Source organism: Pteronotus mesoamericanus, unplaced genomic scaffold (genome assembly GCF_021234165.1).
Source record: "Pteronotus mesoamericanus isolate MK-2021 breed Mesoamerican mustached bat unplaced genomic scaffold, CSHL_Meso_final scaffold_705, whole genome shotgun sequence".
Classification (NCBI taxonomy): Eukaryota; Metazoa; Chordata; class Mammalia; order Chiroptera; family Mormoopidae; genus Pteronotus; species Pteronotus mesoamericanus.
Genome location: NW_026555326.1, coordinates 8,121,171 through 8,235,353, shown reverse-complemented (window position 1 = coordinate 8,235,353; position 114,183 = coordinate 8,121,171). Strand labels below are relative to the sequence as shown.

General features: G+C 42.7%; 4 protein-coding genes and 1 pseudogene across 10 annotated transcripts; 4 read left to right on the top strand and 1 right to left on the bottom strand.

The window, feature by feature from the left end:
• The first annotated feature begins 4,857 nt into the window (after positions 1 to 4,857).
• On the top strand, positions 4,858 to 47,153 carry LOC129062319 (sodium/potassium-transporting ATPase subunit alpha-4). Of its 2 annotated transcripts, XM_054563226.1 has the most exons (23): positions 4,858 to 4,896; positions 10,708 to 10,728; positions 10,880 to 10,939; positions 12,511 to 12,714; positions 13,293 to 13,406; positions 18,006 to 18,140; positions 18,416 to 18,533; positions 21,628 to 21,896; positions 23,387 to 23,585; positions 23,814 to 23,923; positions 24,098 to 24,232; positions 28,011 to 28,194; positions 28,343 to 28,515; positions 34,016 to 34,152; positions 34,536 to 34,686; positions 35,001 to 35,169; positions 36,447 to 36,601; positions 36,727 to 36,850; positions 38,019 to 38,164; positions 41,958 to 42,088; positions 42,203 to 42,304; positions 46,737 to 46,828; positions 47,125 to 47,153. In XM_054563226.1, exons 1-23 carry the CDS (start codon positions 4,858 to 4,860, stop codon positions 47,151 to 47,153), a joined length of 2,997 nt encoding a protein of 998 aa, XP_054419201.1. The 2 variants fall into 2 exon arrangements, with proteins under 2 accessions (XP_054419201.1, XP_054419200.1); XM_054563225.1 differs by lacking the exon at positions 4,858 to 4,896 and having other exon boundaries at positions 10,561 to 10,728.
• Positions 25,816 to 25,909, top strand: LOC129062485 (uncharacterized; annotated as a pseudogene).
• A 3,776-nt stretch (positions 47,154 to 50,929) lies between the features above and the next one.
• CASQ1 (calsequestrin 1) lies at positions 50,930 to 59,902 on the top strand. 2 transcript variants are annotated; one of them, XM_054562819.1, is made up of 11 exons: positions 50,930 to 51,403; positions 53,147 to 53,231; positions 54,039 to 54,139; positions 54,356 to 54,467; positions 54,778 to 54,851; positions 55,193 to 55,323; positions 56,436 to 56,481; positions 56,872 to 56,926; positions 57,144 to 57,244; positions 58,050 to 58,124; positions 59,269 to 59,902. In XM_054562819.1, exons 1-11 carry the CDS (start codon positions 51,125 to 51,127, stop codon positions 59,431 to 59,433), a joined length of 1,224 nt encoding a protein of 407 aa, XP_054418794.1. In that variant the 5' UTR covers positions 50,930 to 51,124; the 3' UTR covers positions 59,434 to 59,902. The 2 variants fall into 2 exon arrangements, with proteins under 2 accessions (XP_054418794.1, XP_054418795.1); XM_054562820.1 differs by lacking the exons at positions 54,356 to 54,467; positions 54,778 to 54,851.
• A 2,868-nt stretch (positions 59,903 to 62,770) lies between these two features.
• Positions 62,771 to 72,478, top strand: PEA15 (proliferation and apoptosis adaptor protein 15). Of its 2 annotated transcripts, XM_054563055.1 has the most exons (5): positions 62,775 to 62,905; positions 64,826 to 64,984; positions 68,814 to 68,987; positions 70,141 to 70,296; positions 70,450 to 72,478. In XM_054563055.1, exons 3-5 carry the CDS (start codon positions 68,816 to 68,818, stop codon positions 70,512 to 70,514), a joined length of 393 nt encoding a protein of 130 aa, XP_054419030.1. In that variant the 5' UTR covers positions 62,775 to 62,905; positions 64,826 to 64,984; positions 68,814 to 68,815; the 3' UTR covers positions 70,515 to 72,478. The 2 variants fall into 2 exon arrangements, with proteins under 2 accessions (XP_054419031.1, XP_054419030.1); XM_054563056.1 differs by lacking the exon at positions 64,826 to 64,984 and having other exon boundaries at positions 62,771 to 62,905.
• A 293-nt stretch (positions 72,479 to 72,771) lies between these two features.
• DCAF8 (DDB1 and CUL4 associated factor 8) lies at positions 72,772 to 112,632 on the bottom strand. Of its 4 annotated transcripts, none has more exons than XM_054563051.1 (14): positions 112,271 to 112,632; positions 111,321 to 111,385; positions 98,382 to 98,462; positions 94,932 to 95,602; positions 93,820 to 93,960; positions 92,559 to 92,653; positions 88,159 to 88,269; positions 82,627 to 82,699; positions 82,116 to 82,173; positions 81,494 to 81,601; positions 80,010 to 80,140; positions 76,093 to 76,212; positions 75,533 to 75,649; positions 72,772 to 74,764 (listed from the first exon to the last, which is right to left on the bottom strand). In XM_054563051.1, exons 3-14 carry the CDS (start codon positions 98,428 to 98,430, stop codon positions 74,648 to 74,650), a joined length of 1,791 nt encoding a protein of 596 aa, XP_054419026.1. In that variant the 5' UTR covers positions 98,431 to 98,462; positions 111,321 to 111,385; positions 112,271 to 112,632; the 3' UTR covers positions 72,772 to 74,647. The 4 variants fall into 4 exon arrangements, with proteins under 4 accessions (XP_054419026.1, XP_054419028.1, XP_054419027.1 ...); XM_054563053.1 differs by having other exon boundaries at positions 112,316 to 112,632; XM_054563052.1 differs by having other exon boundaries at positions 112,446 to 112,632.
• Between the last annotated feature and the right edge of the window lie 1,551 nt (positions 112,633 to 114,183).

Below are 114,183 nucleotides of genomic sequence, written 5' to 3'. Positions count from 1 at the left end.
AAGAACTAAATGAAATGGAGATGGCCAACCTATCAGATGCAAAGTTCAAAACACTGGTCATCAGGATGCTCAAAGACTCAATGAGTATGACAACAATATAAAGGAAGAAATGAAGTTTACTCTCAATGAAATAAAGAAAAATCTACAGGGAACCAACAATGAAAGGCAAGAAGCCGGGATTCAAATCAATGATTTGGAACATAAGAAAGAAATAAACAGTCAATAGTTAAAGAAGGAAGAAACAAGAATTCAAAACAACAAGGATAGTATAAGAAGCCTCTGGGACATCTCAAAACATAACAAAATTCGAATCATACGGGTGCCAGAAGGAAAAGAGGAAGAGCAAGAAATTGAAAACTTAATTTGAAAAAATAATGAAAGAAAAATTCCCTAATTTGGTGAAGGAAATAAACATAAAAGTCCAAGAAGCACAGAAAATCCAAAACAAATTGGACCCAAAGAAGACCACACCAAAACACATCATAATTAAAATGCCAAAGGTTAAATATAAAGAGAGGATCTTAAAAGCAGCAAGAGAAAAGAAGAGAGTTAACATACACAAGAGTTCCCATAAGACTATCAGCCAATTTCTCAAAAGAAACTTTGCAGGCAAGAAGAGACTGGCAAGAATTATTCAAAGTGATGAAAAGCAAGGACCTACAGCCCTGACTGGTGTGATTCAGTGGATTGAGCACCAGCCTGTAGACTGAAAGGTTGAGGGTTCATTTCCCAGTCACGGCACATGCCTGGGTTGCAGGCCAGGTCCCAAGCTGGGGGCATGAGAGAGGCAACCGATCACTGTTTCTCTAGTACATCATATTTCTCTCTCTCTCTCTCTCTCTCTCTGTCTCTCTCTCTCTTTCTCCCTCCTTTCCCCTCTCTCTAAAAATTAATAAACTATTTTTTTAAAAAAAACAAGGACCTGCAACTTAGATTACTCTCTCCAGCTAAGTCATCATTTGGAATGGTAGGGCAGATAAAGTGCTTCCCAGACAAGGTAAAGCTAAAGGAGTTCATCATCACCAAACCATTATGATATGAAATGTAAAGGGTCTTATTTAAGAAAAAAAAAATCAAAACCATGACATTAAAAAGGCAACAAATTCACAACTGTGAACATCTGAATTTTAAAAAACTAAGCAAATGACCAGGACAGGAACAAAATCACAGATTTGGAGATCATTTGGAGGGTTATCAGCTGGGAAGCAGAAGGGGAAAATAGGGGGAAAGGTGCAGGGATTAAGCAGCATAGGTGGTAGGAACAAAATAGACAGGGGGATGTTAAGAATAGTATAGGATGTGGAGAAGCCAAGGAACTTATATGCACGACTCGTGGACATGAACTACTGGGATGGGGTGGTTGTTGCTGGAGGGAAAGGGAAATACCAGGCAAAGGAGCCCAAGGGGGGAAATTGGAACAACCATAATAACGTTATCAATAAAATATACTTAAAAATAAAAATATGAAATAAAATAAGTGCAGTGAAAACCACAAGTGAAGTAATGGATTGATGGCTGCATTTCAGAAAGGCTATATTGGATTTGGCAATCAGAGACGGCCTCTCTGAAGAAGTAGACTTTTGAGCTAAGATCTGTGGAAATGAATGGGGTGTCCCAAAATAATTTCAAAATATTATATGTAAATAAAATTGCTTTGGGGGACCCCATATGTGTAAGACTGGGCTGAGTGTTGTCACATAGATAATACACTGATGAACTTGGCAATTTTAACATTAATTATGACGTTGCTCTTAAGGTTTTTATGGTCTACATTAAACATGACAACTAGAAGAAAATATTTGTAATGTATATTTGTAATGTATATTCCAAGGGGTTCCTACAAACCATTAAGCAAAAGAAAACAATGAAAAATTGGGCAAATAATAAGAACAACAATTCACAAAAGTAGAAATTACATCCAGAAAACTGATATTAGAAAAATGTTATAAATAAATAAATGCACATTAAAACTATATGATACCAAATTTCACCAATTATAATAATAAAAATGTAAAAGATCACTATCATTCACGGTAATCTTCTGTGAAAACCAGTTTGTATTTCTTAATTCCTTCATCTTTTTCACCCATCCCCCAACTCCCCTCCCATCTAGCGATTGTCAAATTGTTCTCTGTATGAGTCTCTGTGAGTCTCTATGAGTCTGTTTCTGTTCTGCTTGTTCATTTACTTTGTTTTTAAATTGTTGATAGATATATATTTATTGCCATTTTATTGTTCATATTTATATTTCTTCCCCTTGTTTTTTCTCCTTCACCACCTCCTCCTCCCTCTTCTTCCTTCTTCTTCTCCTTCTCCTCCTTCTCCTCCTCCTCCTCTTTCTTCTTTTTCTTTCTCCTCCTCCTTCTCCTCCTTCTCCTCCTCCTCCTCCTCTTCCTCCTTCTTCTTCTTCCTCCTCTTCTTGAAGGCCCTTTAATATTCCATATATTACTGGTTTGGAGGTGATGAACTCCTTTAGATTTTTTTGTCTGGGAAGCTCTTTATCGTCAATCCTATATGATAGTTTTGCTGGGTAGAATAATCTTGGTTGTAGGTTCTTGCTTTTCATGACTTTAAATACTTGTTGTCAATCCCTTCTGGCCTACAAAGTGTCTGTTGAGAAATCAGCTGACAGTCTTATGGGAGCTCCCTTGTAGGTAACTAACTGCTTTTCTCCTGCTGCTTTTAAGATTCTCTTTTTCATCTTTAACATTTTGCATTTTAATTATAATGTGTCTTGGCGTGGGCCTGTTTGAATTCATCTTCTCTGGGACTCTCTGCACTTCCTGAACTTGTATGCCTATTTCCTTCACCAAATTAGGGAAGATTTCTGTCATTATTTTTTCACATAGGTTTTCAATTTCTTTTTCTCTCTCTTTTTCTTCCATCACCCCCATGTTGTGTATGTTGGTATGCTTGAAGTTGTATCAGAGGCTTCTTACACTGTCCTCATTTTTTATTTTATTTTATTTTTTGCTGTCCAATTAGGTGTTTAGTTTAGTTTGGTTTCGTCTTTGCCTCCTTAACATGGATTTGATGTTCCACTTATTATTTTTTTTTTGATGTTCCACTTATTTATGCAGTCATTGGTTGATTCTTGCATGTGCACTGATCAAACCAACAATCTTGGCATATTGGGACAATGTTCTAACCAACTGAGTCACAAGGTCAGGGCCTTACTCTATTGTTGATTTGCTATAAATTATTCTTTATTTCAGTTAGTGTATCCTTCATTTCTGGCTGGTCTTTTTTTATGCTGTTGAGGTTCTCAAAGTTCATTGAACATCCTTATAACCAGTGTTTTGACATCTGAATCTAGTAGATTGCTTGTCTCCGTTTTGTTTAGTCCTTTTTCTAGAGTTTCATTCTCTTCTTTCATTCGGAACATGTATTTTTGTCTCCTAATTTTGGCAGCCTCCCTGCATTTGTTTCTAGATATTACACATAGCTGCAACGTCTCCCAGGCTTGATAGAGTGGCCTAAGGAAGTAGGTGTTCTGTAGGGTCCCCCATTGGGCACAGCCTCCCCAATAGCCCAAGCTGGTCACTCGAAGTACACTGCCATGTGGGCTACTTACACCCTCCTCTTGCAGTTGAAACTTGATTGCTGTTGACACATCAATGGCAGGGATTTACCACCTGGCTGATCAGCTGCAAGGACTGGCTGCAACCACTCCACTGACCACTGACCTCCAACCACTATGAAAGATCATCTGTGCAGGGACCTACCCCACAGAACAGGACTTACTTCAGCAGGGCTTGGGTGCCAAAGAGTCTTCCTCTTGAGAATCTTGCTGCGGATTCAGTGGGTGGTAATGCTTTAATGTGGTCTAAAGCTGTCCCCTAGGTAGACTGGCTCCACAGCCTCCTGAGAGGTGCCGGCCAAGGGCAGCCACCACCTGTGTTCTGCCCATGGGCACCAGACATGAGTTACAGAATGGTCTGCAGATGTCTGATAATTGTGTTGGGCTTGGTAGCACCCAGAAGAGGAGAAGCTGTGAACCAAGGCTGCTGGCCAATAGTGCTGGGCCAGGGATCACTTATCAAGAGAGGCATGGGGCATACTGAGGCCAGATGCAGCTTGTTTGAGAAATTTTAGGAAAACATGAAGTATAAGTCAAGATATGCCAATTGCATGGAAAAGCCATTGGAAACAGTGTGGGTGAGCCTAAAAGTTGGGTGGGGTAGGGCCTCAAGGAATCACCAGGGTGAGGAAAGCAGTGTGAACCAGGTTGATGGAATCTCAGCTATGGCTCTTACCTGCTGGAACTGTGGAGGGAGGGCTCACCAAAGGAACAATGGCCTCAGCCAGCATTTCTGTCTGGAAGAAAGCTGTTCTCCAGCTTTCTGCCTTGATGCTAGACAATTCAGGTCCTCCACATGTGTCTCTGGTGCTTTTCAAACTGCTGTCCTAGTGCTGGAGCTCAGAGGGAGTGAGACTGAGTAAGTCCATGTGCAGGCCCTCATTCTCCCTCAACCTCAATCTCTTCTGGTTTTTACAGCCACAAGTTATGGGGACTTCTTTTTCTGTCACTGGAACCCTGTGATGGGGTGGGGAATGGGGTTGGGCTGGGACCTCTTGCTCCTCAGGGGGGACCTCTGGAGCCAAAGTATCCCTCCCAGTTTTTTCTTTGACATGTGGGTGGACAACCAGCCTGTTCAGCATCTCTGCCCCTTCCACCAGTCTTAGCATGTCTTTGTCTTTAACTCCCTTGTTGTAAGACATCCATTCAGCCATATTTCAGGTGGTTTAGAATGGTCTTTCAGTATTTTAGTTGGCATTTTGATATGGTTGTGAGAGGAAGTGAGTACTGAGTTTACCTATGCCACCATCTTGCCTGGAAGTGCACTAATGTTTTTAATGGTAAAAAAAAAAAAAAAAAAAAAAAACATGGAAAATATTCTGTAAATCCATAAGTCATGGGAATGATTGAATAGACCATGGTCAATACAGAATATGAAATACCTTACAGCCACTTAACAAAGAGTGACACAGCCATGAAGATTGATAAATAAAGGGAGAGTTGAGAAAAATAAAGGGAGTGTTGAATGAGTCTATAAAAATTAAGAATATATCTCCTTTGCCCTGGAAATGCAATTCAATTGGTTAGAGCATTGACCTGAATACACCTAGGTTGTGGCTTTGGTCTCTGGTCAGGGCATATACAAGAATCAACCACTGATTGCATAAATAAGTGGAACAACAAGTAGACATATCTCTCTCTCTCTCTCTCCCCTCCAGCCACCCACCTTCTCTCTAAAATCAATAATAAAAAAATGTTTAATGAATCTTCTAGACTTCTGGCCAAGATGGGGACATAGGTAGACACACTTCATGTCATCGCATAACCATAAGGATCACAACAAACCTCAAAACAAAAACAACCAGAACTGCCAGAAAATTGAACTGCATGGAAGTCGAACAACTAAGGTATTAAAGAAGAAATATTCATCCACATGGGAAGGAGGGGTGGAGATGGGGCAGAGAGGATATGGTGTGGCAGTGTTGCAGCAGTGGCAGTCAGGCAGTCGTGGTGGCCAGAGGAATGGGCAGTCCCACATTCACATGTGACAGATAAAAACCAGGAGGGACACCTGGGGAGCGAACCATCCCAGCCCCAGGCCAGACCACGCAGCCCAGGGTTCCAGTGCTGGGAAAATAATGCCTCATAACTTCTGGCTGTAAACACCAGTGGAGGTTGGGGTGGCAGAAGAAACTGCTGATTTATCAGGAGAGTCCATTTAAAGGACCCTCACAGTCCTAGAATGTATGCAAACCCACCCACCCTGGGAAAATCCACCAGAGCAACAGCTAGAAGGGCATCAGTTGCTTAAAGGAAGTGGGTGAAGTGACTGGAAATGGGGCTAATGCCAAACAAGTAGCTTTGTTCTTTCTCTGATCTCTCCCCCACATACAGCACCATGAGGGAGTGAAGCAGGTTGTCCCACTATGGCAAATACCTAAAGCTCCACCCCTCACAACGTTACAGGTATGCCAAGACAGAGAGTCAAAGCAGCTCTACCTAATGCATAGAAACAAACACAAGGAGACTGCTGGATTGAGGAGACAAAGAAATATGGCCCAAATGAAAGAATAGATCAAAACTCCAGAAAAAGAACTAAGCAGAACTTAGATAGCCAACCTATCAGATGCAGAGTTCAAAACACTGGTGAAAAGGGTGCTCAGAGAACTCATCGAATATGGCAAACCCATAAGGGAAGAAATGAAGGTTACACTAAGTGAAATAAAGAGAAATCTACAGGGGAAAAAGCCTTGAAAGGAAGGAAGCCAGGGTTCAAATCACTGATTTAGATCATAAGGAAGAAATAAACAGTCAACCAGTACAGAATGAAAAAACAAGAATTTAAGAAAACAAGGGGGAGAATAAGAAGATTCTGGGACATCTCCAAACATGCCCACATCCAAATCATAGGGATGCTAGAGGAGAAATAAAAAATTATTGGAAAAAATAATGAAAGAAAATTTTTCTAATTTGGTTAACAAAACAGGCATACAAGTCCAGGAAGCACAGAGAATCCCAGACAAGTTGGACTCAAAGAGGACACACCAAGACACATGATAATTAAAATGCCAAAGGTTTAAGATAAAGAGAGGATCTTAAAAGCAGCAAAAGATGAGAGTTACCTACAAAGGACTTCCCATAAGACTGTCAGCCAATTTCTCAAAAGAAGCTTTGCAGGTAAGAAGAGACTGGCAAGAATTATTCAAAGTCATGAAAAACAAGTACCTACAACCAAGATTATTTTATCCAGCAAAGCTATCATTTAGAATGGAAGGTCAGATAAAGTCTTCCTAGCCAAGGTAAAGCTAAAGGAGTTCATGATCACCAAGCCCTTATTATATGAAATGTTAAAGGGGCTTATTTAGGGGGAAAAAAATCAAAACCATGAACAGTAAAATGATAACAAACTCAACTATCAACAACTGAATCTAAAACACAAAAAACAAAAACAAACTAATCAAACAACTAGAACAGGAACAGAATCATCATAGACATGGAGATCATATGGTAGGTTATCGGCAGGGATGGGGAATGGGGAAATGGGAGAAAAGGTACAGGGATTAAGAAGCAAAATTGGTAGGTGCAAAATAGACAGGAGGAGCTTATGAATAGTATAGGAAATGGAGATGCCAAGGAATTTACATGTACGACCCATGGACACGAACTGAGGGGGGGAGTGCTGAAGCAAAGGCGGGTACCTGGTGGAGGGGGCCAAAGGGGAAAGAAAATTAGGATAACTGTAATAGCATAATAAACAAAATGTACTTTAAAAATAAAATAAAATTAATCTCCCTTATAATATCTATTCGTATAAACATAGAAAAAAGATTGAATGTCCATAGAGCACAATATCAACTGCAATAATGTCAGTGGTAAGGAATCTATGTTCAGAGAGAGAGAAAGTGAAACTTACAGTTTTTATTTTGTACATTTTTAATAGAGAAGAAAAATCTGTTCTATTAAAGAAACAGACTATTATTTTTCAACTGGGAAAGGAACATTTCTATTTCTGAATGCTGATGAAGGATCGCATCAGCACCAATATATTAAATGCATGCCAAACCAAAATGTAATTAAATAAATATTAAACAATAGAAAGAGAGAATAGGTGTGAGATATATCACTGAAAAAATGTATAAATGATAGAAATACATATGTCTGTTTCAGATCCTCCTGGAAAAAGGGAGAGTATAATTTACAAAACATGTATGAAATTAATACAATCATACTATTTACCTAAAGGCCAAAGAAGGTGAACAGAAGAGATAAACATGGCATATTAAAATGAGAAAATACAATGTTATCACATAAAAAAGCATATTTTTACTCTCACTGAAAAGAGCCACACATTAAGCTACAAATAAAACTAATAATATTTAATTCAAGCTTCTTATTGAGTACATTCAGACACTGTACAAAGAACAACTCAGTTAAATCCTTGCTTTTGTCATCTTAAGAGATAGATGGTGTCCCCCTCTCAGATCAAGAAAGAGAGGCACACAGAGGTTAAGTAACTTGCCCAAAGCCACATAACTGGTAAACAAAGGAGCCAGGATTCAGACTCAGAACTGATTCAAAACCCAAGCAATACCATCAATAAATCAGCAAGCAAGTGCTGGTAAGGACGTGGAGAAGAGGGAACCCTAGTGCTCCATCTGTGGGAATGTAGACTAGTGCAGCCACTGTGGAAAGCAGTATGGAGTTTCTTCAAAAAATTAAAAATGGAACTGTAACTGAACAAAAACAGAGGTTCAGCTACCTGTTGTCAAACTTGTGAGGCAGATGCTGGTGAAAAAAAAAAAAGAGGCTTTATTCAGGCACTATGCGATCTGAGAGAATGTCAGACTCCTGTCTCAAAGTCCATCTCCTCTTCCTGCCATGGAGAAAGTCCAACCATTCTCAGTGAGACCAAGACAAAAGCCAGTGTCCAGAGTTCCATCCCCATTTAAAAGTACAGTGCTTTGGAATTTGCCGGCAGCTGCTAAGTGATCTTGGTCCCCATCCAGGTAGCTTAGCTTGTTCCCAGCTGCTGTTCCTTTCAGGTTCCCCTTGGAGCCTGCATGTGGAGCCCGCATGGCCATAGGCCATGCAGCTGCTAGGGCCACCACGTTACATACTCCTAAGAGAGAGAGAGTGCAAATGCACCAGAAAGTGCATCACCAGGTGGGCAAGAAGATTTCTTCTGGAAGCCATGGGCCATGAGGCTGCTAAGGCCACGTGGCCCATGTAGAGAATAGGCAAGTGCACCACACAGGTCACAAGCAAGAGCATCTCTGTGTTCCCCTGGGATTATATTAGCTTGTGTGTGAGGTGGACCAGATGCCTTCTCAAAATGACCAATTCACTTCCCAAACTTTTGCATGCTTCATGTGGGTCTACCTCCCTTCTTTCCCCAAACTAGACTGACAGGCCTCTTTGATCAGCACTTCCTAATGCATCATTTTGACTTCCATGGTGCATGTGCCTGTCTTCCCCTGGTCCCACCCCAATCTGCTGCTAGAGTGGGTGAGGCTTTTTTCTATCCAATTATCTGGCTAGCTTTTCATGTGCTCAGTGTAAGAACCTCTCTGTGTCACCACTTTGGCCAATGGGAGAGATTCCCAGGCATTCCAACTGACTGTTTTATGGAATAGAACTGCATTTTGACCCAGAGATCCCTATTCTGGGAATATATCCTAAGAATCCTGGAACACCAATTTGAAAGAATATGTGCACCTCTATGTTCATAGCAGCATTATTTACAATAGCCAAGATCTGCGAACAACCCAAGTGCCTGTCAGTACATGAGTGAATAAAAATGTTGTGATACATTCACATAATGGAATACTACACAGCAGGAAAAAAAATGAACTCTTGCCTTTTGGTACAGGATGGATGGATATGGAGATTATTTTGCTAGTGAAATAAGCCAGTGTAAGTGGCTTATTTGAGTCAGTAATGAGTCAGTAAAAGAAAAATACCTCATGATCTCACTTATATCTGGAATCAAATGAACAAAATAGAAACAAAGGCACAGATACAAGGAACAGACTGACAGCTGTCAGGGTGGGGGCAGTACTGGATAAAAGAATGTGAAGAGATTAGCCAATGAACATATATGCATAACCCATGGACACAGACAACAGTGTGGCTTGAGGGAAGGGGGTGGGAGCTGGGTAGAAGAGGGCAAAGAGGGGAATGGGGACATCTGTAATAGTGTCAACAATAAAAATTGAGTTTAAAAAAGAGTCCAAGGAATATCTTATATATTCTATCTGATCTCCTAAAACTGAAGTGTAAAGTCAATGTTGGTAGAGAAGTGCACCTCAGTAAAAGTATGCTCACAGAGTGCCTGCTTTATTTTTTGAGTCACCTAAGGTACCTCTAAGTAACAAACTAGGGCAGAGCCTACTCTAATCAACCTCATACCCGGAGACTGAGACTTTGGGTTCTTAGGTGGAATTTTCAGGAAGCCATTGTGATAGCGGGCATAGGCCGTTGCCATGGTGCCCACAGACCCTGGGGCTGGGGCCTCCCAGCGTGTCCTGAAGCCCAGCTGGCCCATCACTCCCCCCTGCTTAGTTCCCTGTGGCATTTTTATCACTTAGGCACATCTACCTGTTCTTCTCCCAGGCCCTCATCTTCATTTCCTCAACTCCATCTCTTCACCATTTTGCCTCCTGGCAACTCTCTGGGGCCCTGGGTTCCTCTCATCTTTCCTTCCCTGTTCTAAAACTTTCTCCTCCGAACTCTGACTTCTTCACCCTTCACTGCCCTGTCTTTTCTTTGCATCTCCCCTCTCTGGCTTTTGCACTCTTCTCTTATTTTTCTCCCTTAGTCTTCTCCTCCTCTCTCCCCTTTGCCTTCACGTCTTCACTGCTTGACTTCTCCATTCCACTTTCTCTCAGCTCCATCTATTCTCCCCACCACTGTTTTTCTCACTGCTCTGCTTCTCTCCTCTTTACTCCCTCACACCATCATTTCTGTCACTCCCATCCCATCACCCCTCCTTCCTCTCTGCTCACTCCCCATCTCTGCTTTCTTCCCACCAGTTGAACCGTGTTAGCTATCTAGGGACAACTATGGAACTTGGGGAAAAGGAAACAGTGACTCCTCATGAGCAGAATCCCAGCCCAAGACATAGTAGGAGGCCACAAAGGAGTAAAACAAAGGTGAAGAAGAAAAAAAAGACAATATATATCGAAGACCTAAAGAAGGAAGTGGTCATGGTAAGAAAACCCAAAATGGATGCTGACTAATTGATCTCTGAAAACATTCCTTAACCCCAGCCTTTTAACATCTTCCCCCAAGTGTTTCTCCCCCTCCCCTGGAAATGACCAAGGTCATCACCTCTCCCTCAGTGACTCTTCTATCCCTCAGAATGACCACAAATTAACCTTGGAACAGCTGAGCACCAAGTATTTCGTGGACCTAACAAAGGTGAGTGAAGGAACTCCCTGAGGGAGGCTACCAGGATAAAAGCCCTCTAACCAATGCACTTACCCTTAACCTCTGCCCAGACAGGTTTCACAGGTCATACAAGGTGACAATGGTAACTATCCCAAAGAGAGCTTAGAGTTAGATAAGAGAATAAAACAATGGTTTACAGCAGTGCTTCTCATACCTTTGTTTCTAGGGCCTTTTTACACTCATTAATTATCAAGGAACCCAAAGCTTTGCTTATGTGGGCTACATCATCCATAATTATCATGTTAGAAATATAAGTTGAGAAATTTAAAATTATTTCCTAATTCATTTTAAAACAAGAGTAAACGCATCATATATTAGAATAAATAATTTTATGACAAATAACTGTTTTTCAAAATAAAAACATTTAGTGGAATTCTAGATTTTTGTAAGCCTCTTTAATATCTAGCTTTTTAACAGAAGACAGCTGGATTCTCATATATTTTCAGTATTAAATCTGCTGTAATATCATGTGTCATGCAGCCTTTGGAAAATTCCATTGCACAATCAAGAGAATGAGACTGAAAAAGACAAACAACAATTTGGTATTATTATGAAAATTGTTTGAACATGCGGACCCCTCATGAAAGTGTCTTAGGACTCCATATGTCTCCAGACCACACTGAAAACCACTCGTTTAACAGTAAAATCATATATTACTATTACTGTTACTACTGCTGCTGCTGCTATAGCTGCTATTACAATGACCACAGATAAAAACCTTAAATACAAGCCTTACAAATGTAAGCTTCTCTTAGATTTAGAATTCTTCACTGGAGGGACTTCCTCTGGTAACCAAGGAGGAGCATAGGAGACTTGTCTTGTTTTGATTAAAATTGTACATTTTTCAGTGGGAGGTTGGGGAGTGGCTGCTGCTGGGGATTAAAGAGAGTTTGTTTTATAATCCTTTAGTAGAACCCACTATCATTTTCTTCCAGAGGAAAAAGTACACAAGCTTGCACAAGGCTAAAGTGAGAATCTATGCATTTGTGTATATAGCTATTTTTTTCCTATTTCTAAGCTAGAGAGTCAAAATGTAGGCTAAAGTGAGAATCTATGCATTTGTGTATATAGCTATTTTTTTCCTATTTCTAAGCTAGAGAGTCAAAATGTGAACAGTCCGTAAGTTATTGACATTCTGTAATGTGTCCTATTATTACATTAGCCTTGCACATTTTTTCTATATTACAAATTATGCATACTAGATAGAGCTCCATAAACATAGAGACAATTCTTACTCATTTTGGTATCCCTACCCGAGTACTAGGCCCAAGATGGGTGTTCAAAAGGTTTAGTAAATCAATCCATAAACTCAAAATTCATCCTGTGTAAGCATGCTCAGTGACATCCCTTGTATAACACAAATTTTAAAATCCCACTTATCTAGGAAAAACTTCTAGTCTGACCTTAAGAGAAATTTATGGGTCTCTAGACCCATCTTGGGGCTATAATGACAAATATGAGTTTTGAAGCGAAGTTCTCTTTTGCTATAGCTATTTCTTTTTTCATGATTTTCCACCCATTCTTATTTATTCTTCACACAGGGCCTTAGCCCTGAAGAGGCACAGGAAATCCTGACTCGAGAAGGACCCAATACACTTACCCCACCCCCCACCACTCCTGAATGGGTCAAATTCTGTAAACAACTGTTTGGTGGCTTCTCCATCCTCCTGTGGATTGGTGCCGTTCTCTGCTTTGTGGCCTATAGCATCCAGATGTATTCCAATGAGGAGTCTATCAAAGATAACGTGAGTGTGTCCAACTACTACTACACAGCCCAGTCTCTGCTCAGCCCCTGACACTCTCCTGCATGGCAGCCTAGCATTCTTGACGTGTTCTGGCCTAAATCCCTAGTATTATCAGGACTTTCTAAAGGAACCCTCAGTGCCTCCTAGTTTCTCTGGTCTTTTCTCTGGAGAGCTACTGATTCAGCTTGCTGAGATACATGATTTCCCCTAGAAACTTGCTTTCCTTGATTGTCTTCCCAATTGATCATCATGGCACTTAGCAGCCCCTTTCTCTTTTCCAGAATTTTAATCTCTTCGACTCCTTCCTCCCCATCTCCCTTACTATCTTCCCACACACACAAGTAGCCTCCTTGGAGAGGACCTGGGGTTTTGCTGGCCCCTCACTATAACTCAGGGTTCCTCCCGCACCAAGAAGCCAAGTAAGCCAGCCCTGTCTTACACTCTTCATAGCCTCTGTACTCTCCGACTGAGTCCAGTGGTTTCTTGCACCTGGAGAAATAGTTATTCTCCCTGCAATTTCTGAGGATGAAGAGGAAGAAAAGGATCTACTGATTAGCTCTTTCTTTCCCTACCTCCAGCTGTACCTGGGCATTGTACTTGCTGTGGTGGTCATAACCACTGGCTGCTTCTCCTATTATCAGGAGGCCAAGAGTTCCAGAATCATGGAGTCTTTTAAGAACTTGGTGCCTCAGGTAGGATTAATGTGGGAGGATCTACTGAGTAGAGGTATAGAATATAGCCACAGTTATGAAGTCCCAGGAGGATTATATCCTACAATGAGTAAGCTGAGTGAGACTGGTTATGAGAGTGAGACTCACTTAGGTTTTTTTCTATCTGGCCTTAAAAGTACCCGGAGGATCAAGCAGAATAATTGGTAGGGACAAAAGACAGGGGGATGTTAAGAATAGTATAGGAAAGGGAGAAGCCAAAGAACTTGCATGCATGACCCATGGACATGAACTAAGGTGAGGGTAATTGCTGGAGGAAAGGGGGAAACTGGGCAGAGAGGGGCAAAGGGAAAAATTTGGGACAACTGTAACAGCAAAATCAATAAAGTATACTTTAAAAATTGGAGTTTTAAGTGGAAGTAAAAATTTTGGGAAACTCAAAAAAAAAAAAAAGGACCCTGAGAAAGGCACAGCATCACCTATGAAATGGTCTGTTCTAGAATGCATAATTTGAATCTAATGAGCATAATATGAAGCCCTAAATGAAAACATTCTATTTTTTAAAAAGGGAGAAGGTGGTTGAGGACACTAGATTCTTCAAATGTCAATAACTTTGAAGAAAAAGTACAACTGTGAAAATATTTCAGGTTAAAAAAGGGTGAAGAGACAAGACAACTAAATGAAATGCCTGGCCTTAGATTCCTGTGCTGGAAAAGAAAAAAATGCTGCAAAAGATATATTAGGTCAACTGACAAAACTGAAATGCAGAGAGATTAAAATATTGTGTCAATGTGAAATTTACTGAAATTGATAAGTGTATTATGGTTATTTGATATCTTAATTCTTGGGAAATGAACACTGAAGTAGAATAAAAGATCATGATGTGTGAAACTTACCCTCAAATGGTTCAGGAAAGAAAGTATTCACACATACCCATAAGTAGAGACAAAGAACAAATGATAAAGCAAATGGGATAAGATGTTAATAGATGAACTAGATATAAAGGTTATACTAGTGTCTTAGGTACAGTTTTCATTTTTGAAACTTTTCTAAAAGTTTAGATTATTTTCAGACAAAAAGGCTTTTTTGAGAACCCAGAAATAACATTACAGTAGAAAGAGGTTCCTAGGCACAGGTCTAGAAACTTGGAAAGGAACAGGTTCAAAATGTCGACCACATGATGATGCTCTAGCCTTATAGCCCAGGATCATCATCTCCCTTGAGCAAGAGTTCTGGGGAAATATTTTGGGTAGAATGAACTAGAGGTTTGGAAACTAACAGTTTTTGCTTCCTAACAAACCAACCCAAGACTCAGTGGCTGAAAACAACAAACATATTATTTCTCACAATTCTATGGCTGGGCTGTTCTGATCTGAGTTGAATTTAGCTGATGCTGGATGGTCTAAAACAACCTCGTTCACATGTCTGGGACCTCAGCTGAGATTACTGGTGACAACTAGGGCCTTTTTCCTGAGGATCTTTCTTCCTCCAGTAGGCTAACTTGGGCTTGTTCAATATGGTGGCATAGGGGTTCCCATTGACAACAGGGCAAGCCCCAATGTGCAAGCACTTTTAAGCCCCTGCTTGCATAAGCCACAATTGCTAAAGTCCTATGGGCCAAAGCAAGTTATAGTCAAGCCTAAGTGTAGGGTTGGAGAGATAGATCCCATCTCTTAGTAGGAAAAGCATCAAAGTCACATGGTAAAGAGTCCTGCAAAAAGCAATGGTAAGAATTTGCAATCTACAACAAATCTCTTAAAGAATTATATTCTCACCCTGGTCTGGATGGTTTCACAGGAGAATTTTACAAAACATTTAAGGAAGAGCTAACCCCTGTCCTTCTCAGACTATTCCAAAAAATCCAAGATGAAGGAAGACTCCCAGACTCTTTTTATGAGGCCAGCATCACCCTAATCCTAAAACCAGATAAAGATCCTACAAAGAAAGAAAACTACAGGCCAATATTGCTGATGAACATAGATGTTAAAATCCTCAACAAAATATTAGCAAATCACATCAAGCAATACATTAAAAAGATCATCCACCATGATCAATAGGGATTCATCGCAGGGATGCAAGGATGGTTCAATATACACAAATCAATAAATGTAATACATCACATAAAGAAAAGGAAAGACAAAAATCACATGATCATCTCGAAACATTCAATAAGGTACAGCACCCATTTATGATCAAAACACTCAGCAAAATGGGAATAAAGGGGGCATACCGCAATGTAATAAAGGCCATATATGAAAAACCTACAGCCAACATCATACTCAATGGGCAAAAACTGAAAGCTTTCCCACTAAGATTGGGAACAAGACAAGGATGTCCGCATTCACCACTTCTATTTAACATAGTGTTGGAAGTCCTAGTCACAATGGTCAGACAAGAAAAAGAAATAAAAGGCATCCAAATTGGAAAGGAGGAAATAAAACTATCATTGTTTGCAGATGACATGATAGTATACATAGTAAACCCTGTAGACTCCACCAAAAAACTACTCAACCTCATAAGTGAATTTGGCCAAACAGCAAGATACAAAGTCAATATTCAGAAATCAAAGGCATTTTTGTACATCAGCATTGAAATAGAAGAAGAAGAAGAAATCAGAAAAAAAATACCATTTGCTATAGCAACAAGAAAAATAAAGTACCTAGGAATAATTTTAACCAAGGGGGTAAAAGACCTGTATGCAGAAAACTATACAACACTGAAAAAATAAATTAAGGAAGACATAAATAAATGGTAGCATATATCGTGTTCATAGATTGGAAGAATTAACCTCATCAAAATGTCCATACTACCCAAAGCAATTTATAGATTCAACGTAATCCCTATTAAAATACCAAAGACATACTTCACAGTCATAGAACAGACATTTCAAAACTTTATATGGAACCATAAATGACCCCAAATAGCTGCAACAATTTTGAGAAAGAAAAACAAAACAGAAGGGATCATAATAATGGGCATCAAACTATATTACAAGGCCACTGTAATCAAAACAATCAGGTACTGGCACAAGAACAGACACATAGATCAGTGGAACAGAATAGAAAGCCCAGAAATGAACCCATGTCTCTATGGTCAATTAATATTTGACAAAGGGGGCAGAAGCATAAATTGGAGTTGGGAGAGCTGCACAACTACATGCAAAAAATTGAAATTTGATCACCAACTGACACCATATACAAAAATAAACCCAAGATGGATAAAAGACTTATATATAAGTCACAACACCATAGAAGTCCTAGAGGAGAACATAAGCAGGAAATTCAGATATCCCATGCAGCAATATTTTCATTGATATGTCCCCTAAAGCAAGGGACATAAAGGAAAGAATAAACAAGTGGGACCTCATCAAAATAAGAAGCTTCTGCATGGCTAGAGAAAATGTCAGCAAAATGAAAAGGGAGCCAACTGTATGGAAAAATATATTTGCCAATGAAACATCAGATAGAGGTTTGATCTCCAAAATATATAAAGAACTCACACGACTCCACTCCAAGAAGACAAACAATCCAATCAAAAATGGGCAAAGGACCTGGGCAGACACTTCTCCAAGGAAGAGAAACAGAGGGCCCAGACACATAAGAAAGGATACTCAGCATCACTAGTCATCAGAGAAAGGCAAATTAAAACCACCATGAGGTACCACCTCACACCGGTCAGAATGGCCATCATAAACAGATCAACAAACAACAGGTGCTGGCGAGGCTGTGGAGAAAAGGGAACACTAGTACACTGTTGGTGGGAATGCAGACTGGTGCAGCCACTGTGGAAAACAGTTTGGAATTGCCTCAAAAAGCTAAAAATGGAACTGTCTTTTGACCCAGCAATTCCACTGCTGGGATTATACCCTAAGAATTGCAAAACACCAATTCAAAAGAATCTATGCACCCCAATGTTCATAGCAGCACAATTTACAATAGCCAAGTGTTGGAAGCAACCTAAATGCCCATCAGTGGATGAGTGGATCAAAAACCTATGGTGCATTTACACAATGGAATCCTATGCAGCAGAAAGAAAGAAAGAGCTACTACCCTTTGCAACAGCATGGATGGAACTAGGGAGCATTATGATACGTGAAATAAGCCAGGGGATGAAAGACAAATACCATATGATCTCACCTATAAGTGGAACCTAACCAGCAGAACAAACAAGCAAGGAAAATATAACCAGCAACATTGAAAGGAAAAAGAAACCAACAGAGTCAAGAGGGAAGGAGGGAAGGGAGGTGGGGAAAGAGAAGGGAAGGGTCAAGTCAAGGAACATGTATAAAGGACCCATGGACAAAGCAAAAGTGGGGAAGGATTGAGGGAGGGAGGTTGGGGAGGTGGCCAGGGGAAAGTGTTGGCAGGAAGGTGGAGATAAATGTATTTGAATAAAAAATAAAAGTTAAAAACAATTTTAAAAAATTAAAAAAAATTGTGCTCTTGTATGACTGAAAATTATATAATGCTATTAACCAATTTACCCCAATACATTTAGTAACTTTTAAAAAATGATATGGTAAGTGACAACGTGAGAAATGAGAGTCAGAAAGGAGACTGGAAACAGTAGCAGGATGCAGGGAGCAGAAAGCTTTGGAAATGACCCCGTACTATCTTCCCACAGAAAGCTCTAGTAATTCGAGGTGGAGAGAAGATGCAGGTCAATGTACAACATGTGGTGGTAGGAGACCTGGTAGAAGTGAAGGGTGGAGATCGAATCCCTGCTGACATCCGGCTCATCTCTGCACAAGGATGTAAGGTGAGGGGATTGGAAAAACTAGGGGATGGAGCCAAGGATGGCCCTGAAGCACTGTGGTGACCTGGGAGCAGTGAATGTATGATCTTATTATTCAAAACCTTTAGGAGTTACAAGTCCAGATTTGAGGTTAAAGATAATAAGATGCTGGTTTGTAAGTTTATGTTTCTCTCTGCATGTCAATAATGATGATGTTGGTGGCAGATAAAGCTGTGTCATCTCCACAAATTAATTTTACCCAGTGCTCACTTTACAATTCTTCCTCCCTCCTGTCTCAGGTGGACAACTCATCCTTGACGGGAGAATCAGAGCCCCAAATCCGCTCCCCTGATTTCACCCATGAGAACCCTCTGGAAACCCAAAACATCTGCTTCTTCTCCACCAACTGTGTGGAAGGTGAATGTCATAAATATCCTAGATTCAAAAGTAGAGATGCAAAGATTTCAGGAAGTCTCTATCTTCTAAATGTAGTAGGGTAGGTAACAGCTGGTAAGTAGTCTAGGCTCTCCATCATTCATTAACTATATGACCTTTGGTAAAAGTCAAAGCCATCATTTTTACATTTGCACAATTATGATACTAAAAGGCGTTGCCTTATAGATTAAAGGAATAATACACATAAAATGCTTAGCACAAGACCTAACACATTGCTAGTGCCTTATTATTATTCTAGTAAGCGAATGGACTATGCTCTATGAGCTGAATATAGCACAAAAAGAAGGAAAATTATTCAGCTCTGCTAGATCTTTCTTCCCCTGAGATAAACCCTAAAAGAGGATATTGGCATTGAAATTTAACTTTCCAGAGGTGCCATTCACACTTCAGCTTTGCTCTTGTTATCTAGGACATCCTTGAACTGGGAGGCAACTCTGGGCAAAGTGGCAACAATGGACTCAATATCATTATCTCAACTTCTTCTACACCTTTTCCCCTTATGGAGGTCTGCATAACTCTCTGGAATACACATTAAAATCATTATTTGTACTTAAGAATAAATGTTTGGGTATCTAAGAAATTGGGTTTTTTTATTTGAATGCCTAGTATGTGTCACGTGCTACAGATAACTGATTCTCACAACACTCTACAGCAGATATTATCCCTATTTTACACTTGAAAAACTAAGGTTTAAAGAAAATAAGTGCAGTATACAAGAGCAAAACTCAACAGAAAAGAGGAGAATCAGGGATTCTAATGCAGGCTTGTTTCCAAAGTACATGCTCTTTTCACAAACCCTCCTCTGGAATAGTTTGCTAGTGACATCTCTGGTAATAAAATAGTTTATTTAGAATTACCTTAAAGGAAAATAGTACCATTAAGAGTAATATTAAGACTGAGGAAGAATCCAACCAGAAAATAAAATATATATTAAAATTAAAATTTTTTAAAAATTTGATTAGACAGATGCAAGTTAGCAAGCTTTCTCCAAAAACACTAGAGTTCTATTGTTAAATTTTAGAAAGAAATGTGCTCAAATTTCTTCTTCCAAAGTAAATTTTTTATCAGCAAAGTATACACTTCAGGTAAGGGGGAAAGTGGGCAATAACATTCCATCCGGGAAACAAGGATCTGGCTAGAATGGAGGAGGCTTTAGAAGGAGACTGGAGGGATCCAAAGTTGGCGAGGGTGGTAGAGCTAGGTTGAAGGAGCTCTTGACTATTAAATTGAGGGATTTCTGTGCAGTCTAGAAACTAGTAGCATAACTTTAACCTTTATCCTAAAGCTTTGCCTCCCTGCTTTCACACCTGTAGGCTCTGACAAGGCTGCTGGTATTGTACGAACATCTCTTTTGGGGCTCTTATGCATCTTTACAGTGGCCCAAGCTGTTTATCTGGCAGTATATAGAAGATTATAATGAAATATAGGAGACTTGACCTTCTTAATTTTCCCCAAGACTGACATCAACCCACCCTGTCTCTAGACACATTGAAATTAGTTATTAAATCCTTTCTCTCTAAGTATGGAGGAATGAAAATGAAGAACTAGGCTAAACTATGGAATACTTTATAGATAGAGGTGCAATAGATATAGGTGACACTCTATTCCATACTCTATTCTCCCCTAAAATATAAAAACCTTTTTAACACCCATTACTTTAGTATCTTCTCTTCACAAGGCTCAATAAATGGCTCTGGCAAGCAGTCTGAAACTCGGCTATAGAGTGCCTCAGACTGTGAACCTTTCCAGAACCTCCACCTAACATTGACCTGACCTGTCTGCTGTCCAAGCAAGACCCTGTTCTGAGACCCATCTAGCTGCAGGTAACTTTGGAAATATATGTTAGATGTTGTGGGAGCTGCCAGATTGGAGCTGCCCCTGCAAATTACTCACGTGATTTTATACCTTCCCTCCTGGAGACCCTGAATTCATCTAAATAAGTAAACTAATATTTGAGTGCCCACTGTATACCCAAATCTCTTCTAGGCTCTTTTAAAAACATTTATTCCTTACAACTTTGTAAGTGCTTTCATCCCATTTGAAAGATGAGAAAACCTATGTCTCAGAGCATTGTTCCAGGGTAAACAGCTGGAACATTTGAAAGTTGAACTTCCAGCCCTGAGTTTTTCTCATTCCAAAATAAGTACTATTTCTATAATATGTTGCTTTGGGGCAGTTCTGCCTGTGAATTTAATGGTAGGAATTTCAGTTATTATGATAAAACAGGAAGAATTATTTTGAGTAAAGAACCTTGCCAGACCCCTCATTTCAAGCCATGTAGGTGAGTAGTCTGCGTTAAGTGTGTGTAAAGCCAGACATGATGTCCCAGCTCCCCTTCTGACTTGGAGTAGTGCTTGTGGAGGGAAGAGCTCAGTAGCCTAGCTGCGATGGCCTATCCTACCCAGCAGGGGTCAGACTGTCTCTAGCCAGCAAAGCAGGGAGGGGCTCAAGTCAGAGCAGTTTCTCACCTCAACAGTGACACTGGGGCAGAATAATTCCACTGTAGGGGGAAAGGAGGGCTTTCCTGGGGATTGCAGGATGGTTAGTAGCATCCCTCCCCTACCTGCTAGCTGCTAGTAACAACTCCTGCCCACCCAGTTGTGACAACCGAAAATGTCTTTAGACATTGTCAAATGTCTCCAATTTGCCCCCATTTGAGAACCTTTGGACTAGAGGATAGGAAGATACTGGAACACAGGACTCTGGCAGATGGGTAACCATTGCTTCTAGGGATCTGGAAACTTTCAGCTACTGAGAGCAAAGTAAGCAATATATAGACAATAGAAGATATTTAGATTAAGTGTAATGAAGACCTTCACAGTAAAGACACTTGGGCAACAAAATTGCATATATATGGAGAACTGTGAAATCTCTTCAGAGATTTTTTTTTTTTGGACCAGGAGACCATTATCTGTATAAATAAAATATGAGAAGAATAAGACATAATGACTTCTCAGAGATCCTTGAGTTTCCACCTTGTTTTTTGACCACTGACAGCTTTTGTAGAAACTGAACCCAACATTTCTCCTGACTCATACTTCCCCTTCATCCGCAGGAACAGCCCAAGGCATCGTGATTGCTACAGGAGACTCCACAATGATGGGCCGCATTGCCAGCCTGACATCAGGCCTGGCCATTGGCAAGACCCCCATTGCTATAGAGATTGAACACTTTATCCATATGATCACCTTAGTGGCCATCTTCCTTGGTGTCATTTTCTTTGGGATCTCCATTATCTTGGGCTACAGCTGGCTGGAGGCTGTCATTTTCCTTATTGGCATCATCGTCGCCAACGTCCCTGAGGGGCTGCTGGCCACTGTCACTGTGAGTAGCCAGGGTAGAGGGTGGCCTCAGTGCAGAAAAACCACTCCAGGAATATGAAATCACTAGTATATTTCATTGCCAAACTTCTTAAGTGCAGAGTACCCATAATGTGTATACTGATGTCAGATCATTTAGCTTCCAAACTACATTGACTTCCTCCAGCCATGTTTTCTGATGACTTTTCTTCTTAGTGAGAAAGGAAATGAGTTGCAATACAGAAAACATTAGATTATAAGTCTTGGGGAATGAATTCTAGTCCTGGCTGGTGAACTTGTCCACATCACTTACCTCCGGGCCTCAATTTATTCATCAGTGTATAGAAGATTAATTTAGAATCATAGAAGTTATTGGAAAAGACCACAAAGACCATATAAACTCAACTCTCCAAACAATGCTGGCAATCCTGTACAAAGTCTCTGAGAGATGATGATTGTTTCTAGTCATGGGAAGCCCACCCCTTTTTGTCTCAGCTCATTTCGTTGTTGGGTTGCTCTAGTCTGATTGTATTGTGTTGAGCAGAAGTACAATTTTTTGTTTGGTCCCAGTTTTCCCATCTGAAGAAACACAAAGTAAGTCAATTCTCTCTTTTCTATAAACCACCCTTTAGATTTTTGACAGTAGCCATTATGTCTCCTCAAACCCTCCAGGTAAGAGGTAAAATAACAATCCCTTTTCCCTTAGCCATATGACAAGGTCTTCAGGCCCCTTGTCTTGTTGACCACCTGTTTGGGGTATGATGTAGTTTACTAAAATAAAAATGAGACTAATACTCAAGGGGTGGTTGGACTAGCACAAAAATATCAGCACTAGTGAAATTGCATAAATAAAGTGTAATCCCATGATTAGAATTCTTCACTTACATAACCACATCCTAAAAATTCACTGGCTTTTAAAACAACCTGCTACACACCTGACTTTTGTTGAATGTACAGTCAACGTAATTTACGGTCAACAAAGATTTTCTGATTTAAATAATTCCTCAACTCCTTTTTAGTGCTGCAATATTTATTCTCAATTTCATCATTCTCTCCATTGGTTTTTTAAAAACTATTGGTGTAATCCCTACTCCACACATAGCATCTTGTTCCACAATAAAAGGTTAGCTATTAATGTAGTCCTTGAAAAGGCTGGATTTGAGAAAAGCGTATGGCCTGAACTTGAATGAAAAAGAGGCTGCTGAAGAGAAAAGATGAAAGGATCACAAGGGAGAGGAATACTTCAGGGAAAATAAGGAAATCATCCTTTATGATACCGTGGGAAAAAATACACTCTGGTTTTAAAACTCAACCTTAAAGCACAAACCAAAATCACTTTACTAATTTACTTTACTGTAGCCACAGATGAAGTTTTTTAAGATTGGGTAGGAACATAAGGAAAATTAGCACAAAAAATTAAAATAGCAGAAAAAAAATCAGATTTCTAAAACACAAAGTGGTCTGAGTAGCCAATATCTTCTTTCCATGTATTCTCTCATCTCTTCATGACCATAGGTGTGTCTGACCCTGACAGCCAAGCGCATGGCGAGGAAGAACTGCCTGGTGAAGAACCTGGAAGCAGTGGAGACCCTGGGCTCCACCTCCACCATCTGCTCTGACAAGACGGGCACCCTCACCCAGAACCGCATGACCGTTGCCCACTTATGGTTTGATAAGACCATCTATGAGGCTGAAACGAGTGAAGAACAGATTGGTGACTAGTGGCATTGGTGGGCCAAAAGTGAAAGAATGTGGGGAAATGTGATGAGTGTGCTGAGAGGGAATGGTGAGGTCAAAGAAAAGACAGCTGGAAAGTGAGGGAGAGATGGAAGGTGTGGAGGAAAGATGCCTCTGTGAAGTTTTCGGGTACAGAGCAGGATGGAAATAACTCCCTGCTCTAAACTCTCCTCCCCGCTGCTCACAGTTTATTCTTTCTCCTTAGGGAATTTATTTGCCAAGAGCTCTGATACCTGGTATATCCTGGCCCAAATCGCTGGCCTCTGCAACCGGGCTGACTTTAAGGCTGATCAGGAGACCCTTCCCATAGCTAAGGTGTCAGGCCTAAGGGGGTAGAGGGTACCTCAGTGTCCAGGGTGTAACCCACTTTCTCCCCCCCCCCCCAAAAAAAATCTCTTTCCTGGTGCTCAAAGATTTCCTCAGGCATCCTCTCCCCACTCTGCCTCTCTCCTTGTCCTGTGGGCTTATATACAAAACCCACTCTGGCAGCGGGCAACAGCAGGGGATGCTTCTGAGTCAGCCCTTCTCAAGTTCATCGAGCAGTCCTACAGCTCTGTGAAGGAGATGAGAGAGAAAAACCCTAAGGTGGCAGAGATTCCCTTTACTTCTACCAACAAGTACCAGGTACAGAACCAACAAAGATAGGAGAATGGTTGTGGGTGGGGGGAGGGAGCGGCAAAGGGGGAGAATGGGCTCATCTTTTGGTGAAACAGGAGCTTTATGGCCAACCTCACCACTGAGCAGAAGGATAGAGACAGCGGATAACCAGCATCTCAAGTAGGAAGAAGACTCACCTCAAGAGAAAGTGACAAACAGGTGCAGGGAGGAGCAGGTGATAAAGGGAGAGGTGTTCAGTCCTAAGGAGAGCTCAAGACTATGCCACTTGTGAAGAGAGCAAGTCATATAAGCCTCTCTTAAGGCTGGTTGGTAAAAGTTATTTTACAATCCCTGCAGCTGTTAGGAGGCATCTTTGTCACTACTGCAAGATCAGCCACTGCAAAATAAGTCTGGATTTACAAGACATTTCCCAGACACACTTTATTTCTTAGTCATCAATTTTTCTTTTCATTCCATGCCTGCAATTTTAGGAGCCGCCATCAGGTAGGCAATCAGGGCTCTCCAGCATGCTTGTGAATTTCATTTCCCAGGAGCATTTTCTCTGTTATCCAGGGAGGAGCAACAAGGGAAGGAGAAAAGCTGAGTGAGGGACAGTCGTGGCACTAACAATAAAATCCATGAGAGGGACAGGAAGCACAGTATTTCTCTCTCAATGAGAATCCTAGCACACCTTGAAGAGACAGCTATGGTGGAAAGTTGGGAGTGGTGGCATCACTGTGACTGAACTCTACCAACTAAAATTCAAGTTCTATGAGACAATTGTAATTTGCACATGGGAGTGGGATTCTTTGGGTTCATGCACTACTTGTAAAGGTCAGACATTCAGGTGCAGTAACAGAGAAGAAATGAGACTCCCAAAAGTCAGTTTTGTTTTTGTATCTTAAAAAGCACACAATATCCAAGATATGGAAGCAAGCTAAGGGTCCATCAGTAGACAACTGGATAAAAAAGATGTAGTACAAAAAAAAAAGTTGCAATATATATATATATATATATATATATATATATATATATATATATATAATGGAATATTACTTGGCCAAAAAAAAGAAAATGAAATCTTACCATTTGTGACAGCATGGATGGACTTAGAGGGTATTATGCTAAATAAAATAAGTCAGTCAGAAAAAGACAAATACCTATAATTTCACTTAGTGTGTGGAATCTAAAGAACAGAATAAACAAACAAAATTGAAACAAGTCTCATAGATACAAAGAACAGACTGATGGTTGCCAGAGGGAGGGGGTTTGAGGGGCTGGGTGAAAAAGGCAAAGGGATTTAGAGGTATAAATTGATAGTTACAAAGTAGTCAAAGCATAGGGAATATAGTCAATAATATTGAAATAACTATGTATGGTGCCAAGTGGGTACTGGAAATACTGGGGATAACACTTTGTAAAGTATTTGATTGTCTAACCACTATGCTGTACACCTGAAACTAATGCAAAATAATATTTTTTAAAATGTTAAAACTAAGAGCAGAAGTTAGTGTATGAACATTTTTTAATCATAAGAAAATAGTTGGAATAATTTTATACCAATATATTTGCAAATTTATATAAAATAAAAATTTTCTGAAAAAAAAGTAGTGTTCATGTCCACAGCGCATATACTAAAATTGGAACAATGCAGAGAAGATTAGCATGGCTCCTGGATAGCATGCATACTTGTTCCATATTTTTATGTTTGAAAGTTGCTTAAGAGGGTAGATCTTAAAAGTTTTCATCACAAAAAAAAAAATTTGTAACTGAAAATAATAATAATAATAAAATAACAAAAGCTACATAGATTTTTAAAAACCCACTTATATTTTTACATTGAACACTGAACAAATAAAAGTTAAAGAAATAGATCCATAGGTTTGTGGGGTTTTTTTTTTTTTGTCACAACTGGCTTTCAGTTTGAGTAATAAGATAGGTCTCCTAGGCCCAAATTACAAACATATTTCCACTTTTTTCTGACATTTAGTGGTCTCACTAACCAGGCAGGAATTTTGTGCTAGACAGGACCTGATTAAAGCCTTTGATCGGAAAAAATTAGGTACCTCTCCCTCTAAATGATTCAAAACAAAAGCAAAGCATAGCCATTACATTTGTTGGGATGTCCAACTATATAACAACTTTACCCAGAATAACTGTTAGTGCTTTTTCTGAGCTATTGAATATCAAGTTCAAACAGCAAAATCCTCTTCTGTGGGGCCTCCAGCATGCTCAGCCAGCCGTGCTTGAGCTTACTTGCAGAAAGCGCCAGGAAAACCCCTCTTGCTAGCTTGCTCTTAGGGTAGTTAGAGGCTCCAATCTGCAAGGGATCTCTTAGCCTACTGGTCTTCTGCAGAATTTGGTCCTTTTGGTCCTTTTTCCCCTTTGAGAGGAAAATGAAAGAAAGGAGTTTCTCTCGTGTTATTTCCAGATTTCTCCCATATTTTTTCCTATAATTTTCTATCAAGATGTATTTTTTCTGTGACCAAGTTAGTAGTTCATGTAGGCCTTGCTCTCATCTCCAGAAATCTCCAATAGTCTACAAATACATATTAGACACTCAGAAAAATGAAGTTTTCAAAACTTTACAGCTTCTGCTTAAACAAGTTAAGGTTTTTCTTCTTAACTGCTTAAGCATATTCTGAATATAACTGAACACTTTTCTGAAAGCTTCTAGTGAAACAGATTTGACTACTTTACACACACAGGTTTCCCATCTTACTTAACCTTTGGGCAGTACAGTCTGGCTCTTCTGTACTAGCTTATTTCCTTTCTTAGTTTTTATTTATTTATTTTTAATTGTTATTATACATTATTTTTATTGTATTTTTTCTATTACCATCTATCCCTTCTATATCCTTTTCCACCTTCATTTCACCCACCCCCTTCCTCCCCCCACCCACAATCCAGTTCATTTCCTTTCAATGTGCTAATTTTCTTACCCAACAGGCTATGTAGCAGAAATTTCCTGTGGATCATAAGAGGAACCCACAGATAGTTCCTTTTCACAGATCAGAGATCAAGGAAAAATGCAAAACTTAGGTTGACCTTATTTCTCTCTCCTCGCGTGTTTTCTCCTCAGGTTTCCTTCATGAATATGCCTTTCCTTCCCAGTACCAGCCATATTGGCCCTGACCCTCACATTCAACCCAGCCCCACTACCTGTACCATCCAGACCCTCTCAAGGGACTTCTCATGATTTTAGGAGAGTGGAGAGGGGACTAGAATGACTAACCTATTTTTGAAATGTGCTTCAGTGTTTTTAACTTTTTTTTTTTTTTTTTTGCAAATGTTAACTATCATGAAAACTCAATGAAGTAGGCACCGCAGATCCTTTTACACTTTATCAAAGGCATTAAGGTTTTGAAAAGTCAAATGGATTGACCTGAGGTCATGAAACATTCCAGCTGGCTCTAGACACAGGTCTTTGGGCTCTATGCTTTCTCTCCTGGCCACTCTGCAGTGTTTGTCAGCCCCACCCCTTCTCTTCTCTAGCCACCCAGGCAGAGAGGAAGCAGGGAAAGTGAGTACACCCGCTTCTGCCCTCAGCTTCCAGTGGGGCTGAGAAGACAGGGGTTTATGCACAAATAATGCAAGGTTGGAGGTTCCTGGAAAGGAAGGGGTGCTGACCATCAGTCTGATTTGACTGCAGGGAGGGGGGCTGCCTTGGGGTTCTGGCACAAAGGAAATGGAGGTATATGAAGAGATTGCCTGTCTGTTTTACCCTCAAAAATGTTTCTCTTGCTTTTTTTGCCTGACTCTGATCTCTGTCCTATTCCACCAGTGCTTCCTTTCTTCTCCCTAGATGTCCATCCACCTTCGGGAAGACAGTTCCCATGTGCTGATGATGAAGGGGGCTCCTGAGAGGATTTTGGAGTTTTGCTCTAGTTACCTGCTGAATGGGCAGGAGTACCCAATGGATGATGAAATGAAAGAAGCCTTCCAAAATGCCTACTTGGAACTGGGCAGTCTGGGGGAACGCGTGCTAGGTAAAGTAGCTGTGGAAGAAGCCTTTGCAAGAATGACATCACAGTGGTTCTGATTTATGGGGTGAAAAATCTAGGATGTTGGGGTGAGCAGGATAGGGACAAAAATAACAAAATGACTATTGGTCTCTTCTATTCTGTCTCTCTCCAGGGTTCTGTTTCTTGAATCTGCCTAAAACTTTTCCCAAGGGATTCAAGTTTAATATGGATAAAATCAATTTCCCTATGAATAACTTTTGTTTTGTGGGGCTCATATCCATGATCGACCCTCCCCGAGCTGCAGTGCCTGATGCTGTGGGCAAGTGTCGCAATGCGGGGATTAAGGTAAACTTTCACCACCCCAGAAGCCCCACCTGTCACAAATTGGAACAACAACAGAGAACTTTGCATGGAGCTGGTTCTTAATAATCTTAGCTGAATTGATTTTGAAACTGGAAAAGTCTGTGTTTGTGCTGCTTGTCACTACCAGAACCAATAAGTAGAAACAAGGATTGAATTTTTATGGGTGCTTTATTCAGATAGCCAGGAATCTGAGAAAGACAGCAGTTTTTGTACCCTAAAAGACCATCTTACATCTCATGTCAAGCTGACCTTTTCTATAAGAAGAAGGGGGTAGGTAAGGGATTTGGAATTCAGGGAAAAGGTTAATCAGATAAAAGCCGCAGTATGGAGATTTCCCTAGCATTCTTTCACCTGCTGACTGGTAATTCTTTATCTGCGTCTTGGTTGGTGGATATTTTCTCCCTGGATCACAATGGCTGATACCATCTTGATCACTTGCATCCTCCTGGGTCACAAAGGTCAAATTGCTTGTGAGTCTCCTGGAGTCAGGGTAGGTCAGGTCACACATTCCAGTTTCTGGAATAACAGCTTTCCACATGCATTAATCACTAAGCCTTTTTTTAAAAGTATATTTTATTGATTATGCTGTAACAGTGGTCCTATTTTTTCTCCCCATTATTCTCCTCTACCTTGCACCCATATTCCCTGCAGCATCCCCTGCCCTTAGTTCGTGTCCATGGAATGTACACATAAGTTATTGGCTCCTCAATTTCCTATACTATTCTTAACCTCCCCCTGTCTATTTTGTACATACCATTTATGCTTCTTATTCCCTGTAACTTTTTCTCCATTCTCCCTACCCCCCTCAAACTGATAACCCTCCATGTGATCTCCATTTCTGTGATTCTGTTCCTGTTCTAGTTGTTTCCTCAGATTGTTTTTGTTTTTTAGGTTCAGTTGTTGATAGTTGTGAGTTTCTTGTCATTTTGCTGTTCATAGTTTTTGATCTTCTTTTTCTTAGATAACTCCCCTTAACATTTCCTAGGATGAGGGCTTGGTGATGATGAATTCCCTTAGCTTTACCTTATCTGGGAAGCACTTTAACTGCCACTTTATTCTAAATAATAGCTTTCCTGGAAAGAGTAATCTTGGATATAGGTCCTTGCCTTTCATGACTTTGAATACTTTTTTCCAGCCTCTTCTTGCCCGAAAGGTTTCCTTTGAGAAAGCAGCTGATAGTCTTATGAGAACTTCTTTGTAGGTAACTGTCTCCTTTTCTCTTGCTGTTTTTAAGATTTTTTTCCTCATCTTTAATCTTGGGTAACTTTATTATGATGTGTCTTGGTGTGTACCTCCTTGGGTCCAGCTTCTTTGGGACTCTCTGGGCTTCCTGGACTTGCATAACTATTTCCTTTGCCAGATTGGGACAGTTTTCCTTTGTTATTTTTTCAAATAAGTTTTCAATTTCTTGCTCCTCTTCTTCTCCTTCTGACAACCCTATGATTTCGATGTTGAAACATTTAAAGTTGTCCTGGAGGTTCCTAAACCTCTCCTCATTTTTTTTGAATTCTTGTTTCTTCATTCTTTTCTAGTTGAATGTTTATTTCTTCCTTCGGATCCAAATCATTTCATTTGAATCCCAGTTTCCTTCCCTTCACTGTCGATTCCTTGTATACTTCTCTCCATTTCACTTTGCATAGCCTTCACTTCTTCCTCTATTTTTCAACCTTACTCAACCATTTCTTTGAGCATCCTGATTAACAGTGTTTTAAACTCTGCATCTGATAGGTTGGCTATCTCCTTGTCACTTGATTCTTTTTCTGGAGTTTTGATCTGTTCTTTTCTTTGAGTCATATTTCTTTGTCATGGCACACCTGTTACATTGTAAAGGGAAGAGCCTTAGTTATTCCCCAGGGTGGGGCAACCCACTTTGCTGCATTGTGACACTGTATGTGGGGGAGGGATCAGAGAGAGAACAGTGCCACCTGTTTGGCTCTCACCCCACTTTCAGTCACTTCTCCCACTACCTACAAGCAAATTGGGCCCTTCTGGTGCTTGCATACACTCTAGGACCCCTTGGGTCACTCCAATGAATTCTTCTGTGAGACTGCAATTTCTTTTGCTGCAGAAACCCCCCACAGATTTTTACAGCCAGAGGTTTTGAGGCTTTCTTTTCCCATGCTGGAACCCTAGTCTGCACGGTTTGTCTCGCTCCCCAGCTGTTCCTCATGGTTTATCTGCCTGCAAATGTGGGACCCCTGGTCCTCCAGCCACAGCCTTGCAGTGTGTCCTCTCCACCCCAGCTGCCCATCTCCACCCCTCCTACCAGTATAGATGAATGTTTCTTCTTTAATTCCTTGGTTGTCAAACTTTCATACAGTTTGATTTTCTGGCAATTCTGGTTTGGGTTTTTTTTTGCTTGTTTGTTTAATATTAGTAGTTGTCCTTCTTTTGGTTGTGTGAGGAAGCAAAGACTATCTACCTACCTCACCAAGCCTATCAACTATAACTTAAAGATAAACATGTTTAACTTTTGATTTCCCCTATCATTTTCTGTTTTTTTTCAGCTTAGGATTTTTAGTCTTAAATGTCCTCTATAGTCAGACTCCTGTCTGTCATTACACATTAGAATTATCAAGGGAACTTTAAAAGTCTTCTGCCCAGGCCGCATCCCAGAACCAACGCATTAGAAACTCTCAGGATGAGACCCATGCATCTGCATTTTAAAAAAAGCTTTCCTAGAGATGTGCAGAGAATTTTGAAAACCAATGTCCTAGGACAGTGCCTCTCAAACTAATGTGCATGTGATATTGACATCTTCTCTGCTCCTGCCTCATATGCTGGATCCTAGATTTGGGGGAGGACAGGTCATTGTAGAGCGAGGGCATTAGAGGTATTTAAGGGAGCTGGCTTTATCTTAGACCTTTGACTGTTGATAGTTTGGAAGCAGCCTGAGCCATGCTAAGTTCAACAACTGGTCTCTAGAGTGGGAATGGATGTATTAAATTATTTTGAGTGAATTCTGTAATTATTGCAAGATGTTTGGGGTGATTTTAGTTCTTTGCAGAGATAGCATTATTATAACAAATCTACAAAGGATAACTAAGTTATCCTGATATTTCCCTATGGTCCGATAAGCCAGCATATCATAATAAAATAAGTGGAGAAGGGAAGGGCTTAATTTGAATTTTTAAGCTTTGAAGTGGGCTATTAGAATGAGGGATAATATTATGGATGTGGTCTAAAATTGATCTCATCTGGGAATTTATGGATTCCTTTAGCAAGAAAGAAGAAGGAACAACTGTACCCACAAGTAGAGAGGCCCAAGCAGGAGAAGAAGGGATGATTTTAGGCTGGATGTCATCACAGCCTGAGACAGAAGGAGCCTGTAATGGTCTGAGGAGAACTTCAGGGCAGCCTCAAGGTGGCAGCCAAAGCAGAAGGCCTCCTGCTTTCTGGGCCCATCATTATTCTGGGCATAATTTCTTACTTCTTCTGGACCCTAAGCTGACAGAAATTTGGCAGATTTGGTGAGGAATTTTGAATCATCCCTTTCCTTGTCGAGACGTGAAAGACTTACCATGACAAAATATAATGGGCACACGGGGTGTTGTCCCACAGGGTCGAGCCTGTCAGGGCCCACTCCATAATGTGTTTGTGGATGCACAGCTGATGAACATGACAAGAGTTCTAAAAAAGAGCTGAAAACATCTTCATGGCAGCAAAAGTTTTTACAAGAAATGACTATGGTACTGGTATTTCCCAAAGCCCTGTGCTCAGGTCTTTGGAATAAATGTAGATTTAAAAAACTAAAATAAAATTATCTCATTATATTTGCCACTATATGAAGCTCTCAGTAGTATGAAGCTACTTGGCTCATGCTCTGATCTGGCCTCCTCCAAGAACTGCAGTCAAGCAGTGAGGGCCTGCAGTCATGCTGTCAACATTGGAACATTTCAGGTAGATCCAATCTGGGGGGAAAGGCTACAAAAGAACAAGAGGGCAGCTTGCAGGACTGTGTGGGAATATCAGAGGTATGGTCAGTCCAAAAAAGTTAGAAATGAAGTTCCTTTAATACTTGATAAATTCTAGAAACCGCTGGATGTCCTTTACCTTAAAAGGGAACCACCCCTTTTAAGGTTCTGTAGAACTGCACTCCTATTGTTTGAGTGCATCTCAACCCTTTGTGAAACTGCATCCTAGGAACTCACTGCTGGAGTGACTGGTTTTGTGTTCCTATTTCTCTAGCCTGGCATGGAGGTCGTATTGCCAGGAACTACTGCAGAACAGTCCATCTGAATGGTCAAACTGGGCTGGGTACTAGGGATGTTTCCCAAAAATACCATACCTGTCCTATAGGTCCCAGGTCACTATTGATGAGCCACTGAAAGGCATCATTGAGGTCTCAGTCTGAACCACATCTGGAATCTCCTAACCTTCTATGTAGTTCCCTCCCAGACCCTCACCAGTTATCTCACATCCCACAGGCCAAGCATGGTGAAGATACAGTGCCCATAAATAAGTCAGGGAGCTTGAAATCAGTGGTGTGGGTAAGAGCTCATAGTGCAACTTTCTCAGTCTCTGGAATCTCAGCATAGTCGCATTTTGCTATCTTCTTCCAGCCAGCCAGGGGTGCCAGTGTGGAATGATGAAGGCTCATAGGAAAACTCCTCCAAGGCTTATTTTCATGCTCTGAAAGTAAATAGATTGACCTTCCCAGGATCTCTGTTCCAGAAAGCAGTTGGATAATTCCGTCAGTCAGATAGTTTCCTTCTCTTTCCCATGAGAGCCTGAAAAATTGGGTACTTGGGCACCATGTGCAGTGGTTCCCAGGAAGCAATCATCCCTTCATTCCTTCATTTTGATAATTGTTTGTTGATGGATTACTATGTGGTAGGCATTGTACTAAGGCAGGAAACTTAACAAGCAGTCATAGGCATGGCCCCACCCTCACAGAGCTCTCATGAGTGGGGAAGAGAGATGCATAAGCAATCATAATATGGAAAGTAGAGAATGCTGTTGAAGAACAGAGCATGGACACCTGATCTTTGGAAAGGAATGGGACTTGGGCTGGTAACAGGTATGCAAAAAATAAGCTGGGATTTAGGGGTACAAGGACACAGTGCGAAAAAGAGAGGAAGAGCAAGGATGAGAATGCACCCAGGCCTAGGTGAAATTTTGCTCAGAATATGGATTATTCCAGACTTTCCTTTATTACCACATGTTCTATGTGTTAGTGTTTCTGTCTTTGGGCCTAAGGAAGCAGAATAGCTTCTGAAGCAATTAAATGAAATTCTGAATATAGCAATAAACCTAAATCTATAATTTATTCCTGGAAAACCTAGAACCCAAATTGTTGTATGTTTTATGATCTGATGGTCCTGACCAACCCCTAAGAGTTGAAGCACAAGTTCTTGGGAATAAGCTACTAAAACCTCTGTGCAATGAAAGCAATAATCTGATAGTTCTTAGAGAGAAAAATGAGGGACCCAGGACCTCTCTGAAGAAGATGCTATTTCTCTGCCCTCCCTTCCCAACCTAGGTGATTATGGTAACAGGGGATCATCCCATTACAGCCAAGGCCATTGCCAAGGGTGTGGGCATCATTTCAGAAGGTGCCGAGACAGAAGAGGACACTGCTGCCCATCTCAAAGTCCCTGCCAGCCAGATCAATAGCAGGTGAGACCACAAAAGAACACATATCTGCCATTTTTTCCTCTATAATCACCCTGCCCCACTCAGATTCCACTTAATAAAGTTCTTGAAGGATCCTTCGGTAGGTAGGATGTGCAAGGTTTCATAGCATAAAATAAAATGTAATAGGAAAATGACCCAAGTAGGTTTTCAGACACGTGGAAAAAAGAGGCAGATAAAAGGGAAGACTAGTGAGGAAAGGGGGGAAGGGCATGGAATGTGTCAGTCTAGGGAGAGCAAATGGTTGGGAACAAATGAAAAGATTGGGTTGGAAGGGAAAACAAGGAGGTTATAGTAAAGGTTGGTTAGGGGGCACCTGGTGAATTCTCAACACACTGAAATAACCTTTTGAAATTCCTTTTACTCAGGGAGGCCAAAGCCATTGTGGTGCATGGCTCAGAACTGAAGGATTTGACCTCAGAACAGCTGGATAATATCCTTCGAAGCCACACAGAGATTGTGTTTGCTCGGACCTCTCCTCAGCAGAAGCTCATCATTGTAGAGGGATGTCAGAGGCTGGTAAGAGATCAAAAGGCCTTGGAAAATCTGGTAGAAATCACACGGTGTAGCCCTGGCCTAAACCAAGCAGAGGAATGTGTACTGGGCTAAAGGAGACTACAGACAATGTCCCTTCATGAACCCCAGAGATGGGTATCAGTTTGGGGGCTCTCTGAGAATTTTAATATCTCAGGAGGAGCAGGAGAAAGAAGGGCTAATAGGCCTAAATCAAGTATGACTACATCAAAAAACAAGGGATGAAGAAATCAGACTGATTTTTGGGACTGGTGTTGAATCTGACAGTAACGATTTCAGTTCCTCTGTGTTTCTCCCAGGGAGCCATTGTGGCAGTGACGGGTGATGGAGTGAACGACTCCCCAGCGCTGAAGAAGGCGGACATCGGCATTGCCATGGGCATTTCTGGCTCTGACATCTCTAAGGAAGCAGCCGACATGATCCTGCTGGATGACAACTTTGCTTCCATTGTCACAGGCGTGGAGGAGGGTGAGGAAGCAGAGTTGGGACTTGACCCCCAGCCTCAAGTGAGAGTTGGTATGCACTACTCTCTTTCCTATTGCCCACCATCCAGCCTCGATGATCCCATAAAGACTGGGGGAAGTCATTGTAAGACAAAATTTTTCAAATTGAGATTCAGCAGGTACTTACAACATCACTATCAGGAGCCCTTTTTTTATTAGATTGGAGGAAAGCCCATATTATTTAGAGAGACTGGGACTCCCTAAATCATATCTCCTTTCTTCTCTACTGGAGATTCAAGAAGGTCCACAGTAAATTCCAAGACAAAACCATACCCCTGGGGCTACTTCATACGCCATAATCTAAGGAGGGACCCCCAGGAACCTGTTCCCTGAATGATGTTGACATATCAAGATCAGTGGGAGCCTGATTTATGAACTGATTGCATGAGCCAAAATTACACTCTTTCCCAGAGAATTTTGAATGCAATACCCATCAATAAACAGGAGAATTCCAGAATTCTGCATCCCAGGCTACCCACTTTCTGCTTAGAGCTATCTTATTAAAACCCATACAATCCACATAATAGTAATAGTATGTCATTTTATTGAGACCTCATATGATCCAGACACTGCTCTGTATTTTGTATCCACTCAACTCAATACATTTTTTTGAGTACCAACTATGTACCAGGTATACTATTCTAGATGCAACAGTGGGAAATAAAATGACACACATTCCTGTTCTCGTGACATTTAATTGCTAGTGGAACAAGACAGACAAAAAAGTAAATTGAATAGAATATTTAGAAGAAAATAGTGCAACAGAAAAGAATAAAACAGGGAGTGCAGGGACAGATTACAGTTTCCGAAAGAGTCATCAGGGAAGGAATCAAGCCATCAAGACAGAGAGGAAGAATGAAGTTCGCAAGCCAGTTACGGCAGAAAATGGAACTGGAACCCAACAAAGCCCAGCTTCTTTTTATTTCAGCCTTAATCTTGGTTTTTACATTGGCATTCACAAATATCTCTAAGTATTAACCAGGCCCAACCTTATTTAATTTTCAGAGATCAGATGACATTAGCCATGTTGAATCCAAGAACAAATATGGCATGTTAATAAATCCTGGCTTTAATTAATAGTCACACAATTTAGACACAACACTGGGACCCCAGAGGCTTAGGACCTCCAGACCCTTTCATGGATCATGATACTGTTTTGTAGTGGTGTCTTTGTCCAGGAGCTGGTTCATGGGACGTGTGTCCTCTCTATGCTTCTCACAGAAGGTTGACCATTCTCCCTAGGCCGCCTCATCTTTGACAACCTGAAGAAATCTATTGCATACACCCTGACCAGTAACATCCCAGAGATCACCCCCTTCCTGCTCTTCATCGTGCTCAGCATCCCCCTGCCTCTAGGCACCATAACCATCCTCTGCATCGACCTGGGCACTGACATGGTAAGGGCCAAACAGGGACCAGACTCATGGAACTCCTATGAGATGGACTGAGTAGTAGGAAGGATCTGTGTCCAGGGAAAGGGACAGAGCTCGAGTTACTTTGAGTTTCTCCCTCTATTCTTCAGGTCCCTGCTATCTCCTTGGCTTATGAGTCAGCTGAAAGTGACATAATGAAGAGGGCCCCACGGAATCCAAAGACTGATAACCTGGTGAACCACCGTCTCATCGGCATGGCCTATGGACAGATTGGTGAGGCCAGAGGAATGGGGGTGGTGAAGGGAGTGGGGAATGGTTATACCTGTCTAGTCATTGAAGCAACCTTGGTTTGGAAGTCAGGGAGATATTTTCTTAACAAAAAGTTGTGTTAGGCTCTGGGAACACAAAGAACTATTGATCTGTGCTCTGCCCTTGACTTAAAGTCCAGTCAGGAAAGAACAAACATACATAAAGTGACAGCATCTTTCCAAGTGCCAAATAATGAGTATAGACAGGAGTACCAAAGCAAGCAGGCTCACCAGTCATGAGGATTTTCAGAAGGTTTCATGGAAGAAACAGGACTTGAAAATGTTGAAAGATAAGGTTTAGACTATCCAATGTATGGTTAAGTGTAGGGGACAAGAAGAGAAATTCACATGGTCTGGTTGTTGAAGAGTAAGTAAACCAGTTTATTCCTGATAAAGAAGTAGTGGAAAATAAAGCTATAGACAATTGGGCCATTTTTGAAGTACATCTGAGAGCCATTAGACATCTCTGTTCTTGAGTTGACAGATGTAGCAGGGTGTTTCAGGGAGTAGAATGAGGGATGGACAGGGAAGATATTGAGGGGAGACTATCCCAATATTTAGAGGTGTAAACACATAGAGCAGATTTAGGAGCCAGGCATTTGCCTGAATCCCAGTTTCACCACTTAATACCTGCACGGCCATGGACAATGACTGAAACTTGTTTTGTGCTTCAGTTTTCCCACTTATGAGATGAAAATAATAGCTTAGACTTGTTGGGAGGACCAATGTCTGATAAAAAGGCAAGAGCCAGATGGGAGAGAGGTAAGGAGAGGAGAGGAATTGATGAGTGGACTTGATGAGTGCCCTCATGTCAGAGGGAATGAAGACGGAGGAGTACAGCATTCACTCACTCGGGAGAAGGAAGAAATCCCCTCTAAGATCCTTTTAAATGTCAAGATTACATGATTGATAGATGGCTCCAGGTTAGAGTTTAGGAATAAACATCAGGGCTTGGAGGCCAGTGCTCCAGAAATTATGGGAACAGATCACTTCTAAAAGAGTCTTCAGCATTGCAGCCCAATACACACCAACCTAGCTAGAAGCAAATCCCAGCGACCGCCCTTTCCAAGGTCTGCCTTTTGAAGTCTTTCTCTGAACCACATTTCCCTGTTCTGTGACTCTACCTCTCACAGGGATGATTCAGGCTCTGGCTGGATTCTTTACCTACTTTGTGATCCTGGCTGAAAATGGTTTTAAGCCTATTGATCTGCTGGGCATCCGCCTTGACTGGGAAAATCGGTACTTAAATGATCTGGAGGACAGCTATGGACAGCAGTGGGTGAGTAAAAGGGGTAGGGTAGTAGACAGTGCCTAGTGAGAGTGAGGAAGTGGCAGGGAACTGTGGGTTTACAAGTTTTTGAAGAGTGGGAGAATAGAGGGAGGAGATAGAGTTGATACCTTATCTGCAGTCCTATAAGAGCATGCTAACATTTCACCTCAATCTCCAATCATGTCAACAAATATTCTTCTCTTTGTTTACAATGATTTCATTTGAGTCCATTACTATTGTCTGTTATCTGTCCCTATCTTTCTGTATCTTTTTGCATCCTTGGACTTGGAAGTCTTTGTCATACCAACTTTTGGGGTCTGATTTCTGTTTTTCTACCATCATTGCCCAGAAATGGATGGTTTATCCTCTCTCCTGTTATGCTCTATCCCTCCGTGGGAGTTCAAGTAATATAATTTTAAGTCCAAAAACCTATTTTCTTTGTATATGTCTTCCTTGTTGTTCTAAACTTTTTTTTTAATTTTAGAAAGAGACACACATGGATTTGTTGTTCCACTCATTTATGCATTCATTGGTTCACTCTTGTATGTGCCCCAACTGGGGATTTAACCTGCAATCTTGGTGTATTGGGATGACACTCGAACCAACTGAGCTACCTGTCCAGGGATCATTCCAAACTTTTTAAACCTACAGGATGCCTCTCTGTAGTAGTCTTTTCTAACACTCAAGATGAATGAGACCCAAACCAGAGCCCTCTAAATAACATTTTATGTTTAAGAATTTTAGTAAGTAGCCCTGCCTGGTGTGGCTCAGTGGCTTGAGTGTCAGCCTATGAAGCTGAAGGTCTCTGGTTTGATTCTCAGACAGGGCACAGGCCTGGGATGGGGGCCAGGTCCCCAGTTGGGGACATGCAAGAGGCAACCAGTTGATGTTTCTCTCACACATCGATATTTCTCTCCTTTTCTCCTTCCCTCCCCTCTCTCTAAAAATAAATAAATAAAATCTTAAAAAATAAAAAAAGAATTTTAGCGAGTATGATTTTTGTATCTGTGAATACTTGTCCCAAGTTCTAATAGTGGGAGATGCGACACCAGTTATTGCTAGAATCTTAGCACTGTAAAAAACACAAAAGCTACTTCCATTATTCTATAAATGAGGAAACGAAGTCTGGAAAGTTTTAGTGACTTGCTCAAAGTCCCACCATGGATCCTAGAAGAGTTGGACTAGAATTTTGGCCTGATGCTGCCCAGCACTTTCCCACTTCACCATAGACTGCCAACCAAGTGAATTGCAGGTTTTTCAAAAGTATGTTAAAATCTGGAGTGTTGGAAAGATGCCCCTCATACACATTTGATTTCTAGCTGGGCCTCATGAGGTTGTCAGATGTCAATGTTCCCAGCTGCCAACACTGCTCCAGGGTCCAATGATACCCTTAGTCCTCATTGTCCATATCACTTCAATCCACTCTTATTAGTGGTTTTTTTTTTTAATCCCTACCCAAGGATATGTTTATTGATTTTATAGAGAGGAAAAGAGAGAGAGAAGCATTGATGTAAGAGATGTACTGTTGCCTACCATACGCACCCCAACTAGGGATCAAACCCACAACCTAGGGATGTGCCCTGACCAGGAATTGAATCCACAACCCTTTGGTACACAGGACACTGCTCCAACCAGTTGAGACACTGACCAGGGTGTCCTTGTTAGTTTATGTCTTGATAACATTTCCCTGCTGCCAAGATGCAGCTTGACATATATTCATTTATAATGAATTAAGGAAAATTTAAATTAATTTGAAGTAATATCAAATTATATCAATGATATCATGAAGTATTGCAAAACAGGTTGAGAACAATTGCCCTGGGCATAATCTCCATAAAGGCAGGGTCTATGTGTCTTCCACAGCTGTGGCTTCCAGATAATTAATTGAGTACAGAGCTGCCCACTCTGAAGGTACTCTACGTACTACTAGAAGCAAGGATAGGTCCTTAGCTTCTAAATATTTCTCACCAATAATTCCATTGATCACCATTTATTCACTCATTTAGCAAATACTCTTTGGACATATTCTATGTACCAGGTACTATTTTGGCCCTGGAGATGTAGTAGTGAACAAAAATGACCAAGTTACTGCTCTTGTGGAGCTTATATTCTAGTTAAAGACAGTTGGTAGGAGTGGGAAACAGATACTAACCAAATATAGTCAATATGTTGGTGTTGGAATTGAGATATGAGAGTCAGTGTGATGGAAAGGTAAAGATAATGGTCAGAGGAATGCTTGAAACCAAAATCACAAAGAAATTGTAGCTATTAGAAAGACACTGTCTGGAGTTTAACCATGGGAGCAAGCAATCCAGGTGGGAAGTGGAGGACAACAACACCGCTGGAAGAAAAAGAAGCCAAGGAACTGCAAGGCCTTGGTATTAGATCATCAACATAGATATTTAAATCTCTGAAAAGGAAGACAGGAGCATTGTTAGGGTGACAGTGAGTCAGTAGCTAAAATCAAGTGATGATGGGAGTGCCTCCAGTGTCAGTAGCTGAATGCAGGGAAGGACAAGGGTGGTGAGATCTAATACATACTAAGGAGCTGATTGGTCTTTCTAAGTTCAATACTTGACTCATCATTTTCAGCCTTTGTTTTCTCATTATTTAAGGTTCTGTATTTCCCTCCAAGTACAACTTTGACCATATTCCATGATGTGTAGTATCTAATTATTGTTCAGTCCTATTTATTTTCAAATTCTTTCTATAATCTACAAGTTATTTAGAAACATGTTGTTTTATTTTTTAAAACACAAGATTTTTCCCCATTCTCATTTAGATGCACCTCTTTTGTGTTCCCATAGCCCTCTGTGACCTTCCTTATAACTTACTTACTGTTCTCACATAACATATTTATCTTCCCCACTGGACTCTAAGTTCCTTACACATAGAGTGTAAATAAAAGAATGAATGAGACCTGGCTGGGTGGCTCAGTTGGTTGGAGTATTGTACCATACATCAAAAGGTTGCAGGGTCAACTCCAGGTCAGGGCATATACTTAGGTTGTGGGTTTCAAGGGAGGCAACCTATCAATGTTTCTCTCTCACATTGATGTTTCTCTCTTTCTCTCTCTCTCTCTCTCTCTCTCTTCCCCTCTTCCCTCCCCCCCTCCTTCCTCTTTCTCTAAGATCAATGAACATATCCTTGGGTGAAGATCTTTGTTTAAGACTTTATGTTTTTAGAGAGAGGGGAAGGGAAGGAGAAAGAGGAAGAAAAACATCAATGTGTGGTTTCCTCTTGCATGCCCCCCACTGGAGACCTAGCCTGCAACCCAGGCATATGCCCTGATGGGGAATCGAACTGGGAACCCTTCAGTTCTCAGGCCAGCACACAATCCACTGAGCCACTCCAGCCAGGGCCTTGGGTGAGGATTTTTTTAAAAAAAGAATAAATGAGTGGAGGAATTCTATCTCTTATATGGTATTACCCTTCAGATATTCCTCTCCCCTCTGCATTCAGATTCTCCTTTGGCCCAACATTTCTTACTTACCTATCTCCTCTGAGACTGCTTTTCTCTTGAAGTCCACCTCTTCCCTTACACCACCCTTCCTAGTACTTATTGAGCCAAAGCATGTGCCATTCACTGAACTGAGCATGGAAGGGGACACAAAGGCAAATAAAATGTCTTATGACTAATTCATCAGGTAAGGAAAACATATAAACAACTCATAATGTGACATGAAAAATGCTAAGAGAGATCTAAGCAAAGTTCTGTGGGAGTCTAAAGACCTAACTCAGCCTTGGAGTCTGGGAAGGCATGTGTCTGAATCCCTTCTGACACTGCCCGCCTTCTCCACAGACATTTGAGCAACGGAAGGTTTTGGAGTTCACCTGCCAAACAGCCTTCTTTGTCAGCATCGTGGTGGTGCAGTGGGCTGACCTCATCATCTGCAAGACCCGCCGCAACTCATTCTTCCAGCAGGGCATGAAGTGAGTGCCCCGCAAGAGCCCCAGTCGTCTCCCAAACCTGCACTGCAGGGCCACACCATTGTTCCTACCTCTCCCTCCTTGTCTCCAACACACTCTGAAACATTTTTTTCCCAGAAACAAGATCCTAATATTTGGCCTCCTAGAGGAGACATTACTGGCTGTGTTTTTATCCTACACTCCAGGCATGGACATGGCCCTGCGAATGTACCCGCTCAAGTGAGTAAGGGAGGGGTGCAAGTAGGGGAAACTGCCAGGGAATAGGTGCCTGAACAGGGAAGGCCCAGCTGAGGTCCACCTCCATAAGCAGGGTACGCTCAGTTATATAAGAAGAATTGTCTGTGCTCTGACAAATGCTTCTTATTTAGGGAGGGATTAGGGACTGTGTTAAGTGATCACAACCCACTAGACATGCAATTTGCAGACTTACCATGATTTCCAGAATGGCGTATTTTTCTTTTTATGATGATGTGTGGTTGACTGTTCAAGGATACAAATCCTCAGAGCTGAAGTAATCATAAAATTAGCCCAATATATGTGGCTGATTCTGTTGTACTTATGCAAATATGTTTTAATGTACATCTGAAAGTCTTATTGTTTGGTACCTTGTTTTATTCCAGTCCCATGTTTTGTTTCTCACATTAGTATAAGCTTGTAAAAAATTCTATTTAAAATTTTTACAGAGAAAAAAACAAAACTCCCATTCCACTCCACTCACACTCACCTCCCTATTTGCACAGGTAACTTCTGTTAATGATTTGGTGTATATTTTTACAACTCATTTTTATGCATTTACATACTTTGCTCACTTTTCTGTCCCTTAGAGTGTTTTATACCATGCTTTGTATACTGTAGCTGCTCAACTAATATTTAATAAAAGAGACTGTCATTGTCCTTAAATACTGACAATCCCAGTTTGAATTGCTTTTTTTTTAACTTTATGATTAAAATTGGCATATAATATTATATTAGTTTCAGGTGTACAAAACAATTATTCACAGTAAATTTAGTCACCATCTGTCACTATACATAGTTACCCAGGTTTGAATTTCAACTCTGTGGTGTTTTATTCTGGGGCCTTGGAGAACTTCTTAATTATTATGAGCCCCAGCTTCATCTGCAAAGTCTCAATAATATAAACTATGCAGGTTTTTGTGAGAATTAACATGTAGAAATGCATATAATGCACCAAACCTGGGGCGTGGGTCATAGTGAGTCCTTTGTTAAAAGTAACTCTGTTATTGCTGTTAATAATGCTAATATATAAGTAATAATATGTGCAGCTGAGCATTGCCTGGGCTCCCAAACGCTCTGTATATATACTTTGGCCCTAAAATTCATTGAGATGATTTATTCTGTGTGTTTCTCTATCCTCTTTTCCTTGATTGCTGAACTCATTGAGATCGAAGACCATTATGTCATCATTTTCATTTCCTCACGAGCCAATATGAACAGAGTAGATATATAATGATTGTTGTTGAGTGAATGGGTGACTGTATGTCTATAACTGTTTATATTTGTGTGTATATGTATGTGTGTATGTGGAAAACTTGGCCTAGGCCAAGTTTGTGTAATAGAGTAGCCACTATCCTTATGAGACTGTTCAGTTCTTGAAACATGGCTAGCATGATGGAGAAACTGAATTTGTAAATTTATTTAGTTTTAGTAAATTTAAAGTTCAAAACTACAGCAGTATCAAATATTTTTCTTTTTTTTTAGTATATTTTATTGATTATGCTATGCTGTTGTCCCATTTTTTTAATCCCCTTTATTCCCCTCCCACCAGCATTCTCACCCTCCCAACCCCCCACTTAGTTCATGTTCATGGGTCATACATTTAAGTTATTTGGCTATTCTTAACCTCCCCCTGCCTATTTTGTACCTACCATTTATGCTTCTTATTCCCTGTACCCTCTCCCCTATTCTCTCCACTCCCCCTCCCCACGAATAACCCTCCATGTGATCTCCATTTCTGTGACTCTGTTTCTGCTCTAGTTGTTTCCTTAGTTTGTTTTTGTTTTTTTTTAGGTTCAGTTGTTGATAGTTGTGAGTTTGTTGTTATTTTACTGTTCATATTTTTTTATCATTTTCTTTTTCTTAGATAATTCCCTTTAACATTTCCTATGATAAGGGCTTGGTGATGATGAACTCCCTTAACTCAACCTATCTGGGAAGCACTTTATCTGCTCTTCCATTCTGAATGATAGCATTGCCGGATAGAGTAATCTTGGATGTAGGTCCTTGCCTTTCATGACTTCGAATACATCTTGCCAGCCTCTTCTTGCCTGAAAGGTTTCTTTTGAGAAATCAGCTGATAGTCTTATCAGTACTCCTTTGCAGGTAACTGTCTCCTTTTCTCTTGCTGCATTTAAAATTCTCTCCTTATCTTTAATCTCGGGTAATGTAATTATGATGTGCTTTGCTGTGTGCTTCCTTGGGTCCAGCTTCTTCAGGACTCTCTGTGCTTCCTGGATTTACTGGTAGTCTATTTCCTTTGCCAGATTGGGGAAGTTCTCCTTCATTATTTTTACAAATAAGTTTTCAATTTCTTGCTCTTCCTCTTCTCCTTTGGCACCCCTATGATTAAGATGTTGAAACATTTAAAGATGTCCTGGAGGTTCCTAAGCCTCTTCTCATTTTTTTGAATTCTTGTTTCTTCATTCTGTTCTGGCTGAATGTTTATTTCTTCCTTCTGCTCCAAATCATTGATTTGAGTCCCGGTTTCCTTCCCTTTACTGTTGGTTCCCAGTATATTTTTCTTTACTTCACTTTCTTTACTTCACTTTGCATAGTCCTCACTTTTTCCTCTATTTTGCGACCACACTCAACCATTTCTGTGAGCATTCTGATTACCAGTGTTTTAAACTCTGCATCTGATAGGTTGGCTATCTCTTCATCACTTAGTTCTACTTTTAGAGCTTTGATCTGTTATTTCACTTGGGCCATATCGTGTGTGTGTGTGTGTGTGTGTGTGTGTGTGTGTGTGTGTGTGTGTTGACACACCTGTTACATTGTAAGGGGCAGAGCCTTAGGTATTCACCAGGGCTGGGTAACCCACATAGCTGCATTGTGGCGCTGTATGTGAGGGAGGGATCAGAGAGGGAACAATGTTACTTGCTTGGCTCTTGCCCCACTTTCAGTCACTTCTCCCACTACCCACAAGCAAACTGGGACCTTCTAGTGCTGACTCCTGGGTGGATGGGTTTATGTACATTCTAGAACCCTGTGGATCTCTCCAATGAACTGTCCTGTGAGGCTGGGAGTTTCTTTGGCTGCCGCAGCCCCCACAAATTTTTGTAGCCAGAGGTTTTGAGGCTTTATTTCCCCATGCTGAAACCCTGGATTGCATAGTCTGTCTCACTCCCCAGTTGTTCCTCCTGGTTTATTTACACACAAATGTGGGACTGCCAGCTGCTGTCTTGCCCATCCAGTCCTCGAGCAACAGCCTTGCTGCTGGCCCTCTCCAACCTGGCTGCCCATCTCCACCTCTCCTACCGGTCTGGATGAATGTTTCTTATTTAACTCCTTGGTTCTTGGATTTCCATACCGTTCAATTTTCTGAAAGTTCTGGTTATTTTTTGTTTGTAAATTTGTTGTTGTCCTTTTGGTTGTGCAAGAAAGCAAAGTAAATGTACCTATGCCTCCACCTCGGCCAGAAATCTATTTTTCTATTAAGTAAAACTTTACTGTTAAGTTGGACTACATTTTCCTTTAACCATTGAAAATTTAGTGTCTGACTTGCAAAGTACTGTGAGTATAAAAGATTCACTAGATTTCAAAGATTGAGAATTACAAGGAGAATAAACTATGCCATTTATAACACTGATATTGATTACATTTTGAAATGATAATATTTTGGATATATTCAGTTAAGTAAAATATATTATTAAAATTAATTATTTTTTAAATATTTTATTTATTTTTAGAGAGGGGAAAGGAGGGTGAAAGAGAGGGAGAGAAACACAAATATATGGTTGCCTCTCAGGCATCCGCTGCTGGGGATCTGGACTGCAAACTAAGCATGTGCCCATATTGGGAATCGAACCAGCAACCCTTTGGTTTGCAGGATGGTGCTCATTTCACTGAGCCATGCTAGCCAGGGCTAATTGTTTCTTTTTACTCATTTTAATGTGACTACTAGAATATTAAGTTTCACATGCAGCTCATAACACATTTCATTCAGAGAGAGCTGGGCTAGGCCATCTCTCTGTCAACCAAAAGAACAAATCTTGTCTTTCTTCGACCCCTCCCCACAGTCCATCTTTCTGGTCTCTAATTACAAAGTAGGTTCAGAAAGAAAAATGTCTCCATCATTGCAACATGGAAGAGTATGTATGTTCCCTGGAAAAATATCCTCACACATCTAGTCTCAGATAGACCTCTCCTGCTTGGATAGCCTCCCCTTGGTGGGTACAAAGGCATACAGTACCCAGAAAGCAAAGGGGGCCTTCCTTAGCAACTCCACAAAGTTGGCAGATAATCTCCGTGAATACTGCTTGTACCTCTGATGTGGCATTTATCTCTCCTTCCTCATCCCCAGACTCTGATCTCCTCAGGCCCTATGCTCAATGCTTGTATGCTATTCCCTGCATCTGCCTTTCTCTAAGCCTCTCTGTCTCCTGCCACACTGAACAACTCTTGCTCTCTACAGGATATTATGGTGGCTCTGTGCCACTCCCTACAGCCTTCTAATCTTTATCTATGATGAAGTGAGAAAACTCACCATTCGGCATCATCCTGGCGGTGAGGCTCCCCATACCCCACTGTGACTGAGGGGTCTCCAGCCTCCTAACTAGCTCTCCCATCCCTCCTGTACCATTCCTCCAGTACCATTTCCCTCTTTCCCCTTCACTGCCTGGGTTGTGCATGGACTCTGGTCCTTCAGTCCTTGATTCCACCATCTTGCTCCTTCCATTCCTCGGTGCCCTGAATTCCACACTCAGGCCTTTCACCTGGCCTTCACTTACCTTTCTGCTCATCTCCCCTTTCTACCTCCACATTGTCTTCCCCAATTCACCCTGGTGTCTTCTCTTCCACAGGCTGGCTGGAAAATGAGACCTACTATTAAACTCAATGGAGGAAGAACTTCACATGACATGGGGGCATCCTAAGAGCCTGTAATGTGGGGACTAAGGATTATGAGTTTGGCACAACATCTGAATTGGGACAAAGAGATGCTGGGATGAATCACCTTGGATGAAAGAGACAGATAATCCTGGGGCTGGATTGAGGGGCACCTTGGGTAGGAGTTAGAGTGGGTTGAGGGTAACGAAGTCCTGCGTGTGTCTGGCTGGAGCCCAGCTGAGAGGTGCCTTGTCCTATTGAATTAGTAGCCAGATTGGAGAATAAATATTCACAACATCTCTCACCTGGCTGGATGCGTCATATCTGATTTTGGGAAAATGGAGATTACTATAACACTCTCATTCTAGATCTTCATGGCAGCTGGGCAGCAAAAGTCAGGGGCCCAGTTGAGGCTGGGAGGGCAGCAGAATCAAACATCATTGTCCCTTGAGGGCTATGCCAATGTTAAAGTCACTCCCTGACCTGATGGAGAACAAGGGCAGGACAAGTCAAGATGGAATCAGAGAAATGGAAGAGGAGGAGAAAAGAGAATCAGAGCTATACCCTACAGAGAGGACTACAGCGCCCACATCCAGTGCTAGCAGGTGGGTACATCCAGCTCCCGCTTCAGTTCCTCATATCAGCCTATAGAATCAGAGTTTTAGTTCTAGAAGAGATCTTATTTCATCAATGAAGAACCTGAGGTCCAGTCCAGGGAGGTTAAGTAACTTGGGAAGGGTCACATGGTAAGTGGTGAATGTGGGGCCTCCACCCCTCCTCTGAGGATGGTATTGGTAATCCCTGCCTTCCACCCCTTTTTCCCTGCTGTTGCCTTGAAATAGAGGCTGAAACAATACTTTCTGGATCCATATAGCCTTTACTTTAGGTGAAGCACCCTGCCCCATCATGTCCCAGGTTCCACAAAGGATGATGGACATTCCCCAAATCCTGGTCTCTGAGCCTGAGCCCACAAACTTTGCTGCATCTCTTGTGGATGAGGAGTCCCCAAGGAGCCCCTCTCTCCTGCCGGGCTCTTCCTTCCTCTTCACCCATTCACTGGCTCTGTTTTGTGAGTTGGTCTACTTTGCCCTGGGGGTCAGTTCATTTTCAGGCTTCTTTTGGAGGAGAGGAGCGGCTGTGCCCTAACAAGATATAGAGCAAGAGAGAAATGCTAAGGAAAACTGGGGGGAATCATAGACTGTCATCAAAATCAAAGTAAATGGGTTTAGTGATTGCATAGTATGTCTGCAGTGGGACAATGGCCTTATACCACCCACTAATTCACACGACAAATATATTCTTACTACTCTGCCTTATTTTATAGATGAAGAAACCAAGGTCTTTCTTGTTCCTGAATTTGTGCCCTTCACCACTTTTCAGGCTAGTCTTACAGTGAAGGCTGGACCAAAAATATACAATAAAAAAAAACACAGTATAGTGATGGAGGAAGGGCCATGGGCAGGTCTGGATGGGAGGCCATGGGCTAGCAAAGAGAAGAGCAATGTAAGGTACAGTCAACCACTCTTCCCTACATCCCTCTCTCCCTCAGAGGTTCTCCCCACCTATGCTTCCCTCCCTCCTCCAATGCAAGGTCTCCTAGGGACAGAGCTCTATCAGTTTGGGGTCTTCCCCTCAGCTGCTGACACAGCTGAACCAGACCCTGGAAGATGAAGGGACCAGGGTGCGTAGGAGTGAGGTTTGGAGGGCCCAGCTCCTCAGGTTTCAGGAGCAAGAGCTTCAGGTGTCTGGTGGGTTAAAAATACAGAGGTCCCAAATCAGAGTCATTTGATACCAGTGGTTGAGCCTGCTGAGTCCAAGGGCCTGAAAGCAGGGCTCCAGAGCAAAGGGACTGAGCAGAAGGTAGAAAGCAAAGCATCAGAGAGAAAAGGATAGGTGAGGCAGCTACTGGAAAGCCTATGGTGGAACTGAAGAGCCAAGGTCAAAGAGAGAGAGCAGAATGGAATGAAAATTCTGGTAACTGCAGGAGAAGATGAGGAAATGGAGCAGGCCTTGGGCCACCATTTGGTCCCATTTCACACCCTTCAGGGTACAGAAGGTCAGATTCATCATGGACAAGTCTAATGTTCCAATGTCTCTATCCAAATGTTTCCCCTCCCCCAGAGTGCAGCAGACATGAGAAACTGGGGCTGGATGTGATTTAGGTCATCTACTTCTGAGAGGGTCTGCCCATCTGTCTGTTCTGGTTGTGGGGCTGTGGGCACGTTAGTCACTCTCCTGTGAGACCAGGAGATGGGTTCTGAGGTCTCTCCAGCTCAAACATGCCCTGCTTAAGCTAGCTCTGGCCTCTCCTTCTCCAGTGACAGTTGTCCCTCTTAAACACACTCCTGCCACAATCCTGAGATTTCCCGTGGCTTGCTTGCCTTTACCATGTAAGGTCTGCCCCACTGCAGTGTGGAAAAGTTACTCTAACAGAATTTCATGCCGCTACCTGAGTGCAAAATAAACACCGTCACAAAAGCAGAGCAATCTCAGGGTGGGTGTGAGAGGTTTCTGACTTTGGTCTAGCCTCTCTATGGTATCCCCCATTCCTCAGTTTACCTGTAAATGGTAAGAACCATGGAGGACCAATAAGAAGGCCCTCTTTTCATTCCTAGGTTACAGAGTTGAACTCATCCACTTGACCCTCACCCTTAGGCTGGACTCGAAAAAGTTAAAGCCCCTCCCCTCCAACTCCGGTTGGCTCTTAGGTGCCCAGGAATTAATCTACATCCTTGGCTCAGGACACACAGCCCTCCTCTTCATGATTTCTCACTGTTAATTTTTTTTCCCTAATGTTTCTACTTGATCCTGTTTGTCAGAGACATAGGAATGAATGACTGCTGTTCACTGCTGTCCTTGGGGCCATTCATCCTGGGAGCCCTCCCTCTCCACTGTGTCCAGAAAACTGAGTCCCATAGGACCAGAGCTGAGAGCTCAAGCAGGTGGCAACAGCCAAGGGTTTTCCCCATTCCTCATGGGCAGAGAAACCCCAAATGCACATCTCTCTGGAATGGATGTGGCCAACATTGCCCAGCCCATGCCTGCCTTTCCCCTGCCTTCCCAAGTTAGGAGTGTTGAGTGAAGCAAAGGAAACCAGATGGAGCTCAGCCAGGTCTCCAGTCCTGGACACGGCTCCATCTTGTATTCAGAGAATGACCTCATCCTTGGTCCTGGTTCTTTAAAGAGAAGTGCAGGGGGTCTCTTTACTGCAGCCTGGACTCTATTTTCATTGCCCTCTCTTCTCTACAGGATCAAAGAAGCAGACTTCACCTGGAGAACATTCCAGGTTTTAGGACTTAGAATTAATACTGCATTTGTCCCTTCTCCCCCGTATTATGAATTTAACCTCTAACCCAGAACATCTCCCTCTTTACACCCCCATATCCTTCTGTCTGAGTCCCCTTGCCCTCACTTCTCCTAATTACCCCAACTCCCTCCTCCACCAGCCCCAGTTTTATTTACCTCCGACTCATCTGGTTTTATTTTTAGCTCCAGCTTTTTCCTTTCTTAATATGGTGATGAGCTCTTATGCTGGTGTGGGGACGGGGCTGAGGAGCTCTGGATATTGTGGGGAGGGAGGGGAAGAAGGCTCTGGCAGCTTGGAGGAGAGGTGCAGGAGGTGGGAGGATTCCAGTCTTACGGAGCTGTACTGGCCTCAGAAGGTTACCCGTCTCTCCTGCCAATTTTGGAAACATATTTAGACAGGACCAGGTGGGGCCAAGAGGTGCCAATCTCAGGGGCAGCTCGGGTTGCCTCCCCGCCCCCTGCTCCTATTCCTCCTCCTGACCCTTTTTCTCTTGGCTCTGTTGACAGAGTCTCTAAGACCCAGCAGTGTCCTCTGTCCACTGCCCTAGGCAATTTCCCACTTCACTCCCACCGTGAGACTCTAACTCAGGATTCAGGACCTGGGGGCCCCTCCCTACCCCAGCGAACCTCTTCTGAACCGGGAGAGACAACCTAGACCTCACTACCTCCATGAGTGCTGCAGACAGGATGCGGGGCAGAGCTGTGCTGGGCCTGCGGCTGGTGCTGCTGACACTGCTGGTGTTAGGGACTCCTGAGTCAGGGGTGCAGGGGGAGGATGGGCTGGACTTCCCCGAGTATGATGGTGTGGACCGTGTGGTCAATGTCAACGCAAAGAACTACAAGAATGTGTTCAAGAAGTACGAGGTACTGGCACTTCTCTACCATGAGCCCCCCGAGGATGACAAGGCCTCGCAAAGACAATTTGAGATGGAGGAGCTGATCCTGGAGGTAAGTGCTGGGATCTGCCTGCCTTCAGGGCGCACCAAGCCCTCTCTTCAAATCCTCTGTCCTACAACCCCACAGACGCCTTGGAGGGTGGGGTCTTGGACCAGGGACAGTGCGGCAGAATGCTCTCATTTTAACCAACAGGACCCAAGTGGCATGTGGCCTCAGTCAAATGAAAAACCGAGACATGGGGACCCAAAAGTACTACTGCAGTCAGGCCATTTTAGGAGAGAGGGCACTGAAAGGAATGTCTCCTCGATACTGTGGGAGGCTGGGGGATTTTTGGAAGGGAGGCAAAAAAGGAAAAGAGATTCTTTAGGGGAAGGGAGAGAAGTGCAGCACAAAGGACTGCACCCCTCATCCACACTCCTAGCCAGAATATGCCCCTCTGTATACACTTGAGGAGCAGCACCCCAAAGAGATCTAAACTGAGTAAAATTTAAATGTTATTAATATCTTGTATGTCATTTATTTCATGGCTAAGTGTTCACTAGAGACCGCCATGTCTTCCAGGGGTGGTCTAGTCCCTCCCTCTTCCTCCTTTCCCTTACTTCCCATCTGCCCCTATTAGATCAAGCTGGATATTCTGATTAGAAAATTCTTGAGGCTTCAGAATGCCTTCTCCAACTTCTCTTTGTAGGAAGATTCTCCTCACCCCCAAGCTGACTTCAGGCCCAAAGGAGAGAGGAGCTATTATAACAAGAAAAAAATGCCTGTGTGGGGGGACGATCGGGAGATATCGTCACATCCCCCCTCCAGGAGACAGCATGTGTTAGCAGCTCCTTGTCCAAGGTTCAGCAGCCCCTTGTCTAGCTTGGCAATGCAGATAGGCCCGGTCTTACCCAGAGCTTGGAGTATTTCAGGGCAAGATACCAGGACCACAGGCTCTCATTTCTGTGTGCCCCTGCCAGGTGCTGGAACCCGCCATCTGATTAATAAGCTGAGTATTTTTATCCTGAGTGCTCAGCATCCATGGCCATCTACCTGGCAACTGCCTCGCTTCTAGTCCTCCTGAGACTCCAGGAACCGAGTCTGTGCTGGGTGGGGTTAAAGCCACAAGCCATGCCCAAGGGACAGCACAGCAGCCCTGAGAGCCCAGCTGGCAGGCTGATAGGCAGGGACCTGGGGAGACAGGCTGAGGTAGATAGTGACAGGAAAAGTTAGCCTGGATGAGGACAGCCCAGCCCATTTCTCCTCTGGTCTCTGGCTCTCTTCCTCTGAGGGTTATGAGTGCTGGCCGCTGTGTCCTCTACTCTCAGCTTTCAGGCATTCCCCATCATCAGCAATGTGACCAGACCCCCCCCCCGCCACCTACCCTCTACTTTCTTGCTCTCCAAGATTTTTCCCATCGTGGGTGACTTGTGAGAATCCCAGAGATGTCACCTCATACCGGTCATGGCCTTTGATAAAGACAGAGTGCGTGGGCTCAACCCGGAGCAAGGAAAAGGCCTCAGTCTCTAAAAGCAGACTCCTCAGCATTCTTGAGGAAACAGGAGAATCACGCATAGTGCTTCAAAGTTCAACATAATAAGCACATTGCAAACAAGCAGCAAATGTTCAGAAATTAAAACAGAGCTAAAAACAAAAGGGTGGGGTTGTAGGGAAAGGGGCAATATTCCGGATCCTTGCACAGTGTCAATGTAAACTCTTCCATTCCCCCAATCCCAAATGACCTGACTTGGAAGCGTGAGATGGGGAATAGGGGTTACTAAAAATTCCAGGGGCTGACTTTAATCCTCCCTGCAGTTAGCAGCCCAAGTTCTGGAAGACAAGGGTGTTGGCTTCGGGATGGTGAACTCTGAGAAGGATGCAGCTGTAGCCAAGAAACTAGGTAAGGGCGGGTTGGGAACACAAAGGGGGGAAGGTGGCTTGTGAGACTGGACGAGCAGCCCTTGTGTAGGAGACGAACTCCACCATGTGTCTTCTGTAAGGGGAAGAAAATACAGAAATTGAAAGGGATATGGCTGAGTGTCCTGGCCTCTTCTATTCTTTATAGCGTCACATGCTCAAATCCCAGAAAGAGGTGGACGTGGACTTCTTCAAATGTTTTTCAGATAACTAAAAAACAGGGCTAGGTGCGAGGGGGACAAAGGAACTCAGGTCTCACTCAGGTGGAGCTGGAAAGACTTCCACAAACTCCTCTTCTCACCCCTCTCCCTCCAGAACCGTGGCTAGATATTACAGCACCTGCCACCAGGGGGCAACACAGCCTGAGAGAGGACGTGAGGTGTGGATGGGGGCGGGGTGGTCAGTGATGAAGTCATCTGATCAGTAACTCATTAAGAGAGGGTTAAAGGGCTTAACTGGCAACTAGCTACTGCAGTCCTCAGAGTAGGTAAGATGAATATCTCTCTCTAGTATGGCAAACAAAAAGGAAGAAATCTTGTTAGAGTCTATATCTTCCTACAGCCCCTCCTACACCCTAACCTGATCCCAGCTTCTCCCGGGAGAGTCCCTTCGGCCAAGCTAGCTTCCTCAGCTAAATCCAAGGGCTAGACACCAGGGGTGTAGGGCTAAAGGGCAGTGGAGGCGGGTATGGGGTACAGTGGGATTATGGAACTGAGCTGTGACCCTGGGTTTGGACCCTTGGTTCTGTGGGAAAGTTGGCATCATGGCTCACCTCAGGCCCACTCTCTAGGACTAACTGAAGAGGACAGCATCTATGTGTTCAAGGGAGATGAAGTCATTGAGTATGATGGCGAGCTTTCTGCTGACACCCTGGTGGAGTTTTTGCTTGATGTGAGGATTCATTACCCTGGACCCGATGGCCTTACTTTAAGTCTTTATGCCCATCTCTGACCAATCCCGACCTTACACACACACACACACACACACACACACACACCCCAGAGAACCTCTTCTTCCTGTTTTCAAGACCTCTTCTCCCTCATCCTTTTCTCTGCTTCTACCAATGAGGACAGAAACTCTCTTCCTTCAATGTCACTGCTCTTCCAGGTCCTAGAGGACCCTGTAGAATTCATTGAGGGTGAACGAGAGCTGCAGGCATTTGAGAACATCGAGGATGAGAACAAACTCATTGGCTACTTCAAGAACAAAGACTCAGAGCGTGGGTAAACTTCAGACTCCACGGTTCCTCTCCCTGGTTTCCACCACTTAGTCCACTTCATGGCCCTCTATCTTCTAACTCCTCTTGCTATAATCAGCCCTATCAACTGCTCTGATCTCTGAGGGTTCCCAGAATGGCACCATCAGCATTCCACCTCCCTCCACCCCATGTTTTAATCACTCTCAGATAGCGAGAGGGTGTGGGTCTCAGAATGAACCCCACCTGCCAAAGGAGAACTGGGAAGACAAGGGGAAGAGGGCTCCCTGGCACACCCTGCTGTCCTGGAGACTGACCCTGAATCCCCTTTCAGATTACAAGGCCTACGAGGACGCCGCAGAGGAGTTCCATCCATATATCCCCTTCTTTGCCACCTTCGACAGCAAGGTTCTCCTCCCCAGAACATATTGTGTCTCCCTCGCCCTCCTCAGCAGCTCTCCAAACCCTCTCCCAGAATCTATGGGGACATTTTCCCTGCCTATGCACCACACTTCCCACTTCCACCTCAGGCTTCCCCCACCCCAAAGATTTTAGATTATCTAACCCGCTCCTCTCTTGTCCCACCAAAGCCCAGAAAAGTGAAGACACTTGTTCAATGTCACAGTTGCAGTGATGAAGCCCTATTTGTCTGACTCCCTTCCTTATACCTGCTTCTCACCATTATGCTTCCCCATAATACTGCTTCTCACCATGATGCCACATCCCCCGCTCCACCCCCATCCCCAAAGGTGGCAAAGAAGCTGACCCTGAAGCTGAATGAGATTGATTTCTATGAAGCCTTCATGGATGAACCTGTGACCATTCCAGACAAGCCCAACAGTGAAGAGGAGATAGTCAACTTTGTGGAGGAGCATAGAAGGTAGGGGCAGAAGCAAACCTCTGAGCAGGGCTAGGACCCCTGTCTGTGACACGGGCTGGGCAAATCTCAGCCAATCAGGAGGCTGCTCTCGCCTTGAGATAATCCACTTCTGCATGCCAGTGCTTATTATACGGACGCTTTTCCACAATATTTTGTGCCCTAACCAGCCCTGAGCCCTTACATGTGGAAGGTTCTCCATAAATGTGTACTGTGGATTGTGATGAGCGTTGAGTGCCTGTGCTCTGCCAGGAACTGAGAGGTGCCTTCTATCTCTGTTACAGCATTTAATCCTTTTAACAACCTCAAGTAAAAATGTTCCATAGTCACTAAATGTCAGAACTGGATTCCAACCCAGATGTGGCTTGTAATCTTTCTCATACATTACCCTACACCCATAGTTCTCAACAGGGTCGAGGGATTGGTGAAATAGGGGAAGAATTTTGCCCTCCAGGGAATATGTGGCGATGTCTGGAGAGATTTTTTTGGTTTGGGGGAATGCTGCTGTTATTTAGTGGGTTGAGGCCAAGGATGTTACTAAACACCCAACAGTGCACCAAACAGCCCCCACAACAAAAGATACCTCTCCCCAAATGTCAGTTGTGCTGAGGTTGAGAAACCCTACCCTAAAAGACATAGCTCTCTTCTTTCACAGTACTTTATAGCTGTAAATACGCCTTCATCAGTGTAAACCACACTCCTCCTCTCTCCCTCTAGGTTATGGTTCCCTTCATCAGGGCAGGAATGAGTTTGCTTTGTTTAGCTTTACCTACACAGCACCTAGCACAGGACTGAGAACATCTCAGACACCCAATTTTATCGAATGAATGAGTGAATGTATGCATGCACGAACAAATACTCAGGTGTCCAGGTTTTACTTTTGTCCCAAAAGTCTCTCTTTCAGTCCACTTGCCCATCACCCTCAGTTCTCTCACCTGTTTAAACCATGAAATGATCTGGGCCTGGTGCCTAGAGTTTAGACTTTGCCAGATAGCTTTGTTCTAAGCTACAAGTGGCCCGTTAGGCATGACCCAGAAGCAGCCTCTACCATGGGGGCCTTCTCAGGGGAGGTTCTCATTCTTATAACACTGAGGAGTGACTCTTGTCTGTTCTAGATCAACCCTGAGGAAACTGAAGCCTGAGAGTATGTATGAGACCTGGGTGAGTACCCTAGACAGGGCCAGGCCCTGGGGGAGCGTAGGTGGCTGCAGAGTCAAGTTCTGGAAACATCCCACACTACTGTTCCTCATGTCTCACTTGTAGGAAAGACAATGCAACAGGAAAGATTGGTTTTTTTCTTCTGAAGAACATGTCACTAGAAGTCGATGAAGATGATAAGGGAGGAGCCACAAGTTCTGGGGTTGGGGGAGGTATAGGGCTCCGGAGCTGAACAGGGCAGTGTCACTTGGGAAAGAGTCACCACTATAAGACTATTCCTGATCCAGAAACTGAATTTTCCTAAAATTCAGGTTCAGGGAAGACATAGGGTCTGTTTTGGGCTCTCTGGCTTCAGGAAGTAGAGCTAAGGCCCTCCTCCTTCCCCCACAACAGGAGGATGATCTGAATGGAATCCATATTGTGGCCTTTGCAGAGGAAGCTGATCCTGGTGAGGGAGGAATACTGGATTGGATGGTGGGGATTGGTGAAAGGGGGAGACAAGGATGTTTTTTATAGTATAGGCTTCATTTGGGAGGCATTCCTGGGAGAGTGCAAGAGGCCCGGGACTAGAAATGTAGAGTTGTGGGAGGCATCTGGACTCTATGTTTTCTGTGTCCCTTTTCTCCCCACCCTAACTTACACTTCTCACTTGTGTTCCCTCCCAGATGGTTATGAGTTCTTAGAGACTCTCAAGGCTGTGGCCCAAGATAACACTGAAAACCCTGATCTTAGCATCATTTGGATTGACCCTGATGACTTCCCCCTGGTAAGAGGCACCACGCAGGCCTGGCTCTCCTAAAGTAGGGCCTGGACTATGGCGCATTCTGAGGGGAGCTTGTTTCAGAGTTCCTATCCCATCTCCTAGCTGGGCCTCTGGGAAATCCTGCCTGTTGCATGCTGAAGGGTACCTTGGGCATGGAGAGAGCCTGAGAAAGGGGAGTAGGATTGGAAGTGAATCATGTGGGACATCACCTACATGACTTCCACAGCAGAACCTAGGCAGGGAACTGTGCCCAGGGTTGACTCCTTCTAGAGAAAACCAGAGTTTTGAGGAGCAGATGGACACATTAACCCTTCATGTGGATGTACACAATCATAGAATCAAAGCACAGAGATTCCCTGTCTCAGGGAATGGCTTTATTTCCAGCTTAATCCCCAACACCCAACACTCATTGTTGAAAGACTAACTGAATGAATAAAGAAATGTAAGGAAATTGGCAATTAACAGGTGTAACTACCTTAGTTTAGAGATGCAGAAACTAAGGGTCAGGGAGGAGTGACTTGCCCAGAGGCACAGGGTCACTCAGGAGCTGATCCAGAATTAGAACAGGGGTTTCCTATCTAGTTCTTGGAAAGGAGTCAATGGCCCTAGTTGGTCCTCCCGATACTTTCCTTTAGGGATTCCTACTCTTTAACTTCTTAGCTTTCTACCCATCCCCCAGGCCCGGCAGCTGGCTCCATCCACCACTCGCTGTGGGTTCAGTGTCCTCTGCCCCGTGCTGACCGTCACACCCTCCCGGACTCACGTGTTCCTCAACTGCATTAAGTGGCCCCATGTTGTCTCTCCACAGCTGGTTCCATACTGGGAGAAGACGTTTGATATTGACCTGTCCGCCCCACAAATAGGAGTTGTCAATGTTACTGATGTAAGTTTCCTTCCCTCACCCCTCACCCCGGTTGACCCCCAACTTTGCTTCTCAGGGTAGCCGGCCCTCCTCTGCTGGTGCAGTTGAGTCCTTCCCAGAAGAATCAGACATACCCAGTCTAATGGGAGGATAGAGGGACAGATTCATGCTCTGAACACAGCCATCTCCACCTGTTAGAACTGGCTGCTCATCCTACAAGGCCCAATTCGAATAGCCTCTTCTCTATCAAGTCTTTCCAGATCTCCCACTTGGAATTATTTTTTCCTTAGCACTCTCAGAGCCCATTCAGCATTGAGAAGATGACTTTCATGTATCTATTTATGCACCATGCGTGTCTCTTCCAGTGGACTTTGAGATTTTTCAGGGCAGAAATCTTCTCATTCACACGATAGGTGCTTTGAAATTGTTTGAGTTGAATTGGATAATCTATAGTCTTTGCTTTCTATAATTCCCAGTTTAACAAGGGAGGAAGGCATTCCATTAATTACCAGGCCATATCTGATAAACTCTATAATAAAAGATACAAACAAAATGCTAGGAAGGCACAGAAATCAAAGTGATTTCTGCTTGAGAAAATCAGAGAAGGGTTTAAAAGGACTGGCATTCAAAGCGGAGGCTGCACAACGTAGAGGGAGTTCTACAAGTGAAAATTATGAGAAGTCATTTTCACACTGATGGAAAAGTTGGTGCAAAAGGTCAAAAGGTCGGAAAATGAATATTCAGATTGGAAAAAGACAACTAGTTTTTTTATGACTTGAGAGTCTAGAGATTTCTGAGAATGGTGCTGGAAAAGGAAGTTATAAAAAGCCTTGAATGCTGGAGTTTTTGACTTTATTCTTTAGGCCATGAAGAGCCGTCAGTGGTTTTGCATCAAGGGCTCAATAGGAGACATCTGTTTTAGGAAACTCAGAATGACAAGGGCATGGCGGAAATAATGAAGGGAGAAGACCTATTTGCCCATCCAGCCTTTTTTTCTACTCCTACTGTTACTGTTCTAGCCTAGACCTTCTTCTCTGACAACTGGTAGATGAAGAGAGGGGACAGAGGATGTAGGGGAAAATGCACAGAGTCCATTGAGTGGGATGACAGGTCCAAAGACCTAAATCAGGCTTAGCTCCAGTCCTCTGTCTGTGCCATGTCCTAGGCTGACAGCATATGGATGGAGATGGATGATGAGGAGGACCTGCCTTCTGCTGAGGAGCTGGAGGACTGGCTGCAGGATGTGCTGGAGGGTGAGATCAACACAGAGGATGATGATGATGATGATGATGACGATGACGACGACGATGATGATGATGACGACGACTAGTTGCTATGGCAACCACCTCTCTGCCCCACCTGCTCAGGCTCCTTCCTGCCTTCCCTGAGCTTCTCCAGAGACACTAGGTCATTTTTTGCCATTGGGTCCCTTGGGGTCTCTATGCTAAGGGCTGAGACCCTAGTCCCTCTTGCCTGATGAGGAAAGGAGTTCCTTTCCCTACACAACAGCCCAGCTATCTCATCTGACTTCTGTTTCTTGTCCCACAATGTCCCTGTACCTATTATTTGTTTCTTCCATTACTCCTTAAATCCTTTCTTGTGGTTTTCTTCTTGCCATATCTCTGGGCCCCAATATCTCTTCTGTTCCCTGCACCTGTGTACACTCTTCCCCCACTCTCTCAGATCCTACATCCTTCTGACTTCCTCTCCCTGTGTTTGGGGCTGTATCTCAGCAATCTCTTGTTAATGTATTTGGGTCAAACCAAGGCTTCAATAAAGGATCTGGGGCAGCTGGGCAAGTGTCTGCCCCTGTGGCAGGAGGGAATCAGCGGGGGTGGGGGGGGCGGCGGGGGGCTTAAGTGTGAGTGCCTTGTGAGGTGCTGCAGATAGGCCATAGGCAGGGAGTTGGGGCTTGCCTCAGGCAGTTATCCCAGAGAAGCTTGGATTATTTATCTGCTGCAAGTCAGCAAGCCTTTGCTGGACACATGGTGTTTGTCTAGCACCGCTGTTAAGCTCTAGGAGAACAGTGAGTGCTGGGCCTGTCCCTGCTCTTGAGCTGATTAGCCTCACTGAGAAGTCAACACAAGCACACTAAACAATGGAAGAAAAATACAAAGTAGTGTGTAATTAAGTGATTATGTGTCACTTGATACCTCCCTCCAGCTCTCATTTGAATGTCAAAACTGAGCCCAAATAACACTTCCTTGGTGAGGCCTTTCCAGAGCTGGTCCCTTCCTCAGTTCATGCCTCTGGATTCACACTGCACCTTTTCTATACACCTCTGTTCTCATACTAAGCACATTCTATGCTAGCTCTTCATTTACATGTCTGTCTGCCCTATTAGACTGTGTGTCCCTTGAAGGCAGGAACACAGGCCTTCTCTGTGTCCACAGGACCTGGCACACAAAAAGGAGTCCCTAATAAATGTTGGTTAAAAAAAGGGACAAATGAATAGAATGGGTTCAGAAGAGAGAGGTCGGGGTCGGCATTAATGGCTTCATTAATGAAGTAAATATCTTTCTAGGCCTTAAAGAATGGGATTTTGACAAGATGCAAGAAAGTTGAGGAGGGAACATTTCAGTCAGTGGAAATGTCTAAAGTACCAGAAGAATATATGTGTCCTTTTGGAGACACAGATGAGACGAGAAGACAAAAAGAGAAGCTAAGTGGAGGCTGTGACATGGAGTGGACATGATGGACCTAGATTGTAGAGGTGTTTGAATTTTATCCTGTGAGTTGGGGAGGAAAGGAAAAATTTAATCTGGCACTGGTGAGCAGGATGGATCTAGGGAGGGGAGATGATAGAGATACCAGAGGCAGGGAGTTCGGCTCTTATGATCAGAGACTGTTACAATAATTGGGGTGATGCTGGGAAAACATGGGCCTAAGTGGCGGCCATGGGAATGGAGAGGAGACACTGGGTTTTGTACACTGGGGGTTCCCCAGACCTGGCCCTGCTAGAGTTCCCGGCAGGAAGGATTCACATTCTCTCCAGCACAGCCCAGGCTGGGGTCAGGGGTGGGGGTGGGGAAACCAAACAACTGAACAAGCCCATAACAGAGTCGTCATGGGTCAGGTATAAGGGTGTTGCCAGGAGATTTAGAGGATTTCTGCATATGGAAGAATGAGACCTGAGGTTAGAAAAGTTTTCAGCCTCCACAGACAAATCCAGGAAGTGTTCTTGGAAAAAGTGGCAGAAGTGTAGAGCAGAAACCATGTATTCATCCAACTTGTACTCATTTAATAACTGTTTAATACATAGTGTAATACAATAATATCATGGAGCTTTCTGTTTAGTATAGGTCAGTGCAAGGCCTGGATTAAACAATAGCTCCCACATTTTAAGCTTCCATCTGAGCTAGTCCCTAGAGAATGACAACTTTTAAATATCAGAAGAACCCTGTAAGATCTTACCAGCAAGGATACCAACAAGGCTCAGAAGTATAACAAGCCCGAGAAAGGAGCAGAGACAGCATGAAGCCTAAGTCCCCTGTACCTCATTGCTCCTGGAAGGCCTGGAACTTCCACTGATGTAGATAAGTCATTTAGTTTCTTTGGGTCAATAAAATACTTTGGCTCTACCACATAGAACAAATGAGATACATACAGAGGCAAATTATGAAGACATTACCGGCAAAGGGACAGGGACAGGGCAAACTGGAGGAGAGGGTAAAGAGCTAAAAGAAGTGCTTTGAAACCCAAAGCAGCAGGACCCTGAGCCTCTTGGAAGGGCAGTGTGAACTCGAGAAAGGAGGGGTCACTTGTGGCTTCCTGAGGGCTCTCTACCAGGCTGAAACTGAGGGGTAGCCAGGGCAGTCTCAGAAGTGGCCCAGACACTGATGGGGCTCAGGCCTCTTCCCAGGGTCAGACTCTGCCAGAGTTGAGGCCAGGCCCCTTAGGCTGGAGATGGGGGTGAAAACAGATGTTTCCCCAGGTCTTCCTTCCTTCTCTCAGTCTGTCTGAGAATCTGTGGGAGGAAAGTCCCTGGGGTGTAAGGGAAGTGAGAGCTGCCACTCGGAGCCGGGGCAGAGGGGCAGAGCCAGGAGACACAGCTAAGTGTGGCTTTGCAAGTTGCCTATATTTGCATGCTGAGCTCACTGCTGCTCTTTTTCTCCCTGGAAAATAAAATGACATCATGGTGGGGGGTTGGCAAGTGGTATATTTGGGAAAGATAAAATAAATAAGTAAATAAATAAATACCCAAAACACAAAAGGGGCTGGCCGACTCCATCTTAGACAGAGATCTGTGGCTCCAGGTCCAGCGAAGGAGGCCCCAGAATTTCTTCTGGTCCCCAGCCCCGACCTCCACCCTCAACCTCCAACGTGGACAGTCTGAGCTGTCATAACCTATGACCCATAAAGTAGGGGTAGAAGTTTTTCCAAATTCGGGCAGCAAAGAGAACCCAGAAGCAAAAGGCCTTCCAGACCCCTCAACTCTAACTTACTATGCGTCTCCCAGGGTCCCAGCCATTGTACTCAGCGTAAGGTCAGCAGGGGAGGAGGGTGTCCTGGAGGGAAAGAATTAAATCTGAGAATTGGAAGTGGAGGTTTAGGGAAGGAGGTAGCGTCTCTCCCACGAGTCTTCCAGATCCCCAGCCCCTCGGTACCCCCCTCGCCGCTCGCCGCTCCTCCCCGGCTCTGACGTCACGGTCAGCCGGGTGGGGCGAGGCAGCGCTGGGCTCCGGCTCCGGCTCCGCGGGCGGAAGCGGTGCGGCGGCGGGAGCCAAGGAGGAGGCTCCGGGCGCTGCTCAGGAACCGGGGACGCCGGAGTGCCCGCACCCTGCGCACTCAGCCCCGAGGCGGTGAGAGGGCGCAGAGCGGACGTGTCGCGGGGAGGGGGCGGATTTGGGGTCTGGGCTTGCGGGGGGCGTGGATCCGGACGCCCGGGCAGGCGGGGTGCATGGGGCCCGGGGCGGGTCCACTGGGTCAGGACCCCGGGCTCAGTCCGCGGCGGGGCGCCTCGAGTCTGTGCCAGCGGCGGCGCGTCTCCGGCCGGCCGCGCAGTCCCTGCAGGCTAGCGGCTTGGGAGTCTGACGGGCCTGCTTCCCGCCCAGCCGGCTCGGCGGCCGTCCCCTCCCCTCCTCTGGCTGCAGACTCGCCTCGGGGGCGGCCAGCCTCTCGGCCCAACCCCCCTCAGTCTCTCGGCAGCTCCGCTAGTACCTCGCATTCCTACCTCGCCCTCTGCACCGGGGGAAGAAGTGGGATTGGCGACGGTTTGTCCGGAGGGAAGGATCTGGGGGTGTAGAGGAGTGAAGTAGCTAACGTAAAACCCCTAATTAATTTCATATAATACGTGTCAAAACTGACAGGGACACACACCTACAGGAGACACCCCGGCACACACGGTGACACACACCCATGTGACACCTACACACATCTCGCACACGGCAGATCACAAACGTCCCTGCACCGCACATCCAACCCCCACCTCACCCCACTACCTCCCACTTTCAAGTGTCGTGGAAGAACACCAGTTTAACAGGACAGCTTCGCGAGAACCCTGTCCCCAAGTCCGCCCTAATTTTCTGGGCATCTTCTCCCAGCCCTAGACTTCAGATTGCCCCTGTTTAAAACAGTGAGAAAAGATGGGAAAAAATCCTGGTCTTACTCCAGGACAGGGAGACAGGAGCTTGAGGGCGAGTGAGCCTGGTGCTCTGAAACTGGGTTGAGTAGGGAGAGTAGAGGCTGCTAGTGGCCACTCCTGCTGCTTCCAGTTAGAGCCTAGGGTGCTGGGAGTGGCTGGTTTCTGGGCACCAGAGTGGCCACGGGATGGAGGAGGGGGTGGAAGCAAGGGAGAGGGAGAAAAAGAATGAGTATGAGTCAGCCAAAGGATGGAGCCCAAGTCAGAGAGAGAGAATGAGGGGAATGTGTGTGAAAGGGACAGAGACAGTCAGTGCACTGGGAGAGGGAGGAAGTGAGAGACAGAGGTGGCCAGAAGAGTGGGATGAGTGCTGGGCAATGGACTGCAGAGGCTCAGAAATTAGAGGGGAGGAAAGCAGGGTGGTGGTGAGATGTGAGACCACAGGGAGTTAGGGGAAACATGCTGAATCTGTGTGTTTTGTTTCTCTCCTGCCCGTCTGGCTCCCAGAGCGATTAGGTTTAATTGCTCTTCCCTTTGTGGTTAAACACTGTGTTGGGGAAATTGCCAGAGATGCCCTAGGCTGCTGACTGCCCTGGTTGCCTACTTCCTCATTTCCCTGACACCTGTGCCCATCGTGTGTGCATTGCATTGTCATGCATGAAGACAGCCACAGAGTCATGCCCTGCCATGCCAGCCTCTCATTCTCTCACACATATCCTCATGCACAGTGCCACAGGGGACATCACCAACCTGTATGCAGCCAACAAACCCAGGCTGCTTCGCACCAGACTTAACAGCAGGGTAGCCACTCCTTCCTAAGGGAATTGTAGTTCTCAGTATTTAGATGGGGACACTGAGTCCTAAGAACCCAGGAGTCCTAAGGGTTCATGGCTACTGCCAAATGGAATAGGGTAAAAGCCCCCTGAGAGGAAAGGAGGAAGAGGCTGAGAGACCAGGGAGAGAGGAAATGGATAAGGAAGAGACAAAACAGAAACAGGAATAAAGAGAAAAACAACCAGATGAAGGGAATGTGGCACGTGCCCCCCCGCCCCCACTATCAGGTGGCTCTCCTCTGCCCTGCCTGGTCCAGTGCCAAGTATCTCCTGATGTCCTCATCTCTGTATGGTCTTCCTTCTCTCAGACTAAGGGCCAAGTGCTTCACACTGACCCTGTGCCCAACGGAGACCCATTTTGCTCCTTGGACTGAACTGAACATCCACAGACTCTGGTATCCCATTCTTCATAATAGGAATAAAGATACCATCCCTTCCCCTCTACAAAAGCTGAATAGAAGGAAAAAGTAAGTTGAGTATGATATTAATGGAATATTTAGGGATGAACTACAGGAATACTTGAATTTGGGGGCCTGATAACACTTAAAATAGGAACTCTGTACTCTCCCTACCTCTGCTTCTCCTTGATAACAAACTTGCCTCCCCTTTCCTTCCCCTACAACACTGATCGACTTAAGTGTCTACAAGCCCCCTTCTGCCCACTTCAGGGATCTCCAGGTCCTTGCAGCTGTGCAGGATGGCCCCTCCCCTCAGCCTTGGGCAGCTGCTGCAGATGTGAGGGAGGGAAGGAGGGAAGGAGGGAGGGGCAGCAGCTCCTAATCCTCAGTCTTTCTTCTTAAAAGTATTGAGGATTTGCAAGTAAATGCTAGGGAGAGGGGATAATCATGAATTAATATCAGAATGCACAGAGATTCTTTGGGTGCAGGCACCTCCTCCACAAGGGGGTATCCCATTTTGCTAAGCTTCTCAAAGTGCCCCAGGCCTGCCCCTTCCTCCCTCAGTGCCCATGGAATACCTACCTGTCCTGCTCCCAACTCCTTCCTAAAAGGTCACTATACAATGATTCTTACCCCCTCCCTTCTGCTTCAGTGCCCTAAGTTGGTCGGATCTTTGACAGGGCTCCACCTTGGGTCAGCTTGGAGGGAGAGGGAGAGGGAGGAAGGGAGGAAGGAAGGAAGGTAGGAAGGAAGGTGTGAGGAAGCCATGAGCAGAGCACAGAATGATCTGGGAGGGAAGGGGCTGACTTCCTGGCAGCCTCGGCTCCGGTTCCGGTTCCTGCCCTGGTATCCTGTCCCAAGAACGGCCTCACCCAGGCTGCCTGGTGTTCCCTGGGCAACCTCTGCACTGCTCCAGAGATCTGGAGGACTCTTCAGAGCTAGGAGGCTTTGCCATAGCTTGAGGATTCCAAAGCTTGGTGAGGAAAGTGACATGGAGGGTGAAGGAGCCAAACTTCTGCCAAGCCCCAGCATGGCCAGACGCCCTCCCACCCCCGCCCCACCAGGGACAATTATCAGTGAGACTTGAGAGCCATGTAAGGAGAGTCCACCTCCTTGCACCCCCAAAATTTCCTCCCAAACGATCCTGCCATTGTCTCAAACAGGATCTCTCCAGGGAGGGAGGCAACCCAGCTGCCTCTCCCTGCTCCCTCAAGGGGCCTTTCTCCTGCTTTGTGTCCGTTTGTTCTTACTCACAACTCCCCACACACCCTCCCATCCAGTGGTGCCATTGTCCTGATGCCTGAGGTGGGGGGCACCCAGAACAGAGGTTGCCATGGTAACTGCTGGGCTGAGGCAGCAGCCTTCTCCTCCTGGACTCTCTGCTCCCTGTCCCCCTCCCCCCAGGATTCCTCATCTGAGCCTCTCCTTCCCTCTCCCAATCCCACCTCTCTTCCTCTGTTCTGTAGGATCCCCTCACCCTTCCTCTTTGCTCTGGATGTGAGCCTGTGGTTACCTGCCTTCTTACGTATACTCCCAGCTGGTTCAAACACATCCACACACCCACAGAACCAGCCACTGCCTCCTCCGATGCCTGTGCCCATACCCAGGGGTGAGCAGCCATAGTGGAGCCCTGGTACACATACTCCCCCGCCACTTGAACATGCCTACCCCATTTCTCCTTGTATCGGTTTCATCCTTAGAAAACTCCTACCCACTGCCTACTCCCAGCTGATATGGGTTAGTATCTCACACATTAATCCCACCTCCCCTGTAAATCTGTTTTAGATTCAGAGTCCTACATCTTAACTCCTCCCAGGAGACACACACACACATATTCTTTCTCTCTCTCTCTCTCTCTCTCTCTCTCTCTCTCCTCCCACCAGATCTTTACAAACTCTTCTTTCCATGTGAAAGCAGAGCAGGACGACCCTAAATTCTGTCCCATTTTCCAGCTGAAGGCTTGGTCTCAGGGTCTCCTCCACTAGGCCAGGATCTTCTTGGGGGCATCTTGCCTACTTCTCTTGCTGCCCATCCCTTTTCAGTTCTCACACCCCTGCCTCCATTACTGATTCTCATCTCTGTTCCTCTTCTCCATCATCCCTTTTGCCCTCAACCCCCTTTTCTGCCCTCGGATTATCAGTGGAGGGGGCAGCTGGGCTCCAGAGCCTGCTGCCTTGACCTAGATTTCAAGGCAGAGATGGTTCCTGGTGCTGACAGTCAGAGAGCATTGTTCCTGGCCCAGCCTGGCAGGGCCACTGCTGGGTCCTTCTGTCTGGTTGCACCCGGGAGTGTCAGTGAGCGTGCCTGTAAGTGCCTGCTTCTGGTAGGGGTCGTGTTGTCCCTGCTGCCTGGCTCATTGTGTATTTGTATCACACTGCCTGCCTCCAAGGGAAGCTTGTTTGTTCTGGTGCAAGAAGAGGCAAGAAGAGGTATGAGGATTTCTGGTTCCATGCGTCTTACTGTGCCATGCCTCTCTGCCTCAGTTTCCCTGCATATAGGCCAGATATAAGGAAAATAGGGGGTGTCAACCAGTCCCCTTCTATCTGCCACATTCCCAGCCCATTGTTGATATGATTTGTGGGTCTCAGTCAAGTACAAGGTCATTTAGCTCCTTGTCCTACTCCTTGGTCTAGCTACAGAGTGTCTATGACATAATTTACTTTTAAAAATGATTTACTTTTCTGATTATAAAATATGTACTCATGGTGGGGGGAGTCCCCTTTATAAACGCACTAATTTCACATTTTATCAGATCCAGAAAGTTCATTCTAAGGTCTGACCTTCTTTCTTTCTTAGCCACAGTTCCTATCTTAGTGAGTGGAAGGAGGGTCTTGAATGTTCTCTACCTTTGAGCTATGGATTTTCACGGAACAGGTGGGGTAAATATCTGGGTGAGATCTAGCCTTGCCCACCCACTTTTGGGAGGTCTTACTGAAGGTAGCACCAGCCAGTGTTGATGCAAGCAGGTGTGACAGCCTCCTTCCTGCCAAACTCTCCCAACGTTGTATCTACATAAACCCCTTTCCCCTGCCACCCAGCCAGCCTGGGAACTGGGCAGGGGTCCAGAGCCATCCACTTGGTATTCTTGGGCTCTGGGGCCGAAGACACAGCACAAAGGCTTAGGAAAGGGCTGCATGGAGGACCGGCAGAAATCAAGGGAGAAAATGGGCTCCAGCATAGGTGGGGGTGGGTCCATTGCTTTCCCCCTCCCCACCTCCATATCCTGAACCCTAATGACTGAATACAGGGCTGAGCAAAGAAGGGCCAGGGGACCATTAGATCAAACAACTAGGCCTCCATCCAAAATGAGTTATGTGTCGGGTGGTGGGGAGTTGAGTGAGGGACCTGTCTGCTTCTGAGGAAAAATGGAAGGCAGAACATGAGAGCTAGCCCACCACCTCCAGTCCCTTCTTTTTTAGCTTTTCACTGCCACGGCAGTCCATCTATGCCTGTGGTCATTGTTTTGAAGGGTTTTTTTTTTCTTTTTTGATGGGGTTGTTGCAGGTGGGTGAGGTGATTCTGGTGAGGTGGAGGAGGGGGGACTTGGAGGCAGCTGGTGAGAAACTCAGGAGCAGGTTGCTATGGTAACCGCCTCCTCAGTCTGGGGAGCTGTTGCCAGGGTTACTGTTTGAGGGGTAAAAGGAAGAAAAAAACATGGTTGGGGGAAGGTGCGTAACTTGTCACTCCAGGTTGCAGCCTGGTACCTAGCTTCTGAATATCTTCCTGTCTGCTCCCCCCTCCCTTCTGTCTTTTCTCCTTCCAGCCCTAGCCCTCCCCAACCTCTGTGTTCTAGGCACTTGCCTGGTAGGGTAGAGGAGGGAGTGGGAAGTGCCAGTGAGTGAACCAGATTCCACACTTCAAGCTCAGTCTCCTCTCCCTTTGTTCCTCTCAACCCCAGTCATGGCTGAGTACGGGACCCTCCTCCAGGACCTGACCAACAACATCACCCTTGAAGATCTGGAGCAGCTCAAATCAGCCTGCAAGGAGGACATCCCCAGTGAGAAGAGTGAGGAGATCACAACGGGCAGTGCCTGGTTCAGCTTCTTGGAGAGCCACAACAAGCTGGACAAAGGTGGGGGAGGGGAAACAGGCATCCTGCCAGCAGCCTTCCTGGGGCTCAGTTCATTCAGCAAATAGAAATGCATTTCAAGTGTCTATAAACAACCATGTCCCCCTCTCTGACAAGGCAGGGCAAGACCAAGATGCTCTAACAGTGGTGGCGCTCTAGGGCCGTAGTCTTTACATTTGTATGTCCATTGTCTGTAAAAAACATTAAAATAGTGCTAATATCATATGTAATAGAACATTAAAATAGAAGTTCGAAGTGATAACATTTAAAATAAAACCACGAATTCTAAGGTTTTATCCACTTTTAGAGACCAGTTCTCTGGGAGGGGTTTTACAGAGGAATTGATATATAAAGATGACTTTGAAAGGCAAGTGGGATTTTAGAGGCAAGATCTTGAAAAAAGCAAGAGGTACTGATTTGCATAACCTATGCTGGGGCACAGGTTATGTTTAGAAGTGGATGGAAAGGTAAGTTAAGGCTATGGCTGTGAAGGCTCTTGGGTGATAGGGTATTTGGTGGGTAAGGTGAGTGACCTGAATCTGAGTAGAGCTTGGGTAGCCAGAAGAGAGGCTGACGGGGAAGTGACAGTTAAACTGCTGCGGTAGATAGAGGGGAGCCAGGGAAAAGGTCTAAGGGCACCTGCAATCTCCTAGAACTGGCCAAGACCTGAAATCCTCTGGTCATGGCTGTGCTTTCTCTCTATTCATAATTACTTTTCTCACTAGGCCCCGAAGCTGTCCTGGGCAGCTTAGATTCCACCCCTCCAGTCCCACTTCTGCTATCAGGAAATTTTTTTCTGAAGCTTAGTTTGAGGAAAAGTGGAAGATGGACACGAGTGCATGTATTTAGAAGGCCAGTTAATTTTTCTGTTCTGCCTTCCCCCCAGTGTCAGATGTGGTATTTAACCTAAAGTCTTCATTCTGAATTATACTCTAGAAACTTCATTGATCAACGATCTGACCTTCTTGGGAAGTCATCTGTACTGCTCTTTGGTGCCTTAGCTTTCTTACCTTGGCTTAGTAGCTCTTCTTCTATTGCCCCCTCCAATAACTAATGTGAACAACTGAGCCTTAGTTCCAGAAGCTTGGTCTAGTAGCATCGGGGAAGCTGACCTCTGCAACTTAGCTCTGACCCTCAGTTTCCTGCCTTGTTCCAGACAACCTCTCCTACATTGAGCATATCTTTGAGATCTCTCGCCGTCCTGACCTACTCACTATGGTGGTTGACTATAGAACCCGTGTTCTAAAGATCTCTGAGGAGGATGAGCTGGACACCAAGCTAACCCGTATCCCCAGTGCCAAGAAGTACAAAGGTAAGAAGCCGTTTCTTTACTGTGCACTTCTGCCCCTCCCACGAGTGAGCCTCGGATTGCTTGGATTCTGGGAGCACGACGGCTGATGCTCAGTGGGCCTGCCTAATGTCTCCCACAACTTCTGTCCCTGGACATGTCCTTTTTTGCCTCCAGACATTATCCGGCAGCCCTCTGAGGAAGAGATCATCAAATTGGCTCCTCCACCGAAGAAAGCCTGAGGAAGGGGAGGAAGAGGAGGAAGGTTGGACCTTCAAAGGACCACTCCCTTCCCCCAGCCTCCAGGGGAGGGGGAAAAGGGCCCCTCCCCCCAATCTACCCACTTACTAACCTGGTCCTAACCCCCTTACTGTGCGCGTGTGTGTGCGTGTGCCGCACGCTCTGGCTGTCTGTCTACATGTCTAGCTCATCTAGCTCCTCTTCCTTGTGAGGGGCTGGGGGTCAGAGGCTGGGGTGGGGGGGGGCTGTTTTCCTACTTTAGGGAAACTATGCATATAGAAATGGGCACATTCCTCCTACATCCCCTTCCTCCACTCTTCCCCCACATCTCTCAAGTGTGAGAGCATAAAGTACTTGCATTTTCCTGCACAGAGACACAGAGGAAGGGGTGAGATAAGTGGATCTAATAAAAAGCAGTGGGAAGGAAGGTGAAGGGGCTATCCAACCCCAACCTGGGACGGGCAAACAAAAGCCAGAGTTCAGTTTTGGTTCCTGATGCTGGACTGGCTGCAGAGCCCAGGTTCTAGCCATTCCTCAGGTTGAAGGGCCTAGGCACCAGCAGGTCCCTTTTTGCTCCCCTCTTATGGGCCCAGGATGGGTATGAGCCAGGGATCTAATGACAGAGGACCACTGGATCCTTTTCTGGCCCCAAAGCTCTAACCAAACAGAGCACTCAGCATTAGATAACCCCCCAACCCCAACGCACCTCTGCTCTGGAGTGACTGTGCTGGGAAAATGCCCCACTGAACCTGAGATGGGGCTAAGGGGCAGAGAGAAGGGCCTCTGTTCCACTCCTTTATTGCTACTCAGACTGTTGCACATACTGACACCGAACCTTGGGGAGGTTGGGGAGAGATCCTTATGTTTCAACTCCAAGTCTGCCCCCACCAGCAGGGTTCCAGAATGGTTATTGTTGAAAACTTTCCCTCTTTCCCTGGTCTAGAATACCCCAAGCCTGAAAGGAGGGAAGAAGTTAATTACAGTGTTTTCCTTTGCACTGACCCCAAATTCAATCCAGGAAGGGACTTGGTAACCGATCTCCCTCAGTTTCCTGGCACCATGGGCTTATAAAGGCCTCTTAGCCAAATCACTACAGTACAGTGCCCCCAGCCTCCTGCCTGTCCCAAGATGCCCTGCCCTGACCGTGCTAACTGTGTGTACATATATATTCTACATATATGTATATTAAACCCACACTGCCATGTCTGCCCTTTTTTGTGGTGTCTAGCATTAACTTATTGTCTAGGCCAGAGTGGGGGTGGGAGGGGAATGCCAAATGAAGGGAGTTGCAGAGTCAAATACCTACAGTCAAAATAAAACTTTTTTTAAACTTTAAATTCACATGCAATTCTCGAGAGACTATTTAGAGTTTAAGTTAGGAGCTTTTAGGATGTGGTAGCAAAACTCTAATGGGAGGGGAGGGCTGGCTGTTGGCTGTTGGAAGAGGGAGGAAGCCAGACTGGTTGGAGAGTACCTTCTACTCCTAGTCTAGCCCAGCCTACCTGTCCCCTCTGGCCACTGCTGCAGACACCTGCCTTAACACGTACACCTCGAGTACTCCACAGTTTTGCCTTAAAGGACCTAAGTTCCCCCAGCCCTGTCTGGCTTCTCCCTCAAGGAGAGAGGGATGATTGTATAATAGGGAGGGGGAAATGAGCATGAATTGTCTTTCCAGTCAAGGTAACATGAGAGAGAGTGAGAGCGAGAGAATGAATATGAATGAGGATGAATAAGACTTCCTTTGAAGAGGGGAAGAGTGTGAGATGGGGAGAAGGAAGACAGGGCCATTTTCAGCAGTCTAGTATAATTTCTCTGTAAGGCAAAAATAATCTAAAAAGACTAATCTGCCCTCCCACCCCCTGTAATGCTGTGAGACTGCTCCGTCCTGTGCTCCTGTGTGTAGTGTGCACGGCCTTGTTCTAACCCTGAAATAAAGGTGATTGACTGTAACTGTATCTGATTGTAGAATTTGTATGAATGATGAGGATTTTGAAGACTTGGAATGACTGGGAAGGGAGGGGGAGAAATCCATCGCTGCGGCCTGGAACAGAGGCCAGGAAAACACCCTTGAAAGTATCTCTCTTCTCCCCCATCTCCTATCGTTCCATGATATGGGGCCTGTTCCACTTAAAACAGTCTCCAGTTGGAGCCCAAGCACTGGAATACAGATACGCCTGACTTCCCAATACTGCAGTAAGGGTAGGGCCAGGCACCGATATCGGACGGAGCGAAAATAGCCCATCACAAATGAATGGCCCACATATCACACACAGCAGCAGTCGGGGAAAAAAGCTTTACTAAGTGAAAATATACAACAAATTCCAGAGTGCATGGTTTTTAGCCCACTCCATCACCTACCCCATTAGAAACAGGAACACAGATCACACCGTCACCACACATCCCCTACCTCAGAAAGGAAGTGCAGCAGCTAACTCTGATATGAACTGCTAGGAAAAGGGGCAAGAGGGAGGAGTGTCTGGGAATTCCATCCTTTCACTCTTCCTTCCTAGCCTGTTTAGTAGAAATGACTGTCTTAGGATACAGAATTGCTGGTTGGGAGTGCAAAGAAATAGCAGCAAAAGCATTTAAGGGCAAGAATTCAACTGGGACTTTCATATTCAGTGACCAGTGATAAGACAGGTGTCCAAGACCCATCCACCTTAATCAATCCTCAGATTAGTGACTTGTCCCTCAATCACAAGATATCAAGGATGTGGATAAGGAATAAAGTCAAACGCAGGAGGTCTTTTCCTATGTATAGTCTTCCATTTGGAAGAGAGTTGTTGTGGGCTTGGATGGTATAAAGAATCAAGCAGCTCAAAAAAAAAAAGGGGGGGGGGAGCTAGAGCTAAGAGTGAGTGTCTTCTGCAACACACAGTACTAGAAGAGACAGTCTGCAGCGGCAGGACGATTCCTGAAGTCAAAGTTCAGTCAAGTTTTACGGATGGGCCAGTCTCTGGTGAGAAGAGCTACCTGGGAACCCCCACAAGACTTACAGAGAGGTAGGAGATCTGAGGCAAAGAACTGAAAGCAATTTCTTGTTTTCTCAACCCCAAAACCGTAAGAGGGAGGGAGGGAAGGGGAAAATTGAGGATCCTTCCATTCAGGAGCCCCTTTACAACCCAAGGGGTAAGTCCCAATCTCTCAACAGCAATACACAGTGGGTAGGCGGACCCCAGGTATCACCTCTACATCATTACTCTCCCTCACTCTTTCCTGTGAGCCCGTTTCTTGTAAGTCATAGAGAATATGTAGGTATTTAAACTTTAATAATTTTAACATGATACACCCAAGTTTGACTTGCTTTTTAATATATTTATAGATATAAAATTAGGCCTCTAACAGTGATAGGGACAGGGAGATTGCTGCCACCAAACAACCTTTTTTTAAAGTAACAGAAGAGGTAAAACCCTTCCTATTCTTCCTCCACTTCTGCCCCTCCTCCCACCAACCTCCCTCACCAGACCTATTTAGGTGATGGGATGAAGAGAAGAGAGTGAAGGATACATAATCAAGTGCAAAACACTGTGATAAGTATGGAGTATGAATGGGCAGAAAGGAAAGTGAAGAGTGTGGGATGGTTAGGGGCTCTAAGGACTTCCCAGTAAAACAGGGTCCTGGCGGGGCGGGGGAGGGGGTGGAGGGGTGGGGATAACATAACTGTCATAGATTTTTTAAAAATAAAGGGGAAAAAAAGGTCAAAAACCTAAACCAAAGAGAGAGTGGCACTTCTACTACCACTACTACTCTGGCTCCTTGGTACTGAACAGCCAGTTATATCCCCAACCCCCGCCCAAGAAACAAGGGAGATTAAAGAAAAGGAAACCCCATTCCCTACCCCAAACCAGTTAACAAAATAGGCTCCCTCTACCCCGTCAAAAGGCTTTGGGGAGAGGCCATTTCTGCTGAGTCTTATGCACCTTTCCATGGAGCCCAATTCCAGGGCTCAACCCCACTCCTAGATACTCTGTAGATTCACTCTTCTCTGGTTTGTCCTTCTCCTGGGATGTTTTTCTTTTATCTAAAGCAAAAAGTCCAAAGTGCGTTTCTGCTGAATGAAGGGCCTAAGACAGGAAAGGGCTCCCAGGCAGGATCAGGTTGGCAGCCCCAGCCCACCCCTCCTGGGTGTGAGGCCTCAGGACGGCATGCACTGCACCCGGTCGGGGCCCTCCTCCTCGTCCGAAGTGTCTGAGGAGCTGGGAAACTCATCAGAGTCTGCGTCTGTGGCCCCGACCCCAGGATCTCGCCAGCGCTGTAGAATGGGAAATGCTTGTTAGGTAACTGCCTTGGAATGACAAACCCGTTAGGTCTTAGTTATATAATTCAGATGCTCTAGGCCAGGGGTCAGAAGAATTTTTCTTAAAGGGGGAGAGAACAAATACAGGGTCCGGCACAAACAACGCACCTTTTTTATGAGCTGGTAATCTATACTAAATCTTTTATTACAAAATCATAAGCATGTAATTCTTTAACATAACAATATTACTCAAGCACTCCAGCACACCATGTGACATTTTAGGTGAAATGGTTAAACAGCTGTCCATCTTGCGTGAGACATCCATGTACCCTACCAACTACACTCAATAACGTTACTTCTGCCAGACCCTGTATTTTTCATACATTTGTCATAACTATGTAACTCTTGTGTGGCCGTGTTCCAATAAAACTTTGTTTACAAAAACAGGCAGCAAGCCAAGTGTCATCGTTTGCTAATCCCTACCACAGGCTTCTTCTGGCACGAGAGGGAAAACAGAAGGGTCATCCTGAGACTTACTCCTTCTTAACTCCTTCCCTCCCCATGACCGTGCCTTAAGAAGACAGCACTGTGCATGCGTGCCAATGGAGAACAAAAAGCAGATACCACCCATTTCTGCCAGTGGCTCTTGCAAGGCTACCTCAGGGCTATGATGGGAATGGGGGACAGTGACTAGGAAGCCCAACCAAGACCACCTGATTCCTCCTTAAAGCAGTGAGGAGGTGTGCACTGCAACTTGGGAGCTCATTTCCCACTCCAGCTTACCCGGTGATGGCGTCTCTGTCTCAGGTGATGCATGAGGAACCAGAGCATGTGGCTATCAAATAGGTCAGTGTGGTGCAAACTATCTTCATCCCGCTCCCGCTTGTTCTTTTTAATCACCTGGAACAAAAAAGGGTTGGGGATGTGGTGGGTATGTCATGAATAGGACCCTGGACCTGATCAGAAGAGGCTGGTGTTCTATCCCAATAAAGACTCCCCTTAGGAGTTAAGGTTAAGGTGAAGTGGAGCTAGGTTAGATTAGGAAAGGGTGCCCCAGGTCTATCCATTAAGAAGGTGGGAGGTGGCTTTAAATAGAATAATTCTTCCTAAAAATGTCCCCTATCCTCAATCTAGCATGAACTAGAGGCACTTCAAAGCTTCCCGCTGGAATGGGACTGTTCCTAGAGAGGCAGGGACAGCAACATGTGTGGGAGGGGAGGGTGTTAAGAGTGGTTGCCTTTAAATAAATGGGCAGCCAGTTATTTCTTCCTATGACAAGGAATGCTCCTAACAGTATGTAGATAAGTAGCACGAAGAAAAAACATCTGCGGTCAGCTACTTACATCCTTTAACCCTGTAAGCTCTGTGGATGCTTCAGCTGTGGGTGCCCAGATCTTGACATCATGGTCTAGGCCGCTGGTTGCCAGCACAGGCAGATGAGGGTGGGGCTCAAGACAGTTCACCTGGTCAGGAGGAAAGGGAGCACAGGCTCAGAGGTATGTGGGAATAGGGTTTAAAAACCACTACTCACCTTGAGTCAAACAACTATCAGTCAGGGCTGAGGAAGCTACTGGATAGGCAGGCTCATTCCTTATGAGGCTAAGCCAAAGAGCCCTGGAGGTAGCAGAAACCCTGGACACAGCCTGGGTATAAAAGCAGGCCCATTTCTCATTTCCTAAGTACAAGTGAGTGGCCTCATCCCCAGACATAGCCCTAGGGGTGGGCAAGTGACTGGCTAAGCTCACTGCTGGCCTCAAAAAAAGGCAACGGGGTCCGGATGACCTCATTCGCTACCAATTCCACAGTTCCCAACTTGCCCAAGGCTGGAAAAAAATCATCTCAGGTGCTGTCACCAAGGGGCAAATGAATTTTTAAAAATGAAGAAAGCAGCAGCTGCTATTGAGCCCCACAGAAGATTCAGAACAATTACATTCACTTGGCACTGTTTACTTGAACTGGAGGGAAGGCACAGGCTGGGAAGAGGCCAAGGAGGGAGTTGTTGGGTAGTGGAGGCACATTCATATCTGCTTGGGAACCCTGTACATAATCAGGGAACAGCATCCTGATACCTGCCCTGAAACCACAGTAGGCTTATCTATAGGGTGGCAGAGTATTACCAGGGTACCTTCTTGGGGCACCCACCCACAGTCTCAATCTCAGCACCCTCTGGGTGTATTCACTGAGCAGAAGAGATGAACTAGGGCAGGCAGGCCTCTGCCTTAGGCAGCTTCCTCCGGTCAAAAGGCCCCCATGCCCCTTGTGGTCTGCCTTGGAAACTTCAGCCTTCCTAACAGGGCAGGGCAGCTACCATCCCCACCAGAAGTGCTGGTCCAGATTTAGCTGCTAAAACATCTTTTATTTAGCCTTTCAGTCAGATGAGGAATAGACAGGAAAGGCACCCAGAATGAAAAAGGCACCATGCATCATTGTGCCCGACCTAGCCTCGCAGCTGGCCTACCATCTAAGAAAACAACTACTGGCAAAAAGCCTCTCTCAGTGCTCTCTGGACCAACCTTCTCTGCCTCGCCTGACCTTGCAGAGCAGCTGAGGGGAAGCTGTGTCCAGCATGGAAAATAAAGTGGACCTACAGACTCCAATCTTTTTTGTCTTCCATTTTACAAATAAGCATGCTCAGAAAAGAATGAAGCTAAGTCTGAGCCTATGAGTAAAGTAGAAACCCCATTTCCCTTCTTTTCCTTTTCTCACTCCACATTTTTATATGGAGTATAGGTCACTACAAAGTTTATATTTGGGCTCCTTCAGGCAGTGTTTGAGAGGTTCCAGTATCTATAACATGAAGAGGCACTAGACAGAAGCTCTACTGCCCAGGAATATTACCAAAAGATGCATGAGAACTTATACATACAAACAGAACTCAGTCACTGACCTCCTGATAAGTCCCTTACCCCTTTACTCTGACCTACCTCTGCTTGAACATGTGAATAAATTAAAAAAGCACAGTGAAGAAATTCCTTGAAACTTAATACTAAGGACAAAGCCAATGGCAAAAGGAACAAGAAAGTAAATTACATATGGTATACCTAGGTTGGAGACTGCTGAGGGAGTCAATAGAGAGCTTCTGGGCCAAGGTGCCAAGACTTTTCCTGTCAATAATGCCTGAGCAGAGAAAAGAGCTGTGGCCTTTTATGACTTGGCTGGGAGGTGTGGGGAATGGGATGAAGCAGCAAAATGCTTTTTGGAAAAAAGATTGTCCTTTAACATCATCTCCCACCCTTGTCCCTGAATGGGGACAAATAAAGGACTAGCGTTTGAGCCAAAAAACGAAGTCAAGAGACCTAGGCAAATGTGGATGATAACTTCTAAGATCCTTCTGGTCCTAATATTCTACTTTATGATCCAGAACTGCTATCAGTCTGCACTGAGGCTGGTACTTGGTGATCCCACTGCTGGGAGGTTAGGACAAAACAAAACAAAACAAAACAGAAGGAGCCAAGTGAGGACCACGTGGATCATTCAGCTTATAGAGGCAAGAATAAGCCAGGAAACTCACTTTAGGGTGCAGTCTCTATACATCTTGGTCTAGTCTCTCACTCTTATGACCACTAAAACTCAGGCCTGGGACCCGCCCAAATCCAAGCAATTGTCCTCTCCACCTGAGCATCAAGATTAATCATCAAACCCTAATACTGGCTAAGCTGAAAGCAAACTGGCCTGTAAAGTGACTTTGGAGACTGGGTAAGCGCCGCTCTGCATCTCTCTGGAACAGAATTCAAGACAGTATTTTATGATCAAGAAAGGATTCACTAGCACCTTTTGACTTCCTCTGACTACATGCCTACTGTAGAATTCTCATTAAGACTCCTTTATTCCTGGTTTGTTCACTGCAGATGATAGACAAGGACTTAACAGTAGAAAATGAAAGAGGTGACAGTGAGACACACCTTCAAGTTTTAGATTCCTCTCCACTTACACTGGGGCCATAGAAGCCTTGGATTTATACTGGTTCCAGGTCCCAAAACTTTAGAGGAAACCAGAAGGAAATCTCAAATAGCCTCACACCAGGGAAAGACAGACACAGAAAGAATGGGATTCCGACTGCAAGAAACCACTCTAAATTCTAACACCACTCTCTGGATAAACCTCATCAAGAGATGGCTGGGCTCTTTACAGCTTCCCACAGCTTAGAAGGATGAAAAGGAAGTGAGAGTAAGCTGTTTCAGCCACTCCTTACAGGCTCTTAATCAGACTCTCTTGCACAATCAGTAAAATGTAGTCTCTCCAACTATCTCACATCTTTTGTGGTCCAGAAACCTTGTAAGATCTTCAGCCCCCACTGAATGGGTAGGAACAATCATTGAGTGGTCTTAAGCTGTTTTTCCACAAACTCTTAATAGAATGGAATTAAGGTTGATGGAAAAGAAACAGTTTCTCAAAAAAATGAAAAAGCAAGCTATGTAACTCCTTCATGAGTATGGGTCTTAAAAAAATATATCTATGGTTAGCTAGCTACATCTTAAAGAGTTCACCATGCTTCACTCCCCAACTCATAATCCTCATGCTTCCTTTGTGTCCTATCTCCATGGAGGTTGTCTGGGACATTCAAAGGACACGAAAACTGTGATGTGATCATGGTTTGTACTGCAAGCTGCTCATTCTTAAGAAAAAAATGTTTTTGCCATATTTGCTCTCTCCCTATGTATATACATTACATGTCTGTATCCATTTGAATATAAGCATGACAATTCATCTTTAAATACTTACTATGTATCTCATAAGTACAAGGATATTCTACATAAATAGAATACTACCATCATATCAAATAAATTTAAAAATGAATGCTGCATTATCTAATATATAGAACTTTTCCTGATTTTCCCAATTATCCAAAAAATGTTCCAACTATATCCATTGATCCAGAATCTAGTTAAGATCACTACTTAGCTACTTGTAAAATATGAGACAGGGAGACAGCTCTGGCATTATGTAGGATGGTGTCCCTTCAACTCTAATGCTTTTCTTCTGGAAAAGGTCCATGCCTAGAGACACCTCACTCAGGCCAGAGGTTCTTCCCTAAGATCCATTTCTCTTTTCAATAAACCATGTATTAAGTGGCAGAAAACAGGAAAAGAAAGAAAATATCCTATTGAAACCTCAGCACTCCCAGACCACCTGCCTTTGAGCTTGCTAGCCCTCTAAGACATGGTATCATGTTGTCACAGTGAGAATTCAGAGGCCCTGCCAAAACCTACCTTAATGACTGGAGAGTAGGGAGCCAGCCAGCTTAGCATACCATACTCACCACGCCTCCCTTGTCCCCCTCCATGAACTGAATGATCTGGCAGGATGATTTCTCCCAGAGGAAGATGTGCCCACAGTCACTACCGCTCACCACAAACTCACTCTTGGGGCCATAAAAATTGACGCCTTTTACTGAAATGATAAATGAGAGAATAAACCACATGATGGTTGGCATCAGGCCTATATATATTTGCCTCATAGGAAATTTAGTTACCTACCAACTCTAAAATAGCTAAGAGCCAAAGAAATTCCTTTGATTTTCACAAAACAATCAAGGGAATATGCATGTTCCACCGTCATAACAAGAATCATTCCAGTCCCAGTGACTATTTCTATTCTCTCAAAGAGCTCTAAGGGCTAAGGAGTTGGCAGTCCCTCAGCAACAGCCTAAGTTTTATTCTATATCCTACTGAGCAACCACAGGCCTCACTAATACCTTACTCTCCCAACCTGAATTGCCCCAGCTCTGTCTACTCCTAGACAGCACTGTCCTTTGCCCTAGAATTATCCTTGAGATATGTACTCGATTGGTACCTTGCCAACGCATCCTGGGTCATTAGCTGACCTGAGACTGATGAAGTACATGTCACAACTGCCTATAGAAGCATCTGAACAGTTCTTGTTACTAAGATTCTTGCACAATAAGGCAATACTCTCTGAAATTGGTGAGACAAGCAAGGAATCCTTACTACAATGTCCAGTTCTTTACCACATGAGACTGGCACTCCTCCTTTTCTTGCCCATGGACTAGATCCAAGTACAGGTTTTCCACTCTCTTCTCAGCTCAAGAAAGAAAAGGGAAAATAATTGCTCTCTCCAAGTCAAAATTATGACAGATAACTGTTAGGAGTGGTAACAGATAACGAAGAGGAGTGACTCCCTAAGTTTTCCGTACATAAGACTCTAGAGTGCTTTTAACATCCCAATCAGGTCATACTCCATACCAATTAAATCAGAATGCCTGGGGGCGGGAGCTAGGCACGTATTTGAAAAGAATTCAGGTGACTCCACTATTCCACAAAGAACAGAGAGAACAAAAAAAAGGCCAATTGTTATTGCAAACTTGGGTAAGATACTACACCATTCCTCCTCTGCCTCATTTAAAAGAATCTCTTCCTCCTCCCTAGAGGTACAAGTTCACGTTCTTTTAAGTACTTAAGTACCACCGACTGAGGAGGCTTTCCTGGACACCCTAACAAGCCTTTCTATTCTAAGTTACCTGAAATCATAAGAAAAATAGTCCAGTCTCCTCATGCTCAAACTAAATAATGTCACTGAAGTGATGAGAGACTCCCCTCCAGCCCTCTCTCCTCTGGCACAGGAGCCACCGCAACTCCGGCTCAGTGAGGAGTCCCCTCCCACCACCTTCGCTGGTAGGCACTCTCCTGCTCCTCTAGGTAATTCCTATTTGCAGAACCTCAGTGAGACGCTGTGGTTCTCCGAACTAACAGACTTGGGTACAAAAACCTAGAAAAAGAGCCTCACCTGTGGCATTATTTCTGTGGCCCTTATATCTCTTTACATACTGGGCCCCATCACTGTGAGAGGAGTTGAAGAGATAAATGTCTTCATCATTGTAACTGGCCAGGAGCTCTGCCAAGAACAAGCACACAGCAGTGAAGGCAAAGGCTGAAAAAAGCTGAGATCAGGAGCTGGGGGTTGGGGTGGGGCTTCTTGCCAGTAGTGCCCCCTCCTAATTACCCAGGTATATGACGCCCATCTTACTCAGTTGGAAGAACAGACAAGTCAGGTGTCTCAAGTAGACTAGGAACACGCTGCCAACCCAGGGGTAGCAGAATGCTCAAGATCACACCCATTAACTTAAGAATGAGTCAAAGGCTTAAGAACCAGCTCAGGCGTGTAGTCTGGACTTCAGGACAGGCCCTGCCAAATCTGATCTGCAGCATTCTGCAAGTGATACCTGGCATCTCCACGGGTCATCTGCTGTATCTTCCCACTGTGCGCTCACCATCAGCAACTACTCCCCAGCTGCTCCATTTGGAGCTATAGCACAGTGGTGAGCACTGGAGGGCACATGCCTCACTGTTCAGCAGCTCCCTAGACAGAGGGGGCATGCCAGCCTAGGAGCTGGGCCCTGCTCACGTACCTGTGCCGTCGTGGCTGTACACAAGACAGGTGATGTTTGCTTTGGACTCACTGTTCACCTGCAATAAGGAGCAGATACTGACTGATGCCCCACCCCACCCCCATTTGTTATATTGTCTTCAAGAAACAGATTTTCCTTCAAACTCCCCTATATTTTCTCCCAGAGTCTGAGAGAGAGAGAGGAGTAAAACTGACGAAACATGACCATCTCTGGGGCTTTCTACTGGCTGTTTTTTGCATTTCAGCCATTTTATATAGATATTATCTCATTAGGCCTTACCCTGATGGTACAAGGCATTTATTCCTATTTTGTCAGTAAGAAAACTGTGGCCAACAGAGGTGAGGTGAGGTGACTGCCCAGTATAATAAAGCGGGTAGGTGGTGGAGCCAGACTTCAAATTCAGGTGTCTGACTCAAAAGTTCAAGCTCCTCTCACCATACCAACAAGTTTGGGGGTAACCCTGGGGTTGAATCAGGGAAGCCTAAAGCCACTGGCTCTTCACGAATCTTACCAGGTGATGAGGACAGAATTTCTTGAGTACTCCATTGTTCTCATTCTCATCAATTTTCCTCTGGTCATAAATCCTGTGGTGGAAGAAGTAATGAAGATGTCAAAAACTTACAAACTGATCCCTTGAAAAAAAGCCACTCAATGTAGTGCAGGAACAGCAGCCCAGTGGATCAGGACAGATGAAGGACACTATCTAACCAAGCCTGAAGGTCTTTCCCTCTTCTACCCCTTTTCCAAACCCTAATGCTTTTATTCAGCCACTTCAAGTGGTAATCCTCAGTTATATCAGTTTGAAGTGGCTTATCTCTCTCCTCAGCTTTTGTATCACTTACTGTTTATTTTCACAGAAATAACATTATCATATAGCTTTTTGTGTGTATGCTACCTTCCCAATTGGGTTTATTACTAACAAGCAGAGACCATACCTTATATAAGTCAGTAGATCTGCAATCCCTTCTTGAAATATTACTTGGCCAGTTCTCCCTATTATACTGCACAACTATTACAAACCACAACCTGTATTTCAAGACTCTCTCCTTGCTTCATTTTCATCAAGCATCAAACTACCTTCACCTTCCCTCATCTCTCTAATCCAAACTTTAATCATTCACTCAAATTTTTATGACACATATTATATACCAAGTATTATGCTAGGTGCTAGAAATACAGTGAAGAATAAGACAGATCCAATCTCTTTCCGCACCCATCATTCTCCTCCAATCTCAGAGCCTCCACAGCTGCTCCTATCTCATCCCTCCAAGGACTTTAATTAGTCCATTCTCAACTTCTTCCTCATCACTGTCTGCTCAGTTTCTAAAAATCCTCCTCCTACTCACTGTCCTTTCCTATTACTATTTCCGCCCTTCCCCTGGCAGTAAAATTATGAAAGGTGTAATTTACAGTATTTTCACTCCTCACTCCTTATTCACTTCTCAAACCATTCCCATCTAGCTTTGGCCCTCAACTCACCACTGAACTTCTCTGGCTAAAGTCATCAGTAAGCTAACTGCCAATGCCAACGAGACACTTTTCAGGCCCTTCTCTATTGTCCTGACATGATTTGTTATTCCTTCCCCTGAAACTCTTTCCTTGATATCCCAGTACTCCTTAACGTTGTTCCTGGGGTTGTTTTTCTCTGTCTATCCCTTAAATGCTGACATTCTCCAGAAGTTTGGAACTAAGTTCTCCTGACTCTATATAAAAAACTTCTAAGCTAGCATCTAAGTAGTATGTGAACATTCAAAAGCTGTGCTTCTGTGCATTTTCCAGGGTGAAAAAATATCATAGTTTTCTTTATATTCTCAAATAGATCAGAGACTCAAAGGGAGGTGAAAGAGAGAATTCTGATCAACACTTTCCATCAGTGATCAAATTCCATTATCAATGCTTTAACTACAACCTATATTAGGACATATGTCTCATAAATCTGTGTCTCCAGCCCAAACTTATTCTGAGCCCCAGACTTCTGTCTATGTACCAACTGAATGTTATGAGATGCCCAAAAGTAAACTCATTCTCCTTCTTCTAAAACTAAACTCATTCTAAACTTACCCTTTCCCCTGAATCTCTGTTACTGGCATTATCCTAAATTTAGGTGGCCAACCCAGAAGTCAGGCCCTTTCTTTCCTGTAGAGCTAATTTCATTCCTGTCAGACTCCCTGGATATATTTCTTGACTATATCTGCTTTATCTACCCTTAATTAATTTTCACTCAGATGATATATAGTATCCTTCTAAACCAATTTCCTTACTTATACTATCACCAGAATTATGTCTAAAATGTAAAACTTTCTATAAATTTCCTGCTTTAAAGTCTCTTTAGCAATTTTGTACTTTCTGCTAAAAAGTCTAAACTCCTTAATATGGCTGCCTACAACTACTATTCAAAGATTCCATACATTATACAAAAAACAAGACAACAAATAAAAGCTATGTTTCCTTGAAAAAAATCACATCTTGTTATTTTACCTCTAAACATATTGTATCCTCTACCTAAAATACTAATTTCCCATTTGTCTTTCATATGTCCTCTGTGAGGAAGATCAGAATAGTGAAATGGTTTCTACTATACTTAAGGCGTCTGATCTGAGTTCAAATACTAACTCTGCCACTTAATAGATGAGTAATACTGGGTGTATTACTTATTATTTGCAATCCTTATATATGTTTCTCCAGAATGCTCTTTGAAAGAGAATCTGTCTAGCTAAGTGTGTATCTAACACATAGCAGATGCTCAGTAAATGCTAGATAAATAAATGATTCAATATATGTCTCTATTCTCCACAATCCATTGTTTAATACCCTGCATAAACAGAATATCCAGGTAATAGTTGCTAAATTATTGCTAATAATAGTTGCTAATAGAAAGAAAAGAGGAATAGGGACCTGGCTGGGTAACTCAGTTGGTTAGTGTTGTCCCAATCTGCCAAGGTTGCAGGTTCGATCCCTGGTTGGGTACATGCAAGAATCAACCAATGAATGCATAAATAAGTGGAACAACAAATCGACATTTCTCTCTCTCTCCCCCTCTCTAAAATCAATAAATTTAAAAAAAATTTTTTAAAAGAGGCACAGGAGAGATCTGGCCACGATGGAGGCATAGGTAGAGATGCTTCGCTTCCTTGCACAACCAAAAGGCGGTTAACAACCAGTTTAAAAACAAAAGACAACCAGAAATGCCAGAAAATCAAACTACATGGAAGTCCAACAATCAAGGAGTTACAGAAACATTCATCTAGATTGGTAGACGGGGTGGAGACGGGAAGAGAGGGCACAGGGGTAGCAGTGGCTGGTAGCCAGGGGCAAGCGGATAAGCCAAGAAGAACAACAGAGGAGTGAAACAGACTGCAAAACCCAGGGTTTCAGTGTGGAACACTAAAGACTCAAACCCCTGGCTATAAAAATCTGTGGGAGTTGCGGCAGTGGGAGAAACTCTCAAGTCTCACAGGAGAGTCCATTAGGGAGGCCCACGAGGTCCTAGAACAAACACAAACACAAACACACCCATCTGTGAATCAGCACATGAAAGGGCACAATCTGTTTGTGGGAAGTGAGGGAAGTGACAGAAAGTGGGGCGAGAGCCAAGCAAGTGGCATTGCTCCCTATCTGACCCCTCGCCCACAGACAGTGCCACGACGCCACTAGGCAGCGAAGGTTGCCCTGCCCTAGGAAATACCTACAGCTCCGCCCTCTACAACATAACAGGTATGCTGAGACAAAGAAATATGGCCCAAATGAAAGAACAGATCAAAAACTCTGAAAGAGAACTAAGCAATGAGGAGATAGATAACCTATCAGATACAGGGTTCAAAACATTGGTAATCAGGACGTTCACAGAAGTGGTTTGGTGGTTGAATACAAAGGTGAAACAGAGTAAATAGTGAAGGGTATGCAAAGTGATATAAAGGAAAATATACAAGGAACCAACAGTGAAGGGAAGGAAACTGGGACTCAAATCAGTAATTTGGAACGAAAGGAAGAAATAAACATCCAACTGGGACAGAATGAAGAAACAAGAATTCAAAAATATGAGGAGAGGCCTAGGAACCTCTGGAACAACTTTAAATGCTCCAACACCCAAATCACAGGGGTGCCAGAAGGTGAACAAGAAGAGCAAGAAACTGAAAACTTATTTGAAAAAATAATGAAGGAGAACTTCCCCGATCTGGCCAAGGAGATAGACTTCCAGGAAGTCCAGGAAATCCAGGAAGTCCAGAGAATCACAAATAAATTGGACCCAAGGAGGAACACACCAAGACACATAATAAAAAAGTTACCCAAAATTAAAGATAAGGAGAGAATCTTAAAGGCAACAAGAGAAAAACAGAGTTACCTACAAAGGAATTCCGATAAGACTATCAGCTGATTTCTCAAAAGAAACCTTACAGGCAAGAAGGGGCTGGAAAGAAGTGTTCAAAGTCATGAAGGGGAAGGACTACAGCCAAGGTTACTCTTTCCAGCAAAGCTGTCATTTAGAATGGAAGGGCAGATAAAGTGCTTCCCAGATAAGGTCAAGTTCAAGGAGTTCATCATCACCAAGCCCTTATTATAGGCAATGTTAAAGGGACTTATCTAAGAAATAGAAGATCAAATACTATAAACAGTAAAATGATAACAAACTCACAACTATTAACTGAACCTAAAAAACATCAACAGAAACTAAACAAACAACTAGAACAGGAATAGAATCACACAAATGGAGATCACATGGAAGGTCATCAGCGGGGAGGAGGAGGGGGAGAATGGTGAGGAAAGGTAAAGGGAATAAGAAGTACATGAGTAGGCACAAAATAGGCAGGAGAAGGTTAAGAATAGTATAGGAAATGGAGAAGCTGAAGAACTTATATGTATAACCCATGGACATGAAGGGGTGAGGATGCTGGAGGGGGTAAAAAGGGGAGAAGAAAAACCAGGACAACTGTAATAGCATAATCAATAAACGATACCTTAAAAAAAAAATAAAAAAGGAAAAGGAGACTATTGTATTACCAATTACTGCTGTTCAGCAAATATGTATTAGCTGATAATCAAATTTTTTCTTTCTAAATTAAGTCTAAATCACAGCTCTCAAATGTCACTAAGCCATCATAAACTTCAGGAAGTCAGCAAATAAACAATATTTAAATACTTAATATTTTGGCGTATGAACTATTCTGTGTTCCTCAGTATCTAATGCTCTTTGTCCTTCTTTATGGGGAATTCCTTACCTTTCTTCCCCTTTCTTATAAATAAGATTAATTTCAGAATATACTTACAAAAATGTACTCTCATTTAAAAGAAGATAATACTTTTCACCCATCATCAGGGAAAAAAAAGTCATTCATTTTTCTAGTGATTCTCTCCCTCCTCCTTTTAAAACTGATAATCCCTCAGCAACAACAAAAAAATTATATATATATATATATATATATATATATGGTGTTAAAACAGGCCAATTGGATACGGATGAGACGCAGTTTGTGGCTAAAGGCCAGAAGGAAACTAAGTGGTAAACCTGGGGATTGAATCCATGAATTCTGTTTTCTTTAGGATATATACATCAATAGCCAGTGTTACAACAGATATTCACAGTAAGAAAAATATCACTACAGATAAAGAAAAGTGGTTGAAAACAAAGGGAGCCCAAAATACTGAGTTCACACCTAGTACTCCCAAGTCAAATCATTTCTGTATCTGAAACCAGCATTCAAAACTTCTATGCATGTTAATTTATATATAAAAAATATGGAAGATATTTACTAATACAACACTTGCTAATAAACTTGGGTTTCTGCCTTAGCTGCTATGTGGGGACATTGGTCAATTCATCAAAGTTCTTTAAAACTTGACAATCCCTACATTAAGCCATCCCTCAGAAATTATTACATTAAGGAGAATACCTTACAAGGGGCTAAACACTTTTGGAAGAGGTTGAAAACCTCAAGATAGTGGTTAATGGATTCCTAGGCAATTCAGACCTTTCCACATAGATACCTGGTAGTACACAATGCATCAGCGTTTCAAACTGTCAAAGACAGAAGAGCCTCAGACTCACCTTACAAACTGATCTCGTCCACCCACTGCAAACTGGTGGGTATTGGCAGGATTCACATAGATAGTATAGAGCCCCACTTTCTTCTCCTTCTCTTTTGTCACCACCAGCTTCCTTTAATAGTAGAAAAGCAGAAAAGTTATATTCTCCCAAAGATACAGATGGTCGTGGCAAGTGAGAGCACAGAGAGTAATGTTTGTTTGTTTTACACATAAGAAGACAAAACCATCTCCACATACATTGCTAAATGCTACTTTGGGTGTGGAAAAAAAATGTAGTGAAGTCATTTTTCTGGTATTCCTCAAGAAGCGTTAAGTTAAAGATACACGAAAGTATTGCTTCTCAGGTGGTTCTCAGTTTAGATGGAATCCAACTCAATAATCAATCATTAAATAGACAATAATACCCATGTCTTCCCACCCTTCATTCACACATAGATATTCCTAAGCATCAGTGAGCAGGGAGTGAGGGGGTTATGAATCACGTACTAGACAAAAAAAGACCATAAAGGTCAGAGTCTACCTCCTAGATTCCAAAAGAGTGTTACTTAAAATTCACTGTTAAAAATGGGGTGGAGCAACATCTTAATATGCCAAGGTTGCAGGTTCAATTGCCAGTCAGGGCACATACAAGAAACAACCAATGAATGCATGAATAGGTGGGACAACCAAGTGATGTTTCTCTCTCTCTCTCAAATCAACAAAACAATGTTTTGTTTTGTTTTTAACGCACACAGCAGAATGACAAACCAGTTTTCTAGCACTGGGGCAATCCAAAGGGAAACAGCACTCTCCTTCCCTTATCTGAAGCAAATCAGGAGAGGAGGTTCTTATGAAGATTGCTGTTTGTTTTTTAAAAAATATTTTTACCTTTAGAGTTAACATACAATATTACGTTAGTTTCAGGGATAAAACCCTGTGATTAGACATTTATACAACTTATGAAGTGATCACCCTGAAAATAGCTGTTTCTAAGGCTGAAAATAATTTCTAAATTATTCTTCTGGTTGTATCACCAAAAAATGGGACTCCTTAGGAGGGCATGGGACCCTAAATAAATGCTATGAAAGTTCAGAGTTTTAGCCAGAAACTGATGTTAGCCATAATTTGTCCCAGCTTAGAGGTAGCACTATGAATATGAATATTCTTCCCAGATCTAACTGTCCAACAAGTCAAATATGACATCATAAAGATCAGTAAATCTACAAAAAAGGAAAGACGTTAAAAGAAAGAACTGGGCTTTAGCTTTCATTTGTAATCTAAGCTTTTGCTCATTTCTTTTGCTATGAAAACTGAAAGAAATAGAATCACAAGTTTCTCGTACAAAAAATGATTTCAGCATCTCCTCTACATATGGCCAGTCACTCTAGCCTAGAACAGCTCCAGGCAAAGGGGAAAGATTTTATATGATTTACAATTCTCTGCAGTTTTATTAGCCCTGGCCATGTAGCTCAGTTGGTTTGAGCGTTGTCCTAACATGCCTTGCAAGGTTACAGGTTCAATCCCCAGTAAGGGCATATACAGGAGTCAACCAATGAATGCACAAATTAATGGAACAACAAATCACTCTCTCCCCCTGCCTCCCTGCCCCTTCCTCTCTCTAAAATCAATTAAAAACAAAAACTGCAGCCTTCCATTAAAAGAATAGTATACATAGGTCATTAAAAATGAATGTTATTAAGAAAAACACACACCCTCAAAAATACTAGGCAAAAACAAAATAAAAAAGAGTTTAAGGAATAGAAAGAGATCATGTTAATGGAGTTTCTGACAGGGAAAAAGTAGTAGGAGCAGAAGCTGCTCCTTTTCATAGGACTATTCAGCAATTTGGATTTTCAGGAGAGGGTCTGAAAAATATAAAGGTTACCATGTGGAAGCAAAATGAAGAAACTGTGGGGATTGACTATGAAGTAATGGCTCCACTGTCATGTAATTCTGACAAAGAGCTCAATCTTTTCATGCTGCAATTTATTTACCTCAAACAAAAAATTCTCTCTCCTAATGGATAAATACACAGAGTACCTTAAGCTCTCTGAGGAACATGCATTCAGTGGTGCTATAAAAATGATTAACCATGGCACAAAGAGGCAGCACATGAAACCATATGAAACAAATCCACCAAATTTTGTCTTAAAATTTGCAGGGTTTTTTTTAATCCTTACCCGAGAATATGTTTTGGTTTTTTTTTTTTAATTGGTTTGAGGGAGGGAGGGAAATAGCAATGTGAGGGAGAAACACCTAACAGGTTGCCTCCCATACATGCCCTGACTGGGCATCAAACCCACCTTTTGGTGCATGGGATGATGTTCCAACGAAGCCACCCAATCAGGGCAAAATTTTCAGTTTTTTTAATGAGCAGGTATGTTCCAGCAAAAATGGAAAAATAATTACAGATCAGACCAAAAAATTCCTTTGAAGAATACTTCAAACTGGCTTCCACTGGCTTAAGGAATATTCATCCACAAGCTCCAAGTTGAACTCTTTTCCTAAGATGTTAGCCAATTTCACCTGCTTCCAAAGACTCAACTACGCAAAAGACTCATATACGCAAAAGAAAAATTCCCCTTTGCCAACTCCATATAACAATGCCTGGCTATGACCTTCACATTCAGCCCCCCATTTCATTCCAGACTTCTACTACTTCTTCAACCCCTAAAGCAAAACTTTTTTGAAGGCTTGCTCTCTATTATTTCTTATTCCTTAAATACAGATTTTGGCCCTTCTCCTATGTTACTCCTTTTAGTTTCTATCCCATCTATCATCTAGAGCCATTGGTAATCTCTCAGCCAGGCTTTCTGCTATCATTCCATTACAAATTCAATAATCTGCCAAAGTTGTGTACTGTGCTCATTACTAGAACCAGATTCCCAAATCCTTGCAGCCTAACAGTAGTTTTCCTCTGACTCTGATCCACAGGGTAAGATCTCATTCTGCTTCACAATTTTCCACCAGAGTAGACCAAACAAACTCATATCACTTTTGCATCTTTGCCCTTCCTTTCCACTCTTGAAAACTTGTTAATGATGTTCCACTATCATCACAGAACCATAGAACTTTCGAAATGAACATAATAAACATCATTCATTTCAAGAGATTAAATAATTTTCTCAAAGCTAAGTAACTGCAGGCTAGTACTAGAAGGCAGAGCCCTTGTCATCCAAGCCTGTTCCCTTTCAAGTATAAACCCAGTACCTCCCTCTTGCATTTATATAAGTAATCAGTAAATCTTTTCTGCCAGCCCAAAAACATTTCTATCACTTAAGCAGTTCTTGAAATTCTTCCACAATCTAGATGACTTTTTCTATACTTATGTCTAAAAATAATCAGCCTTAATATTAAATTCCCTAAATTAACTTATACTATTTTACCTGTTTACTATGTAAATCAGTGACATCTCTTACTCAATATCGGTATTGACATACGAGATTTGTTACAATAATTTTTAAGACAATAATTAATGTAGATACTACATAAACAAGATCATGGTGAAATAAACTGTGGTATGCAAATGTTGTAATGTATATGTCATGGTTAAAAATAAGGTAGGTCTTTATGGTATGACAGAGAAAGATCTCCAAAATACATTACAACATGAAACAAGCAAATGCAGAAACAGGTATGTTTCTATCTACAGGTTTATATATACATATAAGTAATCCCATTAACAGGGAAAAGTGTATGTGTCTATATTAAGATACATAAAGGTGTGCAAAAAGGATTGGAAAGGTATACAAAATTTTTGACAATGATTACCAACAGTCAGAAAAGTCTGGGGCAGAGGTGGTGTACATGAGAGAGCATTTACATTTTGTCCATATACTTTATTATTTGAATATCCTGTGTGCATGCATGCTTGCGCGTGTACGAGAGAGAGACAAAGACACATATTCATATCCCACGGACTGCTTAGATCCAAGTAAGATGCTATGATATCACACAGCTAAGAAAGGATATAATTTACCCTTGAGTCTCAAAGTGATATAGAAATGAACCTGTGATATGAGCTACCAATATTTTTGTTCAAAATTTATCATTGAATTGTTTACATGTTTTGATATGTAATTGAACTGAAAATTATATAGGACCATTATCTCTAAGCTGCTCTGTAGAGTAATATGCTTCTTATGGGTAAGTTGAGCAGCACCCAAGTGAATGAAGAGTTATTAAAGCTCACATATAATAAGATAACTGAACCTTGCTTTGGAAATAAAGTTGGACTGAATGGTACTTCATTGCTGACAAATGAGTAACAAAGAAGTAAGATATTCCCCTAAACCCTAATCTGCTTCTCAATGACACAAAGAGACCATTCTGATGGATCAGAGTTGAGCATTACCTAGGCCACGTGGAATATTTTCCAGGCCAAGAGGTCCAGTTCTGTAAAAGTATTATTGCTATACTTACGAAGCTGGCCGGTCTTGTCTGAGGTCAATGGTGAAGACAACTGCATCTTCACCTGCAGATAGAAATGTACAGGGAGAGTCTGGTTCCAGGGCCAACTGGAGAAGAAAAAAGGGATAGGATGAGGTTTCTAAAGATTAGAATTAGAGGTTATCTAGTTCATTCCTTTATGTTAAAAAAGGGTTGCATTTAAAACATCTCAGCCAGAGAAAATGTCTACCTCTTATTGTTATAAAATTCCAGGAAAGGAGATAATTTTATAAGCCCATCCTCTCTTGTTCTATGTAAATTGCTTATAGCTTGTTTACCCTACACAAGTTGAAAGGACAGATGATTTGCTATTTTAACTAAGTCCCCAAGGAATTTAACAGCGATACCAAAGGGAAACATCAGTCATTAAGGCTCATAATCAAATAAAATCAATTCCACACTCGCAGGTTGGGAAAGAGATGGTGTCCAAGTTTCAATTCCCTATGTCTTGGTTCTTGAAATTAGTTATTTAGTGGGTTGGAAGTACACCTGAGATTCAAAGAAATACCTAATTTTCATATTGCCTGAGCCATCTGGAAAAGGGTACTCCAAGTCCACCTACATTTGTTTAAGCTTTTTATGAGAGGACCATCCTCTTTCCATGACATGGAAAGACATGGTACCTACTTTAAGACTAGGCAGCTTCTCACTGGCTGCCACTATGACTATTTGGTTTATATTCCAAACTCTAATGTGAGGAAGCAACAACTAGCACCTTGAACTGTTAATAAGATGTTCCAAAGAGGATCAGAGTGAAGTCTGAAGGTTTGGAAGGCATAGACGACCTCAAAGATATCCAAACTAACTATGGTTCATCTTAGGAATTAAGTATAATCAAATAAATAAATGCTGCATGTGCAAGATCAAAAGATCTCTCAAATATCTGCCTTCCAAGAAATTCAGGATGGTAGCTGCTCTTTCTCTCTTCTTATATACAAATCTTAGCACTAAAAGAAGGGCAGCAGGTGACTACAATAAACAGAGATATGCCCTGAACGGGTAGTTTGGTTGATCAGAGCATTGTTTGGGTATGCCAAGGCGTGGGTTTGATCCCCACTCAGGGCACATACAAGAAGCAACCAACGAATGCGTAAATAAATGGAACAACAAACTGATGTTTCTCTCTAAATTCAATAGATTGAAAAGTTAGAAAAATATATAAACAGATACAAGAGGGCCTTGGTGAGATCCACAGAGCTGGATTGCACTTCCTTTGGGGCAAGGACTGACTTACCTTGTGGGATGCTCCCTTATGCTGGGCCACACGCTTTGTATTCTTGCAGCACTGTGTGGCAGACAACTCTGCTACCCGCACCTGCCCATCACGGGCACACATGGCCAGGGTAGAATCACCACTGTTAGGAAGGAACTTTGCCTGTGTTTTTAAGAATGAAGAAAGGGACACACAAAAGAAATTGAGGAGGTGAATTTGAGAGAAAAAAATATAATGACAACCTCAACTCACCCCCTTTTGTTTCACAACAGCTGAAAACTTAGCTCACCAACTCCAACTGGTTAAAGTCTAATTTCTTCCAAGAGTTAAAGGAGAGGGAGAGAAAAAACTTCTCTGATATAAGAGAGCATTTCAGTTGACTCTGGAAGGTTGAACTAATACAGGGTTAAGTGCTCAGGTGAACTAGGACTCTACCTACCAAGGAAGAAAAGTAAAGGGAAAAAAAGAAAATGCTATTTTGATTCAGTTAGTAAATATTAATTTGCACTGTACAAAGAAAGAGGAAACAAGAAGGGATGTTGGGGAAAGAGGGAACATATTTAGGAATAAACAGCCAGTATCAATATATGTACTGCACTGATGAGTAAAATCCCCAGAGAATAACAACAGTATTAACTTTTACCAAGTGTTTACTAAGTACCAGGCATGATTTTAACTGCTTAGCTTCTACTGTTATTTAATCCTCATAACCGTGTATGATAATAGTTCTATATTATAGATAAATAAACTGAAGACAGAGGTTAAATAACTGGACCTAAATCATGAAACTAGTAAAGGGTAGGGCCAGGATTTGAACCCAAACAGCCTGGCTCAATAGTCTCTGCTCTTATACTACATGCCTCCTACCAGGGCACATATAGTACTTTTCTGATTATTTCTAAGCACCCTACTTATAATGAGACTTTTACTAATCTTGATGCTCAAGGAAAGAAAAGCTTGCCATAGATCTTGCAGTGTATATAACTCCTCCAAGGCATTATGAGAGCCAACATTGGACTGAGTCTGATATCTAATTCCTGCAACTCACTACCACCTCCCACTACAGGCAACAGCTCATATTTGTCTAACTCATGTCTGATTTTCTCAATTGCTATTCTGCTCCCTTGCCTCACCTGGAAGACATTGCTTTTGTGGCCACTCTCAAAGTCCAGTACCGGCTGCCGCCGCACCCAGTCCCAAACCACCACTTTCAGGTCATCGCTGCCACTGGCCAGCCAAGTTCCACGCTGATTAAAGTGCAGGGTATTGACACAACCAGTATGGCCCTCAAGCCCATGCTGCAGGCGGAAACGCTGCACAAAGACTCTTGCCCCACAAGCTTCATATACAAAGCGGGAACTTGAACCCAGCTCCCGCTCCCGAAGGGCAGGAAGGGCTTGCCAGCGAGGTCGGGGAAGGGCTGATGTCTCCGAGGACACCCAGTCCTCCAGGGCCTGCTCATCATCTGATGAGTCCTGGTCACGGTTGGCCCGCTTGCGCTGTACACGACGCCGAGGATGTTCTTCTTCCTCCTCCTCTTCCTCCTCCTCTTCCTCTGAGCGATCATGGACTTGGTTTTCGTCATTGATGGAGTAATGCCCAGTGTCCTCCATGCTGTCAGAGTCCTTGTCTTCACCTGAGCTCTCTGTATCTGTGTCTCGACTTTCTGTGCTGGTGCGATTGGGGCCACCATCATCCCCTGTCAAGCTCAAGCTCAGGTCTGAGGCCTCCACTTCAATGCCTGAGGATGTCTCCCTCCCCTCTTCAGCTCCAGACATCTCCTCTGGACTGCTAGACATGCTTCCTGCATGTAAGTGAGAAATGAGTCGGTGAGGAGGGAAAATAGAAGGAAACAGGATAGTGATCAGAAGCATTTCCCCACCTTAGTCTAAGAAATTGTAACATCAAAAGACCCAGAAACCAACTTTGGTCCAAGTGTTTTTGTTACAAATGCTTATAAAAACTATCTTCTTAGGGGGAATCTTGGAGAAGAAACTGAAAACATTAAGATCAAAGACACTCACAAATAAAGGTACTTCAATAGAATTGAAGAAATGCAGAACCTAAGAGTACAATAAACTCTGAAGAGACAAAGCACTGACAGCCTATATGAAAGCATACTTGATACAACTACCTTAGGCTCTGTTCTGCTGGATGGGCATCCATTAGTTACAGTAAATTATTAAACTAAATATAAGAAAAAGAAAAAAGCCATCCCTGCAAGAACTGGCATAGCCATCTTCTTAGAAAAGGACAGAAAATAACTGATTAAAATCACTCTGACAGTAGATGAGAGTTGGACTTCCCATTTCAAGAAAGCACCATTACTTCCTGACTCCTAAATTTTAAAGTTTCCTTCCCCACCATCTTAGAAGTCCACCAAGAATCCAGAAGTAAGTAGGAGACACAAGTGGAAATTGTGATCATTTGAGTAAGTTCTGGCTCACTTTTTGCTAACTTATGTACTGACTTATTTCCATTAATTTAATAATTTTAATAATAATTTTAGTTATACAAACTGAGACAAAGTTCTGTCGGGAAGCATATGTAAAAATGATAAAAACGGTACTACAGTGGAACCTGAGAAGAAAGTTCACCATCTTCTAAGTTCACCATGTTGGTAGTTATAAAATAGCTGGGTCATATTGAATGATCTATCATCTACAATTAGATATAGCATTCTCCTATTAAAAAACAGCCAAATCAAATCCCAATAAGCACTTGGCAATGTTCTAAGAGCTACAACTTCCAACTTAAGGTCAAGATGTGAAGGAAGGGAAATGACCTTCTCTTCTTAGGTGACAACAAATTTTATCTTGCCAGAAGCGAACGCTGTTAGGAAAGGCAGGCCAGCTATGGTTGATTCTGGTATGAGTTATTCAACTCCAATACTACACAATGTTTAAAAATTCAAAGACCTGGAGTACCTCACTACTTATTCATCTGGATTAGAACAGTAATTTCTGAAAATCTTTGCAGCAATGGAACTCCTTTTCCAATGAACTCTTCAACAAAACCCACATATAAGCAGCTCTTTAAAAACAAAACAAAACAAAAAAAAACACCTCTAAGAGCACAGCATGAGAACAATGAGGCTACAAACTGGAAGATAAAGGGGAACAGTACAGCATTTTGCTCCTACAAGGAATTGCTGGAACTGCTATATAGCTGAGAAAGATTAATAATATGGTTTTAGAAATGCAATTCGGTTTAAGGTTTGGAGTGGTGAGAAGGGATAAAATATCACACCTATACTTCTGTGGAAACGGAAAAATAAAAGGTCAGAACCCCTAGCATTCATTGTTAAAATCATAATTAAAAAATTACAACAACTTTGAGGCCCTATCACATTAACAGAAAGGCCAGAGTATATCTCAAGCTCAGCAGGAGGACCCTAATAGTCAACGATCAAGATCTAGCTCCAGGGGCTGGGAAATTTTTCTTCTGTCAAGGGCCAGATAGCAGCAATTTAAGGCTTTACAGGCAACATGGATCTCTGTCACAGCTACTCCATTCCACTGCTGTAGCACAAAAGCAATCATAAATACTATGTAAATAGTGGGGCATGACTGTGTTCCAATAAACTTTACAAAAGCAGGGGCAGACTGGACTTAGCCTGCAGGCTGGACTTGGCCTACAGGCCATAGTTTGCCAATCCCTGATTTAGCCAATGGTCAAACTCCAAATCAATTCTATACCTCAAATCCCTCTAGAATGCTATGTCTTGCAGCTAAGCCCAGTGAAAAATCTGAACCACTTTCCTTTACAGAAGATAAATGGCAGTGGTATGAAAAGAATAACGGGGCAATAAAATAGCATGTTGAAAAATCTCACTTTCCCCTCCTTAATTTCATTATTTTGCCAATCACATCAACTAGAATTTAGCCTATAATCCTGACCTGCAAGGTGCTGAGGAATCTGCCCAACTGTATCCAGTTGACGGATGTTTCTCTAGTTCTGAAGTTCGCTTAGAGCTGAAGCATTGGTTGAATAAACCAGGTAGTAGTTAAATCTGTCATAATCTTGAAATCCTGCCTTCAGATCTGTACTAGAGACAATGATTTAACATTTGGCAGCACTGGTAAAAGAAAGGGAGGAAAGGAAGGCAGGGAGAAAACTCCATTTCCAGTTGGTTTAGGTTATAACTTCATCTCTTATGTAACTAATAATCTCTATCAAACTATGATCTACCACGGAAAGAGACTTCTCTTTATTACCAGGGAACCTCAACTTCCCAACAACTCTCTTCGTCCCATTACCAACTGGATTTTTTTTTTTTCTCCTTTATTAACAGCATCTCCTAGGTTTTATCCATCCTTAAAACCTTTCAGAACCCAAACTGCCTGATCTCTTAGAGGCACAACTCTATTACCGAAAAACAATCAGATAAAAGTTGAAGGGGCAAAAGTACCACACAGTCCAAGGTGTTTCCTGTGTAGTTTCCCGTACTCAAAACAACTCAAGAAGGGTTCACTCTTAGAAAAAGATTTCCTTCCTTCCACTAAAATCCATGTTTCCACTCTCTTTGGGGGAGGAGAACAGTTGATAGCAAAAATAGCTTCACTTTCATTTTGGCCCCTTACCATTAGCTAAATCTGTTTTGCCATCTGTGCTGCTCCCTTTGCTGGACATCTTGATTGATGTTTATTGTAGCCAGCCTGGATCTGGAAGGGGAAGAAAATAACAATTAGAAAACAACTGGGAAAGATGAGGAAATAATGTAAGATGAGGAAAATAACAACTGGAAAACAACTGGACAAGGAGATTGAATAATGTATAGGCTTTGTCATTTTTATAAAAATAATTTTTGTGTGTGTGCTCAATAGAGTTTCTCAGCTGCTGAAAATCACACCAGATTTTTCCTATGTCTAAATTCCATAAAAAGACATATATCTGGGAAGTCAACTGCAATCTCTTTACCTTACTTACTAAGTAACTGGCAGTGTTATTTCAGATGACAAAGAGGGAATGGAAATAAAACCTGAAACAGCATGCATATATCAAATGATGTACTATAAGCAGAGAGCTTTAACTCAATACAAAGAACAAGCTTTCGCATTGCCCTCTAGGCAAAAATCTCCTGTTGTAAATATTAGTTTTAAGTATCCATAAACTCTGTATTACACTGTCTTCACAACATGAAGAGGCGGGTCGGACTCTTTGTATCATTTTACACACAAACCAAAAGAGATGAAACAAATCAAATTCTTGGGTAAGAACTTGGACTTTATGTTCACTCAGATGCCTAGCTTCACACTTATAGGTGCAGATATTAATTACTATAAGAAGCAAAGACATATTAGAACTAGGGAGCCCCTACCTCTAAGAAGGAATGTAAAAGGGGCTTTATTTTTCCCTCTTAGAACTAACGACAGTTACCAAGTGCAAGGCTGGGTAAGAAAAGGGCAACACTTCTATTAAACTGTCTCTGTTCATTTCATAAAATGACAAACATTATTTCACAATTCTTCCAACTTTTGCAATATTTCTTTTTGGCAAAGCTATAATTAAAATCAGGGTATTTAGCTTTTTTCCTTTTATATCACTGCAATACATCCATTATTTTTTCAGGGCCTCACTCCTAACTGAAGCAAATTCCAAAGAGCAAAGAAAAATATTATTCAGGCCAGAATTTTGTTAAGCCCTTTCAGTGCCTTGGACAAAAGGCACTGGTGAAAGACAAAGTATGATTATGACTCCAGTTCTTGTACACAGGCACAGTGGCCTCTAATCTTTCAACAGCCCTTTCATTCTCGTAACAATTATCCCAGAAGCAGCGCTATCCTTAACCTTAGCTCCATTCTCCTCTACAGAAATTCAAGTTACTACAAAAAGTGTCCTCTGCCAACAGACAGCTGCCCAAAGCCTGCTCACAGTAGGCCAGAGTGCAGGAGTGAAAAAAATGCAAGAGCAGGACAGAGGCTGAATTTGAGAGAAGGACCCCTGGAAGGTGATGACGAAAGACAAAGCCAATGAAAAACAGATTTGTGAAGCCACATAAAGAAAAACAGTAAAGCGCTGTTTGCAGAGGAGGCTGTTTCCTCTTCCTATATACTCTGATGTCAAATTTTTGTACAGCATTCCTCACACTGCACTTGTTCTTCCCTCAAAGCAGTATCTATTTATATTCTTTAGTATCTCGGCAGTATCTTCTTTCCCATCTAAGGTTTAAATTAATCACATTAATTGTAAAAGTCCTATGGAGTGAGGAAAATAATTGCATAACTTTGTTAAGATTAAAAACTAAGATCATAAGTATATCTTACGGTTAATTAAGATCTGATTTTCTCATCTCCCAAACCAAAACTGTCAAAGACACCATACTTCCCACCACACTATTATCCACTCCCAGAGAAGAATGAAGTAGCTCCAGAGAACCTTTCTCAAAACTGAATCTCATCAACCTCTATAGAAGCCCAGACTGTCTGAACTTTAGATTAATAATGGCTCTAGACAACACATTTGCTTTCCCAGCCTCTATAACCAGAAGGAGCCAAAGTCTATCCCCACCTAGCTCTCAGAAGTGGGTAAAGGAGAGTCATGAGGTTCAACCAATACCCAGAGGCTACAGACCTCATCTTTTGGGGAAACTGGTGTTTAAGTTTCTTGCAAGAAGGAATCTTCCCTCTCTTTGAGGAAATAAGTTGACAGAATTTATTGCTAAGTTCAGAAACAGAGAAAACCCTGCGAATGCTGATGTCAACTCTAATTGCTAAGTTGATATAGGCAGATAAGTCACATTTTAGAGGCCACAGAGTTTATCAAAATTAGTCCTAGACTGAAAATTTGAATTCCAAGATTCTAGTATCAGTTAAGCCATTAGCATATTCTGTGACCTTGGGTGAGCTGCTTAATCTTTTCTGAACTTCATTTTCTTTTTATGTAAAATAATATTAGTTAATTCCAGAGGTGAGACAGGTAAGTATATTGCATGTTAAAATTTCTGCAGAAGGATGCTCTAGAGCAGTGGTCTCAAAACTGATAATAAACTATATGAGTGAACTTTGAGTATGAATCTTCAATATGAGTGTACCTACACACACATTTAATCAATTCACATTAAACATCAAACATTATGCTTTTTCTAGGAAAAAGTGGAAATTTCAACATTCTTTTCCTATACACTACTAGATCATTTTCCACACCCCTTGGGGCACATGCATTCCCACTCTGGGGGACCACTTCTCTAGAAATCCAAGAAGTTATGACAATAATAAAACAGAACTACTTTGGGGATGAGTTGTTACTCATCATATAAACCTCAGTCAAAATGAAGAAATTTAAAACAATCCAAACTCTAGTGCAGAACTTAGGGGTAAGTGCCCAAATTAAAGCAGGTTATGACTGTGCCCTAGGTCTCAAGCATGGGAGTGAGCCACTCTGGAATCTCTTTCATCACCAAGAAATATAAGGTTATTTCATAATCCGAGATTAGGGACCATACTTGACCCTAACTTAAACTACCTTCTTCACTCTTGAATGCACGACTACACCTTGACAACAAATCCCATTTTATCTTGATCAACTTCCATGTAAATTCTAGTCCAGAACAAACCAATATGAGCTTGGAAGAGCTGATGAGCTCATTGCACCAGGTAGCTGGGGGAGTAATTAACTAGATTAGCTCTACTGCCTGTATTCTAAAAATAACCATATCCCCTGCCAAACTGAAGGTTAAAGAGTAAACTATTGAGGAATGAAGAAAAAAAGACTCAGGTATCATTTTAATTTCTACCTAAGAAATTCCAGTGACCTAGATTTTTCTTAATAAGGGTCTTAAATTTTTAACCAAATATATGGCAAAACATTAAGTACAAACCAAGCAGAAGGAAAGTTTTTCACTATGTAAGATTACTTTTTGGAAGAGGTATCAAGTGCCTCCTGCTGAAAACCACTGAGGCTGCTTCCTTTTCCTAATATTAATTAAAGATTTGTACAAGAGACCATGCATACTAGGACAATAATATATCCAAATGCAAAGTACATATATATAAAGAAACTTGATTCTTTCATTTGTACAGTACACAAAAACTAATGAAAATGGATCACAGAGCAAAATATAATAAAACTCCAGAAAACAACAATGGAGATAATCTTTGTGACAATGGATCAGGCAAATATTTCCTAAGGTAGGACTCAAAGAGCACAAGCTATAAAAGAAAAATGAGAATCCTCTACATTGCTATTAGAATGTTTGAAATTTTAGAAATAATAATGAAAGTTTTCTTTATTGAGTGCTAACAAGGAGTAGAACAATCAGAACTCATATACTGATGGCAGATATGCAAAATGGTAGTCACTTTGGAAAAAGAGTTTGGCAGTTTCTTATAAAGTTAAACATACACTTACCACACAAGCCAGGAACCCCACTCAGGTATGTACTCAAGAGAAATGAAAATGTATGTCCACACAAAAACCTGCAGGTGAATGCTTTACTGGCTTTATTTAGAGTCATCAAACACTGGGAACAACCAAATGTTCTGAAGCTAGGTCATGGGTAAACAAATTGTAGTCTATCCACATAATAGACTACTACTAAGCAATAAAAAGAAATGAACCACTGATACAGCAACACAGAGGAACCTCAAATACGTTATGCTAAGTGAAACAAGCAAGATTCAAACAGCTACTTAATATGATTCCATTTACAGGATAATCTGGAAAAAGACTATAGGGACAGAAAGCAGATCAGTGTTTGTTAGGGATTAGGGGGTGGGGAAGAAAATGTCTACAAGCAGGCATGAGTAAACTCTTTGGAATGATGAAAATGTTCTATTCTTCCATCACAGTAATGTTGAGTGACTGCATCTGTCAACTCAGACAGAATGGGTAACTAAAAAATGGGTAAATTTTACTGTATGTAAATCATACCTCAATAAATCTGGTCAAAACCCTCAATAAATCTGGTCAAAAACAGAGAATGAGAGAGGTGGAGGAGGGGGAAGAAATCATGCAAAGTGTTAAATGATAGCTAAAACCCAACAATTAGTACTAAATTTTCAAGGCTGTGATTATTAATAGAAGTTAGTTAAAGTGGTCAATACTGTACAGTAAACGCGAGCAAAACGTCAGGTCTTCCTGCTTAAAATGAAAGTGGAGAGAATTTTTGCTGCAATCGCATTTGAGGCAAGATGAATCCTAAAGTCATAAAAAGTCTCCAATCCTACTTATTATCTTTTTGACAGTTAAGAGTATCAGGAGCTTAAAGCACTTCAAAGTAATTCTAGTGGTTGCATTATTAATCTGTATACTTATGCTTTTCATTTTTATTTTTTAAATTTCTCTCAAGTTCACCTTACCTGCTTTGGAGTCTAGAAGCTATATAAACTGGTAACTTTACCATACCTCTACTCAATGGAAATTTCATAATCTCAATAACAGTCCTTGATCTCTTCATTAAAATATGAACTTGCAGTGAGTTCCCGTACATTACACAATCCCAGCACTCTCTCAGGCCAGTCTGGCAGTCTTGTGCATGCCTTCATTTTGCCACTCAACTGCCCAAATCTCCTATATAGACACCCATATTTACATGAGACACAATTTTAGAATTTTCTCTGAAACTGAAAGGTAATATTAGAAAATGTTTCAATTATTAGTAAGACAGATATCTGAGAATCACACAATCCCTGGTTTCTCTTGAGAGGACAGATGTCCCACACCACTCATAACTGAACAGCTGTTCAGGGCTGATCTCCATCCAAAGTACAAATTTGCTTTTCAGTCTTAAGTCCCACAGTTCATCTGGAATCAACCAGCCCTATTTTCCCCATCCCAAATTTTTGTTTTCAAGTTGAAATGGCTCATTTTAAATTTATTACCCTAACCTTACTAGTTTTCTACTTCACGATAAACATTTCTCCAAGCCAACTTTCCTGACTCCTACCACCAACTACTTGCCAGCTTCTCATTTATGGCACTTGATTTCCTCTGGGCACGTAGCCACTCTAATAATATAGTGTTTATTAATCAGACAGAGACCCTTAGGCACTGAAATTCACAGGGATGGCTCCCAGGAAGCTGAAACTCATACTACATAAAACATGTTTATAGGAGGGCAGACCTTTAGTTCTGAGTCACTTTCCGTTGAGTCCTTGGAGCTGAATATACTATACTGTTTCACCTGGTAAACTGAAAATGGGAGCACAAAAAAACTATGAATATTTCTGGATCAGGGAAATTAATCTCTATTCCTATTGTGCAGATGATCTGACAACACAGACAACCCAATTGTACATCCAGCCTCCCTTGTTTATCCAAACTGTAGGCACCTGGCACCACCCAGTGGCCCATCTGTACACAGACACGCTAGTGATGCAACAATGTACAAGGCAAAACAGGAGCTACAAATATCAACAAGGCAGTCACCATCCCTTTTGTAGCCGATAGTCAAATTAAGAAAAATGAGCATACAACTATGAGAGAAGAGATGCAAGTAACAGTATCGTTAAATATATACATATTTATTTGATATATATCATAATAAATGATATATATAACATATATATACATTTTATATATATATATGATGTGCAGCTGTAGTTGATCAGAGGATAAGATTATATTTAGTTTCAGGAAAAAAAGAAAAAGCTTCCATGGAGAAATTAGCATTTAAGCTGGACTTTGAAGGAAGGATGGGATTTGAATGGGTAGAGATGAGACAGACATTCCACCAGGATCAGAAGGCGAAAAGACGTGGAAAATGAAAAAAAACAGGTATGTTTAAGAAAATACATGGATAGTCTAGTTTGGTTAGATAGTAGGGTACATCTGATTAGTTAAGAAGTATAGAGAGTGTGTGTATGCTAGGCACCAGGAAAATTATTTTGTCAAGGATAATAATAAGATGGACTGAAATGGACAGAAAAGGAAGGAGACAGTTGCCAAGGTAAGAAGCAATGATAACCTATCTTACAGACTGATGGCAGAGGAAATTAAAAGAAGATTAATGTGAAAAACATTGCAGAGGTAGAATTAATGGTATTTGACTTAAGCTGTTGTGAAGCTTGAAAAATCAAAAAGGTCTGAGTCTGCGTGCCTAGAGGAAATTAAGTGCCATAAAGAGAAGATGGCATGTGGGGAAAGAGTTGAATTTTATTTTAATTATGTTTAAAATCTAGGCTGACATGTCAGGAGTATAGGGGAAAACAATATAGGTTTGAAACCTAAGAAATAAATTAGGGCCAGACATACACACTTGGAAATTACTTGTACACAAAAGTTTCAAAATCAAATACCTTCATAAATTACATCTCACTTAAAAAACAAAGTAAGTACCCAAGAAAGCCCTGAGAAAAAGCCCAGAGATAGAATCTTGGGGAATATCTACCCTTAGGGAAAAGAAAGAAAAAGGAGACAGAGAAATGCTCAGCGAAGTAGAAAGAATGATGAGAGGGTTAAATGCCTTGGAGGTCAAGAGACAGTTTCAAGAAGGTGGGGATGGTCCATGTTCCAAATGCTACAGAGAAGTACAGAAAGATGTATACTAAGAAAAGGCTATAAGCATCACAACAACTTTTCTATGAAATTACCTCAGTTACTGAGTGAAAATCCTGGTTTTCTCCCTATATGAGGATCATAAAGTAAAAGGATTCAGCTATCTCTTCAGTTTAGTTAAGTCCATTAAAATTATTTCCTTACAAAACTCACTGGTCTACTTATTAACCATAACCTAAGACCCATGTTTAAACAATTTAAAAATGTTTTTACTCATACTGTCATCTGGGAAGACCTTTTTATAGTTTATATACAGTTGTGGGCAAAGGCGGGTTTAGAGTTGAATGAAAATAATACAATGATTAATAAATCCTAACACAAAAATAAACTGTTTCACATACAACTGTAAATCTACTTTTGCTCATCGCTCTACTTTTATAAAAAATGCTGAGTTCTACCATGTAGCTCATCTGCTTCATCACTTGGCATTGAAGAGCCCTGTTTTTTAAAGACAGTATATGGTGTCAGTTAGACCTGGTTTTGAAATTCTACCATCTACTTCTGAGTTTGTTTCTTTTTTGTAAAATGGAATAATGCTATTACCCTGCAGGAATTGGACTTTAGAACTAGATTAAAGACAATGTTTGCAAAGAGGCTGCCTATACTTCGTAGCATTTATACTACCTTCCTAGCTTCTTATCGTTGGTTTCAGACTGTGCTTCCTAGAGAAGCTTGTGATTATTTGCTACTCAGCAATGATGCCACAAACATATAAAACCTAAGACACGGTTCTAAATCTATGCTGTCTGCTTATCTGCTCTCAGGGGCCTTTTCAAGAATTCAGAGAGAGCTCTGTTAACATATTTTGAATTCATTTATGTTTCATGAAACTATGATAAAGAAATATACCCGGGAACCCACAGTACAAGTCTCCTCTTTAATCTATTCTCCCTCTGGAAGGCTCAGAGGGCAGCCAAGATAAGAACTTCAAAGCAATCACCACAGATGATGAGGAGGAAACTAAGAAGTTCTGCATTAACTATCCTATGAACAAGGAAAATTGTTCCTCCTTTAGATGAATGTCTTCTCTTCTTGTTGGTAATGCCAAATGCTCCATGTTTAGTTTATTGGTTTTGGTTCCAATAACAGAATTTCAGTATGTTAGGAATGTTTTCTAACTCATCAGTGCTGTCTCCAGCTGTAGAGCTAAGGAACTTTTTACAATAACTGTTAAGCCCATTATCTCATATTAAATGAATCTAAGAAAAATCTGTTTCTAAGGAAATTCCATTGTGTTTCCACTATAAAATGATTTACTTTTACATCAGAATCCAATCTCCATTACCAGTTTTTGCTATTCACATTTCAAATTTTCTTTAAATCACTGGAAAGGACCCTAGAGAGATAAAAGGGTGATACTCTAAAGGTACAATTTACAATGAAACAATAAAGGCTAAAAAGATCAAGAAGTGCCCTCCTACCTGCACTCAGTTAGAGGGAAGAGTTAAGTAAGGTTAAACATACCTGATAATATGGCACTGCATATAGTACACTAGAGAACTATATCCTCTTGGCTAACATTACAGATAAATCACAGTAGCTTTCCAGATGGCTAAGAAAAACCAAGGAAAAAATATAATGAAGATTATATATTAAAAAAAAAAAGGAAAGAAAAACCAAAAACAAAAAAATGACTTGTAAGACAAGCATAGATGCTTCACATTAGAACGTGGCCAGACCCCCTTAAACAGTCCTCAGAAGATAAGAGCAAATACCTAGCCTCTCAGGTATGATAACAATATTTTTGCAATAACCAACCCATTAGACATACTACATTTCATTAATCAGATACATCTCTGTCATATTAACCACGCCCCACGCCCCTTGCAAACTCAGGGCTGAATCAATCCATTTATCTCTAGCATACACGTTCCTGGGGTTAAGGTAGTACTTGATAAATTGAGCTTCTGTTCCAGAAACTATGCCCTGTAGAGGTAGAGATAAAAGACTGCTATAAAGAAGTGACCAACTCATAAAATTCATCACACACTAATTTTTAAAGACTTTTCAAGGACTTTCCTCTCCCTCCAAGAGGATAACTCAATCAGTAAACAAGAATAGGTAGTCCCTTTCCTGACCAATTTCAGCAATGAAAATTCTTTTTTTAAATAAAATTTTTATATAGTGATTTTAGAGAGAGAAAAAAACAGGTTTGTTGGTCCACTTATTTATGCATTCATTGGTTGCTTATTGTATGTGTCCTGAGCAGAGATCGAACCCGCAATCTTGGCGTATCGGGACAATGTTCTAACCAACTGAGTTATCTGGCCAGGGTACAATGAAGATTCTTGTGTATATTCACAGAAACAAAAGATAAAGTTTTCAGTAATCTATAATCATTGACATTTGGCTCTGAAATTAAGATATACATAGTTACTACCTCCATGTCTGTTGCTGACTCAATTCTTTCAGTTACCTGGGTTCCAAATGAGTAAGAGCAAATAACAGATGATCTTGCCTCAATAACAATCTGCTTAAGAAAGAAATACCTAATTCAATCTTAAAAACTAACTCCAACACCAATGTTAATGCAATAAAAAGCTATCTGGCTGTCTGGGTAACTCTTTTATAATCTGGACATTTCCTAGACGTGTTTAGAGTAACTTCCCTACAGCAGAAAATATCTAGAAGAAAACAATGTTTACTAAAAACAAAGTTTAACTAGTCACTTCATGATTTTACAAGCCTATAACTTACTGTTAGAATGCAGGACCTAGGGTGTAAACTGACAATCTCAGGATCCAACAACAGCACGCACACTCTTATAGAATGACTTCTACTACTGTCCCATTTGCTTTTGAAATGCCAGTATTGTTTTAAACTGGCAACAGAAGGCTGTTTTCTTTTAGCTTTCTCTGAAGACAAGCTTCTGTCCTAGGTTGATCCTAGTCAACACCAAGGACTAAATGTTACACATTTTGTAAGAATGCTATGTAAAATGCCCTGTAGGTGGGAAACTAAGGTCACAAGCATACCTAGCCTCCCACTTCAGCTATGTTAGGAAATACTACATATTAAGATGTGACAATTCTTACGCAACACACTGAAATACAAAATAGCTTCAGAATGTAAAACCCTTGGGGGGCAGGGGATGGAGTGGGGGAATGGGACTCTCACCCAGCATATAGAGGAATGAAAAACAGTCAAAGTTATGCCTCTTCCAACCTATTTCCTTTTCTTTCTTGCACAACATAGATCTCCAGATCCTCTAAAAACACAAATAGTAAAATGTAGACTCAGCCCACTTTGCCATTCTCCACCTCAAGTCTGTACCTTTTAATAGAAAGAATTTAGACCTCACATGATGGTAATGCAAGATAATCAACTCTAAGTTGATCACTGGCCTGAATGAATAGAGTTTTTTTCATCACAATGTAATCAACACTATTTTTCACGTGCCCTTACCTGCTTCAAAAAGATGGAATAAAAGCCAATGAGAAGGTCAAAAGCTTTTCATTTGTGCAGTCATATCATTAAGATGGTCAAACTGGGGAGATGAAAAATAAAAAGCTCTGGCCCTGGACAGGTACCTCAGTTGGTTACAGCATTATCCTGATATGCCAAGGTTGCAGGTTGGATTCCTGGTCACAGCACATTCAAGAAGTGACCAATGAATGCGTAAGTAAGTTAAACAAAACAAACCAAAAACCCCTCTGTATTCCTAACTCCCTAGCCCTGATTCACTTCAGAAAGAAAGAAGATCTTTTCATGGTCTAGTTCTTGGATAACCTATTGATGAAGATTACAGCAGAGTTTAACAACCGGGAGGTGGCGGGGGGGGGGAGGGGGATGCATTCCTCTATGGCAAAAAGGAAAAGGCATAAGGAGTAACTAGAGCAGAGGTAGTGAGTAACACTGAAGCAGGAAAGGAAGGAATTACAGGCATACCTCTTTTTACTGTGCTTCCCATTATGGCACTTCACAGATGTCCTATTTTTTACAAATTGAAAACAAGACCCTCCACCAGCAAAAAGATTACAACTTGCTTTATTGCAATATTGGCTTTATTGTGGCGGTCTGGAACTCAACCAACAATATCTTGAGGTATGCCTGCACAATATTTGTGTTAACTCTGGTCAGGTGTACTAATGGAGAAACGAAGACAAAGGAAGCAGTGAACATAGGAAATTTACTGATGTTTAGTTTAACAGTGCACTTAGAGATATACAAGGAGGGAACCCAGAAGACCTGGAATTCATTTATAAAAAACTGTGTATTTATTCTTATATGTTTAAACTTCAGTCACCCTCAAAGGACTTTCCATTTGAAGTAATACACTTACCGTGACATTTCTTCCACTGCTCAAAAGTTTTTGAATCCATTGCTTTTGATGCCTTTTAGTGCTTCTGCCATTTTTTGTTTTACCTCTTCCACATCAGCAAAACATTTCCCTATGAGTACTTTTTTCATTGGGGAAACAAAAACAGGTGCTTGGGGCAAGATGTTCAGGTGAACAGGGAAGGTGGAGCATGGGGGTAATGCCATTTTGGGTCTAAAACTGCTGAACACTCAGCGTGGTGTGTGGAGGTACGCTTGTAAATTACTCATCATTAAGTGGGCAAATGCACTGAGTTTTCAAAAAAAATTCACTAAAGCCATATGCAGCCTCTCACAACAATGCCAGCTGGTACCCAGATACATACAGGTTCCTAGAACATTCACCTAGTAGAGGAAGCCTGTATTACAGGGGACCTGCCCTCCAGAAGATAATTCCAGTTTTTTCGGGTCCCCTCCTCCCACTGTACATACACCTACATCTAACATTCCTGCTGTCCTCTGGTCTTGAACTAACCTGAATCATGTTCAGAAGACATCCCTAGGTGGCACCTACAAAGCAAACATCTAAGTTGACCAATTAAAAATGAATTGAAAAAATAACCAGGAAAAGTGTTCAAAAGCAAAATGCAAAGAAATGTAAACTAATAAGAAATGTGTAACTTATTCTAAACTGTATCAATGATATGTAAAGAAAATAAAAAATTTAGTGTCTATCATGTGCTAACCATAATTTAGAGCTTTATATAGGTTCCTTCATACTGTATTAACAATGACCCTAGGAGGTAAATTGTATTAATGCCACTTTTAGAGATGTGGAAATGAAAAGTTTAAATAACTTGCCCAAGGTCTAAATCTTAGTACCGTATTTAAACCCAGGTCTGTTTGGCTCTAAAGACTGTATTTTTCCCCTTTATATCTTCCTGATACACATATGTACTACCACTAATAATCTTATTCCGGTTCACAGTGACTAGTTTCTAATTAGAACTCTCTGTGAAATAAAGCTCATCAGTGTCACAGTAAAACTTTTCTACTACAAATCATAAAGTTATTAAGAATCAGCCAGGTCTGCCTCCAAGAGACACTGAGCTCCTCTGTTGCATTTCATAAACCCCAACTATAGCACTATTCTCTGCTACCAGAAACCCAAGAGTCTTACAAAAATTACATTTACAAGTATGTTCTGACTCCCTCTTCCGCACTGGCCCATGCAGCTGACTGCACAAGATTGATTCCCTCTGCTGACCAAGAACACTTCATACCAGCTATAAAAGAAAAACAGCCACTATTTTTTTAACCCAAAATTTACCACTATGTCCTGAAAAGTTGCAATTGAGGTGGACTGAACTCAGATACCAACTAAAGGCAGCATCACTCATCACTTTCCAGATTTTAGTGACAAGTGGTTAAATGGTCTCTAAATACCCAGAAATGACAACTCAAACAAATTCCCAGCTTTTAACAATGTAAGAAACATGATCTACACACAGGCAAAACACAATGCAAATGAGGAAGAAACATTCACTTCTGGGCTTAACTGGAGTTTTGAAGATACACAGCAACAGTATACGACAGAAAATCAAGATGCCCGCAGCCCATAAACTTGTAAAGGTAATTTAACCAGAGCTCGAACAGTCAAAAACTATACCGCAACTCTTTGGGATAGGTAGGAATTGTATCTGCACTTGACCATCAGGGTAGGGTCTGTCTTGGACTCAGGAATTTCAATACTGTCAATTTCTACTCACCTCTTCTCCTTTATCACTTATGTAGGGTCAGGCTGAACTCCTGAGAAAACAGGTCTGTAGATTCACTGAAGGATTGAGAAAAATTAAAGTTTAAGTGGCAAAGGTGTTTCTTCTACTGAACATAATAAAAATATTTATAAACACACGTTAATATTTTTTAGACCTTCTCAGAACTAAAGTCAGAATAACGTATCTAATTCTGACTACTCAGTAAATAACCTACACACACAGTTACAGAAATAAAATGAACTAGGCAAGTATTCTCCCAGCTCCACTAACATGTAAAAAGTCACTTAAAAGGGAAACCTGAATCTTTTCAACCCTAACCCATAACCAAACCTCTTAACAAGAAGCCACAGAACGGGGATGGGGCGGGAGGGGCGGGGTGGGGGTGGGGAATCCTGGAGAGAAAGTGATAGTGCTAGTGCCGGTTTGTTTACAGACTCCAACAACAATCATGAGTCAGAAATTCAAGCCACCAGGTGCTTTCCAACCAACAGGGACCACATAAGACCGTTCTACCGTGTCCTGGAAGATCTGGGGGTAAGGAGAAGTAAACTAAGAGAACTACAACGGGAGAATTACAAAGGGTACAAGCCCAGCCGGCAACAACTGACTCTGGGGTTCTTGGACCTCGGCCTTCCGTACAAGCTGCTGGGCCCGAGAACTCGAGCCGCGTACCCTAATCTAAGGGGGGAGGGGTAGGAAGGGCGCACACAAAACGGGTAGCCACCCAACGAGGCAAGGCGTTCCGGTGGGTTGTGGGTCAGGCTCTTGGGGGCAATTCCAGGGCTGACCAGAGGCAAGGGCAGTCAGTCCTTCCGGTGGAGACTCGGGTAAGGGGAAAGAAAAAGACCTGACCCATGAACTTGAAAACAAGTCAAACGTATCCTAAGGGGAAAACGGGACATGGGAGAGAGCGGCAGGCCAAGCCGTAAGGAGACACGGACCGGGTAGGTCAAGGGGGGGAGGGGGTGTCCGGCTGGGACAGTTACAAGCACGGGAGCCGGCGAGGCTCAGCAGCCCGCTTCCCGTCTGGGGTCATCCTTCTGCTAGCTGCTGCTCCAGCTGTTCCAGGCCCAGCCGTCCTGTCCACTGCCGCCACCAACGCCGCCGCCATCTTACACTGGTCAGCGGCCGCCACCACCGCCGCCGCCGTCTCCACTCTCTGCGCTTGCGCCTGCGCTGCCACGCTTTCCGGCCCCGTTTGCGACGACGTGTTGTGGAAAAGACGGAGGGAAGAGTGGTCGCGCGAGCTTACGGCTCCCAACCTTCCTTGAAGGACGCATAAGGGGCGGGGCTTAAGGCCAACGGAAAACTGGGCGAGGGGCGCGTGCGCATTACGGAGAAGGCAAAGTTGTTTTTGTAGATTGGTTTGAAGGGTCTCGCATCTCTTGCGATATTCAAAACAAGTGCGAGTTAGCGGCCTCGCTGAGTTGTGGTGGAAATAAAATTCATTTCAAATGGTTTGGCAGCCAGCTTTCTGGGCGACCTCCATTTCTGCCCCGTTTCTGACTTCTGGGAACAAGCAGTTCTCGCCAGATTTGTGAAAACCCTATTTCCTTTGGAGACCATTTTCTTAGGTGGTTTCTGTAACTTCTAGGCCCACTTCTTCTTGAGGGCCTCTATTTACCCATTCTTAGAGACGGGATTCAGAGCCTTGACTTTCAGCTAAGCTTCAAGTCAAGAGCCTCTTCTTCTGAAAGAGCGGGGTACTGAAGGTTCCCAAGAATGGGTCCAATAGTGTACATTCCGCTTCCTTCTGACCCCTAAAGGAAACCTGTAGAAGATCCCTGACAAGATTACTGTACCCTGCAAGGGGAGTATTTTTTATCAGAAGCCCAAGGTTCAAGAATCTGACCTCTTCTCACCTTCTCTTCCGCTACCCTTCCTGTTATAAGTTATATATTACTTAGACTGTTGCAATAGACACCTAGCTGGTTTGTCTTCTTTCATTACTGTCCTCGTTAAACAAGGCAGCTAGAGTGAGTGCCCTTTTAAACTGTAAGTCAGGTCACATTATTGCCACGCTCACAACTTCCAAAAGCCTCCCATGACACAGTAAAAATCAAAATGATCACGATAGCCTTCAATGCAGGCCCTACAAGATCTGGTACCTATTTCTCTGATTTCTTCTCCCTCACTGCCTGGCTCTGCACTAGCTTTATTGGCTTTTTCTCCTCACTCCAACCAAAAGATGTTCCAGCCCCTGGGCTTTTGCACTTTTCTTGGAATGTTCATCAAACAGCTCTTCTGATGTTAGAAATGCAAATTATTTTGGTTTTTGTATCCAGTGACCTTGCTAAACTTATCCATTGGTCCTGTAGATTCTTTTGGGTCTCTACACATGCAATTACAGTATATTGATTAAGAACACTGGTTTCATTGTATTTATTTATGGTCCAAACCAGACTCCCGGACTGAACCCGCCTACTCCCCCTCCAATTACCACCCCTTTGGCAACCATCAGCTTGTTCTCTATTTCTATAGTCTTTTTATGTTTTGGGTGGTTTATTCATTTGTTGTTCTTTTAGATACCATAAATCATATGGTATTTGTCTTTCTCTGACATTTCACAGCATATTACTCTCTAGGTCCATCCATGTTGTTGCGAATGGCAAAATTTTATTCTTTTTTTATTGCTAATACTGCATTGTGTAAAACATCTTTTTTATCCACTCATCTATCAAACACCTAGGTTACCTCCATATTAGTTATGCAATGAACACAGAAGGGCATATATCTTTTCAAATTAGTTTTCTTTGGATAAATACCCAGAAGTGAAATTGCTGGGTCATATGGGGGTTCTATTTTTAATTTTCTTTTTAGGGAATCTCCACACTTTTTTTCTTTAGTGGCTGCA

What these genes read in the sequence shown, in the direction of transcription:
- LOC129062319 (XM_054563225.1), top strand. Translation starts at nt 10,582, where the DNA reads ATGGAACTTGGGGAAAAGGAAACAGTGACTCCTCATGAGCAGAATCCC. An exon ending in TAAAGAAGGAAGTGGTCATG is followed by an intron (nt 10,729 to 10,879) that starts GTAAGAAAACCC and finishes TCTATCCCTCAG; the next exon opens with AATGACCACAAATTAACCTT. An exon ending in TTAAGAACTTGGTGCCTCAG is followed by an intron (nt 13,407 to 18,005) that starts GTAGGATTAATG and finishes ATCTTCCCACAG; the next exon opens with AAAGCTCTAGTAATTCGAGG.
- CASQ1 (XM_054562819.1), top strand. Translation starts at nt 51,125, where the DNA reads ATGAGTGCTGCAGACAGGATGCGGGGCAGAGCTGTGCTGGGCCTGCGG. An exon ending in ACCCTGATGACTTCCCCCTG is followed by an intron (nt 57,245 to 58,049) that starts GTAAGAGGCACC and finishes GTCTCTCCACAG; the next exon opens with CTGGTTCCATACTGGGAGAA. An exon ending in GAGTTGTCAATGTTACTGAT is followed by an intron (nt 58,125 to 59,268) that starts GTAAGTTTCCTT and finishes GCCATGTCCTAG; the next exon opens with GCTGACAGCATATGGATGGA.
- PEA15 (XM_054563056.1), top strand. Translation starts at nt 68,816, where the DNA reads ATGGCTGAGTACGGGACCCTCCTCCAGGACCTGACCAACAACATCACC. An exon ending in CCACAACAAGCTGGACAAAG is followed by an intron (nt 68,988 to 70,140) that starts GTGGGGGAGGGG and finishes GCCTTGTTCCAG; the next exon opens with ACAACCTCTCCTACATTGAG. An exon ending in CAGTGCCAAGAAGTACAAAG is followed by an intron (nt 70,297 to 70,449) that starts GTAAGAAGCCGT and finishes TTTTGCCTCCAG; the next exon opens with ACATTATCCGGCAGCCCTCT.
- DCAF8 (XM_054563051.1), bottom strand. Translation starts at nt 98,430, where the DNA reads ATGTCCAGCAAAGGGAGCAGCACAGATGGCAAAACAGATTTAGCTAAT. An exon ending in ATAAGGGAGCATCCCACAAG is followed by an intron (nt 92,654 to 93,819) that starts GTAAGTCAGTCC and finishes TTTCTTCTCCAG; the next exon opens with TTGGCCCTGGAACCAGACTC. An exon ending in GACAGAGACGCCATCACCGG is followed by an intron (nt 74,765 to 75,532) that starts GTAAGCTGGAGT and finishes CCCATTCTACAG; the next exon opens with CGCTGGCGAGATCCTGGGGT.